The following is a 138,548-nucleotide window of genomic DNA, read 5'->3' as shown; positions in this document are numbered from 1 at the left end:
TAATATTTCGTATAGTAAATGCAAAGAAAATGACGGGTTACCCACTATCATTGAATGGCGGTCGATGTTGTTATACTTCAATTTATAAGTATACTACTACTAAAATAGAAATTCATCAAAATGGTACTTACTACTCCATCTTACTTAAGATGGCAAAGTTAATTTATGATTTCTTGGACTACTTTCAAAACTATGGGAAAATACTAGCATCGATCCAAAGTTAATGATTTTTAAGATCAATATCCATAAATAATTAGGTAATACTGTAATTTACAAATGTGTTTAATCGCGTACAAAATTTTAATTTATTGTTTGCAAATTTATCAATTGACAAACACTTCTATGTGTGCATCCTCGTGGTGCACGCATCTCATTCTCGTTCACACCGCTTATGGCCTTCCAACTCCTCCGGTACCCTTAAAGTCCTCCTTCGGCTCTTCCTTTCCAACTCGATCAGTATCCTCACCCACTGCCATACAAAGGTTGCGCAACCTTTCTCCATATACTTACGCCTCCTCCGGAACCCTTGTCATCCTCCTCTTCACCACCATCATCACACACATTGTTGTCGTACAAAGGTGCCACATATCCCTCCTTCGCCGTTGTCATTCCCCTTTGCTTTGTACGGGTCAAACTCGAATTCGGATCAAACTTGACCCGCGCTTTGTCCACAAGGAGTATAATTAATTGCAAAGGAATTGTGGACTTGTCCCCACATGATGACACAATGGGCCTATCGCCCATACTGAACCACTTCGCACGCAATAGACCGCATCACTTTCTTGCCTTCACCTACATTTACTAATTAATCATATTTATGCTGTATTTATTTTATAAATAAACTAGCCTTTAAAAATTTAAGTGATGAATATCGTATTTACTTGCTATAAACTTATCTCTCCTATGATTTATATACATATCAAATGTGACTTCATTTCATAATCTAAAACTGACACTCGACCGTCAACTTTATTAGAGCTATTTACTGTAATTATATTGGTAAAAGTTCAAATATTCACTCATCGACATGGAAGTTGGTATAAAGTTGATAATAATAACTTAGAACGTCCAATTGTTTGAAAAAAATTATAAGGACTAATATAATTCGATTGGTGTGATCGTTCTCTTTCATATATATTTGTATATTTTTTTTTGAAGTTTTTCTAACATTGTTTGGATATAAAGATGAAATAAATTATACTCAAATGAAATAAATGCAGATGAAATTATGTCTTTCTAACATGTTAAAGAGGTTATAATTTGATTGCCAATCTATATATTTATGACGATGAATAATAGTAGGCTGCAAAAATAAGTATAGTTGGGCATTGCATTTTGTATGATCATTTCGTTGGGCGAAGGAAAATGATTTGCCCCAACATTAGTTATTGATAAAGCAAAAATTGGAGACATGGGTGATGGGTCATTGCCTTCCTCAATAAATGCGTTTTTATGTATGTGAATTCGAAAATTATAACCTATACATTAAAAAATATATATATGATTAAATGTATTTTTTTTAAAATATAGATAAAACTTGGGCAGTCGATGTTATAACAATTTGATAAATGATGACGCCATTTTTAAAATAAAATTGTCAACTCAACATCTATCTCATTTTAACGTACATGGAATTTTGCAATCGGTGGGAAATTAACACCTCTATGATCACTAGCAACTAAGGACCAAATGCACATCCTTGCACGCATACCACACGAACATCACGCGTTAGTGTAAAGTGGAACTCCGTGTGTCATACAAATGAGGTGCAAGTGTATGAATTTTTTTTTTTACTCTTTCATTTTTTTTAATTTCATTTTTCACTTTTGTGGACCTTTTTTCAATTTTATTAGTAAACTCCATACGTCCTCAAAAAATAGAAATCGGGAGTAATTGGTAAAATAAAAGAAATATGAGAAAATGTAAGAGCATCAACAGTGGGGCGCTTTATACTTCGGCACGTCAACATTTTATCCTCCTACCCATCCACCTCCAGCGGGACGCCCTATAGCCCGCCATATAGTTTTAACTACCCATCCACGTTGCAACGGGCGCGGGGCTGCAGTGGCACCCGATAGGCTTGCCCGATGCCAGAAGCTAGGCTTAGGGCGCGGAGGATGGCAAGGGCTTCGGGCGGGGGCCTGCAATGGCGCCGTAAGGCGCGCCCGATGCATTGGGCGAGCTATAGGGCGTCCCACTATGGATGCTCTAAGAGAGAGAAAAGATAGTGAAAGTAGTGTGTTAAGATTGTGGAGTCCACATTATTAATGGTGTGAAATTATTTAAGCGGATAATCCAAAATAGTAAAACTAGTCTATTTTGTAAGATGAAAGGATTATTTAAATACTCACTTCGATTCTATTCGAGATTTTCTTAATGTAATTTCTTTTAATTTGTAATTTTTAATCGAGAAAGATATAGGGATATTAAACCAATAATTAAAATGACATAAATACAAAAAATAGAATAAAATAGGTTATTATAAAGAATTATTGGTGTTGATAGGGAAATATGGGGGAGAGGTAGGGACCAAACTCCAAACGTAGCTTTTGCACTTGTCAGTACAATTTTCCGGTTTTCTCATAAAAAAGAAAACGAAGAAAAAAAAGGAAAAAAAATAGAGGCAAATCCATTTTACACTCAACGCGCACTGTAGAGAGAGAAAGTAACAAGAGCATTGCGCTTTGACCGCCATTGATAGCGTAGCTTTCTCTTCTCACAAGAAAAGGCGAACAAAAAGTTAAACAGTCATAGAAAGGAAGAAGAGAACAGTGTTCACCTGCGGCTATCACTATCTCAATTCCTTCCGCTGCTGTACATTTCAAATTGACGCGCCTTCACATTTCCCCCTTTTTCGCTTCTGATAATTGAACCTAGCAATGGAGTAGCCGTTTGCGTATTAGTGCGAAATGTCGGGAAAATGTTCTAGGTGTTCCAAATTCAGCTTCGTCTGTGCTTAGTGAGCGAGTGTTTGTTCAGTTCCGTTGGGGATTTTTTTATCCCCTTCCAATTTTTTGACTCATTCTTAGGATAGTTCGGATTTTGGTGGCGGAGCTGAGCTTCAATGTGAATCGCCAACCACAATTTGCTAGTAGTATTTGTGTCCTCGTTTGTTAACTCTTCAAATTATGGAGCCAAATGTTGAAGCGGTTCAACCGCAATTTAGATCCGGAATATCCGGAACGAAACCAGGAGGGATGGGGTTCGTGTTCGACGACATCCACGGCCTGATCCCCGCTCCGCCGGAGACGGACGGAACATCTTTCACGGCGCTTCTCGAGCTCCCGCCGCCGCAAGCTGTGGAGCTCCTTGTGAAGGAGGATTTTCCGGCGAAATCTATGCCGCCGCCAATTTTTCCTTCCAATATTGCCCTAATTGACCGCGCCTCGATGTTTTCTGTATTTGCTTCGGCGGATAATCCGCCGGAGAGCACGAACATTTTATCGGCTTCGAGCTCAATGAAGACCGATTCGGTGAAGCAGGAGCCGTTGGAGTCAGAGCATCACCGGAAGTCTTCATCGCCGGCGGTTTCGAATCAGAGCTTGAAGTCCATCAAGCGAAAGGAGAGGGAGATAAAGGTAATTTCAGACCCCTATCTCATCAATTCGCAAATCCAAATTGGATTCAAATCTGAGTTTGTAACTATCGTGATGTAAATTGATAAACGAGATGATTAACTCGAGACCAAAATTTGGGGGAAAATCGAATATTGTCCCAAATTTGTTGATTTTGATTTTTGAATACACAGGTGAAAGAATCAAGCAAAAAGAGCAAAAAACTGGAAGCAAATGAAGCGTCTGATGGGAGTGGCGAGCAGCTGCCATACGTTCATGTCAGAGCTCGCCGTGGCCAGGCCACTGACAGCCATAGCTTAGCTGAACGAGTAATTATCTAAAATCTCATGATTAATCACTAATTATCTCCTTGATCAAGATTAGTATCCGTAATTATTGCATTTCAAACCCTCAACTACTCACATGTCGTTGTTAACAGGCCCGGAGAGAGAAAATCAATGCAAGGATGAAGCTATTACAGGACCTGGTCCCAGGATGTAACAAGGTCAGCTGTCAATACGCTATCGTTTCATTAATACTACAACTTCTGCACCAGCTAATTGTGATGATTGAATCAATTATGTTGAGATTAACGGCTAGTTAGGTGTTTGGATTGCATAATCTTCTTCTTTCATTTACTATGCTTGCCTAATTCCCTGGAAGCTACATATGCCTTTTGTTTTGCAAAAGAACGTTTAGGGTCCACAGTCATCTTTTTAGTTAGGAAAGAAAAGTGGCGGGCCGCTGCTGAAGCGTCCCTCTCGTAATTCCTACGCTGCGTCTTCACCTTTTTTGCCTTTTACCATCTGTTTGGTTCGTTACCCGTCCATTCCAAGGCACTCTTGTAAATTTCTGCATTATCTCTCTTTCCACTTCTTCATTGATAGTAACTGGCACTTTATCGGATTTGGGTTTGGCCTTGGAAGTCATTTCCAATATGCTTTTGGGTTTTTTTAAAATATTTGTTCCATAGATGTTCTAGTCTTGTAGTTGAGCAGTTGAGGTATCTTATCACTACCGAGTTTTTCGTTCAATAGTTGGACCTATAACGTATGATAAACAAAATTATGCTGGTGTTGCTTTAAACTGAAGCTTCTGGACTCACCAGGTGTTAGATATTGATACTTCTAACTCTGAATGGTGTTTCTCTCTGACTGTTTGGCTGTTTTTCCCCACACAGTTTCTTAGGTCTCTCTCTGTGTATACCACTCTCATGAAATTAATAATAAAAATTCATAAATTATTCTGTTCATGATACATTCGATGAGCAACAAACTTTCATCGTCTACATGTGAAAGTTTGATAAGGATATGCAGAGCGATTTGATACAGATGAACCATCAGATCAATACATTTTGTATCAGGCAAAGGAAAACCTTATGTCACTCACCAGTACTGGCCTTTTTTTCATGAAACCAGCAATAATGGCTCCACTATTTACCCTAGCGAATGATTCTAGTTAAAAAAAATTGACTTGTCAGGTTGGATTGTTCTGTTACGTTAGTTTATGGCTTTTCTTGTCATACATTTGGCCATTATTGTCCCTTCACTCCACTGTACTATGTTTAAGAAAAGGTACAATAACAGAATACTCTACGAACAAATTGCAGCTGCCACCTGAAGAGTTAATGAAACTAAGGGTATTAAAGAAGATAAGAGTTTGTTTGAAAGGCTTCGGCCACAAAATTGATAAATGCAATACAGAATGTTCCTCTTCCTGCTCCTCTTTTCTTTTTGGACATTTCTTTACTCATTGAAGAAAAAATTAGGGATGTGTCCTAGTAAAATAACTGGTTAGTCCTTACAGATTTCAGGTACTGCAATGGTGCTCGATGAGATAATAAATCACGTGCAAGCTCTCCAACGCCAAGTGGAGGTTAGCTGTCCCTCCTCTACCTGTTTTATTATGGTGATAAAAATTAAATTCCTATTTGATTTATTGAGTAAGTCTTGTGGCCTAAAGATTTGAATGTTCAATATTTTGAAACCTGGATCCGGATAATAGAAACAGATACTGTATATCATTATTTTATCATATCCTAATGTCTGGACCACAAAGGAGTTGAGGCGTCCCCACGCCTCTTCTATCTTTTGCCTTGTACTCATTTTGTAAGCTGATTGGAAATGCTTCTTTGGCTTCAGTTTTTATCCATGAGACTTGCTGCTGTTAATCCAAGAATTGATTTCAACCTCGACGCCCTTATAGCCGTAGAAGTAAGTCTATAATCAACTCGCTGAAAAAGGTGAAATGCTCCACATTATACTTGATACATATTGATGTAAACTCTCGAACCTCTGTTCCTGCAGAGCGAATCCTCCATTGATAACAGCTACCTAGGCATGTTTCCACCATCCATTTGGCCGGAGGGACAACTAAACAGCAGCAGACAACAACAGCCATGGCTCCTGGATGGACTTCACCCTGGCAGAGTAGATGACACATCTAACTTCATTACCCAGGAGAACTCATTGCTAAGCTACGACTCTCCTCCAAATTCAGGTAAACCACACTCCTTGCCAATGCATATTTCCATACATGGTCTGTGCAACTAATATCAGCCTTATCTTGCTGGTTTGACACAGCTTCTCTGCACTCGAGCCAGCTGAAAATGGAGCTTTGAACCGAAACCTGGTTCGCTCGCTCGTGTATATATGAGATATATTAGCACGTATTTAGGTGGAGATGAGGAAGGAAGAGTATCTCGGCATTGAGGTTCGATTTCCATCCGATCAATTGGCATTGGATGGGAATAGAAGAAAATGAGACTTTAGTCTGCTATATATAATAGTATAGATTAATATTGTATGTTAACACCTACTAACTTTTAAGTCATTCAATCTCCATACATCATGCATGACTAGTTGATCTCAATCTTTCAAAATATATACGTATCATAATATCTGCATTATTTCCCTTTTTTCTCTATTTTTTATTGATAAAAATTGGGAATGATGACTTAATTGTAGCGTATTGCTAAGCTCTCTCTTTCTCTATAAATGAGTTTATCGATAAAGGTCGAGCGAAGGTGTTCGGTTGGCAAGACTAAATCTCATGATTAAATATGTATCATGTTTGGTTCATAAGATTAACCCCCTCAACTTAATCCGAGATGGATAGTCTTATGATAATTAGTCATAGCCTCCTATCTCCAACTAAAATAATTCCACAACTTAATCTTAGATGGATAGTCTCATGATTATTAGTCATGACAACCGAACGCCACCTTTATCTTTCTTATTCTAGGTGGATGGACACGCCATAGTAGTAGGCAGTGGTGGATAACTGGATATAATCATATAATAGTATAAAGAAACAAATTTCATTTCAAATGGGATTTGGAACATACAAAATATATTGACTTTTCAAACATTAGAGCTGAACTCGGAGATCGAAAAGAGAAAGACTTTTTTGTTTTGGCAACGTACAACGTGGAATAGAGGTGGTTGTCCAAACCTCCTCCAAACCAATGCTATAAAAACCGGATCGGCAAGCGAACCGGTGAAGTTACTGGTTCACGGTTCAACTGGTCGGATCGGTCCAACCACTGGTCGGATCGTTTTACTATAGCATATATAATTAAATATATATTTTATAAATATATCAAATTTATTATATAATAAAATGTAGTTTTGATCAAATTCATATATATATATTTATATAATTTAGTGAAAAATAAAATATTACTATAAAACTTAATTGAAGATAAGTATAATTAAAACTTAAATTTAATTAAATATATATGACAATATTGAAAGTTAAATAAATTACTATTAAATTAGTGTAATAAATTACTATTAAAGTTTAAATTACTATTAAAAATATATGACAATATTGAAAGTTAAATAAATTTAATTAAATATATATGACAATATCGAAACTTAGTGTAATAAATTACTATTAAATTTTATTAAATAACAAATTTAATTAACATATTTTATTTACAATTAATTATAATAAATTAATCAATTTATAAAAATAATAGTTAATCATAAAATGAATGAAAATTTATTCATTGATTATAAGAATAATTAAAGTTATTGTTATACCACAACAATTGAAGTGGTGGAGCGGTAATGAAGTTGGACTTATATACATGAGGTCTGTGGTTCGAATCCCATTGGATACAAATTTTTGAAAAAAACCTAAAAATATCAAAAAACCGGTTCAACCGGTTCCCGATTTCCTGTCGAACCGGCCAGTTCATCCGGTTCAAAACGACTCAACCTCTCAGCGGCCCAATATGGTGAAATGAACCGGCATGAGCACTGGTTCACGGCCGGACCGGTTCGACCAACCAGTCCAAACTGATTTTTAAAACACTGCTCCAAACAAAGCTAAGAGCATCACTATTGCACTGGGCTGGGCCGTAGCTCGCGAGTCCCGGCCCGAACACAGCGTTAAACGGGGCAGCGTCACGGCCTGGGCCGGTCCCGGTGACGCAGTTGCGTCCTTGGGCCGCTCTCGGGGTCCGGCCCGGGTCGGCGTTAGCGGTGCCCGTGCCGCAAGCCTCCCGTCCCGTCCCGGCGTTAATTGTGTGTGGGCCGGGCCGCAAGTCCCCTGATTTTTCTTTTTTTTTTATTTTACATTTTGTTTGCCTATTTATACACTTGTTCTGCTCCATTTTAATACTTTTCCACACAAACTCAAGTTCAATCCTCTTGTGTTCCAACATTTCCGGCTTCTATGGATTGGTTTAACAACGACCAACGACAGATGGAAGATTTCGTCAACTCCAACAACTGGCAATTGCCGCCGATGCCCGACCCAAATGCAACGCCTAGTCCCGAGATGCCTACCAACATGGAGCTAGAATCGCCAGTTAGCACTGATGAGTACGAGATCAGTGATATGGAGCCCGCTCAAGGGAGGGGCAAGGGCAAGGTTGTGGATGAGGAGGGGCCGAAGAAGTATAGTCCGTAGGAGACACTGTGGCTGGCCAAGAACTTCGTTGACGTCTCCGAGGACGCTATCGTCGGCAACCAGCAGAGCGGCAAAGCGTTCTGGATACGCATTGCTGGTCGACCTGACGGCTCGTTCGAGCGTACCTACGTGAAGCTACGCAAGCATTGGGGTCGGGTCAAGGCGGAGATGAACAAGTGGAATGACAAGTGGACTAACGTAGTCCGGATGTGGCCGAGCGGGCACAATTACTGGGGTTTGGTGCCCCTTGCACAGCGGAAGACTTGTACAAAACAAATAAATCAAACGTAGGATCTATTTGACCGATTATGCGATTAATCAATTCACATGTTAAACAGATAATTGCATGCTAGAACGCAAATAAATCATGCTCAAAGAAAGTAAATCCTAAAACATGAATTTTATGGTTTAGAGTTACCGATTTGATTTTCCAAAGAATCGTCGATTGCTCGCGCCTTCTCCACGATGATCTTCAATACTAGACCTCGGATCTTCTCTCTGGTTCCCGAACTGTATCTCGATATCAGGGTGGGCTGATCTTATCAAAATACTAGGACTCGAATAAAGAAGACAGAAGAAATCCTTCTCCAATTAGGAGAGAAATTCGAACTCCTCTAGGTAGAGGGAGACGAAATTTTGCTATTAAAAAATTATGATTTATGTCTCCTTTATTCTCCTATTTATATTAAGTTCCTTTTGGGTCCAGACAGGGATCTATGGAAGGTTTTGGACATGGGCTCCCCCAATTAGCTTTTTACTAATTAAATTGAACCCACAATTTAATACAAGCTTATATTGGAATATTACGAGCAGCCACTAATATTGAACTCTCCCCATCCAAATCCGAAATTCTAAGTAATCCGGGTTTCCGTTATTTATTATTTATTTCTCGCGCTTAAGATATAAATGTCCATTAATTAATTAATGTCTGTTATGGACTTAATTAATTAACATATTATTAATTCCAAGAGTGGACTTAGCAAAAACATTTATTTATTATTCATAGAGTAATAAAACTCCAACTGACCAGTTTTCCGAATAATAAAACCTTGTTCGAGCTCCTCTTGAGGACATTATCAAATGAGACTCACCTCGCGCACGTTTCAACATAATAGCAATCCTAGCACCGCTAGATATTAATCACCACTACCCAATATATCAGGATTATTGGGTTGCGAAAAACCCGCACCATTTGATAAGTCAAAGTAGTGCATAATCAATACCGTATGCTCAATGCTAACATATGTAGATTAAGAAATAGTATTTTATCAAGACCTAGTCTTTCAGTAGATAGCATAAAGACACGTCTTGCTGTTAGATCCGTTCAGTGCTATACCACACCAATGTCATCTTATTTCAGTAAGGCTTAGAAATATGCGGACTGACATTGCAACCTTTCACGATAGGTAGCCAAAGCCTATCTAGGTTGTGAAATTCTTCTTTTTCTTTTGCAAAGCATTGCATAGATCTGACCGTGTTACCTTAAAGTGGACGACGCCCACAACCGGTCTACTAAGCAAAAGACTTAGACTTTGTTTACTTCTTATGCATTTAAATGTTTGTAAAACATCTTATAAATGCACAAGCAAACACAATGTAATAATAATAGTGATTCTATTCGTGCGAGACTGCTCGAATAATACTGAATCGGGTTAAAAGTGGATTGTAGAGTTTTACGTATACAAGCAAGATTCTATTCGCGCGAAACTTGCTCGAAACATGCTTTTCTATATATCAAACCTAACAATCTCCCACTTATACTCAAAACATGCTTTCGAGTATACCCACTGCCAAAAACTCTCCCACTTATACTCAAAGCAAAGCAGGTCTTGGTACTAGATATATCGAACTACCATTCATTTCACTAAGTGAAAGAAAAATCTGCTTGGTTGTTCTCTGATTATATCTTTGTCATCATAATGTCTTTGCAGCGTACTTGATCTTTAATTAATTTCATCCTCATATGTGATTGTTTAGCTTAATAAACTCGTGTGTCCTTTGAGTTAGCCTTCACTAGAGTAATTAAATATAATACTCATAGGCATACTCAAACTTACGATTAAAGCTATTAGGAAGATATTCCTAAGGTAAACACATATTCAGAGGATAACTTACTCGATCACTGATTAGTAATAAAACTAAGACAGTGTAACCTCAAGGACATTACATGAATGAATGGTAAACTAGAATATAGTTACTAGTCTTTCTCAAGCACTAGGGTATATTCATTACCTCAATCAAAATCCTTTGCCATGGTTATTATGATATATACTTGCTATGCAAAAGCACAACTAATATCAAACTTAGTACACACTATAGCATACATGAGACAACTATCTCCGAAACTAGTCTCATAATTCTTGATCTCACTAAGCGTCAAATGACACTTGACTAGAGACAAAACAATTCCACCTTGAGAGGTATAAACCTTTCCATGGAATTTCTAATGCTTAAATGTTCCAAGCAATGTGTAGATATAGGATTCCTAAGAGAATCTCAACATTCTTTCTAGCATCTTAAAAGGACTTAGATGCTAAGAATGTAATTAGTTTCTCTTAAATCATTTATCTTAAACTGGGTAGACAACCAGTTTCCTACGCTAGATGCCAATCTTAGTTGTTTGCAACTTTTGTAGATTTCATCATCGTAGAGTACCAATAATACCACATTTAATGCACTTTCAACTTCCTGGTGCTTACAGCACTGCTATGGGCAAAAGTCAAATTCCAGACATTTAACAATTTTGATAAAACACATATACTCTGATTTAGATGCTTGCCAAAGACCACGAAGGTCTTTATAAGCTTCCAATCATGCGTTTCTTGCCCTTAATTACATATCCATTAGAATGTTCTAGTAGATGATTTCCTCAAGACTTCTATTCATAGAAGGCTGTCTTGACAATCATAATACATACATTCTAATTTATGTAAGTTCTAATAGACAATATGATCGAATAAATCCTGGCACAACAATAGCGAGAAGATAATTCTCTTTGGGCATAACCCATTGTCATTGTCTAGCCATTTGAGATCCACATTTACACTTGCAAAGATACTTGCTCCCACTGACTGACACAGTCTGTAGGTAGTATTGCAAGTCTTGTAAAACATGTTGTCTGTCTTAGATTGTAATATGGAATCTATCACCTTTTCAAAGATGATTATACAAATTAACCAATACTACATTATAGTTAAAGGGATTATGTTCAAGTTAATCTAAGACTGAGTCTTACGACACTCTTAGACCCATGAACTTTTGGTGTTCCAGTGGAACGCTCCCACTACGATATGGTTCTTACAATCTTAGGTACTGAAGTTGATTTTATTAGTGCAAAAATTTCTAATGGTATGACTTCTTGGTAATGTGGAAAATCCGATATCTCTCTCTTTATTTTGAGAGTTATCACGCTGTTAGGTTTGTAGTTCATCTCTTGATCTTCATACAAGAATTATATCTTTGAAGATTATAGAACTTATAACCTTACATCATTTGGGAAAAACCTCAAAACATGCCTCAGTACTCAACTCCAATTTCTTGGACACTTTTCCAACATGTGTTGGAACAACATTACACCTTGAGATGTGCTAGACTAGAGACGCTCTAGTCCACAACTCGTGTTTTGTAGAAGGTACTGATGTTGGTAGTTTCTTTAATGTTTATCCCATCAATGATAAGATTTTAATGAGTACAACTCATCACATAATCAAACTTGTCTTAGAAAGACTTCGATTCCTTCTTACATAACTATCCCATTCATTAGATGAATGCTTGGATTCGTCAATGGAGATTAGACTCCCGCTACTGATCATAACCCTTTTCTTGTCTCCTTATGGTGTAAACCATTAAGACTTGCTAGTCTTTCTATGTTGCACTTCTATAAGTATTCTGAATCTCTTGAAAAATCAAATGATTCTAACTCATAGTGCATCAAATAGACTTTCTCAACTCTCAAGCTATTTAACGAAATATTAAAATCTTGATAGTCTAGATCAGTTCGAACAATTTCTAAGTATTTTCTTGGCCTTAAGGCTAAGAGCCATAAATACTTTATCATTCAATGATTAAGAAGTTGATGTGTTGTTGAATACTCAACCTTGTCGCACTTATATTATTTTAATACTATGATGCCTTAAGCATCAACTATAAAACAATAGTTGAGCATTAATAGCTCCCACTGCAACAAAAACCTAACTGGATCAAGATCTCTTACTTAGAAGTTGCATTGTCATGTAAGTCATTGTCCTTCTATAAAATAGGTCAATCCAACTCACAAAGCATCTTTTCTCGCTTTAAACAAACTTCGATGACAATCCAGGCTCTCCCATTTCCATATCTAGTCTTTTGTTCAAATGAACTAGGACTTAAGAAAAATGCAGCCTTTATGAATTCGTCATCTATCATGTTACTTTCCTCTAATAGTAACACAACGACTATTGTTCTGAAGATTTTCTACTTTTCAGTTAAACCTTCTTATAGTCATTTCTTGTTACTTTAGGCGATGACCTGTGTCAGAAACTATTTGAGTGATCAAAAGATCCTCAAAACATTCTGTCACTCTAGGATATTCCAATCGAATCATCTTGACAGATTCTATTGATATCCATCTTTCATCGTCATTAACCAAGACTTGTCGAGCTATTTAAAGGAAAATAACTTGACCTTATTCCTCAAAGAGCTTGTCAAGTACATGCATAATGCATTCTCGAACATTCTTCGTGGAATTATGCGCGGAAATGGAGGACATGAATCATAGAGTATAAACTCCAAGCTTTCAGCGATGAGAATTTTATCCATTTTCGTTTCCGGTCTACATAATTTAGGCATACGCGTTTTCTTTCTTTAAGGATCGCAGACAAATATTAAATGACATAATGAAGATTTGGCAAAGAATCTTATATCACATACTCATGCTCAATACATAATCACAAATAACCACAAAACAATTATGTATCTTACAACAGCAAAATTAATAAATTGTATCCTCCTTTGGAGGTTAATACGCATTAAAATTTTGACAATTTTACTGGTCACAACACCGACGCATTGAATTGTATCCTCCTTTGGAGGTTAATACGCCTAATGTTGCCTAAGCACGACCATCAGATTTAGCATTTCAGATTTTTATTTCTACAACACACTCCCATAACAATGTTCATGTGCTGATAACAAAACCAAGCTATCTCATAAACTCTTATTGAACCCTGAAACTCGCAGTTCCTTAGGACTTTTATCCCTACTTTGCAGGTGGCAATAATATTTGGAACCACTTTCTAGTTCATTCTATTTATTATGTGAGAAGTCCGCCCTTATAAACTTACTGTTTTCGTAGGATTATTGTCCCTACTTTGCAGGTGGCAATAATATTAGAAATCAGCTTCACAAAATTTGGCAGACCAACCGATGGAGACCGTATACAACGCACTTGTTGTAATCATCAATTAGATATTTTGTATGGTTTTTGCATAATTATCACATAAACAGATTAAACAGATAATCCACTTAAAATAGATAAACACCAAATAAACAGATAAATCCATTTAATGCATGACATTTAAACACACATGATAATTAACGACAATTATTTAATCTAGTCAAGAGGGAGAATCAATTAAACAATTAAGTTTTATATTGGATAATAATTATCCAAATTTATTCAGGATTTATGAAGATAGAGTTAACTATCTAAATCCATTTAGGATTATTCTAGATTTTACTTTGATAAAATAATATCCTTCAATTCAAGATAACGTTGATCTAGGATTATCATTTTTTAAAACGTATTAGGATATTATTAGATAGAAACAATTCCATTATAATCCTTAACATAAATAAAATCCAATCAACCAAGATTTATACAAATCTTAATTCTATTTGGAATAGACATCATGAATATATCAAACATTACTTAGGATTTCTTAGATAAACAAATTTATCTAAATCCAATTAAATAAGGATTTTCTTATATATCATTAACATCCTAATCTATCTAGGACATAATAAATCCAAAAGATAAGGATAACTTGGATTAATACTTATTTTAATCCATCTAGTATTTGTCTTAATAGAATTAAATCTATTCAAATCCATAAGATAAAATAAATTAATATAAATGTTTATCCTAATTCATCTAGGATTTATCTTGGAATAAATCCATATAAATCCATAGAATAAGATAATATTATATTATAATTATTCAAATCTATCCAAGATTTATCTAGGAATAAATCCATATAAATCTATAAAATGAGAATAAAATATTATATTATCACTATCCAAATCCATCTAGAATTTATCTATGAATGAATTCATATAAACTCATAGGATAAGAATAAAATAATATTATAATTATCTAAATCCGACTAGGATTTGTCTATGAATAAATCCATATAAATCCATAGGATATAGATAAAAAATTAGATTGTCATTATCCAAATTTAACTAGGATTCATCTAGGAATAAAATCCCTACAAATCCATAAAATAAGAATAAAATCCATAATTAATCCATGATTTAATACAAAATCAAATCTTTTATACTATATAGAATCCACAAAAATATATTCAAATCTTATTTCTAAATTATTCTTGATTTATTTCCAAATTTGAATCCAAGCATTTGGAAACCCTAATCAAAATTTGGAAAGCGAAGTCACGAGATGAGACGACTCTTTGTTGCACATAGGGAAAAACCCTAATCTAGTGCCATCGTTCTCCAACACGAAATTCACCGCTGCTACCTGCGTGACGACGTCGCTGCTGCGTCGTCCTCGTCACCGCTTCACGCACCCCACCTTCGGCCTCCCACTCGAACAAAAACTGTCGTTGCTCGGAGACGTCGCTGCTGTCACAAAATTGTGCACAACGCAGCCATCTCCGCGACGTTAGAGCCCGGGAAAAACTCTCCGTTCATGGCTGCTACTGCGACGCTGCCTGCGCAGCGGCTGCTGTCTTGGCGATCTCCGACGCTGCTGTCGCACCCGTTGCCGCCGGACCGCCGCCGCTGCTGCCTGCAGTCGCTATCGGAGCTGCTGAATCCGTCGGCGCTGCTGCCTTGGTGTTTTTCCGAGCCCGGGAAACTGCCCACGAGGGGCTCCCACTGGAAACCCACCGTTGCTGCAATGATCAATTCGCATGGAGTACCCAGCCTGATCGTGGTGTAATTTCACGTCACAAGTTATATGTACTCCAAATTGAAACTAAAGCAATGTGACCCCATTACATACCAACATGAACAAATTAATTCATTCAACTAACGATTTATGTAATTCCAAATAATTCCACCATGTAATCATTACAAATAAAATGAATTAGATGTGATCGCCACATGCCGACAAAAACTAAACGAAATTGGATGCGAAGTTCTTAGGCGCGAATCAAAACATGCATTCAATCAATTCACATAACATAACATGTAATTAATCCACATAATCAGAGCTAAAAATTGGCTCTGATACCAATTATTGGGGTTTGGTGCCCCTTGCACAGCGGAAGACTTGTACAAAACAAATAAATCAAACGTAGGATCTATTTGACCGATTATGCGATTAATCAATTCACATGTTAAACAGATAATTGCATGCTAGAACGCAAATAAATCATGCTCAAAGAAAGTAAATCCTAAAACATGAATTTTATGGTTTAGAGTTACCGATTTGATTTTCCAAAGAATCGTCGATTGCTCGCGCCTTCTCCACGATGATCTTCAATACTAGACCACGGATCTTCTCTCTGGTTCCCGAACTGTATCTCGATATCAGGGTGGGCTGATCTTATCAAAATACTAGGACTCGAATAAAGAAGACAGAAGAAATCCTTCTCCAATTAGGAGAGAAATTCGAACTCCTCTAGGTAGAGGGAGACGAAATTTTGCTATTAAAAAATTATGATTTATGTCTCCTTTATTCTCCTATTTATATTAAGTTCCTTTTGGGTCCAGACAGGGATCTATGGAAGGTTTTGGACATGGGCTCCCCCAATTAGCTTTTTACTAATTAAATTGAACCCACAATTTAATACAAGCTTATATTGGAATATTACGAGCAGCCACTAATATTGAACTCTCCCCATCCAAATCCGAAATTCTAAGTAATCCGGGTTTCCGTTATTTATTATTTATTTCTCGCGCTTAAGATATAAATGTCCATTAATTAATTAATGTCTGTTATGGACTTAATTAATTAACATATTATTAATTCCAAGAGTGGACTTAGCAAAAACATTTATTTATTATTCATAGAGTAATAAAACTCCAACTGACCAGTTTTCCGAATAATAAAACCTTGTTCGAGCTCCTCTTGAGGACATTATCAAATGAGACTCACCTCGCGCACGTTTCAACATAATAGCAATCCTAGCACCGCTAGATATTAATCACCACTACCCAATATATCAGGATTATTGGGTTGCGAAAAACCCGCACCATTTGATAAGTCAAAGTAGTGCATAATCAATACCGTATGCTCAATGCTAACATATGTAGATTAAGAAAAGTATTTTATCAAGACCTAGTCTTTCAGTAGATAGCATAAAGACACGTCTCGCTGTTAGATCCGTTCAGTGCTATACCACACCAATGTCATCTTATTTCAGTAAGGCTTAGAAATATGCGGACTGACATTGCAACCTTTCACGATAGGTAGCCAAAGCCTATCTAGGTTGTGAACTTCTTCTTTTTCTTTTGCAAAGCATTGCATAGATCTGACCGTGTTACCTTAAAGTGGACGACGCCCACAACCGGTCTACTAAGCAAAAGACTTAGAATTTGTTTACTTCTTATGCATTTAAATGTTTGTAAAACATCTTATAAATGCACAAGCAAACACAATGTAATAAAAATAGTGATTCTATTCGTGCGAGACTGCTCGAATAATACTGAATCGGGTTAAAAGTGGATTGTAGAGTTTTACGTATACAAGCAAGATTCTATTCTCGCGAAACTTGCTCGAAACATGCTTTTCAGTATACCAAACCTAACAACAACGAGATGGACCTTGTGGAGAAGGCCAAGGCAGATTACTTCGCTGACGGGAAGAAGCACTTCAAGTACTTCGACGTTTGGAAGCTTGTCGAGAAGAGCCCGAAGTACACCGGTGGGGCAGAAGCGGCGGCGAAGAGAACCAAAGTTTCCGCCGCCAGACACTACTCTTCGAGCGAAGGAGGTTTGCCAATCGACCTCAACGTGACAGACAACGACTTCTTCCTCTCACCTCCTGGTACTCAAAGCCGTTCGATGGGCTCAAAGGCAGCAAAGAGAAAAGCAAATGGGAAGGCAACTGCGAGCTACTCCGCTATGCCGCCGCCGTCGCCCAATCCTTCCCTGGACAAGATATCAGACTCTAGGTCGAATATGAGTATTACGTTGCGGATGGGCCAGCTGACGAAGTTGACATCGAGGGATACCTCAACAATGTCGGAGTACGAGCTCGAATTGCACCGTGAGATGATCGAATACCTTCGCGCACAAATGAAGAAAAAGTAGTTCTTTTTTCTAGTGTTTGTAATTTTCTTTTTCTAGGATTTGTAAAAAAAAAATTCTAGGATTTGTAATTTTCTATTTTCCGACTGAACAATGAATTTTCCCGGTTTTAATTTACGAGTAAAATAGGTTGTAGTTGTGAATAATGCAAAATAATAGTTGCGGCTCGGGTTGGGACCTGCAGGGTTAGAGGAGTTTTGGGCCGAGACTTAAATCTAGGGGAATGATGATGTGGAGGGGACTTGCAGTCCGGATTTGGGCCGGGGTTATGGATGGTCTAAGCTGTCGAGCGATCAAGTGAACAACATCGGATTTTTGGGAAGAAGTATATCAGGTGGTTTGTGCCCTCATTTCCAACCTTGCATTTTGGCTTATGCTCATGTTTTATTGTTGCGCCTATTTCTTAGGCTTTTTGTAGTTGGTTGGTATTGGTTCTTCTTTTGTCTTTTGTTTTGTTGGATTATTGTTGAGATGTGTTGGTGGTTGTATTTTCTGTTTTAATTGTTTGCGGTGTAGCTTTTGACCTCTTGTCTTGAACCTTTATTTGCTCGAGTCTTTTCAATTTAAGGAAAAAAAAACAAGATTAAACAATGGGAGATCTAAGAATTTGACTAGTGTTTAGGGGATTCCTAAATTTCAATTCGATAAATGGGATTAAATGTCATCCACAATTCCACGTGAGGTGAAAAGTTTGTGATTTTTTTGATCAATACTACTCCCTCCGTTCCATAGTAATGGAGGCAAAACTTTTCGGTACGAAAATTAAAAAAAAATTGTGTTAGGTGAGTTAAGTAAAGAGAGAATAAAGTGAAAAATGAAAAAAAGGTAGAGAGATGAAGATAGAAAAAAGTAAGAGAGAATAAAGTGGGTGTGAAAAAATGTGATGACTTTTACTAAAAAGGGAAATGACTCTATTACTATGGAACGGACGGAAATGGAAAAATGTCCCTATTAATATGAAACGGAGGGAGTATTTCTTATCAATTCCACTGTATTTTTATGAAATCAATAAAGTATTTACTTGATGATTAAATCACAATTATAAATAGGATATAAATATAAAATCAATCATCGCTAATTCTTGGAAGTAGGGGTGGGAATACGGGTATCCGTGGATACCCGACCCGAAAAAACCGGGTATCCAAACCCGAAAATCATCAAAATGTCTATCCAAAACCCGCTCCGATATATTTTCGGATACTCCAATACTCGCCGCGGTATCCATATCCGACGTATCGGGTATCCAAATACCCAACTCTTTACATGTGTTAATAATTAATAAAAAAATTAAATTTTATATATTAATAGAAATATAGAAATATGTATATTGACTAATATCTTTAATGTTTCATTTATTTTGTAGTATAAAACTAAAAAAAATGGATCACTTTTATTTTAAAGTATAAGATTATATTTAATGCAAAATGGCTAAACATAATTTAAAATATCCTTTAAATAATATATTGGATATTCGGGTAATACCCGATACCCATTCGGGTTATCCAATACCCGATTTATCTTATATTTCAATACCCAATCCCACACCCAATTCCATAAAATTGGATATTGGGTATCCAAATCCGGCAAATATCGGGTCGAGTACGGGTAAATCCAATACCAGATATCCGTATTCCCACCCCCTACTTGGAAGCCAGAGCTCTAAGAAGAATGCTGAGAAGAATCACTCAGTTTATCCATCACCGCAATATCCAAACCTTTATATCAATCCGATTAAACAGAAATTTCTCAATCCACCAATCAGCGAAGCTCCATTCCTTCCCTCCTAATTCAAACATCGCAGCATCCAGTTTCAACCTGAATCATTCGCCATCGCAACAAATTCACGGACAGGGCCACGACATGAGATTCATGGAATACGATGCTCTGCTACGGGATTGCGTGAGCCGGAAGCATGTGAAAGCAGGCCAAACGGCTCAATCCCACATGATTAAAACCAGTTATGCTCTCCGTGTCTACTTTGGCGGGAGGCTTATCGTCTTGTATTTGAAATGCGGGTGTTTGGCTGACGCGCAAAAGGTGTTCGACGAAATGCCACACAGAAATGTAGTGTCGTGGACCGCGATGATTTCTGGGTATACCAAGAGCGGGTTTTACAACGAAGCTTTGCATCTCGTTTTGGAGATGCTAAGATCAGGTATTCTGAAATTATGAATTATAAATTTATTGTTACTTATAAGATTATGAACAAATTAGTAGGGATTATTGAACTTAAATTTTTTATTTTTATACTTATAAGCAGTTTAGGAGATTTACCAAACACTTTACAAGAGTTTATTTAAGGGATTATAAGCTCAGCCAAACATCCTCTAAGTTTGTTTTTAGATAATGTAGTTCTTCAAACATGATCACTTTGGCATTCTTGCTTTCCCTTATAGCTATGAATGATGATATGTTGTGATAGTTTTCAGGTACCAATCCGAACGAGTTCACTTTCGCTACAGTGGTTAATCTTTGCACGAGTGCTTCCCAGTTCGAATGTGGAAGACAAATCCACTCACTTATAGTTAAGAGCCCTTTTGAATCCCACATATATGTTGGTAGCTCACTTCTAGACTTGTATGCCAAATCTGGAAATATCCATGAAGCGCGGCTTGTGTTTGAAGGTTTACCAGAGAGAGATGTGGTTTCATGCACTGCTATTGTTTCGGGTTATGCTCAACTAGGATTTGATCAAGAGGCTCTTGATCTGTTTTGTGAGTTGCAGAGCGAAGGAATGTCTTTTAATTATGTTACTTATGCTTGTGTTTTGACTGCACTTTCGGGGCTTGCTGCGTTCGAGTATGGAAGGCAAATGCACGGCCGTGTTCTCCGATCTCACCAATCCTTCTACATTGCCGTTGAGAATTCTTTAATTGATATGTACTCAAAATGTGGGTACCTGGTTTACGCTAGGAGGATCTTTGATGCAATGTGCGAAAGAAGTGTTATCTCGTGGAACGCAATGCTGGGAGGGTATGGCAGACATGGAGACGGGGAAGCTGTAGTCGAGTTATACAGTAAGATGAAGAAAGAGAATAAGATCAAGGCTGATGGCACGACTCTTTTGACAGTACTATCCGGGTGCAGTCACGGAGGAATGGAACAAATAGGCCTCCAATTCTTTGATGAGGTAGCATCGGCGGGTGGTGTTGATCTAGGTATTGAGCACTATGGCTGCATTGTCGACTTACTCGGGCGTGCTGGTCAGCTAGAGAGGGCGTTGCATTTCGTGAAAGAGATGCCTCTCAAACCGAATGCTGCTATCTGGGGTTCACTTCTGGGTGCGTGTAGGGCTCACCGGGACTTCCAAGTTGGGAAAGTTGCCGCCGATCGTCTTCTCGAGATAGAGCCGGAGAATGCAGGAAACTACGTGATGCTTTGTAATGTATACGCGTTAGACGGGAGGTGGCACGAGGTGAGGAAAGTGAGGCGGTTGATGAAGGAGAAGGCGGTGGTGAAGGAGCCGGGGAAGAGCTGGATCACGTAGGGACAAACCCTTCACACGTTCTATGCGGGCGATCGATCCCGTCCCGACAGTGAGGAGGTGCTGTGTAAAGTAGGGGAGATGTCGGATCGGGTGAAGGCAGCCGGATACACTCCAGACCTGAGTTCCGATGAGCAGAAGGGGAGAACCTTGCTTGGGCATGGTGAGAAACTAGCCCTAGCTTTTGGTATGATGAATGTTTGTGAAGCAAGGCCTATACGCATAATGAAGAATCTAAGGATTTGTGTTGATTGCCATAGCTTTGCAAAGTTTGTATCCCAAGTTTATAGAAGGGAATTGTTTATCAGGGATAAAAGCAGGTTTCACCATATTGTAAATGGAAAGTGTTCTTGTAGAGACTATTGGTAAGACTTCTTTTTTCAATGACACAGAAATTCATAACTGTTTCTTGGACTCTTACTAGCTTCCTCGCCGTCGTCATCCACGGACCCGGGCTCAACAAGAAGCCCGAAGCCCAACTCCCGACTTTTTAAGGTAGAAACGCCTCAACTAACCTGCTAACTTGGGGCAGAGGGAGTATCTCTCTACACTAGTAAATTCAGCAATACAACATAAAAAGATGATCAAGTTACAAATTCCACAATAATAATGTTATTCAACAGCTTGTACACACTGCACCAAACCAAAGTAATCAACCCTAGCCGATTTGACACACGACTCCACAGTTTCCACAAACCACAATCTCTCCCCCTATCTTTGCCCCCCAAACACCACCCAACAAAGTCTGGAGACGCGGACAATCGGCAAGACTTACATGACGAACCATCACCGGATACATAAATAGAAGAGCAACGCGAAAGCCTCTCAGATCTTGTCGAGCTTATCGGCTTTAACCAGAGGGTTTGCCTTTGCGATGGCTTCTTGAGCGGCCGACCGGTAGTCGAATGGGCACTCATGTTTGTCTGAGTAGCGGTGCACCGAGCAGAAGAGATTTCCGCACTTGCAACTGAAACCGGTCAGGCCCACACGCTTGCGGCAGGTGGTGCACCTGCTTGGTCCCTCCTTTGGCTTCGGCTCGCTCGGCACTGGGTCAAGGGTCGGACGAGGGGAGTCGAGTTTTAATTCGACTTCCACAGTCACTGCATCAGCAGGGAGGGGCTCCTTCTGTTTGATGCTGCCATTGACCATGTTCTCAATGGATGCCGCGGCAAACTGGGCCTGCTGCTGTTTCAAGACCATGTCTTTATGGCACTTCGAGCACATGTTCATCGTGGCAGCGCTTCCGAAGAAGCCGCAGTTGTTGATGCAGAGAATCGGGCCTTCTCGAGGTTGGTAGCCGGTCTCCTTGGAGGACTCCATTTATGCAAGCTTCTGCAATGCACCAACACAAGCGCCCAATGCGATAAGACTTTCTTACTATTAATTGAGCTCGCAAATCACATCAAGACAACAAAAGTCACATGTATTACAAGCATCATCAACACTATGCTCAAATTCAATCCCGTCTTAACCCAGTCAGTGGTGGATGAATTTCCATCACTAGGTGAATTTCAATCTTGTAATATCTGCATTCACCCCCAATTACAAGAATGCAACGTGAAAGAGACTAGATATAGTTTTTAAGATTTTCGACAAAATGCTCAAGAATGTTAAAAGCTTCTCAAAAGCAGCCCGAGTAACATGCACAGACCAATTTAAACACCCTATAATCATGCAATTTTGTAATAATCAATCAAATAAAAATCCCAAAACATGGACAGGATGTCAGTGGAGCTATATTAGACAACCCAAGGGGAAATCTACAGCTTGTTATCCAACCAAAAGTTGCTTCATTTTCACACATATATACTGCATCAGGAAACAAGTTTTCAGAAAGCTACTTCAAAAATCCTTGACCGAAGGCAGCCCACACTACCTATATTATCGACTTCAATAGCATGATATTACTGATGCAGTTACCGGTCTAAATTTAATACTACTCCATAAATTGTTTCAAACTATGTTGCATTGTAATAATAAGAGAAAATCCGGCTAGTTCAATAACCTCAACACTATTTCAAGAGCACAAGCATAGCAAAAACAAATCATCATAACAAAAGGGACCTGAAATATCAATAAAATAACCTATATATTCACTGGATGCTATATCTATCCATCATCTACATGTGATTCCTCACCCCACACCAACCCTATCAATATCATTCCAAATGATTTCTTCAATACCCTATATCTAAATCATCTAAAGAAACATTTAAAAAGGAATAAGGCAGGAATACAATTATCCTATTCACCAATTTATTCTGAAATAGCACACCTAAATCATCATCTGATAAACACTAAAAGAGACACCACTTTTACAATCAAATCAAGAAAAACATGAATAACACAGCTGATAACAAAACCAAATTCATCCTCTTTTCTCAAAATCGATCTAAAATTCATGAGTCAATCAAATTTAGCACAAATAAAACGCATGCACTATAAAACTTGCAGAAGCCAAATATCACAAAAAAAACCCAAATCAGAATAAAAGCAGACCTAAAAAGCTCCAAACATCTAATAAGCTCCTAAATCCCCAAATCAATCGATAAAAATTCAATCTTCCGGAATCAATTACAGGTCCACAACAAAAAGAAATCGAAAACCTAATGAAAATGAAAATCTAACCTTCCAATTGATAAACAAAGAGGCGTTAGGGCGATCGTAGGTTAGAAAAAAAATAAAAATAAACGAGCAATAACTTAATTATATGTATTTCCTAACCCACAAGAAAAGCAATAGAAGAGAAGGTTGAAGACGCAAAAGATTCAATTTTTGGAAGCAACACAAAGAACCCTTGCGCAGATCACTGAATCTGAGTCTAATACAATCGAAAAATGCAAACGGGGATAAATAATACCTTAATCAAAGAGATAAATGGAGCAATTTGAGAGGTGGGGAGAGACCTCGATATTGAATTATGATTTAAATTAATTCCGCTGTATCTGCATTTATTCTATTCGAAAACAGAGGAAAAAGGTGACAGTGAGGAATTAGAGAGAGGGTCGGTGCCATTTACGTATTTTGCCCTCACCAAACTTTGTTCTTACCATTTTGCCATCGCTCCACGATTAATTTATTATTACTAATATTTTATACTACCAATAATCACTACTCATCATATACTACTAATTGTTACTAGTCTAAATTAATGGAATTTATGTGCATTTAAATAACAAATGAATGCATTTTTGACCTCAACTATTTTTGCTCGAACAACTCATTAAGTCAAATTTCGGTAATATTAGCTTGTTTGAGGAGTACATATGATCATCGAAATCAACTTTTAAGGAATTATTGTAAATTAAGTATTGAGTAAATTGGTTTATTTAATGAAAAGTGATTTAGAAACATGTATTTGCTTCAGTAAGATATTAATCTAGAATATTTTATCATTTTTTTTTATTTTTAGTTAATTATGAAATTTTCAATATCTATTAAGATTATAATAACATTTGATTATGAAATTCTAAAATACAACGAATCATATATATTCTTCAACAGTCTAATCTAAGTCCAATCGTATGCTTGAATTCCCTTATTTCACTTCAATTCATAATTAATTACATAAAAGTCGTAGATACATATATATTGTGCATAAATATTAGTACTACTTCCTTTAAGTAAATTTAAGTGTGTCTCATTTAATTTAGGCGATATAGATGACTTCCTTTAATTTGATGTTCATTAAAATATTCTTTTGATATCAATTCTTACACAAAAATAATGACAATGGTAAATAACAGAATTAATATACCTACAAAAGCATGTGAAAATTATATATCTACTGCTCCTACTATTTTTTAGAATGGAAAATACTACTTCTAGTTAACAAAAAATCAAGGTATAGTAATCTGATATTTTAGTTATAAGAAATTTAAACGAAAAATGCAAATACTATATTCCAATTAGATTTGACCAAAATACAAAAAAATATATTTGAGAAATACCATGTACTATCATGCATTTCGAATGAAATATCATGATACGATTATTTATACGAGAATGTCATGAAACGATTTAAAATTGATATGTATAATTATGTAATAGATGAATTAAGATTTTGACATGGTACTTAAATTTGAAAATATTATGTCATGAATTAGACATTTTATTCGAAATATACTAATACTAAGTATATAAATATGTGAATACTGGATAAATGTATTTTTTTATAAGGATATATAATTTAATTTAATTTTATAGTTTAAGTTAACCAGTTCCAAAAGAGGTATGATATATATTAATGAAAGTATAAAATATAATTATGAAAAGATAAGAGCATTGTGATTTAGAGACATGTGTCAAAAAATTATTGTACTAAAAGTAAAATTAATCGAACTGAATAAATTAGTAAATTTACAGAGTTATGATTCATTCCAATAGTAAACTTGTAATTACAGTAGGAGTAGTAGGAGTATATTTGAATTCAACAATAAAATTGAATATTCGTCCAGTCCACAGCAAGGGCATAATCGTAATTCCGAAAGCCCAAGAATGAGTATGAAGTGCAGTTGCAATTGAGAAGCTCGGAAAATGGCGGCAGCAGCTGCTCTGAGACCGTATAATCGGGTTGTAATTAGTGAATGCTTGGAAGAAAGTATTTATGGAGTGATTTAGAGCATCCGCAATGGTCGGCTAGCGACCGGCTAGCCGATTCGTCGCGCTGGCCGATCGGCTAGCCGAACCATTGCAGTCGGCGAGAGCGAAATCGGCGAGCCGATCGGCGTGGGCTGGCCGATCGCTCGGCGCTGGCCGATGCGCTGGCCGCCATTGTGGCGGCCCGATCGACCAGCGATCGGCCAGCGCCGAATTTTGTTTTTTTTTTTAATTCTTTTTTTAAATTTTTCTTTTAATTCTTTTTTAAAAAAAATTTAATTCTTTTTTTTAATTTTTGAAAAACTATATAAACACGATTTTCTTTATCTCTAAATTTCTGTACAAGAGCAACATCCAGCGATGGACAACAACAACTAGCCCAATACAAAATTAAGACCTAAAACAGAAACATGTCATACCGTCGGGCCGGGGGCCTCTCCGCGCCCCCGGACCCCCATGGCAAGGGGGCGTCGCCCCCTTTGACCCCCTGACTCGCTGACCGGGCAGCGAGACCCCCGTTCGGCTAGCGGCAAACTAACACAAATTCAAGGCATACTAACATTTTTTATGTATTTTTTTAATAAATTAGTGAGGAGTAGAGTGGGGCGGTGGCTCGTGTGTGGAAGCCCGGATTTTTTTTATCTATGTAACTTTTTTAAATGCAATTAATGAATTTTCCCGTATATGTGTCGTAAATTTAATTCCGTAATTTAATCGTAATTTTAATTCCGTAAATGTAGTATATTTTGAATTATTTTTATTGCGGCTGGCCTATGGCTGGCCTAAATCTGATGTGGCAGGTGAATTTTTTAGTGTTGCTGACGTGGCAGGGGAGAGAATGGCTGGCCTAAGCACCATTGCGGATGCTCTTAACGTGCAGTTGGGTGTGGAATATGAATTGGTTAATACCTTCGTACATACTTGTTAATTCATGTGCAAGTATCTGGGGTGGTTGTTAGTTTCTTCTATTCCCAGAACTAGTATTTGAGGATTGAATTTGCTGTTAATATGCGATTCCACATTGCTGTTCTGCAATGTATCAACATGCCTTGCTCTCACAATATCCAATTCCCAGACTGAAAGGTAGAAATGTATCCAGATGGATGTTTCTACTTCTTTGTTATCAGCTCAAACGTTGTTTTTGTGCAAATCTTCACTCTCTATTGTTTAGATTGTTAGTAGTATGTGTTTCAGTGTTTGGTTGGGCCTATATAATACCAACATTAGAGTCTTTGGAAACAAACATCAACCTAAGTGCTTGGGCCTCATATTCTCATATTTTCCTACCTCGTGTTTCCTTGTCCTTGTGTATCTCAAAATCAGGCATTGATAACGCAGAGAGTTTTCCGACATGGAAATCAGCCTGACAGATTTTTAAAAATGAATACCAAAGTGAGTATTTGGGGCTGATATTCATGTTCACTCTCCCCTGTATATTTCTCAACTCGCGTTTTCTTGCATGCAGCATGCCTACATTATACCAACACAAGGTAGAGAATTTTGAAAAACAAACATCAACTTACACAAGGTATACAAGTTTTGTTTAACTTTGATGTCTCTTCTTCTTTTGCTTCCATCCCTTGCATATTTTTCTAATTCGCGTTTTCTTGCTCAGATGCTGTTGTTGCTCCACTAAAATTTTCTAGTACTACAGTAGGAACCTGCATTGCATTTGAGTTTCCATTGCATTTCACCATTTCGTCGAAGCAATGAAGCACTCCACAAGGGCTCAATGATGAGCTAAAAACTGTTGCGTTATTTTTCTATGCGATCTCAAGATCATTTTTGTTACATATTTTTACTTATTGAAATATTCCTTCTTTGCAGTTTCTGTTGTATCATTGAAGTTTGGCTATTAGTAAGATGCAGCCGTGCATGCCCGACCCCATCGACGTTCTGCATCGTTGCAACTTGCAAACTACTACATTGTTACGGTGACTTGAATATGCACTTCTTTAAATATTGTAAGCAAACTTGACTAATTTCAAGTATACAATGTGTGAGTCTTGAATCAGATTATCCAAACACTAAAAATTTATGCCATTAGATGAGTTTGAACTTGTATCAGATCATTCAAACACTACAAATTTATGCCATTAGATATGAGTTTGAACACAATTCATTATGAGGGGCGAACAACGAGCAAGAAATGTATAAACCATATACGATGATCAGTAGAGTAAATGCAGAAACATGAGAATAAAATGATGCAGCAAGATGTGAAAAAGATGGGCAACTTACAAATTCCACAATAATGTTATTCAACAAAGAAGAGCAAATAACAACTTGCACACTGCAACCAAACCAAAGTAACCCTAGCCAATTGAAGCACGACTCTAGAATAAGCAACAACCCACAATCACCATCAACCCTCCCCTTCCCTTCTTTTCTCCCTACACCACCCAACACAAGTCTAGAGACACAGCACAATCGGCATAGACGAACCATCGACATTTTAAAGATAGCAAATTATCATACTAGGGCCCAGTGACCTTTTAGATCTTGTCCAGCTTATCAGCTTTAACGAGCGGGTTCGCCTTTGCTATGGCGTCCTGAGCAGCCGACCGGTAGTCGAACGGGCACTCATGTTTGTCTGAGTAGCGATGGACCGAGCAGAAAAGGTCCCCACACCTACAGCTGAATCCAGTCAATCCCACGCGCTTGCGGCAAGTGGTGCACCTGTTTGGCCCCTCCTTTGGCTTAGGCTCTGAGCTCTGGCTTGATGCCAGATCAGGGGTCAGTTGAGGAGAGTCAGTTTTTAATACAACTGGCTTAGCCTTCACGTTCACCACATCAGCAGTAAGAGGCTCGATCAGATTGCTGCTTGAGCTGCTGCCATTGACCATGTTCTCGATGGATGCGGCGGCAAACTGGGCCTGCTGCTGTTTCAAGACCATGTCTTTATGGCACTTGGAGCACATATTCATCGTAGCAGCACTGCCGAAGAAACCGCAGTTGTTGATGCAAAGAATTGGGCCTTCTCGAGCTTGGCAGCCAGTCTCCTTGGAGGATTCCATAGATCCAATTCCTACAAAGGCAAGCAACAAATGTGAAGAAGGTCTCCAATGGTAGTCGGGATCATGTACCTTAAGCCAAGTATAATAACAACACAGCTACAGACATCAAATAGCCCAGCTCAAACTCACTTTCATTTTGAAACAAGCAACCACCTAAGAATTTTTAGAACTTCGTAAATGCAGCTCAATAAACCTACACGTAAGTGAAGACCACAAAACATCTATACCAGCTTTGGAAAATTTATGCACTAAGCCGTAACACACATCCCATGTATTTATGCATTAAGCGGTAAAATGAAATTTTTTCAAACAACATTAGACAACCAGCACCAAAGAAGTCATTAAAAGGTCACATTTTATTATCAAAACTGGCTAAAAAAGTCTCCTTTTTGACCCATCTCACCGTTACTGCAGCATGAGACGGGTTTTGAGGCAGGAAGTTTAATCACATCCTCAACCATAAAAAGGAGCCCAACAGCTTAATCAATTGAGCATTAAAAGTTCAGTACCATGAAAAGACTATACTTTTTCAAATAAAAACAAAGATGAACCCGATTTACAGAATTTCAACAAGATGAGAAAAAATAATCCCCCAGTGAGATGAAATCCTCTACAAGTGACAAGTGAGCAACATTGACAACATTTTATAGAGGATAGCCATATGACGAAGGTCATCAGAACAAAGGGACCAACTCTGAATTATGTAAGTGAAATATCAATTAAAATGTGCACATCAATAACCATAACCTTCGAAATTGACCAGTCTGCTATACACCTAGTGTTCCCATATGATTTCTCAACATAAATAATCGATTAGAGTCATCCACGAGCATAAATAAATATCATAGAGTTACTATTCTCGTCATTCAATATAGTATAAGCTTTAATTCATTTCATTCAATACCAAATATATAATCATCTATTCGAGAGCATGAGAAGGGAGCAACAGAATTCATCTCAAATATATAATCATCTATTCGAGAGCATGAGAAGGGAGCAACAGAATTCATCCCAAAAAGCTAGTAAACTAGAGAACAACATAATACCTTCATAAACAAATCAAGAAAAATATCAGCAATAAAATTGAGAACACAACCAAATAAAGCCTTCTGGATACGCGATTCCATATGGAAAATAACAGGACTCTATTTAGCTTGTCACAAGAAAAACCCACAATTGATATATCATGTATAACTCCTTTACCCTAAACCTAAAATTCCCAAATAAACTCAAAAACATAAACATTAATCAATAATTATACCGAATCAATCAAAGCTTCACAACATCAATTAATCATCAAGGCAATTCCTAAAAAAAATGAAAAAAACCTTAGCAAAAAAGACGGGAATTTTCACCTTCCGAGATGACAAACAAAGAGGCGTTAGGGCGATCTTAAGTTAATGAAAATATCAAAGAAATTTTGTGATATTTATCCTGACCCACAAGAAAAGCAACAAAAAGGAAGGGAGCGGAAGGCAAAAGATTCAATTTTTCACATAAATTACAAAGAACCCTCGCGCAGATCAGTGGATCTGAGTCCAATAAAAATGGGGAAATGGTAACAATTAATCAACAAACAAGAGGAAATAATACCTTAATCTAAATAGCTTAATTTAACAGATAATTGGATGAATTTGAGAGGTGAAGAGAGAAACACAGGGACCGGGTGGGAAGAGAGAGACGAAAATGAGGCCTTCAATTTGTTATTCAATTGTAATTTTATTTTCGTTTTTAAATTATGGTAAGGAAATGGGAGAAGACTCGTACATTCTGCCCTCACCAAACTCACGTTTTACCGATTTGCCATTGGGGAAATGTATTTTGATGATCTGTCTTAATTAAATTTGATTTTTTTTTTGTTTTTAAAAATATGTATTTTATTAGATATTTTTATTCGAGGTGGTGCCACGTCAGATCCATTTCAGCAGAAACTAAAATTCGAAAATTGCAATAATATATTTTAAAATGCTGATGATAAAGTATTTTTGAAAGTTTTGGGCATTATTCATTAAGCGAGTATGATTTTAAATTTAAAATGCTAATTACTCCGTACATTATATTATGATTTTATCATTTATGACATTGTCAAACGTGATTAGATATACTACTATATACTCAAATTCAATACAGTGGAGTAAAATTTAATTCATTTTGACCTTGACTAATTTAAACGCGCTGTTTAATTTTCATGATTAAGAATTTATGGCTAATGGGCTGAAATACTATTTAGGCAATTTATATTTTGACAAATAGGAGAGGCCCATTTGCTTGCTAGATTTTGTAATTCATCCAATTTAATAAACATTTATGAAACTTGAATCTCCATCGCGTTATTATATTTATAACTAAGTAATTAGTGAGCACAATAAGTGTCATATACATAAGAGTTAATATTTTTCTTCTACGTTGCCAAACAAAGATACCTATAGTGATGATTAGACTTTTCATAACCCAACTAATTTTTTTGTCAAGACTTAAGTCTTAAGAGATAAACATGTATTTTTGATTGGTCATTTATTTGTAACAACAAGTCATGATGAGACTAGAGGTGATATCTTGATTGAGAACTTCATATAGAATCTAAAGTTGAAAAAAAAATTAAGGGATTGAGATGTTGAATTTTGTAGTAGTGGGAACATAAACTTTTGCTATGTTCTATAGTTAGTGGTCTAAATTACGGAGTTTTATAAAAAATTACTATTAACCTTCGTTTTCTAAATCCAAATTAAAAACTCAATCAACTTACTTGATAGTGTGATCTTTGTGGCTTGATTTTGAATATGGCAATAATTTCTGCTTAGGAACGCTGCAGAAGTCGCTTGATTGAATGACAAAATTTTCTTCTGTGTAGAGACAAGATGTAACAATAAATTAAAAATTCTAGAGAACTCAAGATAGATTAACTCACAAAAATATCACTGTATTAATCTCAGACTATTTCTTCCATCACATTATGAAGTTTTTTTATAGGCATTAATTCTTGACATATACACAAATAAAATTTAAAGGAAATAAATTAGAAAATAAGAAATAAAACTAATTGATATAAGAAAAGATATTAAAATCATAATTGACTTCATATAGGAATTAATTCTTAATATATTCACAAATAAATTAAAAAGGAAGTAAAATTAAAAAGGAAAGTAATTAGACAATAAATAAATTTAAAAAAATTCGTAATTATATAAGAAAAGAATACTAAAAACGTATATAATTGATTTTTTTAATTTTTCATCCACACTGAGTATCACTACATCATTACTAGAACGGATAAGAGAGGCCAAAAATTAAAGCTCCGTAAATTTCGAAAGCCTTTATAATACTCCCTCCTTTTCTAAAAATTTGTCGCTATTTCCATTTTTGTCTATTTTTAAAAATTTATAACCTTTCATTTTTTCCATTTTTAGTAGTGGAATTCATATTCTATTAACATATTTTCATTCACATTTTATTATAAAACTAATATATAAAAATAGAACACGCATGTCATTAACTTTTTCAATCCACTTTTTATTACATTTCTTAAAAACCGTGTTAGATCAAATGGTGACAAATTATGAGGGACGGATGGAGTTAAAAAATTAAATCATGTTTTGAAGTTCATATGATATACTCTCTCTCCCTCTATTTCATAAGAATATACATTATTTTCTTTTTATCCTGTTTCATAAGAGTATGTATTTTCTAATTTTAGAACAAAAATTCTTTGTAATGGGAAACTCATACTCAACTAATAATATCTTAATTATTTTTTCTTTCTAACTCTTTTACTTTACTAATTATACGTAAACTCATTTATAATCTAAAATGTATACTGTTGTGGGATTGAGGAGTAATAGTCAATTTTATCACTTGATACATCAAGAGATTCACTCCCTCCATCCGGGACGAGGAGCTTTGATATGTCATTTCAGTTTATCCACAACTAAAAATCTTATTTTATTTTTATTATAAAATGACAAATAATATATTTTATTTATATTTTATTATTGTAAAATTAATATTTATTTATTTCTTCCGTCCTCATAAAATAGACAAACTTATAAATGATATGAATTTTAAGTGTAATTGGTAAAGTATGACAAAAATGGTAAAAGTAAGAAAGAGAGAAAATGAAATTGAAGGAATTTTGGTGGACTATGGAATCCATATTAGAAATGATGTGTATGATTATTATTTGTTAAAAAATTCATATTTATACTTGGTTTAATTCCCATATTAGAAATGATGTGTATGATTATTATTTGTTAAAAAATTCATATTTATACTTGGTTTAATTTTAGTGGACGTCCCAAAATAATAAATTAAGTTTATTTTTAGAGTATGAATGGAGTATAAAAATGAGAATTTCATTTATTTTATGTCATTATAGTACTGTATATCTATATGTCTGCTATATATGGGACTTAATTATAATCCTCACGAATCATTTCTCTGACGAGGCATTCTACTCATTGGTTAAAACAAGAAAAAAGGAATCGTTTATGGGGATGTAATCCATTAAAATGACTATATATAATAGGGAATCATTTTCAATTCTTAAATTGTGGAATGCACAGTATATTCAAGTGAATTCACATTTCACAGTTATGACAGAACTCTCATTTTTAAATCCACCACATCAAACAAAAATTTCATTCTATTTTACAATTTTATATTCCATCCGTCTATAAAAAATAATTTCATTTATAAATAATATGGATTTTAATTAAAAAATTAATAAAAGAAAGAAAAAGGGAAAAATAAGTAACATAAGAAACAGGGATAAAAAGTGGAATACAGTATTAGAGAAAGGAGTAAAAGTAAGTAAAATATTAAGGAGGAACTTTCCATTTTCAGAAATTATATCAACTTTTATAAAAATTTTGAAATGACAAAATGAGATTATTTTTCATAGACCGAGAGAGTAATTTCTTTTATAAATAATTTTTTGACGTAATTGTTATACTCATTATATACGTATCTATAAATTTGATTAACAGATATACAGATATTATGCACGTAATCAAATTTTGCAAATGTCAACATCGAAAACCACTTTCCTTTGATTAGCCTATATATCTGTATATATAATTTTTTATTTTATGTTTTGCTATCGTACGATATGCTGTTAATTGCCCTTCAAATTTTATCTTGACTTCGAAGGTGAATAAAGGTTAAAGATCTATATAGGGAATGGTGAAAGTGAAAAAATATAAGATGGGACTACTTTATTTTAGATAATGTTACCCTGTCGTTTCTAGTAGGTAAATTTGGAAAGATTCTTCTTTTATTTAGATCAAGGGAAGAGATATTGACGCAACGTTTTTTAATTAGACTAAGGAGGAGATATTGATTTTTAATATTATGAAATTTTTAAAAAGTTATATTTTTTTTCACAAATTTTAAAATTGGTAAATAATATTACGAACTTTATTTCGGATTTGTTTTTGTCCACGAATAAAAAAATTCACACAAATAATATTATGATACCGATTTTTTTTTTTGTAATTTCTCGACAACAATTCTGAGAGTTTCAAGTTTTTCAATCTTTGAAGATAGTTTTTCTTGAAGCACACTCTCCAAAATTGTTCTTCAATCTATTAAAATAACATGAATTTTTTTATTCGTGGGAAAAACAAATCCGGGGTAAAGTGATATTATTTGCCGATTTTAAAGTTCGTGGGAAAAACTCAACCTTTTGAAAGTTTCATGATATAAGATGTCAATATCCCTTAGATCAAGGTATAATATTGTTCTTGCTAATTTACAGTGGCAAGGATCACTTAAAAGTCCGTTTGAGCGGGATCGTGAGCAATCGGGTTGGTCATGGAAGACTAGCATGGAGGAAAGTTGCTCCACCACGTGCACAACTCCTTATGGTTTATTCTCCAATGACGGCTCAACACAAAGGAGAGATTATTCAGATTTGAACTCCCTGAGATTGAAGATAACTTGTGTGTCTTTTGCAAAGAAGAGCCAGAGACCGTTGATCATGTTATTTTCGGATACAGGTGCTCTAGTAGATTGTGGTATTTCTGTTGCGGCTGTTGGAATGTATCTCTTTGTTTTCCTATAGACCCAGTCTCATGCTTCCTCAGCTGGATGGACGCTCCTTTCATCAAATTTGATAAAAAGTTGTAGTGTTCCCTCTTCTATGTGACAACATGATCCGTTTGGTGGCTGAGGAACAAAATTGTTTTCGAGAAAATTGTCCCAAGTTGCGAAACTGAGAAGAGACTCTTACTGTGTAGGCTAGGTTCGTGGGCTAAGGGATGGTGTCCAGAGTTTCCATCTTTACCGGAGCAAATTTATGATGAGTTGAGCCGGGCTAAGGGACTGACATCAAGTATAAGACTAAGGTTGCAATCAAAAATCACTAATGAGGTTCGTCTTGCCCCCGGTTTGATGTAATGCTTTGTTGGCCTTGCTTGCTCGGTTGCTTGGTGGCTTTTTGCTTGTGGTGTGAGCTTTGGTCGTTTGTCTGTTTTTGCTTTTAGTTTTTTGTTGGTGCTTAGTTTTTTCGCTGGTCTTGGTAGGTTTGTATTTTTGTTGGGGAATTATTGTTGAACTCTTACTCACCATCTTTTAATTTGAATCTTTTTTTTATTAAAAAAAATAAAATAAAATAAGAATCACTTGAAAGTTAAAACATCCCCCGATACATTTTCTACTATACTAATAAAAGTTAAGACATGTGGAGTTTTTTACAAAATCTATAAAAAGAACTTTAATTCTAACTTTCCCATATTATCAGTATAAAAGGAATAAAATTTCAATTTTCTCAAATTTCATTATTATTTGAATTAAAATACAAGAAAAATGAAATGAATTAATGATAATCATCATAACATAGTGGTGTGTCTCATATATACAGGATTTTAATGATATATTTTCTACTTATATTTCTATATAGGAGTATTTGTTTTATAAGTTAAATTTGTATAACCATGACTACATATCACTTTTATTAAAACAATTCATTTAAAATACATTAATTAACATCGTGCATATAGATTCTCATCTTTTTATTACTCCATTTTTAAAAAATCATGATTTTTATTAATATACTATACGTATAAAATAGAGGTGTGAACAGTTTTTATAAAAATAAAAAAGATTAAATTTTACTCTCAAACTAATAAAATATGATTAGTGTAAAGTCATTCTTTGAAGAATTGGCTACTTAAAAGTACAAATAAATAAACGAAAACGAAAAATTTGATTCCCTTTTAAATTAAGTATACTAGGAAGTTTATTAGGAAAGTTGAAATTTGAATACTATTTATATTATAATAATGAACATCCACATGTCTAATTTTTATTAGCGAGTGTAGTAGGTGATGTATTAAGAAAGTTGAAATTTGAATCCTTTTCTATTATATTACGGATATTACATGTCTAATTTTTATTAGTACAGTAGGAGATATATTAGGAATGTTGAAATTCGAATACTATTTTTATTATTATAATGAATATTCACATGTCCAATTTTTATTAGTGTTGTAAAAAATGTACTAGGTGATTCCTACCGAAATTACAGGCACTTCGATAGATGGGAAAAAAATTTAAAATTGTTTCATATTCAAAAATAGAAATTGATTTTTTAATTATTTAATCAAAGATGAATGAATCTCATGTCACTCGATTACACCATCTGGGTTCGCTAACATTTTTGAGACAGATGAATGAGGAATGTTTATGAATTCAATCTATTAATACAAAAGGACATAGTGATTGAAATGCAATGAAGAAATTGAAGCCAAATGCATTAAAACACCAACTTATTTTGGCCTATTGTCATCCATTAAGTTATTTGGTTATTTCATATTAATGGCGCCAAATTAAAGTGACAAATAAAATCTCACCGATGTTTAAAGTTGAATCATATATAGTGCAAAATACAAGAGATTCGAATTGCTCAAATAAGATAATTGGTCATAATGTCATATAGTCTCAATATGTGAAGTATCTCAAGAATGAACAACTATGAAATTTTATAGTAGTAAATAAATAACATTCGGCGAATTAAGATACTATTTTTTAATATTTTGAAGCGGATCGTATATAAATATTCGATAAATTAAGTTACTTAATAATTAAATGTGATATCAAATACAAATCGAAGCGGTAACGGAACCACATTTATTAGTGGTGGGGCTATTAACCTCACCACAATTTCTTTGAATTATCCCTAATCATCCCACTTTATGTATAAAATACAAAAATATTAAGTTATGTCCATAGTCGCAAAATTTAGGCCCCTGCTTCAGAGCTAGGCTCCGCCTTCGGATAATTATTTTATCAATAAAAGGAAAAGTCAGACCACTGCAAGTAGCAAAACTCAGATTGCGAATTTTACAGTTAATATATCATGTAAATAAAATTAATGATATATAATAATCGTAATAATACCATAAATAATACTTGTACCAACAGCAATAATTTCTTTCAGTGCAATAAATCGCTTTGCCTCATGGTAAAGCTATTTCAGCCTACTACAACTGTCAATTTGGACTTTGATGCATATGCTTTATAAGAAGTACTAGTACTATAATTACTAGAATTAAGGATTAATTAGGGAGGAATGAGGATAGAGGAATACCGAAAGTTTTTTTTTTTTAGCAATTATATGTATATATTATACGTCTATTATAGGAGAGGGAAACTTAGTTATGCAACCTGTTGCCCCATTATTATTTTTTTGAAAAACCCATAAAAATAAAATAGAGTGAAATATGGGCTGGCTGACGATTAATTTCCCACCGACAAAATCTTAAATTCTTTTTATTTTTTTCGTGGTTTTTGGTTAAAAAAAAAAAGAAAAAAAACACACCAACAGACACTTAAGGGCCAATCCACAATATAATTGTGCCCCACCAATTTATATGAACGTTAAAAAAACAAATTTTCTATAGTGAAAAAACCAACTCTTTTGTCGCTCAACTTGACATTTTACCTCATTTACAATTTACTACTACTACTATAGAAATTAGTATGATGAGGGAATGATTTATTTATTTGATGGGATTTACTCCGTGTTAATCCCAATATCTAAATACTATAAAATAAACTTCATCTATAGAGCTTCAATCTTATCGTTAGTATATATACCAGGACTAATTAAATTTTATTGTCACTTAGTTTTCAAATATTTATCTTTAGGCCCTCATCATAACACTTAATAGCATAAACTAATTCAAACTTTTCAAAAAATAATCTTAACAAAATGGTGTCAAAATGTCTTCACCAATATCTAATAAAATAAAATGTAAAGAGCGAATGAGCTTAAAAACAAGAGATCTTTATTGAGAACATTTTGAATGCTAAAAAAGAAGGATAAAACGAAAGAAAATAGTCAAATCAATATTTTTGAAAATTGACGAATAGCTTGCTAATTAAATAACGACTGCATATAGATGATTTTTTTTCTCAATATATTTCCATTTTGCACACTCAAAACTTAGGTCGAAGTTAGATCAAACCTGCCCTATTTTAATTATTTCTCTAATCTACTCATTAGTACCGGGGCTCTTCTATTATGAGGTAGCAAAACAATTTTTGTGGTTTAATCATTTAATTATAAAGAAACCGTATAATACGAACCACATATATAATTGATGTCATCAATCGGATAAACATTGTTTGTAAAATTTAATTAATGAAATTGATATAATGATCGAAGCAAGCCAAATGATGTCAAATCAATGTACTAAGCATTGACAATTACATAGAGTAGCATTTAATTAGAATTGGTACAAATACATGCATCATTTGCAAGTTAACATATATTTTTCTATAATTAAGCATGGGGTCCTTGAATTTTGCCCTTTATCACAATTGAATTTTTATTGTTATTTCTTAGCATCCACTATTAATAAATAATTACGCATATTTGTCCACCTTTATACTTTATTAAATTTATTTACTGGTTGTAATTAGTGGTGGGGTTTGCTTGATTGTTTATAAAGAGCCTTTAACAAAATCATAATAGTATCATTAAAATTTCATAATTTTCTCTCTTTTTTCCTCGTGGGGAATCTTTTCCGGCCACTTTAAGCATAAGGGACAACTGATTAACAGAAAGTTGAATTTAACTAACTATGAGAGAAATAATCTCGTGTAAGTAAAAAACTAAATTAAAAATGTTGAGTTATAAATATGATACTATATCCTATGTGATATAGTGAGTCATGTGACAATGATGACGTTTAAGGTGACTCATATCATAATATAATCGATAAATCATGTAATATAAATATTATTAGGAAAAAAAGATACATGATTCGTATCTACAATCTACAAACATAGGCATAAGGGAACAACATATTAGAACAAAGAAATATGTAAAAAATAAATAAAACAAAGACTTCAACGTGGTGAGAAGATTTATAAAACCTTTTTTTTGGGATGAAGAATCTGATTGAAACTCTAGTGTTTTTCTTATTATAGGTAATATACATTTTTAAAATAGACAAAATTGGGTATTTTCCAAAAATTTAGAGAGAGAATGTCTTTAGGTAGGGATGGTGACATAATAACTGTATTTCATCTTCTCAATTGAGTGATTTATTCCATTCTTTTAAGTTTTAACAGTGTGGGATAAAATAATCAATTTTCCATCATTATGTAAAATGCAAGCAAACTTTCTTGGCCCTCCCAATTTGCTCTTCTGCACCCATCGGCCATCATTCATTTCCCATCTCACATCTCTCTCACACACACAAAAATTATTAAAAAAAAAAAATGAAGTAAAAATAAATGTAAGTTTCAACGTTTCATTATAGTCATGTTACTTTTTTCTGCAGGTCTTAATTACAGAGCCTACAGCAATAAATTCCCAATATTTATCTACCTTGATCAACCAAATTTATTATTAAAAATCCATACTTTCTTATTTAATTCAGTATAAATATATTTATAAATCTGGGTTTTTGCAATAATCAATATTGCTGTCTCCTGTGCTGCATCTTCTCTCTCTAACCAAACCCACACACAGACACACACACTATATTTGTTGCCATAATTGTATCACGTAACTTTACACCTTCATTTCCCCCATTGCTATAATTACTGCCAATTAAATTCAAGAACTCATCTTTTGAAGGGCTCTTCAGCTTGAAGCTGCCGCGAGCAAACACTACCCACGATTTCGGGTCCCTTTTTGCAGAGGAATCTCGATTTTCCAGCTCGAATTGAAGCAGGGTGAGTGCATTAATGTATTGATTTTGGCTAAAGATTGAATCTTTAGCTGAAAAAGGACTGACCCATGTCGGATTTGAAGGGGTTGATGGAGCCGGAGAACTGGGATTCCAAGTCCAGAATGGAGGATTATGAAGTCATCGAGCAGATTGGAAGAGGTGCTTTTGGAGCTGCCTTTCTTGTGCTCCACAAGACCGAGAAGACGAAGTAAGAACTTTATGTTTTCAGCTGCGTTTATGGCTTTGCATGCATAATGTAGATTTTTTACTTCTTGTTCTTGATTTTGTGTAAAGTGAGAGAAGGGCATGTTTACTTGGGCTCACGAACCTATTAGAGGACAGTACATCTTTCTTGACTTGTTGTTCTTGATTTTGTGTATGAGAGGGAGATAGATAAAGTGAGAGAAGGGCATGTTTACTTGGGCTCATGAACCTATTAAAGGATACATCTTTCTTGATTTGTTGTTCTTGATTTTGCCCCTGTACGTGTGTGTGTGTGTGTGTGTGTTGAGATAGAGAGAGAGAGAGAGATAAGAGCATGTTTATCTGGGCTAATTAGAATGCAACTTTCTTGACTTCTTATTCATTGATTTTGTCCTTAGTGTGTGTCTTGAGTATCTGTCTGTGAGAGAGAGCATATTTATTAGTGAGTGCAATTCTTTTGCAAGACACAAAATTACAAAACAGAACCGCATTTGTGTTCAAGAATTAAAAACACAATGCATTGTAAGCGAAAGGAAAATTGTAAGGTTCTAACTTGTACTTATAAATCTCACTTAATTAGGTATGTGCTAAAGAAGATTCGAATTTCGAAGCAGACTGAGAAGTTCAAGCGCACGGCTCACCAAGAGGTTTCTGAAAAACTTAGTTCTTGATTTCTCTGTTTTCTTTATCATGATATAATCTTTGCCTAGAATTGATTCAATTTGCATGTATATCATGTGAGTCTTGCTCTATATTTTGTGATGTTTGCTTGCTTTCGTTCCAGATGAACTTAATCTCAAAATTACAACATCCATATATTGTGGAATATAAGGATGCTTGGGTGGAAAAGGTACATTGTAGTTTCGTGTCCTTTTATGTTGATTGAAAGCTATCTCCGCCTTTCATGAAGTTGATGCTGAAGATACCTGTTTGTATTTGTGTAGGGAAGTTACATTTGCATTCTGACCAACTACTGTGAAGGTGGAGACATGTGAGTAGAGCGGACGAACTGATCGTTTTTGTTTCTTTGAGTCATGTTGATTTCTCTCCTTTCCTGTATTCATCTTTCCACTTATGCAGGTATGGGATCATAAGGAGGGCAAGAGGATCATATTTCTCTGAGGAGGTGACTAAATTTGCCAAAATTCTTGAGGAAATTTAATTCTGTTTGCAAACTCATCTCAAGTATTGGAATTTTTCTGTTTGCTTCAGAAAATATGCAAGTGGCTTACCCAACTTTTGTTGGCTATCGACTACCTGCATTCCAATCGAGTCCTTCATAGGGATCTCAAGGTTAGTTCTGTGCTCAACATAAAGCAAAGATGCATATTAGTATGGCCTTGTAATGTGACTGTTGTTGTTTGTTCTCTTTCAGCTGTCAAACATATTTCTGACAAAGGAAAATGATATCCGTGTTGGTAAGAAGGGGAAAGCAAGTTTCGCAGAGTAAACTTGGACTCCACATAACTGATTACAGTTGCTGATGTTTGCTCGCTGTTTGACTTATAGGTGACTTTGGGCTAGCAAAACTTCTCAACGAGGAGGAAGGCCTTGCTTCTTCGGTATTTATAACTCTGCAAGACTAGACATTTGTATTGTTTATGAAACATGGATATACAGCTTATTATGAAAACCTCTTGATTTTACCTATGAATACTAGTTTTGAACTGTACTTACATACCGGGGTTTATGAAAGAGCTGTGCTCGATTCATTTGGCTGACCGATAGTGCGAGTGAATCGAGAAGTAGGAAGACGATAAAGTCCTGTGTAATGTATTAGGGTGATGATGTTATGTATTCTAAAGTTACTCATACTGCTTGGCCGTTGAATTTGTGGATGATTAACGTATTTGACCCTCTAGGTTGTTGGAACGCCGAATTATATGTGCCCAGAGCTTCTTGCAGACATCCCATATGGCTATAAATCAGACATATGGTCACTAGGTAATGAATTTGATCGAATCAATCTTAGCTAGTTGTGTTTCAATTAGTTAATGACGAATTGCTGTTTTTCATAGGTTGTTGTATGTTTGAGATTGCTGCACACCACCAAGCATTCAAAGCTACAGTAAGTTGATTCTTGATTTGCATAAATCACTACCAAAAAAGAAGAACACTGTGAACTATTTTTATTCACTATTGCTATGATGTGTTGTTGCTAATATTAAAAATGAAATAGGATATGGCTGGACTTATAAACAAGATAAACAGATCTTTGATCTCTCCACTTCCCATTATCTACTCTTCCACTCTGTAAGTCCTTCACATCGACTGCGATTATATAAATTTCGTCGACACGAATATCAAGAAATGGAACGGGGTAAATGACATTGGTTTCTTGTTAATTATCATCTCAGAAAGCAGATCATCAAGAGCATGCTGAGGAAGAGCCCGGAGCATCGGCCAACGGTGTGATTTCATACTCATTTGATGTTGTTGCTCTCGTTGCTGAAAGCATCACGATCCTAATTCTGTGTGTTTGCTCGTCTTAGGCTGCGGAGCTGCTTAGACACCCGCATTTGCAGCCCTTCCTCCTCCGCTGTCACAATCCGTCAACAGTGTTTCTTCCAGTGAAGTCCCCGTCTCCAAGCAAGATCAATGAGAAAACGGCGAAATCCTCGCCTAGAAGCTCGTCCGGTTCTAGGAAAGAGCCTAGGGGGAGAGAGTTGAAGATGAAACAAAGGGAGCTGCTCCCATTGTTCGATGAGAATGCAGATATGCCTTATCCGAAACTATCAGATGGTGACGAGTTGGTGGAATACAAACTCGAGACAAAGAGAGTCGACCCCACGAGCTATTCAGGGAAGATCTCCCACGACAGTGAAGACTCCAAGAGCGGAGATGCGAGCTGTGAGACCACAGCTTGCAACGGAGATGATCTGGAAATGCCACCAAACGAAGCTCGTTCACACGAGCAAGACACGCATTCCCCCAGCTGTGCTGCTCAACAGGTTGGCGAAGCTCGTGAAAGTGTAAAGACAGAAGCAGACACAAATGCAGACGACGCTGCAGTCAAGATATGCAGCGAAACAGCTGAATCCAACACGGTTTCCTTTAGTCATGAAGGCGTCACGCCATCAACTGAAGAAGCTGTGGTCTCCAACGTCGTTGATGAGACCAAGGCGGAGCCCTCAAGCGAAACGAAGGAAGATGAGAATGAAGGCACACAGCACGTAGTAGGGAAAGCATCACCGGGCGATGATGCAGCTGAAGTAGTAGAGGAAGGTAAGGGCGATCCCGAGGCAGCTGTGCCACGACGAGCCGATGCCTTGGAGTCGTTGCTTGAGCTGTGCGCACGTCTGCTCAAACAAGATAAGTTCGATGAGCTATCGGGCGTGCTCAAGCCGTTCGGGGAAGACATGGTGTCTTCCAGAGAAACAGCAATCTGGCTTACAAAGAGCCTAATGAATGCACAGAATTTGCCAAAGGAGTCTTGATTGTTCAAGCGTTAGGGACATGATCAAGAACTTGAGACTTCTGATTATTTAGAAGAAGTGTGTGTGTGTGTGTGTGTGTGTTTTTCTGGGCTTGAATGTGTAATTACTTTGCCTGAAAGATTGGTGTTGTTTTTTTATCAGGAAACATGTGCTACTTTTTTTTACCTTTCTTTGAATGTATCAAGTTCAATAAAAATGTCATACTTATAATTGTCACCTCTTAGGAATTCTTATATTAATATAACTATTTTTATTTTTAACTAAAATTCAAAATTAGTTCTAAATATATGGTTGTTTTATAATTTTGATTCAAATAATCATGTTTTGTACATTCGTAATATGAAATCAGTCTGTTTTTTGTCTTTTTGGACGGAGATGTAAAAACTAACTTTCAACCGGAAGTTATTTTTTAACAGGAGTGATCAATTGCTAACTAATTAGCAATCTTAAATTAAGACTAAATTTTAGTTAGAAGATCTAGTGGTTGAAATAATGATACATGGATTATATTTTGAATTAAAAAAATTCATAAATAAAATTAAAGGGTAATAATGTCAATTCACTCTCATTAAAATCATCTTAAAACTTTAAATTTACGTAACTTTTTCGATTTAAATTATTTTTTCACAAAAAATATATCAAATTAAAGATAATTTTATAAGGATTCCAACGAGATCTCAGTTGCATATGTTCCGACGACGTTCGGATGATGAAATTTGATATTTTTTATTTTAATTTTCGTAAATGTTGATAACCAGATTTTTATTAACAAATACATCAAAAAATCTCAATAAAACCATGTAAAAATCTCAATAAATATGTATTGATATTTTCTTGTACTAGTGTTGATATTCTTATGGCATATTTGTTGATATTTGTAATACACTATGTTGATATAAAAAAATATTTACGAAAATTATCATATGATAACATAATGACGATATTACCCTTTTGTTGATATTTTGTCTACTATTTATTGAGATTCGTAAGATTTAATTTCACACACTCATTTTAAAATCTAAGAATAGAGATTTGGTCTTGATTTTAGATTAGGATGCTATAAGTATTAGAATATGACCATTTTTTAATATATTCAGTAAATGACTTATATCTATTTGACCGTCAAATTTTACTGCTCCATCTAAAAGGGATTAATTTCATAAGTTCAAGATGTGAAGGTAGGACTGTAGGAGTACTTAACTTTATGTTGCGGACCAAAACTGTAAAATGTTCATATGTTTAGAATTAATTTTAATTTTTTATTATAAAGTGTGAATGGGTTTTGTTTTTCCTTTTTTTGGGCGACATGTATGACTTAGTGAATTTTCTAAGCAAATTAGCTATTATTTCATTGTCCAAATAAATATATAGTTGGGAGGCTAGTCACATCAATATTGATTCAAGAAAAAATATGGGGTCTATTTTAAGATATTAATTGTCCTAATAGTTGGAAAGATAATTATCTCCTCCAAATATGATAAAACATTTGATCAAAGTTTGAAATTCGACATTACTGGAACAAGTTTTGTTGTAAAAATGAGGCTTAATCGGAAATAGGAGAACAACAATGATTCTTTTACTACTCCATATATTTATGGTTTTTTACAAAAATTCAGTTTTAATGTGAAATAAGAATATATATTTAGACCGTTGGATAATTTGAGTAAATCCAGATAATTATATACAGGCTACAGGCTAGCCGATACGACGCCGTTGCCGACACTAGCAACCACACAGAAACCATTTTAGCATATGATTCACTGTCACCAGCTGTCACCCACCCACCCCTACCCTCTATATAATCTCTGGTGTACAACCCCCAAAGCATTCCAGTACAGCTCTTCTCACGCTCAAATTCTTAAATTATTCTACACCGCTCAATCTCATCAATGGCGCAAATTAGCTTTAACAAGGCCGCCGCAATGCTAGCGTACGCCGCCGTCGCGCTCTCCGCATTCGCCGCCACCGCTTCAGCTCAGGCTCCCGCACCGGCTCCAGAGTCCGTCTCCGGAGATGCATTGTCGTTGTCGATCTCCGGAGCTGCCGTCGCCGCATCGGTTCTCCTTTCCGCCGCGGCGCTGCTGAGGCATTGAATTGAGTGATTTGAATCACTGAAACTTGAATTGCTGTATTTTTATGTGTGCATTTTTATGATTCATAGTAGTAGTAGTAGCGATTTGTTGTGGTTGGGTTTTATTGATATATTCTTTTGTATTTTATTCATTTCTGAGGAATAAAATGTGATCTTTGCTTATTAATGAAGCTGAATTTTCTATCTTCTTTTCATGTTTTTCGTAATTTTCAATTTAACTATGATCGTGTTTGTGGATTCCTCATTTAGTTTATAATCAAAAGCACTAAATCAGTACTATCAAATTGGTCAACAACAAGATTGCATTCAAAGAATATAAAGTTAAATCTAATGTCACGCTATCTGTCATTACAGAAATACACCGTTTTAACTCGGATTTACTGCTAAACTATTAAATATTCCAAAAATTAGAGTAATGTGACAATTAATTAACCTATTTAGTACATAGGAGAATTGGATTATTAGTAAAAATTGAGGGAGAAAAGTTATGAAATTTAAAAAGCAACGGTCCCCTACAATGCGTGTAGAGATAACGGGACATGAGGTGGGGGCACATAGTAATTATTTATGGACCCCTTCACATATGCAAAATAAACACATACTATAGTATCTTGTAGTATACAGTATCTAATCATCATAATTGTTAGGATGATTTTCTATGAATACCAAAATGACAAAATCAATCATTAAATTATCGACGGAGAGAGCATGACAAATTGACAAGGGATATACGTCACTTTATGGAGAGATGCATGTCCTTTGCTTTCCCAGCAAAGCGTCGTGCTCTGCATTTGTTACGAGGAAACAAGATATGTTATCACTATTATGTAAGTATTTTCTCAATTATTCAAAATTTGTTGCATTTCCTCACTATTTTGAGTAGGGGTGGCACGGTTACTATATACCGCATCGAGAATGGCATATCGCATAGTCGCATACCGTACGACAAATTGCGGAATGAGAAAATGTCATACCTATACCTTACCTTCGGTATACCACAATGCTGCTGGGGTTTGGTGCCCCTTGCACAGCGGAAGACTTGTACAAAACAAATAAATCAGACACGGATCTATTTGACCGATTATGCGATTAATCAATTCACATGTTAAACAGATAATTGCATGCTAGAACGCAAATAATTCATGCTTAGAAAATATAAATCCTAAAACATGATTTCTACGGTTTAGGGTTACCGATTTTGATTCTCCAAAGAATCGTCGATTGCTCGCGCCTTCTCCACGTGATGATCTTCGATACTAGACCACGGATCTTCTCTCTGGTTCCCGAACTGTATCTCGATATCAGGGTGGGCTGATCTCATCAAAATACTAGGACTCGAATAAAGAAGACACAAAATTCTCACGGAGGAGAGCTGAAGAATTTTCGAGCTCCTCTACTAATTAGAGAGGGGGACGGAAGTTTCATCTAATAATAATTGTGTTTCTGTCTCTCCTTTATTCTCCTATTTATATTAAGTTCATATTGGGCACAGTTAGGGATCTATGGAAGGTTTTGGATATGGGCTCCCCCAATTAGCTTTTAACTAATTAAATTGAACCCACAATTTAATACAAGCTTATATTGGAATATTACGAGCAGCCACTACAGAAGTAATATTGCACTCCCCATCCAAATCTGAAATTACAAGTAATCGGGTTTCCATTGTTTCCATTATTTATTTCCCGCACTTAAGATATAAATGTCAATTAATTAATTAATGTCTGCTATGGACTTAATTAATTAATATCTTATTAATTCCAAGAGTGGACTTAGCAAGAAACATTTATTTATTATTCATAGAGTAATAAAACTTCAACTGGCCAGTTTTCTGAATAATAAAACCTTGTTCGAGCTCCTCTTGAGGACATTATCAAACGAGACTCACCTCGTGCACGATTCAACATAATAGCAATCCTAACACCGCTAGATATTAATCACCACTACCCAATATATCAGGATTATTGGGTTGCGAAAAACCCGCACCATTTGATAAGTCAAAGTAGTGCATAATCAATACCGTATGCTCAATGCTAACATATGTGGATTAAGAAATAGTATTTTATCAAGACCTACTCTTTCAGTAGATAGCATAAAGACACGTCTTGCTGTTAGATCCGTTAAGTGCTATACCACACCAATATCATTTTATTTCAGTAAGGTTTAGAAATATGCGGACTGACATTGCAACCTTTTACGATAGGTAGTCTAAGTCTATCTAGGTTGTGAAATTCCTCTTTTTCTTTTGCAAAGCATTGCATAGATTTGACCGTGTTACCTCAAAGTGGACGACGCCCACAACCGGTCTGCTAAGCAAAAGACCTAGACTTTGTTTGCTTCTTATACATTTAAATGTTTATAAAACATCTTATAAATGCACAAGCAAACACAATGTAATAATATACTGATTCTATTCGTGCGAAACTCTCGAATAATACTGAATCGGGTTAAAAGTGGATTGCAAAGTTTTTCGTATACAAGCAAGGTTCAATTCGCAGCGAAACTTGCTCGAAACATGCTTTACAGTATACCAAACCTAATAAATGCAGTATACCGAAAATTCGGTATGATAATTTCAGATACCGTTACCATACCGTTTATGTTGTATATTATACCATATTTTTGTATACCGCACTTTTACGGTATACTAAAATGATGTATGTCATACCGAGTACGGTATACTTTAAGGTATGACATACCGTTATACCTGTGTTTCATACCAAAAACAAAATCATATTTTATAACCAAATATGTAAAATAAAATATCACCTATTTAAATAATGTCCAAAACATTAACACTACACCACAATCAAATCTTATTCAAAAAAATTCAAATCAACAAAACTTCAACAATCAAATCACAGTGGACTGGATTTGCATTTCTGCGTGAGTGTGTTTGGGGGTTGGGGGCAGAGGAACTAAAATGTGAAATTAGAGTTAGCGATTTTAACTTTTCAACAATTTTTATAAAAACAATGTATATACCAAATTTTTGGCAAATATACTATATATGCGGTGTACCTTTACCGTACCGAAATATATCGGTAAGTTATCATACCATACCGCAACTTGCAGAATACTGCAAATTCGATATTTGTAGGTATATTTTTGGTATGGTAAGTGCAGCATTTCAGTATATTTAGCCGTCTCTAATTTTGAGGAAAACATTAAATTAATAATTTAATGTAAATTTGATAAATTATGAAAAGGCAGGGAAAAATATATTTTAAACAATATTAGTAAGATCCATGCGTGTATGAATTGTGACTTTCACATGTGATTATTTGTTATCTTGATTTTATTTAATAAACCAAACAATGATAGTATATACTATTACTAAAATTAAAATAATTTTAGTTTTATTGGCATAATTTAATTCTAGAGTTATCTTAACTTTACCAAATCAGGCCATACAAGCAGAAATTGTTAGTTTCAATTACATTAAATTCCGTTAATCCGTAATATTACAAACTTTTACTGAAAATATTAATTAAAGTTACATTAAATTCAGTTAATCGGTAATATTATAAACTTTGATCGAAATTTGAGGTTTTTCATAAACTTTAAAGTTGGTAGCATTGGTTTATTTCCCAACTCGTGAAAAATTCACTAAAAATAAGTTGATGATTTTTTTATCCAAATTTTAAATTCATGGAAAATAACAAATTAAATTAAAGTTTGTGATTTTAGAGATTAATAATCGCATTTAGAATTTATTTATCATTTCTCATACAAAATTTTTTATTTTAAACAACGTTCATTTTATAATTAATTTTCTTGTTAGTATATTAAATGTATTTTATATGTTTTATTATAAGATCTCAAATTCAAGTGATCGCATTCATTATTATGTACTCCCTACGTCGTATAATAGTTGAGTTATTTTGTAATTTTGGTACTTTCCATAGTAGTGGAGTAAAAAGTCAATACATTTCTTTTCATTTACTTTACTCTTTTTTCATCTCTCTATCTTTTTTCTTTCTTATTATTTTTTTTTTTTACTTAATTCAGTTAACACATTTTATCTTAATTTCTAATATGAAATACTTCCATTATTATAGAACGGAGTGGGTAACTAATAGTACAATAATACTACTAGTAGTATTTAGTTTATGTATAAAATTTTAAAGAAAATACTGCCTCCTTCCGCGAATATGAGTCCTAATTCTATCCAGCAGAAGTTTTAAGAAATGTTAAAAAAAGTTGGTGGAAGAAAGTTAGTGGACTATGAGTCCCAGGTGTGTAATCTAATATAGAGTACTAACTAAGTTATAGTAATAACTAATAACTAACATCACTTTTGTAGTATGTTAAAAATATCAACACAAAGACATCAATCTTATAGTGTTGATAAACATGTCTTTGTGTTGATATTTAAATTTACATGTTGTATTGATCTAATTATGTCTTTGTGTTGATAATTTTAATACATAGAATTGAAAGTTATTAATTATTACTGTAAATTAGTTAGCACACTAATGCAACCCATGAGTCCCATTAATATAGATAAATTTTATTATATGTGAGTGAAGTGACTTGATAGAATATATGGTCTCTTATTTTGAATTGAAATTCTTATTCGCTAAAATGAAAAAATAGGACTCTTATTTTGGAGGAGGAGTAATGAAAAGGCAGTATGAAAAACAGATAGGTGGACGGCGAAAAAAAGAAGAAAGAAAACGGCGCAGCACATGGAATAGTCCCACAACGTGTCCGTCGCCGTCACCGACACCTCAATCATTTCCGCGTATTATTCTGTGTCACCAACTGTCACTCTATCATCTCCCTCTATATAATCTCTATAATCCTCATACCTTTCCTCCATCCTCTTCTCTAATTCAATCTTCTGCCTCTCAAATTCTTCTAACTTACACCTATGGCGCAAATTAGCTTCAACAAGGCCGCAGCAATACTAGCGTACGCCGCCGTCGCGGTCTCTGCATTCGCCGCCACTGCTTCTGCTCAGGCTCCCGCGCCTTCTCCAGACACCGGAGATGCATTCTCATTGTCGGTCTCCAGCGCCGCCGTTGCCGCGTCGGTTCTCCTATCAGCCGCCGCGCTGTTGAGGCACTGAATTTGAATTTGTTTATTGCGTTTGATTCCTTTGTTGTGGAGTTTTCTTTTCCTGAATTTATTTTGGTTCTGATCATCCATTTAGATTCCTAGACAATACATTCCATTGCAATAAATTTGTTCTCCATTATTATTGTACGTTTCAACTCAGTTTCTGAAAGCAAATTCTACAAAAAATAATACTATTAAGTTTTAAACAACAAATAAGAATTAAGTGTATTATTACTACATTTCACTTTTAATTCACTAACAAGTAATTCAATACAACCACCATCTTCTACACAAAATGTGAGAATATGTAGGAAAAAGTACTGGTGCAGAACTTGCGATTCAAAACAGAGCAGATATTAAAGTAGTACAACACCTTTGGCAAACATAGTACTCATAAAAGTTACACAAAGATTGATCCAGAATGAAGCTCAAATTCTAAACACTCTAGATATTTAGAGGAGAGCAAATAAGGCAAACTCCAAGCCTTACTCTTTTTCCTCACCATCTTTGTGCTTCTTTTTCTTCTTTTTCTTCTTCTCACTTTTACTATCATCATCATCATCCCCAGCAGCTGCAACAGATCCACCATTTTCATCAGTCTTATCTTTTTTCTTCTTTTTCTTCTTCTCTGACTTCTCCTCATCTGAGGCCGGAGCTTCTGTCTCTACCTCACCACCCTCTTTCTTCTTTTTCTTCTTCTTCTTTTCTTTAGTCTCGACCTCCACATTTGCATCATCTTCTGCTTCAACCTTCTTCTTTTTCTTAACAACACCCTCAACTACCGGACTCCCACCAACAGCATCCACCTTCCTCTTATGTCCTTTCTCACCCTCACCTTCACCTCCTTCTTCATCCTTCTTCTTCTTACTTTTCTTCTCCTTCTTCTCCTCCAACACGGCACCCTCCTCTGCTTTAGAAGGCGTAGCTGCCTCACCAGCAACCACGGAATCACCCCCAGCAGGCAGCACGACATTCCTGGCCCACTCACTAGGTGCAGCAGTCCCAATCACTTTACCATGCTTATCCAGCTTCCCCTCTGCAATCAGCTTCTTCTTCATCGAAGCCTTCGGCCCCAAACCCCATTTCCTTGGATAAGTATCCCTATCCATCACCACCCTCTTGATTTTCGCCACCGTCCCATGATCACATGTAGCCATCACCGCAGTAGTCATCTCTGCAATCCCCAAAGCTATCGCCTCCCCTTTTGTTGTCATCAGCACCACTTCCTCTCCAACCTCAACATCATTTTCAAACCGCAATAACCCTGGAATCATAAGCTTCGCACCATAACAAATGGCATTCACAGCTGAATCCTTCACCACAAGCCTCTTGTAGCTGGTCAAAATCTTCTCCAACGGCATAATCACCCTCCTCAGGTAGCTCTCGTCTCTGAAATTATCATACATCCACTGTGCATCCATCACGTCATGCATAGTTACCATATTGTCCTTCTCCCCCATTATCCCTGACCTAACCCTACGAAGCTCCTACACGTACATTTGTATTTTAATAAAAATGCAAGCTTATAATATTCAATTATTATAATGTAAATATAAACTTGTTATTCAAATAGAATCAGAATTCAATTATCGATTCAGTTCAAATACAATGCAGAATTACTACCATATTCATTAGTATTAGAATATTTATGATTCAAATTCAAATACTCATATTTTTTTGCTTAGTATTCCTACATATAATAAACTGCAGCAATCAATTCGACATTGGTGAATACGGATAACTGAGAATATCAATTCGAAGACTAACGAGTCACGAATATGAAATCGAATTTTGAATTGTTTATAAAATAACCTGCATATGCGATCCAACGCCGAGTAATAGCCCCAAATGCACGCACATTGTCCTCACATACGTCCCAGCCTCACAGGAGATCCAGAAAACAACCAAATGCCGGTCAGCATCGTACTCAAGCAGCTTGCTCTCGTAGATCGTCCGGATTCGAAGCTGCCTTTTCACAGCAGAGATCAGCGGTGGCCGCTGAAAAACAGCTCCGGTCAGCGTCTCCAGCGCCCGAGCCACTTTAGAAACTTCTGGAACCTTGGAGTGGAGGCGAGCAACGCAGACGTATTCCTTCCCAGCACCCTGCTGCGATTTAACCAGCCGAGTGGCGCGGTCGATGCACACAATTAGGTTACCGGTGACTTTCGGGTCGAGCGTGCCGGAATGCCCGGTTTTCTCGACCCGTAAAATGCGCTTGATCCACGCCACGACCTCGTGCGACGACGGATTCGACGGCTTGTCGAGGTTCATGATGCCGTACTTGATGTACTCCGCCAGCGGCCGCTTCAGCGGCGAGTAGCCGCACGGGAGCGGCGTGTAGTGGCCGGTGCGGACATTGAGCTTGTCGTAGTTTTTGAGGAGAATCGGCCATTGAGAGGTGTCGACAGCCGGGGTGAAGCTCTGCGGCTTGATCAGAAAATCGGTTGTTTCGATTTGGCCGTCATTTTCTTCAGTATTCTTCTTCTTTTTCGGTTTCTCGGAGGAGTGGAGCTGAGCTTCTGTCATGGCGGTGGAGGAATTGAATTAGGGTTTAGGGTTTATGTCTAGAGAAATTTGGGGGTTTTATACAAAACGAAAGGGTTTAGGGTTTAGGGCAATGGGCTTATAAATATTTAAAACGATGAGTCTATCAATTTTGGGCCTTTGTCGACATGAGGTTTTTAATATTCTAAGGGCACGTTTGGTAGCTATGTCATGTTTCGACTAGACATGATACCATTATGATAGTAATCATAGTTTCGATTAGTTAATTTACATATATTGGGTGTTTGGTAGATTAAGATAATTGTGAGTTATCTTATTGTAGTGTTTGGTACAATAAGTCACAAGTAAGGATTAAAATTATGATTGTCAAAATTATCCTCATTAGTTTAAGTTAATTACTAAACTATCATCATTTTACCCTAATTATTCCTATAAAATCGTTTTGTTTAAAATTAACATCTTTTCAAGCTAAACTCCTTATAAAAATTAGCATCTTTATATCAAAAAACTTATATTTATTTTGGTATTCTATTTTTGTGAGCATTAATAATTTTGGACAAATTTTATGAATAATCAATTATTATTTTGGACAAATTCTATATGAAAATATTTTATCAAGTACCAAATTTTATATGTTCAATTTTTTTGAAGTTTAAAGCGTTTGTGGATTGAACAACATCGTATATTTATGTTCAAAACAAAAGCAATTGCCTTCAAGTATTACGTAATTATAAGTATAATATAATATAATGTAAATAAAGTAATATAATGAGAATATAATACGATTTAATGTAAAGTAATATAACGAGAATATAAAGTAATATAATGAGAATATTATAATATAATATAATGTAAATAAAATAACAAAGTAATATAATTAGAACAACAAATTGACATCAACAAAATTCTTAATATGATTTAATAGGAAAATGACGTCCTTCAATACAACAACTAAGTAAAATTGATGGGTTAGAAATTTTGATGGGTAAAATTGTATTTTGCTAACTTAACTAGGCTTCCATGATAAATAACATAGGATTTTGGGTAGTTACAAATATGACTAAAACATAAGATTTTCAGTGGGCTTTGTGCGGGCCGGAAATAAAACACGGGCTACTATGTTTGGTAACATAACTACCAAACACACAAATAAACCCAGATTAATCTCTTATCTAGGCGAAACATAGCTACCAAACGGCCCCTAAAAGTAAACGAGTAAATTATAATGAGATCATAGTTTATGTTTTATTAATTGATAAGAACAATTAATATATGTTAGATACATATTATTATTATTATTAGTAGTAGTAGTAGTATTATTATTAGTATTATTTTATTCTAGTATAAAAATATATTGAACCATTGTATGGTTTACATAATATTGAAATCATATTTTAAAATCATTTTCAAACATTTCGCCATGAAAATAAGAACGTACAATTGGTTTATAAATTCAGAATATAAATGAAATATTCTAATACAAATTAATGAATTTGCAATACATGAACAAAATTTACGATGAAAAAATCAATTTTTTTAGTATTATTTGTACGTAAATATACAAAGATAAAATGAAAATATTAAATGGAAAGTTGATCCATAACTAAAAATATCATACAAAAAGGAGTGAAAGTACAAGATTCGGTTTTCATTTATAATGTAGTACTACCAAGTTTTTCACCATAGCGTCATTTGATGTTTTTCTGCGTTTAACCATAGTAACTTATCTGTGGATGTAGTTTGAGTACACAATGCAAATATCAATATAGGGGAGTGTTCAAATACATGGCCGAAATTATGTAAAACAATTCCATGCAGATCTCGTCCCTTCAATTTATCAATCTAACGGCCAAGATACATGCTCCTTTTATTAATAAAATTATTATTTTAATTAGAAAAAAGGGTAGATTTGGTATGGAAAATTTAGTTAGTTTCCTTCCATGATTTACGTTATATATGCTTCCTAAATTCAAGGCTACCATGAGTTGGTTTCTTTAATTAATTATTTTAATCTAAACCACATCTTTCTACACTAAAATTGTTATTGCATATTATAATTATAATTAAATAAAACGTAAATCTCTGAAATTGAAAGCGTAGAAAACTTTAATTTTTGAGATATACTACTTATTTTTTTTTTAATTTAGCAATCCATACATCAAAGTTGTTACAAATTACATTATTGATAACGTAGGCTTACATTATTTAAGATAACAAACTGTGTTAATGATGTGGATCCAAGTATTACAAGATCCATTTCCCAAGAAAAACCCAAATTGTTGGTGATTGATCTAATATTTTTTTGTGAAGTAGATTTTCTATTAACCAATAAAGGCAACCCAACAAGAAATAAGGAAACTAAGATAAACAAAGAAGGAAATAACATTGGATAGAGTGGAAATTGAGATACATAGTCATTGATGAGGCAAGCTAAGACACTTACAACATACTAACATGCATCCATGGCTAGATCTTAAAGGGAAACCACAAACCTTGAAGCATACCTCTACTTGATCCATACTTCACTAGGAATTGATGAAACAAGCAACCTAAATCTAGGAATTGGATAGGAAACCCTCTTCAAGAGGAACAAATCTCTCAAGCATATAACTTCAGCAAAAACTAAGGAAAAGAAATAACCTCAAGAGGTATTTATACTATGGGTCCAAAAATAGAAAGTTGGCCCACAAAATCTTAGTATCGGATATTTCGCCCGGCCGGGCGTTTGTCACATGCCAAAATGTCCGGTCCGGACGTTTTCTCTGTCCCCGGGCGTTTTGCACAGTCAAAAACGCCCGGTCGGGCGTTCTTCCTGAGGCTCTCGGCCTTTTCTGCGCGACTTCTGTAAAACCGCCATAACTCCCTCATTCGGACTCCGATTGGGATGTGCAGGATACCCACGCGAAGCTATTTCCAAGACAAAGACAATGGTAGCGGTTTCATAGCTTTCAGATATCATCTCGATAGGACGGTTTTCGGTTGAATCCAGCTGTAACTGAAATCCTTGACGCACGGCCTCCATGATCGTATCATCCTCCCCTTCTTGGAAAGGATTTGTCCTCAAATCCGAGCCTTCTCTATTCCTCGCATCCTCGGGAGGTCCTCTAGCTTTATTGGATCCTTGGCATTTCTCCTCTCTCATCCTCGGACCCCAATCAATCCATGGCTCACGCCGAAGTGAAAACCCTTGACGCCTAGCACTCGTGGTCATATCATCCTCCCCTCCTTGGAAAGGATTTGCCCTCAAATCCGGATTTCGTACACCTATGAAATGGAAAAAGAGCAAATCAAATATGAAAGTATGATGAAAAGGATTAAGACCACTAACGGCTCTAAGAGACAATACTACACCAAAGACGTTGTATGGGCCTCCAAATTCATGTTCCCTCAAGCTCAAGGCCAAGTGACAATAAATATGAGAACACGAATTAATGATTCCTTTCATGTCCAAATCCCTCCCATAAGAAATCAAGACAAACTCATCAAGATACCCTTCATAACAAAACTCAAACAACCTCACAAATATAGGTATAAGATGTAGGTGCAAATAAACATAGGCATTCCTTCATAATGTAGTCCCAAACAAAGCCATTAGATATAAAGTTCTTCACAAATAGACCATAAAACATCCCAACTCCATTGAATGGTTTGATGGACATGCAATAAAAGCAATCAACATGCCAAAACACAAATGCCCCAAGCACCTTGTTTCTATTTGGTTCGATCATCCTCATACAAATGATGCTCAAATTCTTGAACATCTTCACAAAAGATTTGGCATTCTCAACAAGACTAGACATATACAAGAAAGGGTCCTCATAGTGTGTCTATTCAAAGGTAACCGAATAAGGTCTATTCACAAGATTCCTATTCTCAAGGTTAAGCAACAAAAGACCATAAGGAACCATTGATACATCATTCTTGCTCAAATGAGAGCTACTCCAAAAATTGACAAGCCCATATTTAACACATAGAGTAGGTTCATCACAACACACATCAAGTTTGCAAGAAGGATTATCATTTAACAAACAAAGTTCATCAATATGGATTTCATCCCATTGCCCCATAAATTTCAAGAGATTATTAAACATAAGGGAGCAATGTGTCCATAAACCATCATGCACGACATGGAGACAAGACACAACACCATGCATATGACACTTGTAAAAAACTACATCAAGTATCATGAGAAATATTTCCAAATTAGCCCCACACAATTGCTCTAGCAATTTTAAAACAATACCACAAACATGAGAACGATGCAATTTTATGCCATTAGTCACAACATCATCCTCAAGAGACATATGAGTGGAAAAATCCTTCACAAAACGGCCATAGAATACTCCAATCCCATTGAAGGGTTCAACCACTTTGCAATGAAGACATAGCAAACACCAAGTTCTAAAGTTATTATCTATGTTACTCCTCTTGGTCCTACTATCCTCATCCACATACTCATGAAGCTCAAAATTACCAACAAATGAAAGCTTAGGCATCTTAGCATGAAAGAAAGTCACTCCAACATTCAAAGTAGAAGCCACAAGAGAAATGTCATGTCTCTCATTGCTTGGATTTACCAAGAAAGGATCAATATATGCCGTAAAGGTAGATTTAGCATTCAAAGATTCAAGCTCACGAGACCACTTTTTATACAAGTCATCAATAACAAATCTATCAACACAAAGATGCTTCTCCAATGTAATCTCATTCAATGAAACATCACAAGGAGATAAGGATAGTGCACTTGAACCTTGGGTAAGGAGTTCATCCACTTGCCCTTGTTCCTCTTGTTCCTTCTCCGGGTGAATAATTTCCAAGCCATGTACAACATGATGCTTCACTTCCATGCTTTCAATTAAATTTCCTACAAACTCATCAATACAAAAACACATAGAAGAAGTGTTAGTGGGTAAGGGTTTAGTTTCCTCACCAAAGGCAAAAGGCAAAGGATCATTTGATGTCCACCCAAGGTAGGCCTTAGAATCTAATAAGCACCCTTTACTCACTTGTGCTTGTGGTTTTTCTCTCATTTGATATTTTTCTTTTCTCTCACTCCCACCACTCTCTCTTGACTTTTGCACCTCACACTCTTGTCTTTTATCACGCTCTCTTGGCTTTTTAGACTCACTTTCACTCTCAAGCCTTTTCTCTCTCTCTCTCGTTCTTTTTCTCTACTAATTTGGTTTAAGCTCATTGAAGAGGAGACATCTCCATATACATCAAGAGGCTTATGTGAGAAATGGAAAGAAGAGGATGTAGTCCAATGACTTGATGAGTTACCTCTTTGGTTTGTGTCTACACCACCACGTGGGTATGTAGGCCTCAATTGAGCTCTACATGAGACTTCTTCTTCAATTGGTCTCTCACACTCCTTATAGCTAGCATGATTTCCCACCCTCCTAGAATGCCACTCTCCATGAGACTTGGGAGCTCGTTTCCCACTATATCCTCTATCAAGCTCATCTCCATGATACCTTGATTCATAGTCACCTTTAAAACGGCCATGGGCTCCATTTCCTCCCCCAAACCGACCATTCTCCATGTGATTGACTCTATTTCTATCATCCCCCTTTGCCATTCCTCATACAGCACTTCTTCCATCATCTCCTCCGGGGCAACATTAGGTAGATGGTTGCCCCTAAGAGTAGGAGTCCTAGATGTGCGACCTCCCTTCAAGGTGTTGAACTCTTCAACTAGGGTGTATTGAGCGACAATCATACGATCCTCGGAATCCTTCATTCGTGCCTCCATCCGGGTGTCTCTTTCTCTAATCTCAAGTTTGAAATCCGCCATCATTTGAGCCATCATGCTCACAAGGTCCCTCCCGGGTATAGGATGGATCATGCTTGTTTCCTCCCCCTCCGCACTTGTCCCCACCATTTTGTTGGACCGGGTGCGAGGAGGCACCTACAAATCAAACAAACACTAGGAACTAGTCCTAGAGGTTAGTAATAAAAAAAAGATAATTTAAGAAGATGAACTCAACCTTGATGTCCCAAACCCCCCTCAAATCACTCCCCAATAACTCTCGACAAAGGCTTAGATATTGTGAGAAAGGTGGATTCACTCACACTCACAACTCCAATTCCAAGATTTAAGTGCTTGAGGTGGATCAATCAAGGTATACTCCTTGGTCAACTAAAATCAAGAAGACAAAGCCATAAACACATATTAGCAAGATGCAAGTCAAAGAAAAACAAACAAGGGGTGAAACTTTTGCTGAAATGTGGCTGATCTTTATGATTTTTTTTTTGGTATTGATTCTCACGCCCAATTTAGATGAATTTTGGTGGATAGATTCTCAAACAAGTCTAGATCAAGGGGAAAATGGCCATATATAGTCAAATGTGATAATTGGATAGGTTTTGTATGGTTTTCCCCAACTATGCCAAAACAGGGCAATGATGTTAGTCTCCACGGTTAACTAGGCAAACGAAGGAATTTTTTGATGAACTTTTGCAGGTACGTAGGTCACATAACATAGATCATACACACCAAATTTCAGCTTAATTTAAGCACAATTGATCAATCAATCATCCCAACAAAACAGAGCAAAAACAAAGGACAAAAGGAAAAATAACCCACCCCAAAGCAACAATAGATCAAACACCTAGTGGATACTAGGCTCTAGATACCAAATGATGTGAATCCAAGTATTACAAGATCCATTTTCCAAGAAAAACCCAAATTGTTGGTGATTGATCTAATATTTTTTTGTGAAGTAGATTTTCTATTAACCAATAAAGGCAACCCAACAAGAAATAAGGAAACTAAGATAAACAAAGAAGGAAATAACATTGGATAGGGTGGAAATTGAGATACATAGTCATTGATGAGGCAAGCTAAGACACTTACAACATACTAACATGCATCCATGGTTAGATCTTCTAGGGAAACCACAAGCCTTGAAGCATACCTCTACTTGATCCATACTTCACTAGGAATTGATGAAACAAGCAACCTAAATCTAGAAATTGGATAGGAAACCCTCTTCAAGAGGAACAAATCTCTCAAGCATATAATTTCAGCAAAAACTAAGGAAAAGAAATGACCTCAAGGGGTATTTATACTATGGGTCCAAAAATAGAAAGTTGGCCCACAAAATCTTAGTATCGGATATTTCGCCCGGCCGGGCGTTTTCTCTGTCCCCGGGCGTTTTGCACAGTCAAAATCGCCCGGTCGGGCGTTCTTCCTGAGGCTCCCGGCCTTTTCTGCGCGACTTCTGTAAAACCGCCATAACTCCCTCATTCGGACTCCGATTGGGATGTGCAAGATACCCACGCGAAGATATTTCCAAGACGAAGACAATGGTAGCAGTTTCATAGCTTTTGGATATCATCTCGATAGGACGGTTTTCGGTTGAATCCAGCTATAGCTGAAATCCTTGACGCACGGCCTCCATGATCGTATCAGTTACTCCCTTTGTCCCTCTATAGTAGAGACGTTTCTTTTCGACACGAGATTTAAGAAATTGTGTTAAAAGTGAGTTAAGTGAAGGAAGAATAAAGTAGGAAAGGAAAAAAGGTAGAGGGATTAAGAGAGAATAAAGTAAGAGAGAGTAAAGTAAAACAGAAGAAAAATTGGTGCTTTTTATTAAAATAGGAAATGACTCAGCTACAGTGGGACAACCAAAAAAGGAATGCGACTCAGCTACAGAGGACGGAGGGAGTACAATGTAACATAATCTGTTAAATAATGTAACATGTTCCACATATAATGTCAACATAGAAAATAATATATACATTACAGTTGCAATACTAAACAAAGTACAAAATCATGCTACATTGTTCATGTTTTCCTAAATTAGAGTACATCATCCCTATTTCGACGACCTCCGTCCCCTACATCCTCTACATCCATCTCCTCAAAGTAATCATCAAAGTCATCTTCATAATCTACTCTTGTCCTCTTCGACTCTGTTCAAAAGTTCATAATAAAAGTGAGACTATTATCGCATACTAAACAATGTACGTCACATATGTGTTAAAATAAAGACATGCTGAAAATGAATAATGTATCTACACACCAACATGAAGACTTATGTCGTTTACATTATTGCCGTAGAGAGCATACATTACTACATAATGAATCTGTTTTAACGTATCAAACTGGGGTAAAAAAATGTAAATTACAGAACAAATAATGTACACAACAATTCACAATAATGTAGTACAAACATGACGACTAATGTATGTTGACTAAGCAATAATGTATATAACAACCTTGAATAATGTAATGACAACTACTAATAGACAGCTACAAATAATGAACATCAATAATGTATATAACCTTGCACAGTGATGAAATACGAACAAGAGAATGAAGTATGCTTACCAGCAACAAACGTATCATTACCTTAAAATCGATTCTTTTTACGAAAATTTTAGGAATCGTCACGGTAATGTAAACATAAAATTGGACAATTCTAATCAGGTATTTGAGTAACTAATGTATATCGAGATGATTGAGAGAACCCCATATCTAAATTACCTTAACTGATCGAAAAATGGAGCTTTCAACTGAAAGTTTCTAGCCTACGACACTCGGCGTAGTTTTGAACAAATTCACGTTTACACCACAGTTCCGGTCGCCGACTGTTGATATAAGCTTCGTTTTCCACTTTTTCGCGATGGATTGAGGTCTTCGTCTTCAGTGGATAAGGAATCGCCACAAACTAGGATTGAATATAGAGATCAAAAGTGAGAAACTAGGTTTTCGTCAATTTGGGATAAATGGAAGAGAGAAATCCGGAGAAATAGCGAATATTTCACTCCTTCCGTTTTAAAACTGAATCATGAATAAGATATACCAATAATACCCCCATAATGTAACCAGAACTCCTAAATAATGTAGCTCGAGGTATGATATATACTTTACATCTAATCCGTCCATCATGTTAAAACGCTAGAAATACATTTGAAGCACCACGGACAATGCACATTTTATCCTCCGCGCCTTAAGCATCGTCCGCGGACTATGACACGGAGGATGCATCCTCTGGCCTATCCTCCGTCCCTTAGTCCGCCATTGCAGGGGGTGCGGACTATAGGGCGGAGGATGCACACATATTTATTTTTATTTTTATTTTTATTTGTATTTTCTTTTAATATACATCACCAATTTTTTTACTTCATTTCACACCTTTCACTCCACTATCTTCCTCATCTCAATTTCTCTCTAAATTCAATAATGAATTCCGACATTTTTTCATTTTTGCAAGCACAAAAAATAAAAAAATAAAAAATAAATATTGACAATAGGATTTGCCTTTAATTTATAGTGTTTTTATATTTATTCTTGCTAATTGATATATTTGCAAACATAAAAAATAAATATTGTAGTGTTTAAATATTCAAATAATAAATAAAATGCTTATGACGAGGCTAAGGGCGAGCTATAATCCGCCCCATTGCAGGTGGAAGGGGCAGAGGATAAAATGCTGATGTGGCAGCGCATAGGGCAGGACTTAGGGCGTCGCATCCTCCGCCCCATTATGGATGCCAAGGGGCACTTCACTTGGACCCTAATGCTCCCCTATCAATATACAACTAACAATATATCTGCCTATACATATTAAATTGTATAAGTGTGTGAATTGTTAAACTACGTACTTCTTTGGTATATATACTTATTTAAATCAATTAATGCATACAAAAACACCACATATTTAATTTTGAGATATAATCCCCAAAGTGTTTTAAATTGGACCAAAAATTCTATTGTCTCCTCTCATCATATATGAAGTGTTTTAAATTGGACCAAAAGTCATAAACGTTTTGGAGGAGTTGTTTGTATATAGTTAGTGCACAATAATGATAGGAATAGCATTCATGTAAGTTTCTAGGGATGTCAATCTAGTCTGAAACTCATGGGTCGACCCGAGTTACCCGGTAAAATCATAGGGTTAGGGTCGAAAAAATCGCAACCCATATTTAGAAGCGGGCTACACGGGCTAACCCGTTTGGATCGGCGGGTTATACGGGCTGGCCCGGGTGGATTGTGGGTTAGCCCACGAGTTGAGCATTTAATATAAAATATAATTAAAATTTTAGATTATATACTTATATGAAGTATATTTGATAATATCAATATTAAATATAGTAGTACAACATTTGATATGAAGAATATATGGCAATTGTGTCTTCTCTCTCAAATTAAGTTAGGGTTATATGAAATGCATGATTTCCATTTAATTGTAGTCAGATTCATGTGTGATATTAATTAAACGATATGTTTATCTGTTTTGTTTCAATTTTCAATTGCTATTATTTTCTTTCTCTTGATCACTTTGATAATACTTTACTATTTGCAACAATCTACTTTTTAATAATTTAGAATATTGGATTGGATAGAAAGTAACATATAAGATTATTATTGACCCGAATAGCCCGTGGGTTAACTCGAAACCCGAAGATTTAGGGTTAAGGCCGAAAATTTATAACCCGAAAAATTCACAGCCCGAACAACCGGCACCCAAATATCAGACAACCCGAGTGGATTGGCCCGAACCCGAGTGGGTTAGCGCAATTGACGTCCCTGTAAGTTTCTATCGATCTTCCATTTTATATGGATTATTTATAGATAGATTTACTCAACAAGGAATCAAATAATACTAGCAACGAGCATCTTCTAAGCAAAATGTGAGAATTTGTAGGAAAAAAGAGACTGATGCAAAACTGGCGAATCAACACAGAATATAAGGTACAACACCTTTGCCAAATATAGAGTACTCACTTATAACAGTTACACAAAGTTTGTTCCAGAACATAGCTCAAATTCTATTCTAAAACTAAAGTCCCTAAACACTCGAGAGCTGAGCAAATAAGGCAAACCGTAATGCTTACTCTTTTTCTTCACCATCTTTGTGCTTCTTTTTCTTCTTTTTCTTCTTCTCACTTTTACTATCCTCATCCTCCACAGCAGCTGCAACAGATACCCCATTATCATCACTCTTATCTTTCTTCTTTTTCTTCTTCTCAGACTTCTCCTCATCCGAGGCCGGAGCTTCTGCCTCTACCTCACCACCCCCTTTCTTCTTTTTCTTCTTCTTTTCTTTCGTCTCCACCTCCACATTTGCATCATCCTCCGCTTCAACCTTCTTCTTCTTCTTAACAACACCCTCAACTACCAGACTCCCATCAACAGCATCCACCTTCCTCTTATGTCCTTTCTCGCTTTCACCTCCTTCTTCATCCTTCTTCTTCTTACTTTTCTTCTCCTTCTCCTCCAACACGGCAACCTCCTCTGCTTTAGCAGGCGTAGCTGCCTCACCAGCAACCACGGAATCACCCCCAGCAGGCAGCACGACATTCCTGGCCCACTCACTAGGTGCAGCAGTCCCAATCACTTTACCATGCTTATCCAGCTTCCCCTCTGCAATCAGCTTCTTCTTCATCGAAGCCTTCGGCCCCAAACCCCATTTCCTTGGATAAGTATCCCTATCCATCACCACCCTCTTGATTTTCGCCACCGTCCCATGATCACATGTAGCCATCACCGCAGTAGTCATCTCTGCAATCCCCAAAGCTATCGCCTCCCCTTTTGTTGTCATCAGCACCACTTCCTCTCCAACCTCAACATCATTTTCAAACCGCAATAACCCTGGAATCATAAGCTTCGCACCATAACAAATGGCATTCACAGCTGAATCCTTCACCACAAGCCTCTTGTAGCTGGTCAAAATCTTCTCCAACGGCATAATCACCCTCCTCAGGTAAGACTCATCTCTGAAATTATCATACATCCACTGTGCATCCATCACATCATGCATAGTTACCATATTGTCCTTCTCCCCCATTATCCCCGACCTCACCCTTCGAAGCTCCTGCACATATATTTATATTTAAATCAAAATGGAAACTTATGAAATTTAATTCAAGATTCAATTATTATAATGCACAAATATAATCCTTATTCCTAAATATAATAATCAGATACCGATAATTCGATTCAAATCAAATACGAATCGGATTTACTACTACCCTACAAAGCTCCTACATATACATTACTAGTACACATTTTTTATATGCTTAGTATTCATATATAGAGCAATCAATTCGACATTCGTGAAAAATCAAATTGAATACAGATAGCTCAGAATATGAATTAGACCTAAAAATTCACAAATATTGAATTGTTTATAGAATTACCTGCATATGCGATCCCACTCCCAGCAATAGCCCCAAATGCACGCACATTGTCCTCACATACGTCCCAGCTTCACAGGAAATCCAGAAAACCACCAAATGTCGCTCAGCATCGTACTCGAGCAGCTTGCTCTCGTAGATCGTCCGGATTCGAAGCTGCCTTTTCACAGCAGAGATCAGCGGTGGCCGCTGAAAAACAGCTCCGGTCAGCGTCTCCAGCGCACGAGCCACTTTGGAAACTTCTGGAACCTTGGAGTGGAGGCGAGCAACGCAGACGTATTCCTTCCCGGCACCCTGCTGCGATTTAACCAGCCGAGTGGCGCGGTCGATGCACACAATCAGGTTACCGGTGACTTTCGGGTCGAGTGTGCCGGAATGCCCGGTTTTTTCAACCCGTAAGATGCGCTTAATCCACGCCACGACCTCGTGCGACGACGGATTCGACGGCTTGTCGAGGTTCATGATGCCGTACTTGATGTACTCCGCCAGCGGCCGCTTCAGCGGCGAGTAGCCGCACGGGAGCGGCGTGTAGTGGCCGGTGCGGACATTGAGTTTGTCGTAGTTCTTGAGGAGAATCGGCCATTCGGAGGTGTCGACAGGCGGAGTGAAGCTCTGCGGCTTGATCAGAAAATCGGTTGTTTCGATTTGGCCGTCATTTTCTTCAGCATTCTTCTTCTTTTTTGGTTTCACGGAGGAGAGGTGCTGAGATTCGGACATGGCGGTGGAGCCGATTTCGAATTAGGTTTGGGGTTTCTGCGAAGAGAAATTACGGATTTATCAGAAAATGGAAGGGTTTAGGGTTTTGGTAAATGGGGTTTCATGGGCCTGTTGGGTTTCATGGGCTTTATAATGACACCCTTTCATTGATTAATCGACACGAACAATTAATTACATGATCTATATATTATTAGAAAATCATTCTAACATAAAAACATATTGGGCCACTATATAGCTGAAATTATATTGAAATCATATGTTAAAATCAATTTTATACAATTTGTCAGGAAAATAAGAACTACTATTATTAGTCAGATCATTTTTTGAGCATTATCTTTCCTGAAATACACAAACTTATCAAAAGTCATTTGTAACGTAAATACATGAATTTTCAATTTAATTAATTTAGGAATTATAATCCCCAAAAATATTACTTTTTGACAAACAAATGTTGATATTCAATTAGTCAATATGGTTATTTGGCCCAAATTTGAAAAATAAAGTTAGAATTTAATATAAACCAAATCTTAGAATTATAGTAGTAGTATTTGGTTTTTCGCAACTGTTTTTGAACCATTTCCATCACAAAAGGAGTCATAACTATGAAACTACAACTCAAATAAATCCGAAAACAGAGACCTCTCATAGCAAGTTCACATTAAGATTTAAGACAAAGGGAAAGTAGAAAGCAAAGACCAAGTATAGCTCATATGACAACAATGGATACTCCCGCTTCACAGCAGCATTCAATACCAGTTGCCAGAATATGATCATCTACGTACTGGTGGTGCAGAGCCTCTACCGGGAGGCGCTCCTCGACCAGCAGCCTGAGCCTGCCAACAGGAATATCAAGAGTCAGGGGCAGCCAAATCCAAGAATATTCACAATGACAACTTTAGTTTACAACTCGACAATGGAAGACCATTACACTCTTGTTGCAAAAAAAGATGGCATAGGCAAATATTCCACAGTAGTACTATATATCATTAAAACATAAAGGAAAGTGCATACTCTGGCTCGCATTGCAACAGCACGCCCACGTCCTACTCCAAGAGATGAACCCTTGCCCTTCATAAGTAAACAGATGATCAGCAACATCAAGAATATAAAAGCCAATGTGAAGAAAAAATAGAGAGGTGCAACAGATAGAGAACCTTAATTCTAGCTTCCAAACGCTTGAACATGGGAGCATTCTTAAGCATATCTGGGATGACCATGAACCTGCAACAATCCACAGTAACGTTCAAACTTATTCGGCACAAACAAAACTCACCCACTCGCAAAAGGTGTACACACCTGACTTTGCTGCCTCTAATGAAAACATGCTCGAGTTGTGAGACCTTCCCATCCTGCAATAGGTTGAATAACATCAATTTGAAATAAGTGAAATGAATTTGGTAACAGCGACTGCAAATATGAAAGCATCTGCATATTCAAGAGATGATTATGAAAACCCCCCTTGAGGTGATACACGGCGCAATATTTTGTAGTGCATTTGCAAAGATATCTAAGGTTTTAAAAACTGCTCAATTATTTTGTAAGCAGACAAGAATTTGATGGTATCTATCTTTTTTATATTCCGATATCCAAACATCATCACTTGACTTATATAATCAGCACAGATAAAATAAAAGTATCATCAGCTACATCTTCATGTAAAATCAGTCAATACACTCCTCCACTAGAAAATTCACTTAACTATACATATTAACCCTCACCTAAAATCAGGGTACAAAATGATAAAGTAATCACTTCAAATTTCTCTGAAATGGGGGGACTAACCTATTTTACAGAATTGCCACTACCAGTTCCCTCCTAGGGTTTATCATCTAATTAGGGTTAAACTCAACAAGCACATCGCAACCACAAACATCAAAATCCAAACAACAGCGAATACACAGAATTCCATCAACAAAATTTAAAAAATGCCAGAAATTAAAGAGAGGGGAAACAGTGCACACCTTGGCAGTGTAAGTGATGTTTTCGAGCTGGCAATTCCAGTTGTCCTCGCACTCGATCATACTCCCACGGTAGAGCTCTCCGCTCTTCAGCTCCACCGTCACCACATGCCCAGACGCCTCGTGCAGCAGCTTCACCGGAATCCCTAAGCTTCGACTCATTTCTCTTCTACTTTTTTATGTAAAAATATATAAAATGCTATCAATCAATCTTTTTTCACGCGATATTCAACAAAAATGCAGCAAAAACACTATGAAATTCGAGATTGATCGACTTCTCTACACGACCCTAAATTAGGGCAAAAATCACAGTCGAAAAATGGAGTTCGCTGACTGTGAGGTCCGAGGACCTATATATGTACGTAAATATACGAGGGGCATATTTGTAAATTAATAAACTTATTCTTCGTTTTATCTTAATTGCAGAGGCACCCCTATAATTTCTAGGTATTTGTTTCCAGTGATTTCTTATTTGAAAATTTATCCTCTTCTCACTAGAAAAGTATTAGTTGACTAATTTCATTATTATACGAAATTCATAAGTATTGCTTCACTTAATTTACTTGATCTGTGTCATATTACTTGAAATATTGATATAATGTTATTACCATTTTCAATTTTTATAAAGGTGTTGATTTTACTACAAATTGTGTTTAATGCATTCAGATTAAAACAAAATAAAATGAAATTTTCACTACCTGACTTTCCATCAAATGTATTTCTTTTCTTGAATGTTACAAAAAGCCCAATATACTCATATTCATTCATCAAAAATTTGTTCCCACTAAACAAAAAATTAAGAATCCAAGCTCGCATGTTCACATAACATTTTAGAGAGCAAGAGAGAAAATTAGACAAAAACAAGAAACTCCCTCTTTGCTTTCACCACAAAATTTGGCCCTGTATCACATCACAGTTAAATTAACATATGAATTTAAACCCAAGTTTTTCTCCCAAGTCATGACAAGATCGCTGAATTGTGTTTGCATACAGCCATATTAGAATTTCAAGCACATGCATATGTTAACTGTTAAAAAAATTACAGATATAAAATGGATGAGATAACTCAGCTGGATCAGGATGATTAGTGAGAGACGCATGCTCTTTCTTGCTCTGTGGTCGAGGCTTCTCCCGCTCTGGCAGGGGTCGACATTTCAGCTTTCGAGAACTAAATCTATATCTGCATGAGGATTGTCACAATGGCTAAACAAATCGCTGAAAATGTGATTGCAACAGACGAGAACGGGTTATACCTGCTTGATAGAGAGTTAAGAGCCCATAAAAGTAGGACGTGTTCGAGTGATTACCAAAAGGGACTTCACCGGACGCCCAGTGTCTTGCAGTCATTCACCAAAGGAGCCCTCAGCTATATGCTTGTCCTGTTTAGAGAATCAGATTACGACTTTATGAGGTTGATCAATTTTCTCGATGAGGTCAAGTCATATAAAGAAAACGCAAAATACTGAATAGTGACTGGGTAGAAGTGAAGCACAAAGGCATCTCTACACCATTGAGCAGTTTCTGGCAAATCCTTCATCAAGTGTCGATTGAGGTGTACATGAACCTTAAAAAACATCATAACATATAAAGATTTTGAGGTGTTCTTACAATGAATCAATATGATGTACACAAATCACATAAAAAAAACACAGAATATTGCCGCGACATTACCAGCCCACACATTGCCAAGTTCTTATTAATAAGATTCAAGGGCTTACCACTGAAGACTGTCCTTTGAAAAGCCTGAGCATGGTTGGATGAGAAGATGCTTTGGGAATAGAAACCTTTACATCATATATAGCAGGAACAAATGATCGCCTGCGACTTACTGCTGTGACAAAACCCTGAAAGAAAGTAAAAAAAGAAACAACGATGAGCGTATGAAATCTTGAGGAATGAAGACACCTCAGCAATAAAATCAGGATTTTGCAGCCTTACAACTAAAAGGCAATGTCTACTGCTTACTCATATAATACCAGTTGTGATCAAGCATGAGTTGTAATTCTCAACCTCGCACATTCTATGCTCCACATTTACAATTGATACGAGAATGCATAGTGAGAGTATCCACATTCCATAAACAAAAATGAACATCTCAGAATTTATATTTCGGTTTCATGGAACACATGCAATAGAATAGATAGCAGCATCACTTGTGTACGTTACTTCTCCAACTAGGCGAAATCCTTGTTGCGACTCAATTTGGAATAGCTTGAAACTAGAGCCAAATACCAACTTTCTATAGTTATACTATAGTGCTGACTGCTGATAAACAAAAGATATTTATTATACACAGTATGTGGATATGATGCATCAATTACAAACAAGTGAGACAATTTTTTTGCATTACATAATCATAATATGCAATACGAGTGGGAGAAATTGACATAGTTCTCATACTGAATAGGCATATGGCAAACCTGAGCCAAAACCCATCCAACAAGCCAATCAATGGTTGCACATGACAAGTGCATGCTCTTTACCTGGAAAATACCAATATAACAGGACATGAGACACTCAAGCAATATCAACATACAGAACTTGTAAATCAGACTTCACGAAGAACTAAGTGGGCTTACCCATTAACTTGAAGGATTCGGTATCAGTGTACAATTCAAAGGGATGTAAGATGGGCATGTGGTTCAAATGAAAACAAACATTTTTAACGATTGTTCGTGCATTTCCACACAAGCTAGACAAAAGAAAACTATTATAATGCATGCAGAATCTGTAAGGCAAGAAAAGCTTCCCATCCAAAGGCATAAAACTGGAATCATCATTGCCAGCATAATTTTTAGGTAAGATATCAGGAACAACAAAAACATGCTCAACGAAATTACTTCCCATTCTGTCATTTAAATTCGAATCAATTACATCCAGACACTTCAACAAATTAGACTCTAGTGTTATAGTCGAACAGTATATCATGGAGTCATAAGACTGTCTTCCATCACCCCTAGCTAAATAAATAGTACTACTACTACTATAAATTGCATTGAAGACCAACATCGAGAACATTGAATGCCTCAATCAAAACCTAAAGCTAAAGTTACATCAACTGGTATGCCATTCCACCAAGGATAGCAACCTATGCTGGATCTAATAAGCTAAAATTAGAATTGTGGGTGCTATTTCTACAAAGGAATTTCACCTTGAAACCAGCCTACCAGTCGATCAGCCACACGAGCTCGAGCAATAATAGCTCAGCAACCAGCCGGCTTATCCTCTGGTAAGTGCTCTTTGAAAGAGGCCTTATCAGCACATAGCACAATGCCTGCAAACAGACACTAAAAATAATGAAATGGGTAAACACGCAGAGACAAACTAAATCAGCATAGTCCACAGTCAGCAAAAGGTTGAATCTTTGAAGCTAAAACAGATACGATCAGAGCAAGTAAGACTGCACAAGTAAAAGCAGACTCTAACTTTGATTTGGCTCTTGAAAATTACAAAATCACAAACAGCCCTTTAACACACCTGGATTATGCTAACGGCGAGCCCAGAACAGAAGAACAGAATGCCCAATAGCAAAACAACAATGGCAGCTGGGATCGCCATAAATTAGAGTAGAAAAAAAAACTACCGATTTACACTAGAGAAGAGGAGAGGCCACAACTGCCGGAGTTAATATTGGGCAGGAAAAAAAAAGGGGAAATTCGAACAGATTATTAGAAGCAAGATTTCAGTTCATCGGAAAACTATGATAAAATATTCCATATGTATATTGTTTTTTGGTTAGGACGGTAGAACAAGAAAAGCGAAGAGATGCTTGACTAGTAGGGGTAATTAGGGCATCCGCATCGCGTCTCGATGCGGTCCCTATCTCGTCTCGACGAGATGAGACGGCATCGAGATGGCGATGCGGCATGCATCTCGTCCCGAAGAGACGTGTCGTCTCGTCGCGTGACGCGTCCCGAAGAAGCCGGCCTCGAGCTGGCGAGACACGCGCCTTGGCGACGTGGCGTGCTCCGGTTCGTGCGTGACGCCCACTCGCCGGCAGGCGAGTGGGTGTCGTTTATATCCGTTTAAAATGTTTTTTTTTTAAATCAGGAAAATTCGAAAATAAAGTAAATTAAAATATTATAATTTTTAATTTTTGTATTTTTCAATATTGTAATAAAAATTGAAAATTAAAATTAAAATTAAAAATACTCCATAGGATTTCAATTATGTATTTTTCGTATTTTCGGATGTTGTAATTTTTGTGGTTTTTAATGATTTAATGAATTATTAGTATTAATTTAATATTTCAATGAAATATTAATTGAATTTGTTGGAAATAAAAATAAAAAATGAAATTGAATGAATAGTTAAGGGATGAGATGGTTAAGAGCATCAATAACGCAGCCGGGCCGGACCGCAACTCGCGAGTCCCGGCCCGTTTTTAGCGTTGGAGGAATTTGAGTCACGGCCCGGGACGGTCCCGAGGACGCAGTTGCGTCCCCGGGCCGCTCCCGAGGCCCGTCCCGGCCAAGCGTTAATCGTCATGGGCCGTGCCGCGTTGAGTCCCAGCCCGGCGTTATTTGGGGTTCGGGCCGGGCCGGGACGCAAATTCAATAATTTTTTTTTAATTCGAAAATTTATATATAATATACCACTCTTCCATCCATTTTCAAATTACTTCAACTTCATTTCTCCCACTCTCACAAAAAAATTCGAAAAATGCCTCCTCGACGTGAAGGTCAACGAGCAATCGAAGCTCAAATGGCTCGAATGTTAGAGACGGCGATGCCCGCAATCCAACAAGAAATCAACAACGAGGTGGAACGCTATCAAGCTGCTATCCAAGCGTGGAACGAGCAACACGACCGGGTACCGCGTACTCGGATGTATATCCACCGAGACCGTGAACAAGCTGGTTTGCGGCTTTTCATGGATTATTTCTCTGCAGATCCTCGATGGAGTGATCAGATGTTCCGTTGCCGGTTCCGGATGCGGAGGCATGTGTTCCTGCGCATTGTCAACGCAGTTGTGGCTCGTGACGCGTACTTTATGCAAACCTTCGATGCTGTCGGGCGGCAAAGTATATCGACTTTGCAGAAATGCACATCCGCCCTCCGCCAACTCGCTTACGGAACAACTGCAGATATGTTTGATGAGTACCTCCATGTGAGCGAGCATACTGGACGCGCTTGCCTAGCCAAATTTTGTCGGGCAGTGATCGAAGCATTCAAGGACACATACTTGAGAAAGCCAACGTCCGACGATGTTCGCAGATTGGTGCGAATGCACGAGGAGACCCACGGCTTCCCGGGGATGCTGGGCAGCATCGACTATATGCACTGGCAGTGGAAGAATTGTCCAATGGCTTGGAGAGGAGCATTCACTAGCGGGCACAAGGGCACACATCCAACGATTGTGTTGGAGGCCGTTGCCGACTACCGGTTGTGGATCTAGCATGCCTACTTTGGAGTCATTGGGTCGAACAACGACCTCAATGTGTTGAACGGGTCTCCATTGTTCAACGACTTGTGTGCCAGGCGAGCGCCTACCCTAGAGTTCACGGCCAACCACCGTCAGTACACTATGGGGTACTATCTGGCAGACGGGATCTACCCTAGATGGCCCGTGTTCGTGAAGACCATCACATCTCCGACTACGGATAGGAGGAAGTTGTTTGCCAAAAAGCAAGAGGTGGCTCGGAAGATGTGGAGCGCGCATTTGGAGTTCTCCAATCACGTTGGGCTATAGTGAAGGGAGCGGCCCGTGGTTGGAACCGTCCCCTAATCGCCGACATCATGTATGCATGTATCATAATGCATAACATGATCGTTGAGGACGAGGGAGACAACGCCACTTTCTGGAGCGACGATCCACTCGCCAGCGCCAGCAGTAGCTACACTGTCACCGATCCGGCCGTGCAAGGTGTTCCTCCCGACGTGCGCAATGAGCCCGTTCAGCGGCGATGCGCCAAGAAGATCAACACACCCGCCTCCAAGCGGATCTAATTGAAGAAATTTGGAACCGCAATTGACTTGTGTTTTAAAAAAAAATCGAATTTTTAAATTTCAATGTTGTAATTTTCTATTTTCCGACTGAACAATGAATTTTCCCGGTTTTAATTGTTCAACGTATTCTATTTTACGATTAAAATATGTTGTGAATAGTGCAAATGAATAGTTGTGGCCCGAGTTGTGGCCTGCGGTGTTAATGAAGTTGTGGCCTGGAACCCCTAATTTGAGGGAATGATGACATGGAGGGGACTTGCGGCCCAAATCCGGGCCAGGGTTAAGGATGCTCTAAGAGATGGAGAGATGCAGGTGTTGTCTCTTAGTTAAGAGATGAGGTGAAAAGTACAGTGGGACCCATGAATAGTGAAGAGATGAGACGGTTAAGAGACGGATAAGAGACAGGGATGCGCATGGCCTTACAATCTACATACAAAATGTTTCACCAATGTTTCAATTGAGTACAAAATATTTTAAGTTAACAAATATCATACAAAAAGTTTGATTAGTTTTACGAATTTGTACATCTAAAAATCACTAACACTATTACTTTTTCTTATTTTTCTCCAAAATTGTGCCCTAAAAAACATGATATTATTTCTCTAAATAATACCTTATGCATTGTCATATGGGCATTTTATTAAACAATGAATTCATATTTAACTTTCAGCTAATAGTTGTAGCTAATTTTAGAGTCGAAAGGATGAAAAATAAGAAAAAGTAACGATGCTAATGATTTTTAGACGGATTGTAATAATTTGCAACACTAATTAAACTTTTTGTATGATATTTGTTAACTTAAACCAGTTTGTACTCAATTGAAACATTGGTGAAACATTTCGTATGTAAAGTGTAATTACCCTTGAGTAGTATCGTACAGTACTCCACCAACATAAGTGAACAATAGAAATAGAGGAGTATCTAACATTAAATACTCCTACTTTTTTGCTAAAATTATTGTTTTGGAAAGTTATATCAATTTAATAATATAGTATGTCTCATTATTCATTATCACTACTTAACTATCATTATCCTTCTTTCTCTTACTTTATCATATCATTCACCTCCTCTTTCTTACTTTATCAAATTTATTTTAATTCCCATGCTATACCAATTGGAATATGAATCCTCTGATGTGCAATTTTGCACAGCAGCGCAGAAGCTGCTGTTACTCATAGAAGAATAAAAAATTAAATAAATAAAATAAATATATATTATTTTATTTGTGTATTAGAAACAACAGCTGCTGATGTGCAAAATTGCACGGCAGAGGATCCCAATCCTATTAATTATCCATATTTTTATGGGATGTAGGGAGTAGATAATAGGGTCGTGTTCACTTTTGTGGACAGAATTAATAAAAACAAAGAAAGTCTATGGTCTTTTTTTAATACTCTAAGCACGATAGGGACAAGATATCTTTTATATCTCATGTTAATTGAAGATATCTTGGATATGATGTGCTTATTGATTTTAAACTTTATTTTGTGAGTTTCTGCACGAATGATAGATACCCTTAAGCGAGCAGAGTGGGTTATGCCATTTGTTTTGTAATTTGGAAACCGTCTTTGTATTCTATATTTCATGTTTACAATGGTGATTTAATTATGCAGCGGTTAATTTACTCTTGGAATGTGTTACGATAAACACGGGAGATCGTACCCGAATGAGATTGATATTGAATTGAAAACATATTAGAGCATCTCCGAGAGATAAAGTTGGATAACTACCATATTTACCTTTTTTCTATTTTAAAGAGGTACATCTTCATTAATGGAGATGTAAAATCTTATAACTACCATATTTGACTTATTTTTATGAAAAATCATTCTCAAGACTTATTTGAGAAGGTAAGAGCATCTCCAAATGAAAAGGTAAATGAAAGAGGTATATCATTTATTTACCATTCTCATAAAGTGAAATATACCATTTCAAAAAGTAACACACTCCAAATGGAAAAAAGTACTCCCTTCGTCCCGAGAAAAAATTCCCTAGTCCATCCACACCACATGGCAATCTTATTTGATATGCCTAGCTAATAAAATCTTGTCAAATGGAAATGCGTAGTATACATGGCCAAGTGATTATAAGGCATAATATGATGTTTTAAGGAAAGTTTTATGGTTCCCATATATAAAATGATTTATCATATTGTACTAAAATGATTGTCATATTGCACTGCCAATTTTTAAATCGAGACTATTATTCTTTTATATTGACATATAAAAATTATAGTATTTATTTATTTGATGGGTATTTTTATCTTTTTTTATCGATATATACAAAAATTATAGTAGTATATTGGCATCGCACACAATAAGTTTAATACTCTATGAATGACTATACAACGTAGTTATATTTTTTTATTTTACCATTACACATTAACTATATAATGATTATATGTTTAGTTAAAATATTGATTAACATAATTATAATAATAAATGATCTGATGGATTTTATACAATAGACTATGAATAAATTTCTATATGAATCTATACATATATAAAAGACGAGTTTTGGTCTTTTTTTAAAATATTTATAAGTTTTGTCCTCATTCTAGAATATTTATAAGTTTTTCTTATATTTAGACTTTAGCCAGGAATCGTAACAGCCACGTAAGTTTTAATTCATTATCATGTATATTTATTTCCATTACAATATTAATTACCATTACCGTTATCATTGTTATTATGAATAATGAAATCAAATAAACGCTATTTCTGTTATCACATTAATTTTCTCCTTACTCTAAAATCAATGTTCATTACTCAGTTAAATCTCTATAAATACTTTTCACAAAATAATTCTTCAACCAGAATTCCTCTGACCAACGCATGCGGTGGTGCGGCTGGTGCCATTTCAATGGGAGGAAAGTCGGGTACGCCTAAATCAGTGATGAATGGTAGAGATGATGCTCTCGATTTTGCATTTGATGTCGGTAGTGATAGTTAGGAAACGCGTCTCCCTCTGCGGAGGTGCTCTTCAACGGCGGTGTGATCACTGCGGATCCTTAACGCGGTGAGGAAGCAGCAGAGGCAGCCGAGGATGATAATCCAAGCTAGGCTGAGGAAAGAGAAAGAGAAAGAGGTGCAACACTGTGAAGGCCGCTGAGCCTCCGATGAGAGATGGTCTCTATGGTAAGAAGAGATTGACGTCTGTTACTGGCTAGCTAGGGGTTGGGCGAGAGATAAAATGAGGCGGACTATTATTATGTTGGCCAATTGTTTTTAACCTAATGAATTTTAAATTCTTGGTGTACATTTTGTTGGTTTAATTATTTTATTGAATAGTTTAGACTATTAAATGGCTATAAATTCACCAATCCCATAGATTAAGAATGAATTGCCAATTTGATATACCCATTAGTCTCATCAATTGTCAATCAATTAATAATTTAACCATTAATTGATCTCATTTTTCTAAATGACCATTAATCTCATCAGCCTCATAAAGTAAAAAATGAATTTGGCAATTTGATATCCATTGATCTCATTAATTGCGGATCAATCAATAATTCACTAATTAAAATCATGTTACATTTTTATTTTAAGTTTTCATTCGTCAATAATTTAGAAACTTTGTATTCCAATTTCAACAATCTTGACGGAGCTCTTCAAGTCACATTTTAGTACTCCACATACGAAGTTAGATTTAAATGAAACAAGGTAGGCAAAAAAGTGAGGTTAGAGAATGGGGTTGGAATTTTATAATTTCAATTTTATTAATTTAGTAAATGGGGTTTTAATCAATTGGTAGCGATAAATGTACATAAATTTGTATATACTAAAGTTGCTTTATTTATATTTTTGGGATTGTACATTTAAATTATTTTAAATATTTAGTAATTTTTAATTCTTAAATAATGTAATTGTATCTGATTTCAAGTAATTGATTCAAAATGTGAATTTATTATGATGAAATTAAATCGAGTCGTGCATCGCACGGGTGTGGATACTAGTTTAAATAAACATCGACTATAAAATCTAAGAAGATAAAACTTTACTAGTCATAAATATGTCGTCTTTAATTTATAGTTACTTAACTGTAAAAATAATTATAAAATAATGAAGATAAAAATTATATATATATTAAAAGATACAATCAATAAATTATAAATATAGTGAAGAATATATTTACTTGAATGGCTGACGACTTTTTTAATAGAAATGAACAATTAATTAATAATTTAAAGTATTGTTTAACCATATGGTTGTATATTAAATATGGGAATTATAAAAGTTTCCTTAAAACATCATATTATGCCTTATAATTACTTGGCCATGTATACTACATCTTTCCATTTGGCAAGATTTTATTAGTTAGGCATACCAAATAAGATTGACATGTGGTGTGGATGGACTAGGAAATTTTTTCTTCTCCGTCCCACATAATTTTACTCATTATTCCATTTTAGTTCGTCCCACATAATTTTACCCATTTCACTTTTATCATTTTTGGTAATGGACCACATATTCCATTAACTCATTCCTATTCACATTTTATTATAAAACCAATACTTTAAAAATAGGACTCACATCCCACCAACTTTTTCAACTCACTTTCTATTACATTTCTTAAAATCCGTGTCAAGTTAAACTGTGTAAAATTATGTGGGACGGAGGGAGTATATAGAAAGGTAAATGATTTTTTTTAAATAAAATAATCTACTACAAAATGCATTAAAAAATATAAAGTGTAATACCTTCTCAAATACCTTCCCCTTGGAGAATGATTTTTTAATGAGAAGAAGGTAAATGTGGTAGTTATGAGATTTTACCAATGGAGAGGTAAAGATACCTCTTCAAAATAGAAAAATGTATATACCTTCTCAAATACCTCTCTCCTTGGAGAATGATTATTCATAAAAAAAAGATAAATATGATAGTTATATGAGTTTACCTCTTCATTTACCTCTCCCTTTGGTTATGCCCTTAGTGTAAATCTCAAATTTGTGGATTCTATGCAACACTCGGCACGGGTAGTGTATTATGCCTCAAAATTTAATACTCTACATTCCAATTGTTTTGCACATGAATAACGTGTATTACTCCACATAGGTGGTGTTCGATTGTCAAGATAAAATAATACCAAGATACAATCTATGATTGAGTTGTGAGATTATTTTAGTCATAGGGGGTTAGCGAAGACTAATTATCCCATGATTATCCATCTAAGATTGAGTTGAGGGACTAAATCTCATGAACCAAACACACTACTAATTTAATCAGGGATACAATCTTGCAAACCGAACACCCCCATAATGTACGATACGTGTACATGTTTTTACTCCACATAATACACCGTTAGGCGTTATGTGCCTTGAAAATCGTTTCGACAATGATCTTCGCACTCTTCATTTTTCGAATCCTTTTAGGTCATTTTTAAAAATTTAAAGTTTTTGTTAAATAGTAATTGATAATGTTTTTAAAAAAATACTACTCATTTAGTGTGTAAATCAATTGAATCATACTAAGCTAATCCTTGATTACATGAAAATTCTAAGTTAATTAATCACTTATTGTCATAATCGGATCGGAAGGAGTATTAACTAAATTAATTTCATAAAATGTTAATTGATCACTAGACTTTAATTTAATAAAATAGACACACAAATTAGTCTATTTTCATCTATAAACACATTATTTGGGAGTGATCAATTGCTAACTCATCATTTAATTGCTAACTACAACTAATTTAAGGCCATAGAATTTTAGAAAACGTGTGGTCTACAATTTATCACGTGTAATTTTTGTTTTTATTAATTAAATAAAAAAGATAAAAAAGCTCCAAATGAGGGTTTTGGATGAAAATGCCAATATAATGTTCCGAAAATATCAACACAATATTTTGAGAATGACAATACAATGCTTTAAGAATGTTAACTCATTGCTTATATTCAGTGGCGTATCCAGGATTTTCAATTTGGGGGTGCAAAAATAATTACGACTTAAAATTTCAAAATGTGAGTGATCTTTTTTATTTTCTTTGTTATGCTTTTTCAATTATTTTTTTAATAAAATCTTTGTTGTTATTTTATTTTTATAAAGAAAAATTCATTTTAACTAAAAATAAACTATTTTTTAAAGTATCACGTAAATTATACATTTGAAATACAAGTATCCGTGTTTTTTTTTAATTAGCAATATATAATATAGATATGAATATAATGAGGAGGTTAGTTTTATAAATATGAAGTATTTTATAATATTTATTTCAATTTAGTAATTTATATTGAATTTTTTTTAGTTACAAAAATATATATTTTGTATTAATCATATAAGTATCTATTAAAAAAATAATTAATGAAAGTTAAATATGAAAGAATACATAATTAAATTGAATTAGATATGATATAGATTAAAACAAATTTAGCTTGGAGAAGAGAAGGGGCAAGTAGAATTAAGAGTAGAAAATATGGTCACTAAGTTTCAAACTCAGGTCTCTAGCTTGTAAAGAGAGACAACTTACCACTAGGCTATCGACAATTTTTGTAAAAGTTGGACTACATATGGTATTACAGAAATTTGGGGGTGCAATTGTACCCCCTTGTTACAATGTGTTATATAGTATGTTGACATTTATGCTGTACGAAAAAATTAAAAAATTTTGAATTTTTTTTTTTCAAATTTTGACGTCGGAACATATGGATGTAGGATATCGTTGGAATCCTTATAAAATTATCTTTAATTTGATATACGTTATATGAATTTAAATTTTTGGGATTTCTTTTAAAAGTTAGTTATAACTAATTTTGTAGTTAATTGACATAAATACCCCTATTGATATTTTTTGGAATTAATTCTATGGCCTTATTGACGTTTTATGTTGATCGTATTGACATTTCAGGGTTGATGATCTAGGCCTTTAATTTGAATATCTAATGTCTATTATTTAGTTGTAGTTAACAATTAAATATTGAGTTAGCAATATATAACTCCCCTCCGAAGATGTGTTATATTCTTAACTCACCCTTAAATATAAACAATGTCATTAAGGATATTAGTTATAACTAATTTTTAAAAAATATCCAAAAATTTTAAATGATTATATCTGTCTCAATTTAAATGATTTTTGAACCCAACTTATATAAAATTAAAGATAATTTAATAAGGATTCTAACGAGATCTCACTTGCATTGTTTTGATGTCAAAATTTGAAAAAAAAAATTCTTGAATTTTTGTGTTTTTCAAACATCAGTTTAATATCAACGTAGCTATCATAATATGTCAAAAAAAATGCTTATACAATGTCAATATGAACGGTGTTGACATATTCAATGAATCGTATTGATATGTTTAATACACTATATCGACATTTCTATCTAAAACCTTAATTTTAATAGTTTTTTAACATTTCAATAATAACAAAACGAAATTATACGTATCAATTTATAAACCATTAAATCCTTACAAATTTTATGGTTTAAAATTAAATATCTACAAATCTTATAGTTTTAAATTAAATATGGTTATCCATTAAAGAATTAGCAATCGATCAATTCCTCGTCACCATAACATATTATATATATATATATATATATATATCGATTTATTTACTCTTTCTACACTCATAACGAATTTTTAATCACCATTATCGTTGAAGCGAGATAATTTTTGAATGATTTATTGTTTTCATTACACTATTTTAAGTTTTAACTAAGAGCAATTTAGCTTGACAGTGTCGCTCTCTGTAACCCTCACAATCCTCGCGCTCTCTCTCCGCTGCCATCGCCGCCATGAACCTCTCCTCCTCCACCTCAATTTCCTCCACCACGCGGACCTGGAGCAGCTCCGGCAGGCTCTGCGGCTCCCACCCCCAACTCAGTCTCTCGCTCCCCACCCACAAGCTCAACCACCAGAAGACGATTATTTGCTCCGCCGCCGCCAAGAGCGGCGCCACCGTGATCGAACAAGGTCTGGGCAACTCTCGACCGGAAACCAACCGAATCGGAGATCTTAGCCATGTTTCCGGCGTGCTAGGAAGCCAGTGGGGGGACGAGGGCAAAGGAAAGCTCGTCGATATTCTAGCTCAGCATTTCGAGATCGTCGCTCGTTGTCAGGTATGTGCGCGACTTTAGTCTCGCTCCAATTTTAGGTTGGATTTTGTAATTTTTTCTTCAAATTTAGGGCTTGTAGATATGTGATGTATGCCTAAAGCTCTGTTTTGGATTGTTACTGCATTGATTATTACTAGTAGTACTAATTAATGATTAAAAAGAAAATTAATCACTAATTGAGGACAATATAAAATTTGCTGTGTCGAGTTTCCTCTTGCTACTCCTTTCACTGTCATGTGCTGTTTTTTTGGGGTAATAAATGAAATTGCTTTTGCTAAATTTAAGATGTTATTGGGCAAAAAGCTATACCTATTGTGACGATTAATAGACCAGGATTTGAGTCACTCAGTGTGTGTTTGGGTCACTTAGGGTGTGTGAGTGTGTGTTTGAGTCACTTAGGGTGTGTGAGTGTGAGTTCGAGTCACTTTAGTGGGCGTGCCATCTAACAGGAATCTTGTGCTTATGGTTTAGAGTTCCCTTTAATGTGAAGTGTTGGTCTCATGAATAATTATGCCAATTAGATGGTTTGTGTGAGGAAACAGTAGATTATCCTGATTAGCGTGTTGTGTAACTGCATTAAAAGGTCTGTTTACGATTGTTAGATGCACGGTAGGAACTACTCAACTGCGTCTAACCATTTAGAGCAGAGACAGAATGTCTCTAGTTTTTATTTGAATATAAAATGTCTGAGTTGCGCGAAAAGAAGATTGTGGATTCATTTTCGCTGCTTACTTTTTTTCTGAAATCTTCAATGCCATTTATTGTTAGGGTGGAGCTAATGCGGGCCACACAATTTACAATTCAGAGGGCAAAAAGTTTGCACTTCACCTTGTCCCCTCTGGGATCCTGAATGAAGAAACTGTCTGCGTGATTGGTAATGGAGTTGTGGTGCATCTGCCAGGATTGTTTAATGAAGTGGATGGGCTTGAAGCCAACGGAGTCTCTTGCAAAGGAAGAATACTCGTGTCTGACCGTGCTCACCTGTTATTTGATTTTCATCAGGCTGTGGATGGGCTTAGGGAAGCTGAACTTGCTAAGTCATTTATAGGCACTACCAGGAGAGGTATTGGCCCTTGCTATTCGAGCAAGGTTATTCGGAATGGTTTAAGAGTAGGTGACTTGAGGCACATGGATACTTTCCCACAGAAGCTCGATATTTTATTATCTGACGCTGCTGCAAGATTCAAGGACTTTAACTATACCCCTGAAATGCTCAGGGATGAAGTTGAACAGTACAAGAGGTTTGCCGAGAGGTTGGAACCCTTCATTACTGATACTGTGCATTTCATGAATGATGCCATATCGCGGAAACAGAAGATTTTGGTAGAAGGTGGTCAGGCAACCATGCTGGATATTGATTTTGGAACTTACCCTTTCGTAACTTCTTCCAGTCCATCTGCTGGAGGAATCTGCACCGGTCTTGGTATTGCTCCTAGAGCCCTTGGTGATCTTATAGGCGTGGTAAGAAAAATGCTTTTCTAGTATGAATTTGTCAAAATTGTAGAAATACTTTGTGAAGTGTTCGATACTCTGAATTGTTCTTTGACCTCAATTTTGACATTGATGCAGGTGAAAGCATACACAACGCGAGTTGGTTCAGGTCCTTTCCCAACAGAAATACTGGGTAAAGACGGTGATGTTCTCAGGTTTGCTGGACAGGAGTTTGGCACTACTACTGGTCGCCCTCGTCGTTGTGGCTGGCTGGACATAGTTGCACTAAAGTACTGTTCTCAGATAAATGGATTCTCGTCTCTTAACCTTACCAAACTTGATGTATTGTCTGATCTACCGGAAATCCAGTTGGGTATTCGTTACAAGCTACCCGATGGCTCACAAGTCCATTCATTCCCTGGAGATCTTCGTCTCCTGGAGCAGATCCAAGTAAGCCCTCTCATCTTGTTATCACTGGAATCAGCTGCATACTTACAAACATATCTTGCATTCTCCTCATATTGCCTTTGCATTACTCTCTCTTTCTAGGTCGAATACGAGGTTATGCCTGGTTGGCAGGTCGACATCTCTTCCATCAGAGAGTACTCCCAGCTACCAAAGGCAGCTCGCGATTACGTAGAGAGGATAGAAGAGCTGGTAGGCGTACCCATCCACTACATAGGCGTTGGACCAGGCCGTGATGCCCTCATATACAAGTAAACATTCAGGGACCCTTGTGAGGGTAACTCTCCCTTGGAAATTTCTGCAAAAATTTGATCAGCTGACATGAAATTTGTGTAGATTTCTCAACTGTTGAGGTCTGCTAAAACTCTTTTTCTGGTTTGTATGGTTGTCGGATCGTCTCATGGGCCAAATTTTTGAGTAGTAGATGGTGTTTGTTGTTGTTAGTTAAATCTCATCTTCTTGTTGGAGCAAAATTTAAGATTGAAGTTATGGCAGGTGGGAACCGTACTCAACTGTGACTTCTAACCTCCTTACCAGAAAAGTAGGAGCAAATAGCAATATAAAAAAATGATGATTTTTCACTTTTCTTGCAAATTGAACCTAAGATTTTAATTTGCAAATTTTCAGCTGTGGCGGAGTAGCTAACATTTCTGTCGGTGTAGTTTCAAGTAAAAATGTCCAACTCAAAAGTCAATTACTTATGCATAAACCACTCGATCTCCCTAAATATTAACCAAAATGTTAGTAATTAAAAATTTTGCTAATTAATTTTGTGTATGGATAAATTTAGTCTCATTATATATGAGCAACCATGTGTCCTTGTGCTTAGTTCGATAGTTTAGACAAGATTTAGCCTTTGATGTTTGATGTGTTGTTCGATATCTTTTATGAATTTTGGCATTCTTATAATATGACAAAATCAATTTCTAAGGCAAGTAAAATTGGACTATCTTTTACACGTACTCCTTATATACTCTCCCGATAAAATCAATTTCAAGTCGACTACTTCTGGAGTCTGGTGGACTATTTCAATGTTAAACATTATCAAATCAACACGGCTCAAAATTGAGATTTTTCAGAGCTAATGAAAGTCATAATTAAACCTCCCCAAAATAGGGATAAATTATTACTCCCCATTCAATACACAGAAGGAAGATTGTAGTTTCACATCAATAACCCAAGTCAAGACCGCGTTTGGCAGGTCGTGTTGAAATTTAAACGAATCAACAAATTCCCAATTCCCGATTCCTCTCTCAATTCGTTCCACTCAATGCAAAAGCATTGCTTCATAGTTCTCTATATAGATTCATTCTTCAAGCATTTGAGGAAATCCATTTCCCTCTTTTTGTCTTCACTGTTCTTCGTTTCGAATCGCTCTTCCAAGTCAACTCTGCAAGTCGTAGGATCCGACCCGTTTCGCACACTCCTCATTCGGGTCCAGATTCTGGTAAAGATCTAATCTTTGCATGATTTTGTAGTGTTTAGCAGTGGTTGGTGGTTATGGCGGTTTCTCACAAAAAATCCCGGATGAAAAATTTGGGTTTTTGCCGGTTGATTTTGATTCTTATTTTTGGAGCTGTTTTCGTGCTGTTATTGTTGAGGGCCAATACTTTTACAGATTTAATTAGTAGATATTCAGTTGAGAGTGACGATGATGAGAGTTTTGAATCGAATTATAACTACAGTTTGAGTTTTAGCAAGGATTTGAAGCTTCCTCGGCAGAATGAGCTGTCACTTTCACTAGAAAAGCGTAATCAGATGTTGCCTAGGAACTTAGATATGTACCCTAAGCTAGCCAAGAATCACATAGTGATTGTGTTATATGTGCATAACCGGCCTCAATACCTTCGTGTAGCCGTAGACAGCCTCTCGAAGGTCAAGGGGATTAGTGAGACTCTCCTCATTGTTAGCCATGATGGTTACTTTGATGAGATGAACAAGGTTGTGGAGGGCATCAAGTTTTGCCAAGTGAAACAGATCTTTGCCCCGTTTTCGCCCCATCTGTTTCTTGATGGATTCCCCGGTGTTTCCTCGAGTGATTGTAGGGATAAGGATGATGCCGTGGTGAAGAAATGTGAGGGGACTCCGGATCAGTATGGCAACCATAGGTCGCCTAAGATTGTGTCGTTGAAGCATCATTGGTGGTGGATGATGAACACGGTGTGGGATGGTTTGAAGGAGACGAGTCAGCATTCGGGGCATATCCTTTTTATTGAGGAGGATCACTTTATTTTCCCTAACGCGTACCAAAACTTGCAGCTGCTTGTGAAGCTGAAGCCTAAGAAGTGCCCGGATTGCTATGCTGCGAATCTGGCGCCGTCTGATGTGAAGTCGAAGGGGGAAGGGTGGGAGAGTTTGGTAGCGGAGAGGATGGGAAATGTGGGGTACTCTTTCAACCGGACAGTGTGGCGGATGATTCATAGGAAGGCTAGGGAGTTTTGCTCATTTGATGATTATAACTGGGATATAACAATGTGGGCTACCGTTTATCCCTCATTTGGGAGCCCCGTTTACTCGTTGAGGGGACCTAGGACGAGCGCTGTCCACTTTGGGAAGTGTGGTCTGCATCAAGGTCAGAGCGAAAATGCGGCTTGTATTGATAATGGTGTCTTCAATTTTGATGTCGAGGAAACAGATACAGTTCCTAATATTAAATCAGACTGGGGGCTGCACGTGTACAAGCACCAATCCGGCTATCAAGCCGGATTTAGGGGATGGGGAGGCTGGGGAGATAAAAGGGACCGTCAACTATGTTTGGACTTTGCCAAAATGTATTCGACTTCAAAGGCCGATGTGGTGTGATTGGGTGTCGTTTCTTCTACAACCGGCTAAGACATGCAAACTTTAACACAATGTTGTACTATTCTTTAGTGAAAAGATTGGGATTGCTTGACCTTCTTGAGCAAACCGTCAGAGTGCTCCTATGTTTACAAGAGATGGAATGAGCAGCTGCTACCCGTTGATTGTTTGTTATAGAGCAGAGACGAGCTCTCTCATTACACGCAATGTAAGAAATAAAAAGCTATGCTTTTCTCCTTTTTACCAAAATTTGTACGAGCTCCCCATCATTTCACCCGTCTAATGTACTGATACACGGTTTATTAGCTTCTCGTTGCAAATCATAGAGTACTTAGTTACCATTTTCATCATTCTGATAAACTTATTTTGTTCTTTTCCTGTAGTCTAGTGATATTTTTTTTGTTGTGTATGGTTTGATTTGGTTTTTTTAGCTTTGGTTGTGTTAGCGAATCATCGCTTCTCACCTCTGCGCGCTGCTTACCATATGCTTCTCGTATTTTGGTAGCAATAGAGAAAGATCTTTGACATGTTACTACTCAATGTTATCACAATGTTGCAATGATAGTTTTCACTATATGGGAGAAAATTGGTGAGCTCTAGGATGAGTTTCATCCAACGCTCCGACTCAAAGGATGAACAAGAGGTCGTTGCAGCAGCAGCAGCAGCCTTCGGAGGGATGGCTATGGATGATGAGCTTTTTAAGGTTGTGTGTGTTTGTTGATTTCTGAAAAGCTGTTTCCTTTTCTATGTAGCCAAATAGGTTTGCAATTTCCTACACTCCCGCTCGTGAGCCGGTTCACGGCCACACGACATTAGCACACCGTGCCCCACATCAGCTCGCGGTCGATCGATGACCATGAGGTGCGAGGCCCAGCCCAGTAGCTACACAGTTATCAAAGAATAAGCATTTGGTTTTGTAAAATGCTTTCTCTTAACTATCAAAATATAATGTATAAATATCATGTGCTCGATAAAATCACTAGACCTAGTCGTGAAATTTGAATAAATAGTAGTAGTACCTTAAAATTACAACTTCACAGATCCAAAATCTTTAGTAATCTGTCAATTCTTGTGAAGTCTTATTATAACATTTTTCCGAATAAATTATGTGTTTGACTTTGTCATATAATCCCAAGTGAAATTGATATGATATGATATGATATGATATGAGATTCAATTTTGTTGAGATTCGGGTGAATTTTAGATGGGTGTGACTTAAAATATGTTCGAGTGTAGCAGTGCTCTAATTTGGATGAAGCTTCATGCAACTCTTGAATCCATTATTTTCATGAAAATTTCTCGAAATATGTTCCAAATAACAAATGATTATTATTAACCTAAAAAAAGGTATGCTCCCATCTTTTGCTTCACAGCTAGGATTGTGAAAAATCAAACAAAAATTTCAACAACCTTCGAATTCACGAAAGCAATGATCACCCTCATCCTCCCCCACCGCCACCACTCCCACCCCAAAATTCACAAGAAAAATATGCAATCTTTGATCACAGAAAGGCTCAGTCTCACACAATTAAATGGGCTATAAACCCTCAAACATTTTGTAATATATGATTATCAATCTTGCCTATTTTAATAATTCGATGAAAAATCTCTCCTTTTCCTCTTTTGAAAAAGTGGGAGTGAGAGTGAGATTTTCAAGAATGTGTTTTTGAAGGTTTGATCTCTGTTTCAGCTGGTATAGCAATTTCCCAATTCAATCTTGATTGTTTATTTTATTTGTGTGTACAGATTAATTTGATTTACTTTGTTGTTCTAAATTTCTCAGATGCTATTTGAATTCTCATTTTCCGAATCCTAATCCCTAACATTTGTATGGTGAGTATTACTTCATAGTACTAATTAATTTTGATTATGTTCTGTCATTTGATGATGTACACTGCCTCAATTTCTTGAATTTATATAAAAAACTGCAGATTTAAGGAGGTGAAAAAAGAAAAATGGGGGTTACATTAATGGAGTTTGGGAATGATATGAGGAATGGTGTGATGTTTACAATTAGAGGGTGTTTGCATCATCCATTCCTTGTGTTTATTGTGTGTGGGATGATATACATTTCGAGGGCATTTCCTTTCATGTTTTCCTTGTTGCTTCCGGCGGCTCCGGTCGTAGTTTGCACGGCTGTCTTGCTCGGTACCCTATTGTATTACGGGCAGCAGAGCATGCACGAGACCGAGATAGGAATGAAGTCCAAATATGAGGGTGTTTCACTTAGGAATCACAAGTATGTAGATGCTAATACTGCTAGTGTTGTTGCTGAGAACAATGAGCAGCATTTTGTTGAGAAATGTGGTGATAGTGTGGAGTCGAACTTGGTAGGGCGTAGGCTCGATGAGATTCGTGTAGGCATGGATGAATCGAGTGAGGGGATTAGTGTAGGCATGGATGGATCGAGTAAGGGGAGTGTATCGAGTGAGATTGGGTCGGAGAATGACGAGAGTGGGGAGGAGAGTGAAGGATTAGACGATCATCGGGTGCACGAGGAAGAAGAGAGGGGGAGAGATGGAGAGGGAGATGGGGAGGTGATGGCTGATCACTATGCCATAATCTCTAAAGTGATTGGTGATCTACTAGAATCGGAGTCGGACCACGAGAAATCCGACGGGGATTCGGGTGATTCAGAGAGGGAGAATAGGATGGATCACCAGAAGGATGAGGCAGAAGGAGGCCGAGAAAGTTCAGACTCACGGTCCGAGGGGACCGAGAACTCGTCTCCAGATGACACCTCGATTGAGGACATAATGCCGATGATGCTCCACGAGCTCCACCCCCTTTTGGATGAGGATGCTCCGCAGCCTCCTCAGATGTCGCATGCCAACTCCGAGGCATCGCTGAATAAGCATTCTCATCGCTCAAGCAATGATGGCATCGAGTCGGCTGATGAGACGGACATACAAGAATCGGAGGTCGCAGATGATGACGACGACGACGAGGCGGATGACGACACAGAGGATCACACCCAGTCTGTGATCACTTGGACAGAGGAGGATCAGAAAAATCTAATGGAAGTCGGGAATTCGGAGATCGAAAGGAATCGACGGTTGGAGAGGATTATAAGGAGGAGAAGGAACCGGAGTATGGTGCCTGAGATCAACTTGTCGGAGTACAAAAACTCTGAATTCCAGATCCAAATCGCTCCGATATCCACAGCAAGACGGAATCCGTTTGATCTCCCTCAAGATTCTGGCCCTGGCTCGGCTCCTTCGGTTCTATCGCGACGGAGAACGAACCCTTTTGAACTACCTGACGACTTGGTCGAAGAGGATCCTAATGAAACAGCGGACAGGTCTCGAATAGAGCTTAGGCCGTCGCTAACTCGACACCCCCTCCTTAGAAGACGCGACAATTTCTCCACTAGGCCCTCGATCTTTTCCCCGAATAGGCTAGAGGGGCGGCCGGTGAAGATAAAACCCTTCTTTGTTGCACAGCAGGTGGTTGCAGATGAGTCAAGCTACTCACCGTTTAAACGGCAGGCGAGCGACCACAGCTCTGGTCCGGAGGAAACAGATTCAGTTGGTTCGGTCGAGTATTTTGAAGACGAGGGAGGAGATGATTCTGATGAAGACATTGAAGATGATCTGTCGAAGAATCATGATGGGGTGTCCAATGATCAAGAAAGTGCTGATACGAGCCCCTCTCTGGCAGCGATGGACAAGGGTCTGAACAGGGAGCCTGCGTACGAGACCGACACGAGCCCCACTGCGAGGGCTCAACTAGAAGTAGAGCCAGATGATGATGAAATGCAGGTAACTGATTCCTTTCTCTTGCAATGTTTCATTCTTATTTTAACCTTAAAAGAAATGGTCATATTATTACTTCATAAATCAATGCTTAACATTCTTGTGAATTTTACTCATTCTGGTTTGCACATGAACTAGATATTTTGCCTCAAAATACCCGAACTTTAAGTTGTTTTGACACATAGTTGTCAATACGTAGCTTAAATAACCGATGTAATTGGATGTCTACGACACTTCAACTAGTCAGGTAAGCATTAGGATGCTATTTATTTGCATTTGCGACTTTGGGTAGGTATCATGACATTAATTCGTTGAAATTTGACAACAATTGGGTATGCAAAATCAAAATTGGATGGAAGTTTTCTTATTTGGACCCAACTACCCCCTTATACATAATCGCCATAAACGTGCTGCTTCAGTCGCTAAATGCACATAATGCAGGTACCGGAAACCGCGTCTGCTCATTAAGAAATACTACTACTACTACTACTACTATATGAGTCGAGGAGTCGAGCGTAGAGCCACAAACACAGGATTCATCTCTAGGCTAGGAGTCGGGAATAAACGAACAACACAACATTGCTTCTGAAGGAGTTGCAACCAAACAACTGCTTCGGAGAGGGTAAAAGTTGGAAAAAATGTGTCGGGAGTTTTCAGCCGAGCTCGAGGGGTTCAGACTAAGAACAAGAATGTTAGTTCCTTTTATTCAACTAGCATGGTTTAATGGGATTTATTCAATAATGGTTTTTTAACTTGATTTCTTGAGCTTTTTGATGGATTCTCCTTCCTCATTGCTTTAATATCTGGAATGACAAGTTAGTTAAATGCATGTTTTATGTTTACGTTTAGAATGCGTCTGTGGTGATCATTTAAAGATATTCATATGTACAACGAAAATGGTGGCAATAGTGAATCAGCCATTTAGTGAATGCATGTTTAGATTTTAGATTATTTTTAGGTTTTGAATTTTTTTAGATATTGAATTATTGGGGACATTTTGATAAGAATTTACTCAATATTAAATTGATTAAAATATACATTTTCTTACACATTGGCTACTATATACGAATAGATTCAAAATGACGTGTACACAAAAACTTGGGGCTGAAAACAAAGCGAATAAAACTTATGGATAAACCTATCACCCAAAACAATACTCCCCCAAAAATAAAAATTCATAGAAAAAACGATGCTCCGAGCAACTTCCAGTTCCACCAGATGCTTGATGAAACGCCCCTTTGATCGCCAAGCTCAACTCCTCCTCAGAAAAGCTCCCGTCTTCGGTCTCAATTTCACCGCAGGAAACTCCTTAGCCGCCGCAATAACGGCCGCGGCGGCAGCGCTTGTGCTGTCTGCCGGTGCCATAGAGGTGGCCGCGCCATCCCAGCCGGAGGAGACGCTATCTAACGTGCCGCAGACGCTCTCGAGTGTGTGCGGCCCCGAGCAAAAGGACTGCAGGAAAAGATATAAAATCCAGAGGCCGAAGTCGAAGGCGGCAGAGGCTTGCACGAGTAAGTGCTCCTCGACTTGCATGCAAGGCGGTTACGGTTCCCCCGGTGAAGGCCCGTTTAATATCCGGAGGTACGAGATGATGAAATATATTTGTACAATCTCTATTATTAATTTGAATATGATATCTCTTTCAACAAAAATTGTAAAGTTTTTCCATCTCATGATGCAATTAAATTTATACCTGCAGACCACTAGTTGTTTTCAAAGATGGATTTCGAAGTCGAAAATATTGGTAAGTTCTTTTCAATTCAGTCTCAATTTACTATTACTTCAATTGTAATTCAATCCCCTCATCCTTAATTATACTTTAATATACATTCACGTATGATTTTATGCAGTTTATCAGAATGCTCTGACATTTGTAACTTGATTAGAGATGGAGATGATGGACCCTGATTCATTCATTTTTTCCTTTTCTTTTTATTTCTTACAGAATTATTCAAAAGTAGAATGAGAGTCTTGTTTTTCCTCTTGTAAATCCAGATATTCGTGTAAGTGAGTTTTAATTAATTGCTTTGCACTGACCTCCTTTTACTACTTGCAAATGTATCGAATTCAAATTGATGTATCGAAATATTTAACGAACAACAATGGTAATAATGTAGTATAGTTATACCAACATTGTGAAAGAACCAAAATCCATGAAAATTTGCAAAAAACCTCGCTCCAAAAAATTTAATCTGACGTAAAAGTTAGTATTGCTTTAAGAACATATGAAGTATTAGTAATATTTTTTAAAAAATTCCTTTCTCCTCGTCTCCTTTTTGAAGTATTTCTTGATCTATTAAACCTCTTTAATGTTAAACACGATTTTAAAATCCAATATTAATAACGCATTTACTAGTTTTCTCTATATTGATTTTATTTCCCCTTCTATATTTTTATTTTTAAATGGAAAATTAGTAAACACTAGACTTGTGTTTCTCAGTTACGTGTATATGTAGTATTTAATATTATAATGAAGATATTTAACGAAATTAGTACACCAGTAGCAACCAATCAGCGTGAGTCAACGCCCAACTTTTTTTTACTAACTCCATTCCATAATATGAAGGCATTTATTTTCAGTCGCGGAAAATAAAGTGAGAAATGAAAAAGATAAAAAGATGAGAGAAAAAAGTAAGAGAGAATAAAGTTTATGGGAAATGAAAAAAGTGAGATGAAGAGAGAAAAAAATAGGTCTAGGTAAATATACCGAAAAAACGGTATATCGATCGTATCGTATTGAAAAATATCGAAAAATATCGAATTTTCGGTATACCGAAACTTTCGGTACGATACAATGCCGTATCGAAAGTTTTCGGTATGATAACGATATGAATTTTCTTATACCGCAGTATACAGTTTTATATCGAATATACGATATATATCGGTATTACCGAAATATATCGAAAATTAATTCGTATCGAATTATCGATACATATCGTTTATACCGATAATAATAATAATAACAATAATAATAATAATAATAATAATAATAATAATAATAATAATAATAATAATAATAATAATAATAATAATAATAATAGTAACAATATAATTTATTTTTTTAAGATTAAAAGTTTAAATCATAAATATATCCATATAACTTAATTATATATATTTTTATTATAAAGACGTGGACAATGTTTATTTTATTATGTTAAAATTATATTAATTTTTTGGTTTTATTTTTCGATTTTGAAATTATATTTTTTGGTATACAGGTATTCGAAATGGTATAAAATTTCGGTATATCGTACGAAATATCGATATACCGTTAAGAACGGTAACGGTATAGTTTTTTTTCATACCGAAATTTCGGTATACCGAAATACGGTATATCAAAACTTTCGAAACAATAACGATATGCATATCGATATTTTCGGTATGATAACGAAATAAAATTTTTTATACGGTACGTATCGACCCAGCTCTAGAAAAAAGTAAGAGAGAGTAAAGTAAGTGTGGAAAAATGTGTGGACTTTTAGACAAAAATAAGAGAGAGTAAAGCATGTGTTAGACTTTTACTAAAAAGAGAAATGACTATATTACTATTAAACTGAGGGAGAGTGGGGCGGACAGCGGACCATAGAGGATTAGAGGTGATGTAAATGAAAATTAGTTGGAATTAAATAGTTATTAAATAAAAAATTGTTTAAATTCAAATACAGCCACAAATTAAATTGTTATTACTATCAGTCTATCACAATTATTGTTAGCTTTCACTGTCAACCGACGTCCAATTCTAATGAAGCCACCTAGTATTATAGATCAAAAAGGAAGAAGATGAATTAATTAAAAAATTGAAAAGCTGTAATTCGATTCAAAACTTCCCTGTGTAGTTGTATAGTCAAAGGTACAAGCATCAAAGCACACCGAACAAATCTATACTTGTCTCCAACATTAAAAAACAATGGAAAACTAATTCACAAATCACAAATTGAGATGTGCATTACAGCAACGATCGGTGAGAATCAATTGAGCAATCGAAATATCCACACCTTCTATCTTCCGGCGGCGGCGATGTGCGGGGAGAGGAATCGCGAGATCGCGACGCGGAGGCGCGGCGAGACGCTGTGAAAGTACGAGAGGACGTCGCCGAAGAGGTACGAGGCCGTCTCGACGAACAGATTGAGGCTGCGTAGCGGCGGAACGTAGAGAATGAGCGGCGCCACCGAGAACGCCACGGTGAAGAACAGCTGTAGCATCTTTTCGCGAAATGGAGTAATTGGGGATTGGAATAAATTAATTTGGGGGAGATATATGAATAAACGTGGGGCCGTTGAAATTGTGGCGGTTTTTTGGCTAGTCAACGTGGCATAAAAGTAGATAATGACGAAATGTCGAGATTGCCCCTACTCCTATGCTACCATATGAAATTATGAATGCATATTGCATATTTAAGAAATCTCATTAAAACAAATAGCAATGAGGTTTCTACATGTTTATTTCATTTTAATTATTTTTTTTTTCACATTTCACCCTTTTTATTTCAGGGTAAATAGTCCTTCCACAAACATATTTGCTGGTTGAGCCCGATTGTGAAATATTTTAATCGAACTGGTATATGTCAATATGTGTCAAAATCAATTATTAGGCTGGCCAAAAGCATATTATAATTATTTTTCAAGCTTTTCACATGTTTTTTTGTTGTTTGTAACTCTAAAAGACATCTAATACTAAAGCCAAATACTATACTAGTACTCTTTCACGGAAAGACATAATAAGGTCATTCATCCATAATGTCTTTCACTATATATAATCATTGTTATGTCATCGTCCTTTTATATAATTTTGTGTCATCATATCACAACACTTATAATTCATACTTTTTCTCACACCCTATTTAATTTTTAAAATTTTATTTACAAATTATCAATTACTAGTACTGTTTTAAAACTTCACTGGAGTATTAAAATTAAAAATCTTAAAAAACAAAAAATTACAGTCCTAAAATATTGGGATGTAATTAACTATATAAAATTGAAATACACAACAATAACAATTTAAATTATGAAACATGGTCAAATTCTAATTAATTCCATAAAATTTGAAATCGGAATATTAAATTACAAAGTTTCAGTTTTTCTTAATTTTCTCATCTATATATGATCAAAATAAGTATTTTTTTAAAATTTCCCTCATCCCCTCTTATTTCAGTGAAACAATGTCGTTTTGAATATTATAAAAAAAACATAAAAGTTTGTATACAAATAAGACGAGTGAGAGAAATTGAAATTTCGTGATTTAATATTCTTATGATGACTAGAATATAATTAATTGCATCTATTGACCTACTTAACATACATCAATTCTAATTTTGATAATAAAAATATAACTTATTTAGTAAAATGTTTCTCGTTATGTTATTATTTTGAATATTAGAGTCTATATGGAAGAAAAGTGATGAATACTTTTTTAGAAAAGAGAGTATTAAATTTAGTGCACTTATGGTATTGTCCATGAGTAACGCACGTTATGGTAAATCTAATTTAGTACACATATGGCAATCAATAATATATCACACATTATTTGGTTCATTCACCAGAAATGAAGAAACAAAATCGTGGTTGGCACCACCACCACATCACTAATTATGACTTCTTTAGACGCACGGAAATATAATCATTTCGTTTTATCTTATCCAATATTTTGATCATGTGGAATTCAGACTTCAGAAAAAAAAAGTGATTTTCAGTTTCATTATAATTTACTCCATTTTATTTGAATAAACTCGATTTAGAAAGTGCTGACGAAATCCAAATACAAAAACAAATCGCACGTTTATTTCGTCATTAGATGTTAAATTATATGCGGTCGATTTGAAGTTAGTTACAGATGCACACTCATAAACCAAACTGAAAAGTGATTATCATTCTCAATTTATTTATTTTTTATAAAACTATGAATAAATTCAGTCTAAAAAGTGTGATGACACATTTGAGAAAAGAAAATGTGGATGCGGGGCTAATTCAAATGAGGCAGCTTGTGCTTAATATGGAAAGCTATATTATTACCTTTATCCAAATAATGCATTTCAAAAATGTGAAAATTTTTAATTATAGATTTAACATGATTTGGGGTGAGTGGTAGTATATAATGTAAAATAAAATAAAATATGGAGTACTAGTTAGTTTAACAAAGATAAAAGCTCTATAATTTGGGGTGAGTGATGTAGTATAACGTAAAACTTAAAAAATAAATGGGCTTATTTTAAGACCATATACCTAACTTACTGTCTGTGCTTTATTTTGAATTCCACAAATTTTGGGCCTCTATACTTCTGAGCTTTCTGCTTCTATGGCATTTTGTTCGATATTGGGATTTTCACGTGCATATTTTATCCGTGTAAAAATCAAAATCTAATAGATGTATAACTTTTTTTCTGTACTTTTTTTAATATCCGAGACCTTTAGCATCGAGCAGTAACCACATTACCACTAAGTAAGCCAACACACATACACACACTTTTTTTTCTCTCTATTTTATTATACTAATACTTAACAATGTTACTTAATACTCCATCCATTGCATATAAAAACGAACTATTTCATTTTTAGCCATTAAGAACTTTTTTTCTCTACTAACAATACTTCAATCACTTTATAATTTATCTATTTTATTTTATCAATTGTGTATTAAAACTCATACCCCTTGTCTTTAAGGGACGGAAGGAGTATGATTCAAGAAAGTAGCTATTCTAAATGGGAGGGGAAATGATCCGAGCATTATTAGTTAGATAAATTAGGATTTGCATATCTTTGTTTTCTTGTTCATTAAGTTAGCTATTAGCATTATAAATATGAGCTATTGTAATCATTTGAGAAATCAATCAATAGAATATCAATATTATTTATCGTTCGTTGGCTTCTCCAAAGTGAGAAAACCGTCTAACTAGACGGGCGAGTCGGGCACCCTGCGACAAATATTTATCGATCGCCGATCAGCCCGATAGGAGGGTTATCCTATCAAATTGGTGCTTTCATCATGAGCTCACCCTCCAAAGCACCGATCGAATCAAAGCTATGTCGCTGCCCGACGGGAATCCACCGCGCACAACAACTAGCCACACCGATCGATCCATAGCTACGTCGTTGCCCGACGGGAATCCACCCGCACATAGCAACTAGCCACACCGATCTATCCATAGCTACGTCGTTGCCCGACGGGAATCCACCCGCGCACAACAACTAGTTAGAGCATCCGCAATGGTCGGCTAGCGACCGGCTAGCCAATTCGTCGCGCTAGCCGATCGGCTAGCCGAACCATTGCAATCGGCAAACACGAAATCGGCGAGCGGATCGGCGTGGGCTGGCCGATCGCTCGTCGCTGGCCGATCGGCTAGCCGCCATTGTGGCGGCCCGATCGGCCAGCGATCGGCCAGCGCCGAATTTTATTTTTTTTTTAATTCTTTTTTTAAATTTTTTTTAATTCTTTTTAAAAAAAAAAAATTTAATTCTTTTTTTAAATTTTTTAAAAACTATATAAACGCGATTTTCTCTATCTCTAAATTTTTGTACATGAGCAACATCTAGCGATGGACAACAACAACTAGCCCAATACAAAATTAAGACCTAAAATAGAAACATGTCATACCGTCGGGCCGGGGGCCTCTCCGCGCCCCCGGACCCCCATGGCAAGGGGGCGTCGCCCCCCTTGACCCCCTGACTCGCTGACCCCGTTCGGCTAGTGGCAAACTATAACAGATTCAAGGTGGCTCGTGTGTGGAAGCCCGGATTTTTTTTATTATGTTATTTTTATGATTTTTAGTTAATGTATCTTTTTTTATTTAAATAAAATTAATGAATTTTCCCGTATATGTCTCGTAAATTTAATTCCGTATTTTTATCGTAATTTTAATTCCGTAAATGTAGTATATTTTGAATCATTTTTATTGCGGCTGGCCTATGGCTAGCCTATGGCTGGCCTAAATCTGATGTGGCAGGTGGATTTTTTAGTGTTGCTGACGTGGCAGGGGAGAAAATGGCTGGCCTATGGCTGGCCTAAGCACCATTGCGGATGCTCTTATACCATCTCAAACCAAGCTGCGCCGCTGCCCGACGGAAGATGTTCCGCGCACAGCACCAGATTTGGTTGCCGAGTTCCCACCTTGAGGACAAGGTGGATTTCAACCGTGAGGGAGTTGATACGAGCATTATTAGTTAGATAAATTAGGATTTGCATATCTTTTTCATATATTTGTTTTCTTGTTTATTAAATTAGTTATTAGCATTATAAATATGAGCTATTGTAATCATTTGAGAAATCAACCAATAGAATATCAATATTATCGTTCATAATCTTCTCCAAAGTGAGACAACCGTCGTGCTCGACGGGCACTCGCCCACGACGGGCATTTATCGATCGCCGATCCACGGACGTCGATCACCCCGATAGGAGGTTTATCCTTTCAAATCGCAAGCCAATGAACGATAAAATAATATTGATATTCTTGATTGATTTCTCAAATGATTACAATAACTCCCATTTTTTAATGCTAATAACTAACTTAATGAACAAGAAAACAAAGATATGGAAAAGATACGCAAATCCCTAATTTAACTAACTAAATAATGCTAATGCTCGTATCAACTCCCCCACGGTTGAAATCCACCTTATCCTCAAGGTGGAAACTCGTCAACCAAATCAGGTGCTGTGCGCGGAACATCTTCCGTCGGGCAGCGGCGCAGCTTGGTTTGAGATGGTATAACTAGTTGTTGTGCGCGGGTGGATTCCCGTCAGGCAACGACGTAGCTATGGATCGATCGGTGTGGCTAGTTGTTGTGCGCGGTGGATTCCCGTCGGACAACGACATAGCTGTGATTCGGTCGGTGTTTTGGAGGGTGAGATCGTGATGAAAGCACCAATTTGATAGGATAACCCTCCTATCGGGTTGATCGGCGTCAGTCAGCGATCGATAAATATCTGTGGCGGGCGAGTGCCCGACTCGACCGTCTAGCAAGACGGTTTTATCACTTTGGAGAAGCCAATGAACGATAAAATAATATTGATAATCTGGATTGCCTTCAAATGATTAAAATGACTCCTATTTATAATGCTAATAACTAACTTAATGAACAAGAAAACAAAGATACGTAAAAGATATGCAAATCCCTAATTTAACTAACTAAATAATGCACCAGTTGTTAAGGTCTTTTTCCCTTAACGGCGATCGGCGGCTGTCGCTCGACGATCGAAATTGCTTCGGCGCCCTGGCACAGGGTCGGGGGAAATAATAGTTTCGATTTGTGTGCGGGTTCTTCCCGACAGGAATCCACCGTGCACAACAACTAGCCACACCGATCGATCCATAGCTACGTCGTTGCCCGACGGGAATCCACTCGGGCACAACAACTAGTTATACCATCTCAAAACAAGCTGCGCCGCTGCCTGACAAAAGATGTTCCACGCACAGCACCAGGTTTGGTTGTCGAGTTTCCACCTTGAGGATAAAGTGGATTTCAACCGTGTGGGAGTTGATACGAGCATTAGCATTATTTAGTTAGTTAAATTAGGAATTTGCGTATCTTTTCAATATCTTTGTTTTCTTGTTTATTAAGCTAGTTATTAGCATTATAAATGAGATTTATTGTAATCATTTGAGAAATCAATCGAGAATATCAATATTATTTTATCATTCATTGGCTTCTCCAAAGTGAGAAAACTGTCTTGCTTGACGAGCAAGTCGGGCACTCGCCTGCGATAGATATTTATCGATCGCCGATCTACGGAAGCCGATCAACCCGATAAGAGGTTTATCCTAACAGAAAAGTACTCCATTTCTTTCTCTTTTCAACGTCAAAAGGAAGAAAATAATACTAAATCTAATTTAATTTATGATCAAATTCAATTTTTGAAATAAAAGAAAAATACTACAAATTTTGCTCACCGACGGTATGTTGGATATTGTATTTAATATCTCAAAATATGTGAATAGATGAGCTTGTGAATGAAATTGCAAGTTCGAATTTCACCATTTTGTTCATGAAATATACCAACATGACTGTTCTTATATTCAATTTCCTTCTCTAATGAAAAAAATCATAAAAGGCAAATAAAAAACTCATTATGTAAGAGTATATGTACCAATTTAAAAACAGTGTCATGTAAGATTATGAGTTTTGTGTGACAAAATTAATATTGGACAAATTCAGTATCATGCATTCTGACAGGAAAAAAATGGACAAGAAATCAAATAATGGTTGCAATCCACTTAGATTTTGCCAACAAAGGTGGTCCAAATATTTTCCCAGCATGTTGATGGCAACCATGTGCTTTGTTAGAAGCACAGAATCACAGCTACCAACATGTGGTTTGTGCACAGACAACATGGAGCTGTCTACACACACTGATTGCTTTTATTTCAACAATTCATCCCTTGAAGAAATGGACTACTCACACTAGACGACAGACCGCCCTAATACCCTACCCGTCTGCCCCTTTCTCGCGAGGAACAAAAAAAAAGCTATTAAACGAACACATATCACTATATCAGGTTCGAGTCCACCATAATGCACTCTTCAAATTTAATGGTGCAGCTACCAAAATGATCAGAAGAAGTGCATTAAAAAGCAAGCATTTTGATTTTCTTTTTATCATATCCCAACAATGGGGAAATCAATATACGTTTTTCTCCTCACGAGAATTCACATGTTACAGCCCTATGAATCATCATGAATTGCCACCAGTGATATGTTAGCTATTGCATACGACTGTCTATAAAGCCGTAAGCAAACTACTCGGTAAGCAAGTCAGCTTATGAAGGAAAATAAGGGAAACGGAATGTGTTTAGGCGAGAGAGGTTGAAGTTAGCTTGCCATTTTAAAGCCATTAGTGCCGGTCATGGATGGTCCAGCCGCATAGAAATTTAGACCCCTCGTCCGGCCAGGGGCCCCACTCTTGATCGAGGATAAGTCCAGCACAAACCTGCAAGAAAAAGCTCGAGTAATCAAGATTTCATCATAGTATTATGTTTGTAACTTCATTTCAATAGGCAATTACATGTTGTTAGCCGGTTTCTCTTGCTGTGGAGTAGTGCAGTTTATGAGGATCTTCTTGTCGATTTTTGAGATGGTGTGTTCCAGAGGCACGTGGACCGTCTCTGGAACTGAAAAACGAGTGCGTTAATCTCATTTTACAAGCAACAGATTGCACAAAAAGCATGTAGTTGGATAGAATAAAACACTCACCTGATAACTTGGTGGCTTTGCCACTTCCATCATTCAGGCCTAATAATTTCTGCAAGATTTTGTGAGATTCAATCTCTGTATCATGTTGAAAATATGAACAAACATATACAGAGAAAAATAATAGTAAGATTCAATCACTTTAAGATTCTCGTAACACATCTCCAGATCATCGTTGATCAAGCAATGATCAAAGAGCTCGGACGAGGTTCCCTGATCAATCTCCATCTTAGCATTTCTTAGTCGCTTTTGGATCTGCTCTTCTGTCTCAGTCCCCCTTAATAAAATAAAAAGAGCTTCATGTCAATAACACTAGACTTGATGCATAGAAAGGAAACGAGGCTTAGCCTACCTAGCACGAAGGCGTTTCTCGAGCTGCTCGAATGAAGGAGGGCGGATAAAGACAAATATGGCCTCGAGAGAGCTAGCCTTGACAGATCTAGCCCCTTGAACATCAATGTCGAGAATGCATCTCTACAAAAAATCAAGAATCACAAATTCATATTCAAACTACAAGCTAATCATGTCTGATCAATGAAACGACGATTTGGTACCTTTCCTTGGTCGGTAACCATCTCAACCGCCTCCACACTGGTTCCATAGAGGTTCCCATGAACATCTGCAAACTCTAGGAACTTTCCATCCTGTATATCTTTCTCCATCACATGACGCTCTGTGAAATGATAGTGGACGCCATTCTGCTCGTTGTTTCTTGGAGCACGGGTGGTGTGGCTCACTGAGAACCCAAACATCATTGGGAAGTCCTCCATCAATTTGGCAATGAGGGTGCCCTTACCAACTCCCGAAGGACCACTTATGACAACTGGTATTTGAGCCTCTCCCACCACACCTTTACTCCAAGCAACCACTTCAGTCCCTACTCGAGCTCTCTGCTCTCTCACAAACGCAGTGTTAACCTAAAACGTCGGATCAAAGGCATCAAAACGAGCTAATTATACAGCAACCATACATACATACCCTACAAATCATCAGTTTCTCACAAATGATACTAAAAGGGACAAACCTCAAGGAACCAAAAGCAATCATCTGAGGTCGAGTTACCCTTGATGACCAAAATCCGATCTTCATCCAAGACTATAGCCGAGTGTCCCTTTGACAGGGCAGGTTTCGTCCCAAACACAGTTGGGATCACCCTAACAACACAATTCAAGATTCTGAGCTACCTTATTATTCAAATTCAAGAAAACTGAACTAAACATCACGATTCTCGAGCGACCGTTACCATTCGCTCGTGGATTTATCTAAAATCCGAACTCCAATGGAGGAATCAGATCCATTTCCCATTGCACCAATGGCAAACTGAATTCAAATCAAGAAAAAAAGGTCCAAGATTTATCCATAACCAAGGATACTTGAAGCATAGCATTTCATTCAAGATATTGAATCATCATACTGTTCTATTGCAGCCCATGTTGATGATTGTTTCGCAGCCCTTCGATTTCAAGAGAAGCCCATTTGAAACATCATCATCAGCAATGAAAGCTGGAGCTTCCCCCTGATCATAACACACACACACACACACAATTAAGCCCATTTTTCACAAAATCAATTTATTTATTTATTTTCATTCCACCCAAAAGTGAACAAGAATGGATCATAAATATGAGCACTCACCATTGATAGAGGCGATCCAAGCAATCAACAGCTAATCTGTTACAAGAGAAAACGTAAGGAGACATGAGATCCAAATACACTTCTAATGCTCACAGCTCTCATTGCTCATAAAATCACTACACACACTGATTGATCTACTGATTAAAAAAAAGATTTAATATTGGTATAATCAAAGCCTCAAATAACAGAAAGCCGACTTCCCCGCCACATTATTTGAGCAATCAAAACAAAAATTTCATCACATTTAATTTAATTTTATTTTATTTTATTTTATTGTCCCTTACCTCGTACACTTGAGTTATGCGCGTGCAACGAAAATGGTCAATCAAAGATGAGATTTTGAAGGCAGGGGAGACTTGGAAATGAGAAAGTGTGAAAGTTTGCAAGAAATTTTGGGAGGGAGAGAGGCACCCATTTTAGAAAATAAAGGCGACTAATAATAAGAATGAAGTGTGCAGCTTGAAAGAGGTGGATTTCGAATTGAGTTCACTAAGCAATTTGACGGCGTCATGTCCCTTTCTAGGTCTAGATTCATTCACTTTCTAGAATTGCTCCCTCCTTTTTTTTTATTCTTTTTTTCTCCACAAGTTGGGAAATTTTAATTGGAATAAACACCTGAAATTAGAAAATCGGACTATTCTTGAATTACTAGTTTTTATTTATTTTGTTTTATTGCGATTTACAACATCATGGTGTTAATGATGGTTTCATCACTTGAAATTATAAATATAGAATTTTGTCGATGTCGTATTCTTCACTATATACGCATTAGTTTTTTAATCTCGGAACAAAATTCATTATATTACTTAAATTGTTAAAAAAAACATTACATTAACTGTCATTGTTCTTTTCTCAAAATATCGTCATCACTAATAAATAATATATGAGCATACAAAAAATAAGCTAAAACTAGAATATATAGTTTTCTGTGAATTTGTGGTTTTGGTCTATTGAATCAGAAAATGTATTTCTGCGGTCCAATATATTCCTAAGACAATTTTGCTAAAAATAGTACTCCACTTCATGAGTGATTCAATTTTGTATTTTGTTGATATGATTTTATTTACAATATATTGAACAAGATTTGTGTTAAAATGACAACTCCTCTTAAAATAACACCGTGACACCGCTTATACAGCAATATTATAAACGCAACACATTAATATTACAAACACTATACAGCAATCTATAGATTATTGTATAGTGTGTTGGATATTGCTGTTCAAGAAAAATTGCTGTATAAAGACCAGCAAATTGCTGCCCGTCTTTTTCCAGATTTTTTTTTGCCACGTGGCAGCTTATTATTCATCCACGTGTAAAAATGATTGACTATGAATAGTGGTATGGTATTATTTTAAGGGGTGGTGGCCTATTGAACAATATACATGATCGAAATAACTTACATTTATTAAAATGAATCGAAGTTCAATTTATATTTTATGAAGCTTCCGTTTCGGTTAATAGGTAAATATTCGAATAGTATTTATAAATTTAAGGACAATTTGGTAAGATGATAAATCATTTATCTTGGAGTTTTATGAACCAAAATAATTTTAAATGTGTGTTTTTATATTTTTATTTATTTATTTTCACTGAAACTATTACTAGTTGACTAGAGTATGCACGAAATTATAAAATATATCGGTAATTTGTAATTAAAAATATAATAATAGCTCCAAGCGGCATTGGTAGTTAGGTCAGTATATTAATTCAACTGGACCCCACTAAATTGAAATTGCAGAATCTATGGAGTTAAAGTTTTATTGCTAGAAAACAGGATTTACGTTAGTATCAATTTAACAAAACATAATAAATTGCAGATGCCTGGCATATTAATGACCACGTATTTTGTATCAAGAGAACTGACCAATGTTTTAAAAATCGGATCGGCCGATGAACCGGTGAAGTTACTGGTTCACGGTTCAATCGGTCCGATCGATTCAATCACTGGTCGAATCGTTTTACCTTGCAAATATATATAATTAAATATATTTATACAAAATATATTAAATTCAATGAGTGATAAATTATAATTAGTAATATATAACAAAAACATATACTATTAAACTTTGTATATAAATTAAATAAAAAGAGCATTTAAAATAAGTGAATGATAAATTTTAAATAATAACTAAATACATAAATTATTAATTAGAATAACTAAAAAAGTACAATATTTTTCATATATAAATAAATAAAATTTATATTAATTCAAAAATGTTTATGTGGTGAAATAATATTATAGACAATATATAAAAATAAACATGAATTTTTAGTTAAATTAGATAAATATATACTATATTAGTATTATTAGTTAATACATAAATTAAACATGATTTATTAATAAGTTTGGAGTATTATTTAGTAAATATGGAGTAATAAACCATGTTAATAATATATATACTACAATATTAATACTTAGATAAAATCTATTATTTATATACATTATACAAATAAAAGTAAAATTTAGTGAGGGATAGTTAATATTAAGCATATCACAACTAATAGTAATTATTTAAAAGTATAAAATTAAACACAAATTATTAATTTGCGTGGACAAAAAATTATAGGTTTAATGTATAACAATAATTAATGCTCATAATATTTCATTCAAGTACATGTGGTGGAGTGGTAGAGATGTTGGTCTCTTGACTCATACGGTTCGCGGTCCGACCGGTCGAACCGGTCGGTCAGGTCCGGTTTTTAAAACATTGGAACTGAGAGAAGGGGTGTCTGTTCACATTTTATTGTCTCGTGATTTCTTAGAGTCCACAAATACATTACTGCTCCCTCCGTCCCAGATAATTCGTCCCAATATTCCATTTCGGTCCGTCCCACATAATTTGTCCCACTTCACTTTTACTATTTTTGGTATTGGACCCCATATTCCACTAACTCATTCCTACTCACATTTTATTATAAAACTAATACTTTAAAAGTAGGACCCACCTCTCACCAATTTTTTCAACTCACTCTCCATTAAATTTCTTAAAACCCGTGTCGGGTCAAAGTGTCCCAAATTATCTGGGACGGAGGGATTATTATGTTTCAAACTTGAAAATTGTAAATTCACTTCATTTTAGAGCATTCATAGTGGGGCGGAGGATAGCCCGGATGATGCATCCTCCCCCTATCCTCCGCCATTGCAGGGGTTCGAATGATGCGCCCTCCATCCTCCGCGCCTTATGCATCGTTCGCGGACTATGCACACATTTTTGCATCCTTCGGCCTATCCTCCGCCCCATTGCAGGGGGTAAGGAGGATAGTCCGGACTGTGCACACATTTTTCATTTTTTTTTATTTTTTTGGTATTTTCTTCTTACTTCATTTCACACCTTTCACTACACTCTCTTCCCCGTCTCAATTTTTCTCTAAATTCAATAATGAATTCTGACGATTTTCCATTTTTGCAAGCATAAAAAAAAATTGACAATAGGATTTGCCTTTAATTTATGGTGTTTTTATATTTGTTCGTGCTAATTGATATGTTTGCAAACATACAAAATAAAAAACAAATACAAGGAGTAGTAGTTAAAACTATAGGGCGGACTTTAGGGCGCCTCACATTTAGGTGGAAGAATAGGAGAATAAAATAATGATGTGGCGGAGCATAGGGCGGAATTTAGGGCGGACTTGGATGCCCTACGTATCATCACAATCACATTTTCGATACTTTACTTTTTAACAAATTGCAAATTAGATAATTATCTCAAAATTAGAAACATAAAACGTTAAAATAGAAATTTGGAAATTAATCATTGATGAAATTTTAGACCGGTAAGGATCACTTACCACAATTCCTCCTGCATCTACTAATACACACACACATACAAACATGTGTGATGGATTCCACCATCACTTATCATGATTGTGTGTGTGTATTAGGTAATGGAGGAGGAATTGTGGTAGGTGATCCATTCCGATTTTAGACAACTTAATTTTTTGTTACTATTTTCAAAATTTCATGTTTCTTGATTGGCGCCAATAAATGCAGTCAAATAAAAGTGGTTGAATGTGGACTGGACCATAAAGTTAGGCTTAGCACACTATGACTAGACAAAGTATTGATAATCACATGACTTTGGCCCATGTGACGTGACATATTATACTAGATAACAATTAAATTCATTAAAATACATCATATAACAATCTCTTAAACTGCATTATCCACCGATCTATTCTATAAAGTGACTGGTAGCTACTATAAGTATGATTTGGAATTTAAAAATTTAATAAAATAAATTTTTTAGCCGACTGTCCAATTAAAAATTTTACTACTTTTGCAAAAAAGGTGTTTCTATCTTAAGAAATCTAGGAATAGATCCGACGTAGTAAGGGCATCCACTATAGGGGCGGCGCGCCGGCCGCCCCCTTCCCGGCTACGCCGCGGCGGCGTATAGTGGCGGACGCGTCCGCCCCGGGGGCGGACGAATTTGTTGGGGCGGAAGGGGTAGCGCCGGCTTTGCGGCGAGGACGAGCCGCTGGAGAGAGAAAAGCGGCGGACCGCCGGTTCCGCCTTTTTTTTTTTTTTTTTAAATTTCGATTTTTTATTTAATTTATTCCACTCCACACCCATTTAAATTAAATACCCACCAATTTGTCTTCCACTCCACACCCATTTTCACTCCACCCCCAATTTCACAACCCTAAACCCTAGATTTTACCGAGATGCACGGGAGAGACGAAGATTCACCCGGCACGGAAGAATCGGGATATGGATACTATCCTTCTTCCCAGCCATCTCAGCTGTGGGGATCGAGTCCCAGTCCCCCTCCATTCCAGGCGTGGTCACCGACATCCCCGCCATGGCAACAAAGCCAATATCGGGCTCAATCTTCTCATCAGAGGAATTTGGGTCGTTCGGCGTTTGGGGATTATCGACCCACTATGGACTCGCCCAACCATCCGAGGCCGGATACCCCTTCTCACTCTTTCCAGCGCACCCAGACTCCTTTGTCTGATTTCGATAGGTTCACAATAGAGCAGATGATGGGGATGATGAGTCCGGGCCTTCCGGAGACCCCGCCGACGAGATCTGGCGGCGACGGCGGTGGTGGGAGAGGCGGCGGCAACGGTGGTGGTGGGAGGGGCGGCGGCAACGGTGGTGGTGGGAGGGGCGGCGACAACGGTGATGGTGGGAGGGGCGGCGGCAACGGCGGTGGGGGGAGAGACGGCGGCGGCGACGGCGGTGGCGACGGCGGTGGGGGGCGGGCCGGCGGCGACGGCGATGGGGATGGCAGCGGCGGTAGCGATTCGCCGGTAACAAGTCGGGCCGTGCACTACACCAAAGACGAGTCGATTGCTGTAGCGAGGGCATGGGATGCCGTCACATCCGACCCCTGTGTTGGCACCGATCAGACCGAGATTGGCTTTTGGAAGCGCGTTTTGTTGACCTACAATGAGTTCAAGCCGAGAGGCGCCAAACCGCGTGACGCGGAACAGATCCGGAAAAAGTTTGGGAGGATTCTGACACCCACCAGGAAGTTCGCGGGCATCTACGGCAACAACCTTATCAACGCTGAGAGTGGCCGCAACGAAGCCGACGTGAAGGCTCTCTCCGTGTCCCAATACAACGCGCTATACAAGCCTAAGTTCACCCAGTGGGAGGAGTTCCGCGTTCTCGAGAACTGCCCGAAATTCAAGGCCATCTGTGCAGAGGAGACCGAGGGTCACGCGGCGAAGCGCAACAGACGCAACAGAGCCGGGAACTACAGCAGCAGCAGCGGCGGACACTCAATCGACCTCAACGACGCCCAAGCGGAGGAGCCCTCTGATACACACACCAGGCGCTCACGCCCTCCGGGGCAGAAGGCCAGTATCCGCAGCGCCCGGATGTCTGCAGGTTCCTCCCGCTACTCGGCGGCCGCGTCTGGATCGCGGGGCGCGCAGGCGCCTTCTGGAGCTCAGTCCGTGGACCATGGGGCCCATGTGGTCTTGAACAGGAACCTGAATGTGCAGTTGATGAAACAACTGCAAGATAACTGCCGTTTCTACGAGTCGGCCACCGACCCGATCACCAAGTCGATATACTATGAGCTGATGTGTAGGATCAGAGAGGAGCTGGGGCTGACTGGTCCAGGGGCGACACCGGGGGCGACGGGGGCAGGGGCGGCGGCGCCGGGGGGAGTGGGCGACGAAGATGAGGCCGATGTTTCCGACTCCGCCACCGAGTAGATGGTGGCGGTGTTTTTATTTGTTTTTGTATGTTTTTTTTTAAAATGTTCGTTGTGTAATTTTCCGGTATCCATGAATACAACGAATATTTGGTCTCATCGCACTTTTTAATTTTATTATTTATTGTCTTGTTCTTTAATTATTTTTAGTCCGATAATTTTAATTGTAAAATTGAATTAAAAAATACAACAAGAAAAATAAAGTGAAAGTTGTCCACTATTGCTGCGGACACTTTTTTTTGGGGCTGTGGACAAATAAAATGAGACTATGGACAAAAAAAAAAGTTGTCCACCAAAACTTGTCCACCTATAGTGGATGCTCTAATAGTATATACTCTCCATTGACTTTTGAATGACAACAAGTGCTTATTATATATTGTAGTAGTATTAAATACTACTCCTAGTACTCCAATTCAACTTTGCTAGATTAAGTTTTGTTGGTTGTGAAGTTTAAAATTTTGATTAAAGCGAATATTGTAGTGTATCATTTTATCACTTAAAGTAGATCCCATAGCACAATGCAAAAATTTTATTTATACTCCTATTTAGTTTTTGGAGGAATGTATTTATTTGTTTTTTTTTTTGAATTCATCCCAAATTTATATCTTGGCCATTAATTAATCCTCACGGATGCCCGGAATTCCATTACGTGACAAATGTGATTAGAACAAATCAATTAGGTCCCAAATTCTACACAACGTTGTTTTTGTTTCAACTGAATTGCTGTCACCACACAAAAAATCACTCATTTTGTTTTCATACACTATATTTAAAAGTTAAACGTTGCAATAATGATATGTCAAATTATTTGAAATTAATCCTGCATAATTACACTTTTGCTAGCCTGGCTCCTATAAGGCATGTCACATCAATTGGATGCTAATTTTTCATCATTTTTTTATTTATGTTGACAACTGACAACGTTTCTAAAATTTTATGTTAAGATATTACATATAAAGTGAAAAATTTAGCATTAATTGGCTATTAGTATATAGTACGGAGTACTCTATTTTTTATCAGACAATTTTGTTGGTACTATTAACGTAACTTGGTAAGATTTTGCAAGTTTGCAACTACATAGAAAATGAAAGGTGTGGCACGAAACTTCTAGGAAGGTGAGTGAGATATATTCATTCATCGAATGAAGACACATTTTAATCAACATAAACAATACAAATTAATACTACTACTAGTATTTTGGGTTTAAGCCCAACTATTGTATGATTTTCATGTGACCGAACGAAATATGAATTGGGTCCAATTATTCCTCCTGGCCTATCATATGTTATGGATTTATGGGGTAGTACTATATTGTGACAATTTAGGAAGCGATATTCATGGATTCATTAAATCATTCCACGTATTACTATATTATACTCCTTTCGTTCCCCATAGTCTATTTTTTCATTTTGATTCTTTCAATAAAATTAGTCCACCTCTATTTTTGGCAAGTTTTTCTCATTATTCCTCACTAAGAATATATACTTCAGTCACTTTTTTCTTCTATCTTTTTCCAACTATACAAATTTCGCATTGAAACTCATGCCAGCCTCAAAGTTCCTATTTTTAGAGTATCATACGAAGATCTTACTAATTTTATTCATGGAGGTTTTCAAAACATCTTATATCAATAGAGGTTCATGTCCATTATTTCACACGCTAGCTAATGGTTAATGAATGAAAAAAATGTTACACATGCATGTATATAGTTTGTTACGATGACAACAAAACTGAACGACTACCTACTATTGAACTAGTAGAACTTATACATTATATACATAATACATTCTATTAGTACTATTGCAGTATTATGTTGTACATGCGATATGCTAAGTAAAAGAAACAAGGAGTAGAATGAGCTCTATTTAATCAATGGATAGACCGTTCGAAGACGAGCGCACTCAAAACCCTCGGGAGTTGGTTTGCTATCGCGCCATGACACACATGCGAGACGACCGATGCTTAGAAGAAAGAGCGCTTGGAAGGAGCTCGCCCCATGGCTCTCATGAAAGTGGCTATTGTTAGAGTTTGTATACTAGAAATCACGTTTCGAGTGATTGAATACTGTAAAACTCTTATTTTATTTTCCAATGAATAAAACAGATTATTTTTGTCATAATGTTGTTATGTTTTACATTTAATGGATGTTAATGCATGTTTAAATGTATAAGTTAACTTAACAAAGTCTAAGTCTTTGTTTTAGTAGACCGGTTGTGGGCGTCGTCCACTTTAAGGTAATACGGTCAGTTCTAAACAAAGAAAAATATGAATTTCACAACCTAGATGGAATTAGACTACCCATCGAGAAAGGTTGCAATGTCAGTCCGTATATTTCTAAGCCTTACTGAAATAAGATGACATTGGTGTGGTATAGCACTGAACGGATCTAACAGCAAGACTTGCCTTGGGCTATCTACTGAAAGGCGAGGTCTTGATAAATATTTATTTCTTAATCAATGTAGGTTAGCATTGAGCATACGGTATTGATTATGCATTGCTTTGACTTATCAAATGGTGCGGGTTTTTCGTAGCCCAATTATCCTGATATATTGGGCAGTGGTGATCGATATCTAGCGGTGCTAGGATTGCTATTATATTGAATCGTGCACGAGGTGAGTCTCGTTTGATAATGTCCTCAAGAGGAGCGCGAAACTAAGTTTTATTATTCGGAACCTAGCTAGTTGGAGTATGATTACTCTATGAATAATAAATGAGTGTTTCATGCTAAGTCCACTCTTGGAATTAATAAGAAGTTAATTAATTAAGTCAATAGCAGACATTAATTAATTAATGGACATATTAATCTTAAGCACGGGAAATGAAAGATAAACGGAAACCCGGATTACTTATAATTTCGGATTTGGATGGGGAGAGTTCAATATTACTTCTGTAGTGGCTGCTCGTAATATTCCAATTATAACTTATATTAAATTGTGGGTTCAATTTAATTAGTAAAAAGTAAATTGGATGAGCCCATATCCAAAGCCTTCCATAGATCCCTGTCTGGGCCCAAAAGGAACTTAATATAAATAGGAGAATAAAGGAGACAGAAAATACACAATATCTCATATTGCAATTTTCGAAAATTTCGATCTCTCCCAGCTGTAGGAGATTTCGAATTTGAGTCCTATTCCAAAAAGGATGTCTTCTGTCTTCTTTATTTAAGTCCTAGTATTCTAGTAAGATCAGCCCACACTGATATTAGAGTACAGTTCGGGAACCAGAGAGAAGATTTGTGGTCTAGTACTTAAAGCTACACGTGGAGAAGTCGCTAGCCATCTTCAATTCTTTGGAGAATTAATTAGGTATTATTCTACTCCGTAGAAAAGCATGTTTTAGGTTTTCAATATTCTTAAAGCATGATTAATTCAAGTTATGAGCATGATACATGTGATAATTACGCGAATAGATTTTGTCTAAATAATCTGCTAAATAGATCTGATTATTATGTGATTTATTTACATGCTCTTCCGCTGCGTGCACCAACAATTGGTATCAGAGCCAGTCTTTGGCTCTGATTATTTGGATTTAAATTTCGCGAAATTCATGTATGCATGTCTTGATTGATTACGAAGCATGTTCTTGTGTTTTTATTTTTTATGTTTATGCATGTTGAACTCAAGAACATTCGAATCATAGAACTTGAATTATTCGAACGAACTAGATGTGCGATTCGTCGGCGCTTGCGCCGGGACGAATTGCGCTATGATCGATCGAAGAGGGTTGCCAATCGAGTGGGAGCCGAGGGCGACGGGCATGGGGCGACGCGCCGGCGAGCAAGGGCTCGCGCGCGCCACCGGCCAAGCCCGCCAAACCCTAGCCGGCCCCGATCAAACGCGATGCGACGCGACAGGAGCCGAGGACGTGCGATCACGCGGCGACGCGCATGCGAGCAGGGGCTCGCGCGCGCCGCCGATCGAGACCGCGAGCCCAGGCGGCACCAGACGCGTCGGACGGAGGAAGCCTGGCACGGTGGCTCGTCCGAGAACCACCGAGGCGCCGGTCTTCTTCGCAAAACCCTAACCCTAACCCTAATACCGAAACCCTAGCCGACCCAGCCCTAGCGAGGCGCAACCGAGAGCAGCCGCCGGCTGCTGGTGCGCGCGAGCTCGTCGGGCAGTGGGAGATCGCCGGGAGGTCGTGGCTCTGGCTGCGCCTTCTGGCTCGACGACGACGGAGGGAGAAATCTCGGCGGTTGTCCGCCGGGAGGAAGAAGGGAGAAGGAAGAGCGCGCCGTAAGGCGCGGGTTTTCCGGCGGTCGTCGGGGGGCGAACACGCCGTCCCGGCGAGAATCTCCGGGGATATCTTCGTATCTTCGTTGTGTAGATTCGTGCCAACCTCGAATCTCTAGAAATTGACGAAAGATTATTTTAATGATTATTTAATTGTTTAATTAATAGATATCATTAAAAATAATATTATTTAATGAAATAAAACATTTTGGGAAGATTTCCCTAGATTTTAGGAATATTTGGATTATTTTCTATATCTATGAATATTTTATATCCTAGATGATATAGATAAGAATAATTTAATAGTTTCCTAATATATATCTAGAATCTATTATAAGATATGATATATATAAGAATACATTAAATAATATAATTGATATTCTTCCTAATCTTGAACTTGGAAATTATATGAATTTGATTTTTCATGTCTAATTAAGATTATAAATAATGTATTTTATTTTAGATATATCTTATAGTAAGACATGAATGAGAATTAAATTCTAGATTAATAGTTTCTATATTAAGATATTAAAGATTATAAAAGATTTAATTATCCAGTAAATTAAATACCAACAGAATTTAATTAGTCTTAATCTGCCTTAAGGCTAAAGGATAATTAATTAAAACCATAACCCAAATATCTAAGCGATAATTATGAACTAATGGTTTATATATGGTCTCCATCGGTTGGACTGCCAAATTTTGTGAAGCTGATTTTCTAATATTATCGCCACCTACAGAGTAGGGACAATAATCCTACGAAAACAGTAAGTTCATAAGGGCGGACTTCTCAAATAATGAATAGAGTGAACTAGAAAGTGATTCCTAATATTATCGCCACCTACAGAGTAGGGACAATAATCCTAAGGAATTGCGAGTTTCAGGGTTCAATCGGAATTTATGAGATAGCTTGATTTTGTTATCAACACATGAACATTGTTATGGGAGTGTGTTGTAGAAATAAAATACTGTAATGCTAAACCAGGTGGTCGTGCTTAGGAAGCATTTGACATGTCAACCTCCAGAGGAGGAAGCTATTGATATGTCGGTGTTGTGACCAGTAAATTGTCGAAATTTTAATGCGTATTAACCTCCTGAGGAGGATACAATTTATTAATTTTGCTGTTGTAAGATTTTGAAAAGTTTTATGGTTAATCTACTCAATTTCCTTACATAAGTTTATGACAAATAGTAAAATCTTCTGTTTGCAGTGCAATAAAATTCGTCAAGATGTCTTTTAATCCTCTTTCTGCCATTCTCAAAGAAAACAAACTCGAAGGCCAAAATTACATCGAATGGAAACAAAACTTGGATATCGTTCTCACAGCAGAAGAGTACAAGTTCGTACTCACTACTCCACGCCCAGCTGTCCCGGCTGCTAGTGCCAGCCAAGCATTGCGAGATGCGCATAGACGGTGGCATAAGGCGAATGAGATGGCTAAGTGCTACATGTTGGCTTCTATGTCATCAGTACTCAAGCATCAGCATTCTGCCATGGAAACTGCCGCCGAGATCATGACAAATCTCGCAAATCTTTTTGGTACTCAGAATCGAACGGCTAAGTCTCAAGCCTTTCGGAGTATCATGACGAAGTCTATGAAGGAAGGCTCGTCTGTGAGGCAACACGTCCTCGAGATGATGAGTCACCTCAACCAGATTGAGGTATTGGGAGGGACGATCGATCCCGAGTCCCAGGTTACTATAATCCTTCAGAGTCTTCCCCCTAGCTTCCAGCAGTTCAAGCTCAACTTTGAGATGAACAAACGGAATTATACTTTAGCAGAGTTGCTGACTGAACTTCAGTCGGCGGAGGACCTTATGGTTCAAGCTAAAGTAGCTATGATGAGTATCGCGCCTAATTCCTCTGGCTCTAAGGCTAGAAGAGGAAAGAAAAAGGCACCGAACCAAGTAGCAGTCAACAATGCTAAGGGAAAGAAGAAACAGCGGGGTGACAAGAAGCAAACTGGAAAATGCTTCAAGTGTGGAGAGAAAGGTCATTGGAAGCCAGATTGTCCTAAAAAGGGCAAGGCTACAGGTATGCACCATGCTCTAGTAGTCGAGTCATGTTTGGCTTTGACATCTACTCATACTTGGGTTATTGATACTGGAGCAACTGATCATATATGTTTTGATCCTGACTTGATGCAGGTGACAAGACGGCTACATGATCGTGAGATAGAGGTCCAGCTGGGCGACGCTACGAAAGTGGCGGCCGTTGCAGTGGGAGACGTTTATTTACGTTTTTCTAGTGATAGATTTTTGATTTTGAAGAATGTTTTGTTGATACCCTCTTTTAGAAGAAATTTAATTTCAGTTTCTAAATTGTCTTATGATGGATATTCGATTTCTTTTAATGACAATTGCGTTATTAAGAAAGATGGTTCTTATATCTGTCGCGGTATCATGGAAAACAATCTGTACACGATCACTTCTACACAATTTAATCAACGTAAATCAGAACTCAATGCTACATCGAAAATTTCTAAGAAAAGAAAAGAACCTTCAACTTCAATGAATGAAACGTACTTATGGCACCTTAGACTTGGTCATGCCAACGAAAGAAGGATTCATGCGATGGTTGATCAAGATCTTATTAAAGGTCTTGAGAAGGAACCGTTTTCGAAGTGTGAGTCCTGTCTCGAAGGCAAGATGACTAAGAGATCTTTTAGATCAAAGGGGAATAGGGCCAAAGAAGTACTTGAGCTCATTCATACTGATGTGTGTGGACCAATGTCAACCGAGGCAAGGGGCGGTTTTCGATATTTCATCACCTTTACAGATGACTACTCGAAAATCGGATACATCTATTTGATGCGCTACAAGTCTGAAACTTTTGACAAGTTCAAGGAGTTTAAGGCTAAAGTAGAGACGCAACATGGTAAGAGTATCAAATGCCTGCGATCTGATCGCGGAGGCGAATACCTAAGTGCCGAGTTTTTGGACTATTTATCGGTAGCTGGGATTGAATCCCAAACGACTGCGCCGGGCACACCCCAGCAGAATGGCGTGGCTGAAAGAAGGAATAGGACCTTATTAAATATGGTCAGATCGATGATGAGTTATGCACGGTTACCTGTTTCGTTTTGGGGTCATGCTTTGCTTTCTGCAAACTATCTCTTAGACGTCTTACCTTCTAAATCTGTTCCTACTACCCCATATGAGTTGTGGAATGGGCGTAAGCCCAATCTAGAACATCTCAGAGTATGGGGGTGTCCGGCTCATGTATTGGAAAAGGATCCAACTAAGCTGGAATCTAGGACTGAGGTTTGCGTGTTTATAGGATACCCTAGAGGAACGAAAGCTTATGAATTCTATAGTCTCAGAGATCAGAAAGTGATTGTGAGCACTCATGCCACATTCTTAGAGGAAGACTATGTAATGAATCATAAGTCCAGCAGTGAGATTGCTCTAGAAGAGCTAACTCAAGTTTCAACTTCCATTAACCAAGAACAATTACCAAGTGTAACAACAATTCCAGAAACTTCAACTAATACTCCAGATATTGTAGTGCCGCGCCGCAGTGGGAGGGTCTCTCATGAGCCCGATAGATACATTGGTTTGGGTGAGTGTATGGATCACTCCTCGGACAGCAATGTACTGGATCCCTGGAATTTTGCAGAGGCGCAGGCTGATGTCGATCATTGCGAATGGTTGAAAGCAATGGATTCGGAACTACAATCTATGTTAGACAAAGACGTCTACGATTTGTCTGTCCTACCCGAAGGCTGTACTGCCATTGGGAGCAAGTGGATATACAAACGTAAACGTGGACCCGATGGACGAGTTAAAGTCTTCAAGGCAAGACTAGTGGCTAAGGGGTATACCCAAAAGGAAGGTATCGATAACGATGAGACCTTCTCCCCAGTGGCCATGCTCAAATCGATCCGTATACTTTTGTCTATAGCAGCTTACATGGATTGGGAAGTATGGCAGATGGACGTTAAGACTGCGTTTCTAAACGGGAGTCTTGAGGAGACCATCTACATGGAACAACCCGAAGGCTATGTAGTGAAGGGCAAGGAACACATGGTTTGGAAGCTTAAGAAGGCCATTTATGGTCTCAAGCAAGCATCTAGATCATGGAACCAGTGTTTCGATCAAACTGTTCAAAAGTTTGGATTCGAAAAATGCCCTAATGAAAGCTGCGTGTATAAGAAGGTTGAAAAAGGAAATGTTGTGTTCTTAGTTTTGTATGTAGATGACATTCTTCTAATTGGAAACAATAAAAAGATGTTGTCATCAGTGCGAACTTGGTTGTCCAGCCAGTTCGAGATGAAAGATATGGGTGATGCGGGACACATTCTCGGTATCAAGGTTCTTAGGAACCGAGGTAAGAAAATGTTGTGCTTATCCCAAGAATCTTACATCGAAACGGTACTTAGACGCTTTAGCATGCAAGATGCCAAGAAAGGTTTCCTACCTTTTAGACATGGCATCCAGTTGTCTCAAGAGATGTGTCCTAAGACAGCATCTGAGATAGCAGAGATGAGAAGAATACCATATGCCTCGGCAGTTGGTAGTCTCATGTATGCTATGCTTTGTACTAGACCCGATATCTGCTTTGCTGTTGGCATGGTAGCAAGATATCAATCAAATCCCGGCCAAGGACATTGGACTGCCGTAAAGAACATACTCAAGTACCTTAATCGGACTAAGGACTATGTTCTAGTTTACAATGCAGCCGAGCTCTGTCCTTTAGGATATACAGATTCAGACTTTCAGGCTGATCTGGATTCGAGAAAATCAACTTCCGGATATGTGTTTACCTTAGGAGGTGGAGCTATAGTTTGGAAGAGTGTAAAGCAGAAATGCATTGCAGACTCTTCCATGGAAGCCGAGTATGTAGCCGCTTCGGAGGCTGCAAAGGAGGCTGTATGGCTTAAGAACTTCCTTCTGGACTTAGGTGTGGTTACGAATATGCCCAAGCGCATCACCGTTTATTGTGATAACTCTGGTGCTGTGGCAAATTCGAGGGAACCACGGGCTCATAAGACGAGCAAGCACATAGAGAGGAAGTATCATATCATTCGAGATATAGTGCAGAGAGGAGACATACAAGTGGTCAAGATTGAGTCAGAAAACAACCTGGCAGATCCTTTCACGAAGGCGTTAGCGGTAAAGCCGTATGAAAGCCATGTTGAAGGAATGGGAGTTCGACTAATTCAAGACCTCAATCCGCTTTCAGTATAAGTGGGAGATTTAGACGTTAGCACATTTTGTATACTCGAAAGTGTTTTGAGTATAAGTGGGAGATTGTTAGAGTTTGTATACTAGAAATCACGTTTCGAGTGATTGAATACTGTAAAACTCTTATTTTATTTTCCAATGAATAAAACAGATTATTTTTGTCATAATGTTGTTATGTTTTACATTTAATGGATGTTAATGCATGTTTAAATGTATAAGTTAACTTAACAAAGTCTAAGTCTTTGTTTTAGTAGACCGGTTGTGGGCGTCGTCCACTTTAAGGTAATACGGTCAGTTCTAAACAAAGAAAAATATGAATTTCACAACCTAGATGGAATTAGACTACCCATCGAGAAAGGTTGCAATGTCAGTCCGTATATTTCTAAGCCTTACTGAAATAAGATGACATTGGTGTGGTATAGCACTGAACGGATCTAACAGCAAGACTTGCCTTGGGCTATCTACTGAAAGGCGAGGTCTTGATAAATATTTATTTCTTAATCAATGTAGGTTAGCATTGAGCATACGGTATTGATTATGCATTGCTTTGACTTATCAAATGGTGCGGGTTTTTCGTAGCCCAATTATCCTGATATATTGGGCAGTGGTGATCGATATCTAGCGGTGCTAGGATTGCTATTATATTGAATCGTGCACGAGGTGAGTCTCGTTTGATAATGTCCTCAAGAGGAGCGCGAAACTAAGTTTTATTATTCGGAACCTAGCTAGTTGGAGTATGATTACTCTATGAATAATAAATGAGTGTTTCATGCTAAGTCCACTCTTGGAATTAATAAGAAGTTAATTAATTAAGTCAATAGCAGACATTAATTAATTAATGGACATATTAATCTTAAGCACGGGAAATGAAAGATAAACGGAAACCCGGATTACTTATAATTTCGGATTTGGATGGGGAGAGTTCAATATTACTTCTGTAGTGGCTGCTCGTAATATTCCAATTATAACTTATATTAAATTGTGGGTTCAATTTAATTAGTAAAAAGTAAATTGGATGAGCCCATATCCAAAGCCTTCCATAGATCCCTGTCTGGGCCCAAAAGGAACTTAATATAAATAGGAGAATAAAGGAGACAGAAAATACACAATATCTCATATTGCAATTTTCGAAAATTTCGATCTCTCCCAGCTGTAGGAGATTTCGAATTTGAGTCCTATTCCAAAAAGGATGTCTTCTGTCTTCTTTATTTAAGTCCTAGTATTCTAGTAAGATCAGCCCACACTGATATTAGAGTACAGTTCGGGAACCAGAGAGAAGATTTGTGGTCTAGTACTTAAAGCTACACGTGGAGAAGTCGCTAGCCATCTTCAATTCTTTGGAGAATTAATTAGGTATTATTCTACTCCGTAGAAAAGCATGTTTTAGGTTTTCAATATTCTTAAAGCATGATTAATTCAAGTTATGAGCATGATACATGTGATAATTACGCGAATAGATTTTGTCTAAATAATCTGCTAAATAGATCTGATTATTATGTGATTTATTTACATGCTCTTCCGCTGCGTGCACCAACAGCTATTTCAAGAACCCTAGCAATTTTAGTGCCTCTTTTGCCCTCAGCAGATGCCCTTTTCTCTTCGGCTTTTCTGTGGGCTTTTGCTATGTCATTTCTCATCTTTTCTAATGCTTTTGCTCTCTTTTCCTCTATGTTTCTCTGCAAGTTTAATCAATTAATTATTTCATTTTTAATCAACCTCCAATTTTACATTTATTTTGTTGAAGAGGTGGAAAACTACGCAACCATGCATATAAAAGTTAACATCATACTACAGTGATTTATCTGCTATATATAAGTTGAAATTAGTAATTGCAATATATAGCTGTACTATATAAATAATACGTCCGTTTTGAATTAAATTTGGACTAATAAAAATCATCAAAATGATAATGAAATGGCATGTTCCACAATGAAATCTCAATATGGTTGAGCTACCATCTGAACATCACAGAGAAAAATTAAGCTCTAACCCTATATAACAAATCACAAACTTAATTAAATTGGTGAGTTGTATGACGATTGTGCTAGCTAGAAAATGAAGAAATTAGCTGTAACAAAAAAAAAAAAAACACCTAATTAAATTAATCTTGATTCGCATACGATTTTTTTGTGGATTTTCTTCCTAAAGTTCATCTACATGAACATATCTAGGATTATTATTATGCCTTAAGAGGAAGACATTGACTAATTTTTAAGTAGGACGCGCTACCTAAATTCATCTCGAATCTTATACACTAAATCTCGAATTAATCTTGATTAAGATACTAGAATTTCTTTGGTAGTTACATTTCTCAATCCTTAATTAAGTAGTACAGTAGTAGTACTAAAATTTGAACTTGTATCCCTTTTTGGTGGTTCTACTTAATTCTCTCTTACTAACTCTTTTAAAACATTTTTTATTAAATTCTGTGCCAAAAAAAAACACTTGGAAGAACGGAGGGAGTAAGTAAGAGTATTACCTCAACATGTTTCATCCATGAAGAAGACTTATGCTCTTGCTTATCTTCCCAACCGTTGATTACGGTTTCCTCTCTCTTAAACCGGTTGTTTATCTTGGCTATCTTCGCATTCTGCCACGCATTAATCTTGGTCTCCGCTTCCTCTTTCTTCACTCGCTGCACTGTCACCACCTCCCGCGGTGGCGACTGCAGCGGATTGGGATCGAGGACGATGGCTAAGGGGTTGGTCTCGAGCGGCTCGGCCGAGTGGCGGTCCTCCCCGATGCGGCCCAAGCCGGCCGGGTCGAGTCCGGTCTGGTTCTGGTCGGCTCGAAAGCGGGAGCCGGCCAGGACTAGAGCGTTGAACTCGCGGCTGATGCTGGTGAAATTCTCACCGGAGGCTGACGACGCCATGGATAGAGATGATGAGGGCGGCGGCGTCAAGGCGTGGATGTCTCTCATCGTCGATGATTCATCGGAATTGTCTTGATTGTGAGTGTTGTTTCTCGCTCTTTGCTCGTTCAACATCGAGATATATTAGTCATGGAAGAATGGTGATCAAGCTACTATATATGTGGACGGTAAAAAAATTTGATTTGATTTTTATATTTATTTTGATTTGGTTATTTTGTGTGTGAGTTCATAATATTATTGTTGATTGAGGAGATATTGATTGCAAAAATGAGGATGCTTGAATTGATTGCTGGTGTAGCGACTTCCACACTTGATAGATTTAGATTGAAATTGACCAATATCTAAATACTACTACCTCCGTCCACTAATATTTGTCCCACTTTGATCGGACACGAGTTTTAAGAAATGTAATGGAAAGTGAGTTGAAAAAAAAGTTAGTGGATTGTGGATCCTACTTTTATATATTAGTTTTATAATAAAATGTGAGTAGAAATGAGTTTGTGGAATATGAGGTCCACTACTAAAAATAGTAAAAATGAGATGAGACAAATTTTGAGGGATGGACAGAAATGGGAAAATGAGACAAATTTTGGTGAACGGATTAGTACAAAAATTTATTGTACTAAACTTATGAATAATCGTAATATTTATGGTTCTATTAACTAAATTAAGGATTTGTTTGATACTTGAATTGAGAAATGATCTGATGTTGAAATGAAGTTTAAAACGACTTTTCTTAGCTTTTGAGTATGGGGATTAATGAGTCATTTTTATGTCTCAACAAGAATTTTGATCATCATATTATATACCCTTTGAACATTTATTTCCATATTACGTGCATGAGTTTGATTTGATTATTTTTTTATAGGTATGTTAATCGGGCCAGTCCATAGGGTTTCAGGCCAATCCTATTCGGATTGCGGGTCAATCGAGTTCGGGCTAATCGGGTTGTATTTTTTCAGGTTGTAAAAGTTCAACCCTAACCCTAAAAGCTCGGGTTTCGGGTTAGCTCAACGGATTAATCGGGTTGCTACCGATAAAATTAACATGCGATCAATCCAATAAATAATGGTGATAATTAGTTATATTTATAAAATGTAAAATATTTAATTATGATAAATTTGAGATATATGCTGAAACTCAAACATAAACATGATCAAATACTAATATTTGAGATTTATGCAAAATAAAACATAAACACCAAGAAATTTTAAAGCATGTTTTAGAAATTTAAATATATTTTTTACTGAATTTGAAGTTTCTAATTTATTTATCTATTACTATGTTAATAAAAATTTAATATAATTTATATATTTAAAGTTAAAAGTTATTTTTTTAGTAATCTATATTATAAAATAACCAATGAAATGTCGAATTAGAGTCAAACAAATAGAACGATAGAAATTTTATCGGGTTTTCGGGCCTGTCCATCGGGTTTTTGGGTCTGGCCCTAACGGATTACGGGTTAATCAGGTACATGCTAATCAGACTGTAATTTTATTAGGCTGAAAATTTTCAGCCCTACCCCTATAAATTTGGCGGATTATTTAGGCCAGCCCACATGTTGCGGACTACATTGAGATCCCTAATTTTTTCAATACAATCGAGTCGTTGTGATTCTAGTTACGTGTAACTAATGAGCATTTAGTAGTACTTGTATGAAATGCCTATTTCATAAAGCGTACATGTTGGTTGTACTTGTATCTTTGTTTGCTTGGATATATGGTAATGGTCTAATTTGTACCAGCTTGGCTATTGATCTGTGGACGAACTATTATCATATCGAATATTGAATATAAAAAAATAAACGATTGAATGAGTTGTTATAAAATAGAGTGAACTTCAAAAATGGTCCCTGGACTATGGGTTTATCTCGAAAATGGTCCCTGGACTTTAAAAATATCACCAGTAGTCCCTGGACTAAGGGTTAATATCAAAAACGATATTTTGAGACGAAAATACCCTTTTGAGGGGTTTTGGGGTTTTGGGCAATTTGGTCTTTTTACACTTTTAACATTTTAAATCTGATATTATTTTAGTTATGTACTAAATCTGATATTATTTCAAAATTATCATTCTTCTTCCCTTTTGTCATCCTTCACTTAGTTTCTTTATTTCAATATTAGATTTAATTTTACAAAATTAAATTTTAAATTTCAGTTTTTAAATATCAATAAATTTTTTTAATTATAAAAATTATTAAATAACAAAAATTATTAGTCATAATCAATATTTGATAGTGTCTAATATTTAATCAATAAGATATAACAACGTCTTAGTTTTAATCAATATTTAATAGCTTTAATCATAAATAGACAATATAACACGATTTATTCTATGCGTCTAATGTAAGACTAATATAATTTTCGTTTATTAATTTGAAAACAATCAATCAAAATGACTAGAAAATTTCAACAAAAATACTCCTATACAAAATTTTTAGTCGACTTCATAATATTCAATCACAAGCAATTATAACAACCGAACGAAGGCTAAATAGAATAGCTCTTATTTTTCCATCACGATTAATATTATTTTTCTGTACTTCTTCAATTCAGCTTAATATTATATTAAATAATAAAAATTAATAGTTTTAATCAACATTTATAGTTTCCATGAATTAATAGTTTTAATTAAAAAAATTTATTGATATTTAAAAATTGAAATTTAAAATTTAATTTTGTAAAATTAAATCTAATATTGAAATAAAGAAACAAAGTGAAGGATGACAAAAGGGAAGAAAAATGATAATTTTGAAATAATATCAGATTCTGTACATAACTAAAATAATATCAGATTTAAAATGTTAAAAGTGTAAAAAGACCAAATTGCCCAAACCCCTCAAAAGGGCATTTTCGTCTCAAAATACCGTTTTTGATATTAACCCTTAGTCCAGGAACTACTGGTGATATTTTTAAAGTCCAGGGACCATTTTCGAGATAAACCCATAGTCCAGGGACCATTTTTGAAGTTCACTCTATAAAATAAAGAAAATGTCATGTTCAACTTTTGTCAAATGGATGAGCTGTCCCTCTAATGATTTTATCGATGATTATGCTATTGGTGGTGGATTAGTCATAATCAGCATTCGTGGCACAAAATCCATAAATGTACAACACCTTCCATTATTGAACCATCATCCAATAATTCATCAAATCCATTTTTTCAGAGAGATTTATTTCTTTTTTTTATAAATAATCCTTATATATATACTGTGGTTTGAAGACTCTCAGTCAATTAAATAAAATGTTGTTACATATTTGTTTTTATCATTTATTACAATCACATCAACCTACGCATGATTATATGTGGTGAAAAATATATGCAGTTTATATTAGACGATCGAATGTATATCAATGTTTTAAAAATCGGATCGGCCGGCGAACCGGCGTCGTTACTGGTTCACTGGTTCAACCAGTCGAACCGGATTATATAATAAACACATATATTATATATTATTAAATACATATAATAATATATGTGAATAAAAAATAAAAATAGCCTTATAAAAATATCAAAAATGAAATATTTGGACCATGACCTACAACCAAGATTTTTCCACACACTGCCATGCCATTCTTGTCAACAAATTGGGAGGTTTCGAAGCTATACTCCATATTATCAAGAAAATTATGAGAGAACATAGTAGTGCAGACTGCAGACTGTAGGGTATTAAATTTGAGAAACAAACACATGCACTTCATTCTTGACTTCTTTTAAACTAACATCTTCAATACATATACATAATTTCACTCCATTTCTTCACAAATTCTATGTGTACTCCATTAATGTAAAATTAGGATAGTAGTATAAAATAGATAAAGCATTAATATTTGGAAAAACAGAGCAGTGAAGAACAAAATGGAAGGCTAAATGTGCAGCGGTGATGGGGATACGGAGGCGGCGAGGTGCGGTGTTGGATGTGATCGAGGAGAGGGAATGAGCGTCAATGAGAGAGCAAGAGAGAAGGAGCGCGACGAGAGGGAGCCCAGCAGGTCGAAGCGGCGATTTGGAACGCCGGAGGTAGCGAGGGCGGCTGAGGTGTGGAGAATCGAGGGAGAAATGGGAAGGAGAAAGTCACTAAGTGGAGGGAGAAGTGGGAAGGTGGGAAGTGGAAACGACGCTGACGTTGTGAATTCTTAATTGAGTTAATTGATTACGTGAACTAATCTCAATTCTCAAACCAAAACTCCATAAACCAAGTAAAATAATATTTTAATATTGAAAACCGGTTCCGGTTAGCGGTTCAACAGGTTCGATCGGGCGATTTTACCCATTCCGGGTCAACCTACAGACGGTTTTTAAAGGCAAACCGGACCAGACTGCCTACCGGTTCGCGGCTGAACCGGTCGAACCGGCCGATCCGGTCCGATTTTTAAAACATTGGTGTATATCAATATCAATGGATACATTCATTATTATGGCGTCCACCAATATTTTTATCATTATGGCGTCCACCAATAATTATTAATTACTATAAAGTTAAAAAATTATTAGAATTTTATGTAATTAATCTTAATTAATTTATCAACAAATAAAATTAAAACAAGTATATGTAGGGCTGGGGAAAAATACCGAAATACCGAAAAACCGGTCTTATCGTACCGAAAAAATATCGAAAATACCGTTGTTTTGGTATACCGTGACTTTCGGTATGGTATGATACCTTACCGAAAGATTGCGGTAAGGTAACGATATGAATTTTCAAATACCGCGGTATACCGCTGCATACCGAAATTCGGTATATACCGTAAACTAAGGTATATACCGTAAATTAAGGTATATGCCACAATAATATAAACACAATTGTATATAAAATATATTTTATATATTTTTAAATTATAAATCTATTGTGAAATATAAATATAATTATGAATAAATTATATTTAATTTATTTTTAAAATTATAAATTATAAATAATATTTTAAAAACTCTAATTTTCTATTTTAATTGATGTTGAAAGTCAGGTATACCGCAAAAATAAGGTATACCGAACTTCGGTACGGTATACCGAAAATGAGGTACGGTATCGGTATGGAAATTTGTCATACCGAATATAAGGTATACCGAAGTTCGGTATACCAAAAACTTTGGTAAGGTAAAGGTATGACTTTTTCGCATACCGTATTTACGGTAAGGTATACGGTATGGTGGTTTCGGTAAGGTATACCTTACCTACCCACCCCTAAGTATATGACCTAATTATGAAAACTGAAAGGGTTAACTCAAATCAATCGGCAACTAAAAAAAGAAATTTAAACAAACAAACAATTACAAAGTCAAACTAATTAAATTTTTCCATGTGCGGTGGAAACAAATAGCATGATTAATTAATATCAAATTCAAACTCTCGGAAACATAAAATTCCCATTTAAATTAGTCACTCTGTCTCGTATTACTTGTGACATTTGTTTGGACATTCATTTTGAGAATTGATGTTTTAAAATTAAGTAAAAGAGATAATAAAATAAAATACAAAATAGAGGGTAAATTATAAGAAAATATTTTTTTTTATTTTTTATTTAATAAAAAGAGATGTATGATTTAAGTAATTTAGAACAAAATAAAATTATTTCTCAAATAACTTGGGTCAGAGGGAGTTGTTGTCACCCATGGTTTTCCAAACAGGACAAATGATAAAACCGGGCTTTGTATTGGGCTTTGAGAAACCCAGCTGATTAACAATACCATGCAAAACCAGGAAAATAGATAAGAATTAGCCCAATAAAACCGGGCCTTGTATTCTGCTGTGAGAAACCCAGCTGATTAGTACGTGTCCAACATAAACAAATAAAACAGCTTAAATCAATTGTAAAATGCCATAACCTTTTCAAAAAGTGGGTCTCATGATGAACGAATCTTTAAATTTAGACAAAACTCTTTTTAATTCCATCAGTTTGTTGGTTGCGCTTAGGGTGGCTTGAATGATTCCGATATCTTACCAATTATCAAAATGATCAAATCGAAATATGTGGTTATCGATTAGTCGATAATATAAAATAACTGAAACACTTTGATCTTGGCACTTAAAGGATCCAGTTAATTATTGATTATAATCGATGGCCATTGGCTAGTTGTTATACTAAATTAATCTATAAAAGATACTCCAAGTAAAGCACGATATATTTTAGGTGCTCAAAAGATTTTGGTAGAGCGTATTGCCTTATTTTGTCTTCGAGCTTCACATCAAAATTTGCGAGGTCGTCCACCGTCTTCTTGAATTCATTCAATTGTTCACCAATTGCCTTCTCTTCAAAGACCTTGTGTGAGTACAATTTTTGCTCCATATATAAGCGGTTTGCGAGAGATTTTATCATGTAGAGGCTCTCTAACCTCGCCCACACTCTTGCCTTAATAGTTTCCTTGAAATCTCTCGAATGAGCTTATCTACAGGGGACAGAATAATGGCATAATCGCATTATGCTCCCTGGCCATCACGTTTTTCGTCTTCACAAGATCTTTAGTATCAAGATCAGTGTCTTGTTTTTTGCCTACGGACCAAGGACGTCGAGAGCATCAGTCAAGCCTTGCTAGATGAGCATGACCCTCATTTTGATTCTCTGTGACTCTATAATCTTGTTGCAATTTGCATCCATTCTCTCTTTTCTTTTGTATGATAAGTTCCCATAGCCGATACCACTCGTTAAAGATACAAGAATCATTCGAATGAACTTGAAAACAAAATGATTGGTGTGGTTTGATCTTTCAAGTTGAGCTCTCTATGTCGTATATTGTACTAAATTCTCTCTCAAAGTAACCAATGTAATTGTATAATGTGTATAATTGCGCCTCCAATTTATGTGTCAAATCGCCGAGTTTGACTCGGTGCAGGCCGTTCTTGAAAAATTAAATTCCATAATAAGCTTCTAAGAAGCATCCATCCATTTCATTTCATTTGTCACGTGATATATTACACCCACCCCATAATATCTTTAATATGGTACACGTAATTAATAAATAACAAAAAAGAAAAATATCCACACTTTTTTAGTGTGAATTGAATTATTCAAACATAAAAGTCAAATCAATGGCTGGAAAGTTCATGCAACCAAACCAAAAACAGTTGAGCAACAAGTGGCTTGCTTAGTAGTTTGACAACCTATGGTGTGGACAATTTAAATGCTGTAAGGATATTATTATTATTATTATTATTATTATTATTATTATTATTATTATTATTATTATTATTATTATTATTATTATTATTATTATTATTATTATTATTATTGTTATTGTTGTTGTTGTTGTTGTTAGTTTAAATGCCCAAGATGACCTAATTAGAAATCTTCATGAAATTCGAGCATGATTTTCAGTTATAAAATCGTCACTTTTATGGATTATGTACAATTTTGTGGTGTGTCGTGTTAATGTCTATTTTGCTGCAATTTTTTCTTTAAAAAAATCATACTAGTATTAACTAATACTACTAGTACTATACTCCATATTTCGTATAATTACTCTAACTTCACGCTTCAAAGGTAGTAAATCGGATTCCTATTCAAGCAATTCAAAATTGACAAGTCACAAGAATGAATACTCCAATTGATATGCAAGAATAAGTTAGCAAAAGATTAAAAGAAATATAAATTCAAATATGACTTCTAAAAAAGTAAGTTGACAAAAAAAATAAAAAATAAATAAATAGTGGGAGTAGAAGGAAAGTGTTGATGAAATTTCTTTGACTCTCTAACTCAGCAGTTCATATATGTTGAATTTCCACACTCCCAATTTCAGCATTTCTTCAATTTCGATTTCCAAACCCTCTCAAAAATCGTAGCCCCCACCGTCCTACGACTCGGAGCAATCCAAATTTATTCGTTTCAGATTCAAAATTCTCTTCACGTATTTATTGCATCAGCTCATTGGATTGAAAAGGATATACTAATATCATTTTTTGGGTCAATAGTCTCTCATTCAACTTCGGATTTCGTTCAGGTGTGCTTTGAAGCTTCGTTATATTTGTGTATTTTAGATTTGAGAAGGATTGAATTTTCGCGGTTATTGACTTTTGTTTGCTGCAATCCAGAAACTCTACTGGCTCAGAGATCGGGATAGGTGAAGGAATCTGAGATTTGAAAATTTAGGTGTGAAAGTCATTAGCTTTATTAGATAGGGGTTTTGTACCTGTGGTTGATTTTACCGATCGATAAGCTAGGGTTTTACTCGATCTCGTGTTTGTGATTTACATTTTGCTGGAGAAATTGGGGCTTTTTAGTCAAACAGGTGGATTTTGGTTCATTTTCCGTAATGGGTAATTGTTGTGCAACACCGCAAACCTCTGATGAGAAGAAGCCAAATCCTTACTTCGATGGGAAGCCTGTTCCAAATGGTGGGCATAAATCTTATGTGTTGGAGAATCCAACAGGGCATAACATAGAGGAGTTTTATGAGCTCGGGCGGGAGCTCGGACGGGGTGAATTTGGGATCACGTATATGTGTACTGATAAAAGCAATGGAGAGATTCTTGCTTGTAAGTCGATATCAAAGAAGAAGTTGAGGACTAGAGTGGATATTGAGGATGTTAAGAGGGAGGTTGAGATCATGAAGCATCTGCCTAAGCATTCCAATATAGTGACGTTGAAGGACACTTATGAGGATGATAGTGCAGTCCATTTAGTCATGGAGTTGTGCGAGGGTGGTGAGTTGTTTGATAGGATTGTTGCTAGAGGTCATTATACCGAAAGGGCTGCTGCAGCTGTGACTCGCACGATTGTTGAAGTTATTCAGGTGAGGGTTTCTGTGATTGGATTTGGGGCTTTGTGCTTAGATAATTTGTATGGAGTGGTATTTACTTCTTTTACACTATTTAATTTTGTTCCAGTATTAGGGGCTGTTTTGTTTAGTTAATATGAAGTGTTATAACATTCATCTCAAAGGATTGTTAGTAATGTGATAGACTGGATTGATAAATGTTGATTCAGTTGAATAGTAATATAGCATGCAACTCATTTAGATCTTGGTACATCTAGGTTTTCGGGTTATCAGATTCTATTTGGTGGTATATTTTCTTTATGTCATTGAGATGCAAAAATAGGAAGATGTATTAGCCTTATTGCTTGTGTGTCGGGTTTTGTTGTTATTAATTTGCTTATGCTTTTGACGTACTATATAAACACATATGGTTCTCCCTATCATTGATTTGATTCCACTGTGTGGCATCTTGCCTCTGCAATGATTCTCTGCAGCTAGCCAATTTTATTAATTTGCTTATGCTTTTGACGTACTATATTAAGTCGGACTTCTCTGCAGAACTGTCACAAGCATGGAGTCATACATCGTGATCTCAAACCTGAAAATTTCTTGTTCAGCAATAAGAAGGAAACAGCACCCCTCAAAGCTATTGATTTTGGGCTGTCCGTCTTCTTCAAGCCTGGTAATGCCTTTGCACTCAGAGTACTCATTGTACAGCTAGATATAAGGTTGATTCTTTTCATCTGTAACTGATTTATTAGTAATTTAACAGGCCAGATATTTGATGAGATAGTTGGAAGTCCCTATTATATGGCTCCGGAGGTGCTGAAAAGGAACTACGGTCCAGAAATTGACGTCTGGAGTGCTGGAGTGATTCTCTACATTTTACTCTGCGGTGTTCCGCCATTTTGGGCTGGTAAGTTTCCATAATATCTGTTAATCCAATAACACCTGCACCCTAACGTGGTACAATATAATTTAAGTAATTGGCTGAATCTACATTTTCTTAAAACGGTCAGCGTATCTGGAAGTTTGAATTTGAGATCATGTCCTTTATTCGGGCTCTTATTTTTTCATGTATTTCTTACATAAATTGCCTGTGGCGTGCAGAAACTGAACAAGGAGTTGCCCAAGCGATCATTCGTTCTAATGTTGACTTCAAAAGAGAACCTTGGCCCAAAGTATCCGATAGAGCGAAGGATCTGGTGAAGAAGATGCTCAATCCTGATCCCAAACAACGTCTTACAGCACAAGAAGTACTTGGTAAATAGGAGTACTCTATTTTATTAGTTTTTCGCATAAACTGTTTGATTCTTCCCTTCCAATGCCCTTTTTCAAATACGAAGTTCTTGACATGTATAACTCTTCGACTTGCAGATCATCCCTGGTTACAAAATGCAAAGACTGCTCCTAATGTTTCTCTGGGTGAAACTGTCAGAGCTAAGCTCATGCAATTTTCGATGATGAATAAGTTGAAGAAAAAGGCTCTAAGGGTAATTTCCTGTTTTTTAAGTCGCAAAAGAGTTAGATCCATTGGTGGCGCTCTTGCAGTTTTCTTGTACTAAATTTCTCATTCAAATTTCAGGTGATTGCTGAGCATTTGTCGGTAGAGGAGGTGGCGGGAATAAAGGAGGGGTTCAAATTGATGGATACAGAAAACAAGGGGAAGATTGACATCAATGAGTTGAGAGCTGGATTACATAAGCTTGGTCATCAAATCCCCGAATCTGATCTCGTAGCTCTCATGGAAGCGGTAAGTATCTTTTTGACTTCAAACATTAATCTCTAGGATTTTGTATCTTTTCTGAAAGGTTAGATAACCATAGAGTCATTATCCTTCAAGCCGTGCTTTTTCACATAAAATCTCTTCCATTCCTTGTCAAACTAGTACTACATTTTTTCTTTTCCACTATTCAACTATGCGGAAGTAATGAGTCTGTCTGTCAATCTTCTTGCAGGGCGATGTGGATAAGGATGGGTATCTCGACTGTGCAGAGTTTGTTGCCATTTCTGTACACCTAAGGAAGTTGGGCAATGATGACCATCTGCGCAAGGCCTTCGACTATTTTGATAAAAATGGAACTGGATACATAGAAATTGAAGAGCTGAGGGACGCCTTTGCTGATGAGCCAGAAGCTACCAGTGAAGAGGTCATAAATGCCATCATTCAAGATGTTGACACGGACAAGGTTAGCAATACTAATTCTTCTAGTCCGGTTTCTATATGTTTCCTATGAGACGGTTTAAAGTTGAGCTTGGGAACACAAGACATAGTAGGATTTTACTCTAGACTCTGAGTGGCGAGTTAGATCGACATTAGATGGATTGGGTATTTGAAATATTACACGTCCATCCATAAAAATGTGATCTTTATTGTTTTACTCCAGCTAATCCATCATCCAACGCAAAGTGAATGAACGTGTTTTCAATATTTCTGCAGGATGGTCGTATAAGTTACGAGGAGTTCACTGCAATGATGAAATCCGGCACAGATTGGAGAAAAGCATCGAGACAATATTCACGGGAACGATACAACAGTCTTAGCTTGAAATTGATGGAAGCTGGCTCCTTACAGAAGAACCAATGAGACTAGATAGGTGGGAAGAACACTGACTTGCTTCGGCTTAAGCTGAAAAACTACGATGTTTCGTGATTCAGACCCAAGGACTTCAGGCAAAAAACAAAGGATGAAATTCTTTTTTCTTTGATTATATTTATGTTAAATTGGCTGGTTGCAAGATTCTTTTGGTTTAGGATGACAAAAAATAGGTCATTGATCATGTTACTACGGTTTGTGTGGTTTGTTTATGGTTGGTTGCTATCTGGGATATAGATTCGGATATATATTAAGGATCTTTTAATGTGTATGTTTCTGCTAAGAATTGTAATACCTTATCATTTGTATATAGACATATTCTTCAACTTTTAGATTTCTACATGAGCATTATAATTTTAGCTATGTAGAGAGCACTTGTTATTCGAGAATACTTGATGCGGGTAGTTAACTGAGAGTGTCGAATGAAGCGAACCTTCGTAAACGCTTCCCCCTTCTATTCAATAGGTCGAGGAATTGAGTCACCGTACCTTACTTCGTACCCCCTCTATTTAATAGGTCGAGGGATTGAATCAACATATAATAGTTGGAGAATCATTACTAAATTAATTAAAAATAAAGAAATAAAATAAATGAGAGAGGGAACGCTCTTAAAAAAAAATGTACATGTATTTCTATATCAACTTAAGCTAAATTTTTGACAAGGCTATTTAAGCGATTTTATGTGTTGGAAAGTTTATTTAGGGAGACATTTACATACTTCTTTAAATAATTTTGGATATTAATTGATTAATCGTATTTGAGAGTGCCATATTTTTGGACTGCAGCTTATCATATTTTATATTTTCAACTTTCAATGCTTTCATAAAATATCCCTAAGCCTTCGAAAATCCTTAATCTTACTAAAAATCTTGCAATGTCTTGTTCGAGGCGAATTATAATTTAATCGATTGACTTTTTTGAAAGGTTAGTCATGTTAATTTTTTTAATTATGCATTAATAAAATTGGAGACTTTGATTTATCATTCCGTTTTCAAATTATATCTAGGTAATTAAGCTCAAATACGAAGTTTGGTATGTCCCATGATATAAAAACCATTCAGAAAAATCATAGGGTTTACAATTTTTCGCATTCATCGCACTTGGAATTTTATTATTGAACTAGTTTATGTGTTAAGTGTCATACATGGATGTTGCCACCATTAGTACTTTTTTTTCAATTAAATTTTAAAATTTTAGGATGGACCAGAATTTGACGAAGAAAGCTGGGAAAAGAATATACGTAGATTGAACCTAAAAGTTAAAGGGAAGAGAATGTCATCTTACACAAATCTTATTGACCTGGTATCTCATATCCAAGTTATGCAGAACTGCATGTTCATTCATATGCGAAAGCTAACGAATCAACTTCAAAATCTATTTTTGGACCATGAATTGAATTGGTTAAACACTGCAAGCCTGATGGAAGCATGCCAATACAGTGATAGATATATTTTTAATGTTTTGATTATTTATGTAAATTCTATCGATATATTCACGTATAGGGATGTGATCATATCATAACCCATAATTATGGTGATAACCTAATAACCCTCATTTTATGGACAAAAAATATCATTTTATGGAACAGAATATCATTTTATGGAATAAAAGTATCATTTTATGCATGCTGAAAAAATATCATTTTATCGTGTATAAATATCATTTTTAGTAAAAATGATACTTTTGACCCATAAAATAATAGGGTTATTAGGTTATCACATAAATATGAGTTATGATATGATCGCACCCCTATTCATATATGTGTGTTTTTTTTAGTAGTTAAGTGAAAATAAATTTAAGGAGTCTCATCACGGTGAATTCATACCTGAAATCTTTGATCGCTGAATTTGGTTTTTTGGCTATCCACAACGTGTCTGGTTCTATCAGAATAACATCATCCTTTTTGCAAATTTTAAATTATATAATAAAAAATGGCGTTGGTCGTTCATTATCCTAAGAAAAAGGAGAAGATATCAGTAACAAAGAAACAAATTTTAAATAGAGTTATTTTTGGATCACACGCCATTTACATAGTGAAAAAATGAAAGTAGTGAAAAAATGAAAGTAGATCGAATAGCATGTCACTAATTTTAGATATATAATGATTATTTTAATCTATAGTTTCTATAAATAATCTTGTATTTCACCTTCAATTACAAAAATCTATTTAAGTACATATATATGCTTAACTCTATCCATAATTATGTATTTGGAACTCATAAATATTTTCAATTAACTTAAATTTATCTTCTTTTTAATATTATTTCTCTTTTTTTTGGATTCTTTAATAAAATATGAGAATATTTATGATTAGCTTTGAAATGAATATTTATGATTATATTTTTTTGAACTCGGCTGCAGCAAACTCCGCTATGTTGCGAAGCAGCTTATCACACCTCTCTAATAAACTCTTCCGCCACTCTCTCCCTCTCCACGTGGCAGTCCTTTCTATTTTAACACACAATTGTTATATTGCTATAATATCTTTATGTATATTTTCCGTAATTATATTTTTGTTTTAACAAGTATTAGCTTATTCTAATCTGCATGAGCTGTTGTTGTTATGGACTATTTTTTTCATATAGGAATTTATTTGAGATAGAGATAGAAGATAAAAGATAAGAGAATTTTGAATTTTGGACAGATCAAATATATTTTGCTAATTCATTGGACTGCTAAATTTACAATGCCTCCAACTCAACAGACTAACGAGTTCACTCATGTTCAACTCGCCGGATTGCTGAATTGCATTTGGCCTTGGATTTGACATCCTCCTCAAAACAACAAGAATTCACATGTCATGTTCCTAAATCAGCTTAGCAAACAGCTTTATAATGCTAATGATTAGGCAAAAAGAGGAGCTTCACCTAGACCACACCTCAAAGAATTGATGGATACCTCACATGATGGCAGGATAAATTAAATAATGAGTTTTTCTAAATATCACACTAATATAAATAATCGCACTGCTAAATGAAGAAACCGCCCCATGTCTAGAAAAATGTCTGATTTGCGGTTTTATTACTTTGCACACTCATGAGTAAATATGGCTGATTCAGATTTTTCTTGATAAATAATGAGGAGAGGAAAAAAATGGTGGAAGAAGACGGTGAGGAGAGAAAAAAGAGAGAGAAATGTGGAGATGTGAGGAGAGAGAGAGAAAACACCACTTGTCGCTCACAGGCGCTCAAATTTAATCCCGCAGCATATCATTTCTCTAAGTGGGAGGCACCCCAATGGGAGATATGCCCTATTCCTCCAGTGAGAAAGTCTCATCAGAACTGAACAAAGACTCCGATGGAGTACCACCTGTCAAAAAGTCAAGAGTGGGCTGATAGACATTGTCCCAAGGGAATTCGGGGACCCCCACCCTACTACCACCCGCAGCGACTGGCTGGCCCTGCACCATCCTCGTCATCCCGCTCACCCCCATCATTCCCATCATCCCGCTCATCCCCGCCATCTGGGGCATCATCCTGCTCACCCCCGTCATCCCCGCATTCATGCCCGCCATTTGGGGCATCATCCCTGCCATCCCGGCCCAAGGGTACATATTGTAGTACTCGGGCATCATCCCCGCCATTTGGGGCATCAGTCCCGTCATCCCGAAGGCGTTTCCGCCCATCCTATCTCCAACGGGGAACGTCGAAGTTTGCGATTCGCTTATGGCTGGAGAGTCGTTGTCGTGCTCCATTTATGTTGAATAAAAATGAGAGTAGAGAGGGAGAGAGAAACTCATTAATACAAGTGGTGCAAATGAAAATGAAGTGCAACGAGCCGTATGTATAGAGTTTTGAATTTTTTTTTTGAAAAAACCGCTAGTCCGTCGGGAGCCTACAATAGCGGACTAGCGGACAGACTAGCGTCTTATCCAACAGACAAGAGGTTGTCCGTCGCGCTCGTCCGTTACCCGCTAGCCGGTCGCATTAGTGGACTAGCGCGACAGACTAGCAGCTCGCTGGTTGCTAGTCCGCACGCTAGTCCACTATTGTGGATACTCTTAGTAAATGATACTTTTATAATTTGACCTAATTTCTTAACCTGGCAAACATGAGTCAAACTCATTTTACGGACCTAAAGATGAAGCAAAAAGCTCGCTTTTGATTTATTTGTTATTGGACAAGTAAAACCTAACTATGCACTCCACACCTCAAGCAAAAATTATATTTACTAATATAAATAATTCAATACTATTTATTGTAGATGAAATGTCATTAAAATTAACTTTAATTAAAAAATACAAAAGTAATAAAATTGCAAATCACATAAAATACTTTAAATGTTCATATAGCACGCATAACCGATTCGGTTAGAACCGATCGGTTAACGATTATAACCAAAATAATCGAATGATTAAAAGTCCAACACTTCAACTTTTAAATTTTCAATTTTCATCTATTATTATTATTATTATTATTTATTATTATTATTATTATTATTATTATTATTATTATTATTATTATTATTTCTAATTCCTAGTAATACATAAATTTGTTTAGGCACTTCGAAAGTTTAAACTTTAAATGATCTAATTTTTTTTTACGATAATTGGGTGAAGGGTTATCTTATTTTTAAAATAATGTTTAGGCACTTTATTGACTTTGAGATATTATAAATGAGAGACACAAATTAAAATAGACTTTGACAAAATTTAGAAGTAAATTACATTTTCTTCTATTATGACCTCACATAAAGAAGTGCAAAATCAATGTAATATAGATATGAAATTTAAAAGTATAAAAATATTATAAAATTTTATTCATTAAAAAATGATTGAATTTAATTTCAGTTATCGGTTATAACCGATAACCAGCTTCGAGAAAAAATGCAAACCGGTACGGACCCTTGAATTTCAGTTATCGTTTAACTGAACAACTGAGAATCGCATCCCTAATATTTAAGTTATGAACTGTCTTTATTGTAAATTTTGTTACACAAATATCACAATACTACTCCCCCAGTCCACGAATTGGAGTCCCGTTTTTCCATTTTAGTCCGTCCACGAATAGGAGTTCCGGTTCACTTTTACCATGAATGGTAATAGGGTTTCACCTTCCACTAACTCATTTCACTCACATTTCATTTAAAACTAATATATACAAGTGAAACCCCTATTCCACTAACTTTTTTCCACCCACTTTTCTTAACATTTCTTAAAACACGTGCCGCCCATGAAT

General features: G+C 36.4%; 16 protein-coding genes across 32 annotated transcripts; 8 read left to right on the top strand and 8 right to left on the bottom strand.

Moving 5' to 3' along the window:
- The first annotated feature begins 2,609 nt into the window (after positions 1-2,609).
- Positions 2,610-6,462, top strand: LOC125191036 (transcription factor bHLH48-like). Its single transcript, XM_048088500.2, has 7 exons — positions 2,610-3,578; positions 3,749-3,883; positions 3,994-4,059; positions 5,361-5,429; positions 5,696-5,767; positions 5,861-6,053; positions 6,137-6,462. The coding sequence occupies exons 1-7, from the start codon at positions 3,129-3,131 to the stop codon at positions 6,172-6,174; spliced, it is 1,023 nt and encodes a 340-aa protein (XP_047944457.1). The 5' UTR covers positions 2,610-3,128; the 3' UTR covers positions 6,175-6,462.
- Positions 6,463-19,539: 13,077 nt separating this feature from the next.
- Positions 19,540-22,769, top strand: LOC125188306 (putative pentatricopeptide repeat-containing protein At3g13770, mitochondrial). Its single transcript, XM_048085081.2, has 2 exons — positions 19,540-20,106; positions 20,381-22,769. The coding sequence occupies exons 1-2, from the start codon at positions 19,620-19,622 to the stop codon at positions 21,436-21,438; spliced, it is 1,545 nt and encodes a 514-aa protein (XP_047941038.1). The 5' UTR covers positions 19,540-19,619; the 3' UTR covers positions 21,439-22,769.
- LOC125188308 (zinc finger A20 and AN1 domain-containing stress-associated protein 8-like) lies at positions 22,002-24,425 on the bottom strand. 4 transcript variants are annotated; one of them, XM_048085082.2, is made up of 2 exons: positions 24,296-24,425; positions 22,002-22,767 (listed from the first exon to the last, which is right to left on the bottom strand). In XM_048085082.2, exon 2 carries the CDS (start codon positions 22,753-22,755, stop codon positions 22,261-22,263), a length of 495 nt encoding a protein of 164 aa, XP_047941039.1. In that variant the 5' UTR covers positions 22,756-22,767; positions 24,296-24,425; the 3' UTR covers positions 22,002-22,260. The 4 variants fall into 4 exon arrangements, with proteins under 4 accessions (XP_047941039.1, XP_047941041.1, XP_047941040.1 ...); XM_048085084.2 differs by lacking the exon at positions 24,296-24,425 and adding an exon at positions 24,160-24,247; XM_048085083.2 differs by lacking the exon at positions 24,296-24,425 and adding an exon at positions 24,064-24,222.
- Positions 24,426-28,254: 3,829 nt separating this feature from the next.
- LOC125189294 (zinc finger A20 and AN1 domain-containing stress-associated protein 8-like) lies at positions 28,255-30,772 on the bottom strand. 3 transcript variants are annotated; one of them, XM_048086586.2, is made up of 2 exons: positions 30,645-30,772; positions 28,255-29,062 (listed from the first exon to the last, which is right to left on the bottom strand). In XM_048086586.2, exon 2 carries the CDS (start codon positions 29,049-29,051, stop codon positions 28,530-28,532), a length of 522 nt encoding a protein of 173 aa, XP_047942543.1. In that variant the 5' UTR covers positions 29,052-29,062; positions 30,645-30,772; the 3' UTR covers positions 28,255-28,529. The 3 variants fall into 3 exon arrangements, with proteins under 3 accessions (XP_047942543.1, XP_088915747.1, XP_047942544.1); XM_089059621.1 differs by lacking the exon at positions 30,645-30,772 and adding an exon at positions 30,380-30,634; XM_048086587.2 differs by lacking the exon at positions 30,645-30,772 and adding an exon at positions 30,407-30,634.
- Positions 30,773-39,908: 9,136 nt separating this feature from the next.
- Positions 39,909-44,038, top strand: LOC125190113 (serine/threonine-protein kinase Nek6-like). The gene is made up of 14 exons (XM_048087313.2): positions 39,909-40,235; positions 40,315-40,439; positions 41,016-41,082; positions 41,220-41,285; positions 41,380-41,426; positions 41,516-41,561; positions 41,648-41,728; positions 41,811-41,853; positions 41,945-41,997; positions 42,298-42,379; positions 42,454-42,503; positions 42,615-42,688; positions 42,793-42,844; positions 42,928-44,038. The coding sequence occupies exons 2-14, from the start codon at positions 40,321-40,323 to the stop codon at positions 43,870-43,872; spliced, it is 1,725 nt and encodes a 574-aa protein (XP_047943270.1). The 5' UTR covers positions 39,909-40,235; positions 40,315-40,320; the 3' UTR covers positions 43,873-44,038.
- A 7,200-nt stretch (positions 44,039-51,238) lies between these two features.
- LOC125187989 (H/ACA ribonucleoprotein complex subunit 4-like) lies at positions 51,239-53,591 on the bottom strand. Its single transcript, XM_048084693.2, has 2 exons — positions 52,838-53,591; positions 51,239-52,512 (listed from the first exon to the last, which is right to left on the bottom strand). Exons 1-2 carry the CDS (start codon positions 53,549-53,551, stop codon positions 51,511-51,513), a joined length of 1,716 nt encoding a protein of 571 aa, XP_047940650.1. The 5' UTR covers positions 53,552-53,591; the 3' UTR covers positions 51,239-51,510.
- A 2,724-nt stretch (positions 53,592-56,315) lies between these two features.
- Positions 56,316-58,377, bottom strand: LOC148926762 (uncharacterized). The gene is made up of 2 exons (XM_089059242.1): positions 58,275-58,377; positions 56,316-56,794 (listed from the first exon to the last, which is right to left on the bottom strand). The coding sequence occupies exons 1-2, from the start codon at positions 58,375-58,377 to the stop codon at positions 56,316-56,318; spliced, it is 582 nt and encodes a 193-aa protein (XP_088915368.1).
- Positions 58,378-64,227: 5,850 nt separating this feature from the next.
- LOC125188346 (H/ACA ribonucleoprotein complex subunit 4-like) lies at positions 64,228-66,457 on the bottom strand. Its single transcript, XM_048085132.2, has 2 exons — positions 65,680-66,457; positions 64,228-65,354 (listed from the first exon to the last, which is right to left on the bottom strand). The coding sequence occupies exons 1-2, from the start codon at positions 66,391-66,393 to the stop codon at positions 64,371-64,373; spliced, it is 1,698 nt and encodes a 565-aa protein (XP_047941089.2). The 5' UTR covers positions 66,394-66,457; the 3' UTR covers positions 64,228-64,370.
- A 445-nt stretch (positions 66,458-66,902) lies between these two features.
- On the bottom strand, positions 66,903-72,079 carry LOC125188815 (small nuclear ribonucleoprotein SmD3b-like). Of its 9 annotated transcripts, XM_048085872.2 has the most exons (10): positions 71,829-72,073; positions 71,503-71,625; positions 70,772-70,834; positions 70,070-70,195; positions 69,605-69,915; positions 68,355-69,531; positions 67,690-67,742; positions 67,548-67,614; positions 67,405-67,461; positions 66,903-67,226 (listed from the first exon to the last, which is right to left on the bottom strand). In XM_048085872.2, exons 6-10 carry the CDS (start codon positions 68,511-68,513, stop codon positions 67,164-67,166), a joined length of 399 nt encoding a protein of 132 aa, XP_047941829.1. In that variant the 5' UTR covers positions 68,514-69,531; positions 69,605-69,915; positions 70,070-70,195; positions 70,772-70,834; positions 71,503-71,625; positions 71,829-72,073; the 3' UTR covers positions 66,903-67,163. The 9 variants fall into 9 exon arrangements, 2 of the variants coding, with proteins under 2 accessions (XP_047941829.1, XP_088914196.1); XM_089058070.1 differs by lacking the exons at positions 70,070-70,195; positions 70,772-70,834; positions 71,503-71,625; positions 71,829-72,073 and having other exon boundaries at positions 69,605-70,013; XR_016130280.1 differs by lacking the exons at positions 66,903-67,226; positions 67,405-67,461; positions 67,548-67,614; positions 67,690-67,742 and having other exon boundaries at positions 69,094-69,531; positions 70,752-70,834; positions 71,829-72,079.
- A 9,874-nt stretch (positions 72,080-81,953) lies between these two features.
- Positions 81,954-84,700, top strand: LOC125188392 (adenylosuccinate synthetase 2, chloroplastic-like). The gene is made up of 4 exons (XM_048085207.2): positions 81,954-82,358; positions 83,124-83,816; positions 83,925-84,236; positions 84,336-84,700. The coding sequence occupies exons 1-4, from the start codon at positions 82,035-82,037 to the stop codon at positions 84,504-84,506; spliced, it is 1,500 nt and encodes a 499-aa protein (XP_047941164.1). The 5' UTR covers positions 81,954-82,034; the 3' UTR covers positions 84,507-84,700.
- A 602-nt stretch (positions 84,701-85,302) lies between these two features.
- LOC125188394 (alpha-1,6-mannosyl-glycoprotein 2-beta-N-acetylglucosaminyltransferase) lies at positions 85,303-87,400 on the top strand. Its single transcript, XM_048085208.2, has one exon. It carries the CDS (start codon positions 85,752-85,754, stop codon positions 87,051-87,053), a length of 1,302 nt encoding a protein of 433 aa, XP_047941165.1. The 5' UTR covers positions 85,303-85,751; the 3' UTR covers positions 87,054-87,400.
- Positions 87,401-87,550: 150 nt separating this feature from the next.
- On the top strand, positions 87,551-91,596 carry LOC125188390 (uncharacterized). 2 transcript variants are annotated; one of them, XM_048085203.2, is made up of 4 exons: positions 87,551-88,722; positions 88,834-88,883; positions 88,982-90,811; positions 91,247-91,596. In XM_048085203.2, the coding sequence occupies exons 3-4, from the start codon at positions 89,006-89,008 to the stop codon at positions 91,271-91,273; spliced, it is 1,833 nt and encodes a 610-aa protein (XP_047941160.1). In that variant the 5' UTR covers positions 87,551-88,722; positions 88,834-88,883; positions 88,982-89,005; the 3' UTR covers positions 91,274-91,596. The 2 variants fall into 2 exon arrangements, with proteins under 2 accessions (XP_047941160.1, XP_047941159.1); XM_048085202.2 differs by having other exon boundaries at positions 87,551-88,743.
- Positions 91,597-91,909: 313 nt separating this feature from the next.
- LOC125188398 (uncharacterized) lies at positions 91,910-92,841 on the top strand. The gene is made up of 3 exons (XM_048085214.2): positions 91,910-92,386; positions 92,505-92,549; positions 92,656-92,841. The coding sequence occupies exons 1-3, from the start codon at positions 91,995-91,997 to the stop codon at positions 92,711-92,713; spliced, it is 495 nt and encodes a 164-aa protein (XP_047941171.1). The 5' UTR covers positions 91,910-91,994; the 3' UTR covers positions 92,714-92,841.
- Positions 92,842-101,363: 8,522 nt separating this feature from the next.
- LOC125188395 (guanylate kinase 2-like) lies at positions 101,364-104,085 on the bottom strand. Its single transcript, XM_048085209.2, has 11 exons — positions 103,905-104,085; positions 103,621-103,656; positions 103,400-103,501; positions 103,229-103,305; positions 103,010-103,139; positions 102,540-102,902; positions 102,338-102,459; positions 102,127-102,262; positions 101,989-102,037; positions 101,801-101,906; positions 101,364-101,725 (listed from the first exon to the last, which is right to left on the bottom strand). The coding sequence occupies exons 2-11, from the start codon at positions 103,621-103,623 to the stop codon at positions 101,608-101,610; spliced, it is 1,206 nt and encodes a 401-aa protein (XP_047941166.1). The 5' UTR covers positions 103,624-103,656; positions 103,905-104,085; the 3' UTR covers positions 101,364-101,607.
- A 7,435-nt stretch (positions 104,086-111,520) lies between these two features.
- On the bottom strand, positions 111,521-122,321 carry LOC125188396 (remorin 4.1-like). Of its 3 annotated transcripts, XM_048085210.2 has the most exons (3): positions 121,692-122,318; positions 120,755-120,888; positions 111,521-111,813 (listed from the first exon to the last, which is right to left on the bottom strand). In XM_048085210.2, the coding sequence occupies exons 1-3, from the start codon at positions 122,196-122,198 to the stop codon at positions 111,756-111,758; spliced, it is 699 nt and encodes a 232-aa protein (XP_047941167.1). In that variant the 5' UTR covers positions 122,199-122,318; the 3' UTR covers positions 111,521-111,755. The 3 variants fall into 3 exon arrangements, with proteins under 3 accessions (XP_047941167.1, XP_088914576.1, XP_088914575.1); XM_089058450.1 differs by lacking the exons at positions 111,521-111,813; positions 120,755-120,888 and adding an exon at positions 121,065-121,203 and having other exon boundaries at positions 121,692-122,321; XM_089058449.1 differs by lacking the exons at positions 111,521-111,813; positions 120,755-120,888 and adding an exon at positions 121,065-121,170 and having other exon boundaries at positions 121,692-122,321.
- Positions 122,322-129,764: 7,443 nt separating this feature from the next.
- LOC125188391 (calcium-dependent protein kinase 32-like) lies at positions 129,765-133,703 on the top strand. Its single transcript, XM_048085205.2, has 9 exons — positions 129,765-130,019; positions 130,111-130,811; positions 131,334-131,457; positions 131,548-131,691; positions 131,886-132,038; positions 132,153-132,268; positions 132,361-132,528; positions 132,734-132,964; positions 133,216-133,703. The coding sequence occupies exons 2-9, from the start codon at positions 130,332-130,334 to the stop codon at positions 133,360-133,362; spliced, it is 1,563 nt and encodes a 520-aa protein (XP_047941162.1). The 5' UTR covers positions 129,765-130,019; positions 130,111-130,331; the 3' UTR covers positions 133,363-133,703.
- Positions 133,704-138,548: the final 4,845 nt, after the last annotated feature.

This window comes from Salvia hispanica, chromosome 5 (assembly GCF_029641045.1).
Source record: "Salvia hispanica isolate PSC_SH4W2 chromosome 5, Shi_PSC_v1, whole genome shotgun sequence".
NCBI classification, from domain to species: domain Eukaryota; kingdom Viridiplantae; phylum Streptophyta; class Magnoliopsida; order Lamiales; family Lamiaceae; genus Salvia; species Salvia hispanica.
The sequence above is the reverse complement of the archived record's forward strand: the minus strand, read 5'-3'. Positions and strand labels throughout refer to the sequence as shown.

What these genes read in the sequence shown, in the direction of transcription:
- LOC125191036 (XM_048088500.2), top strand. Translation starts at nt 3,129, where the DNA reads ATGGAGCCAAATGTTGAAGCGGTTCAACCGCAATTTAGATCCGGAATA. An exon ending in TGGTCCCAGGATGTAACAAG is followed by an intron (nt 4,060 to 5,360) that starts GTCAGCTGTCAA and finishes TAGTCCTTACAG; the next exon opens with ATTTCAGGTACTGCAATGGT. An exon ending in CTCTCCAACGCCAAGTGGAG is followed by an intron (nt 5,430 to 5,695) that starts GTTAGCTGTCCC and finishes CTTTGGCTTCAG; the next exon opens with TTTTTATCCATGAGACTTGC.
- LOC125188306 (XM_048085081.2), top strand. Translation starts at nt 19,620, where the DNA reads ATGCTGAGAAGAATCACTCAGTTTATCCATCACCGCAATATCCAAACC. An exon ending in TTTGGAGATGCTAAGATCAG is followed by an intron (nt 20,107 to 20,380) that starts GTATTCTGAAAT and finishes GATAGTTTTCAG; the next exon opens with GTACCAATCCGAACGAGTTC.
- LOC125188308 (XM_048085082.2), bottom strand. Translation starts at nt 22,755, where the DNA reads ATGGAGTCCTCCAAGGAGACCGGCTACCAACCTCGAGAAGGCCCGATT.
- LOC125189294 (XM_048086586.2), bottom strand. Translation starts at nt 29,051, where the DNA reads ATGGAATCCTCCAAGGAGACTGGCTGCCAAGCTCGAGAAGGCCCAATT.
- LOC125190113 (XM_048087313.2), top strand. Translation starts at nt 40,321, where the DNA reads ATGGAGCCGGAGAACTGGGATTCCAAGTCCAGAATGGAGGATTATGAA. An exon ending in TCCTTCATAGGGATCTCAAG is followed by an intron (nt 41,729 to 41,810) that starts GTTAGTTCTGTG and finishes GTTCTCTTTCAG; the next exon opens with CTGTCAAACATATTTCTGAC. An exon ending in ATCAGACATATGGTCACTAG is followed by an intron (nt 42,380 to 42,453) that starts GTAATGAATTTG and finishes TGTTTTTCATAG; the next exon opens with GTTGTTGTATGTTTGAGATT.
- LOC125187989 (XM_048084693.2), bottom strand. Translation starts at nt 53,551, where the DNA reads ATGACAGAAGCTCAGCTCCACTCCTCCGAGAAACCGAAAAAGAAGAAG. An exon ending in GCGTTGGATCGCATATGCAG is followed by an intron (nt 52,513 to 52,837) that starts GTTATTTTATAA and finishes ATGTACGTGTAG; the next exon opens with GAGCTTCGTAGGGTTAGGTC.
- LOC148926762 (XM_089059242.1), bottom strand. Translation starts at nt 58,377, where the DNA reads ATGGAAGTGAAGCATCATGTTGTACATGGCTTGGAAATTATTCACCCG. An exon ending in ACTCCTTACCCAAGGTTCAA is followed by an intron (nt 56,795 to 58,274) that starts GTGCACTATCCT and finishes TCCATTTCATAG; the next exon opens with GTGTACGAAATCCGGATTTG.
- LOC125188346 (XM_048085132.2), bottom strand. Translation starts at nt 66,393, where the DNA reads ATGTCCGAATCTCAGCACCTCTCCTCCGTGAAACCAAAAAAGAAGAAG. An exon ending in GAGTGGGATCGCATATGCAG is followed by an intron (nt 65,355 to 65,679) that starts GTAATTCTATAA and finishes ATATATGTGCAG; the next exon opens with GAGCTTCGAAGGGTGAGGTC.
- LOC125188815 (XM_048085872.2), bottom strand. Translation starts at nt 68,513, where the DNA reads ATGAGTCGAAGCTTAGGGATTCCGGTGAAGCTGCTGCACGAGGCGTCT. An exon ending in ATTAGAGGCAGCAAAGTCAG is followed by an intron (nt 67,615 to 67,689) that starts GTGTGTACACCT and finishes GGATTGTTGCAG; the next exon opens with GTTCATGGTCATCCCAGATA. An exon ending in CTGTTGCAATGCGAGCCAGA is followed by an intron (nt 67,227 to 67,404) that starts GTATGCACTTTC and finishes TCCTGTTGGCAG; the next exon opens with GCTCAGGCTGCTGGTCGAGG.
- LOC125188392 (XM_048085207.2), top strand. Translation starts at nt 82,035, where the DNA reads ATGAACCTCTCCTCCTCCACCTCAATTTCCTCCACCACGCGGACCTGG. An exon ending in AGATCGTCGCTCGTTGTCAG is followed by an intron (nt 82,359 to 83,123) that starts GTATGTGCGCGA and finishes ATTTATTGTTAG; the next exon opens with GGTGGAGCTAATGCGGGCCA. An exon ending in GTCTCCTGGAGCAGATCCAA is followed by an intron (nt 84,237 to 84,335) that starts GTAAGCCCTCTC and finishes CTCTCTTTCTAG; the next exon opens with GTCGAATACGAGGTTATGCC.
- LOC125188394 (XM_048085208.2), top strand. Translation starts at nt 85,752, where the DNA reads ATGGCGGTTTCTCACAAAAAATCCCGGATGAAAAATTTGGGTTTTTGC.
- LOC125188390 (XM_048085203.2), top strand. Translation starts at nt 89,006, where the DNA reads ATGGGGGTTACATTAATGGAGTTTGGGAATGATATGAGGAATGGTGTG. An exon ending in CAGATGATGATGAAATGCAG is followed by an intron (nt 90,812 to 91,246) that starts GTAACTGATTCC and finishes CACATAATGCAG; the next exon opens with GTACCGGAAACCGCGTCTGC.
- LOC125188398 (XM_048085214.2), top strand. Translation starts at nt 91,995, where the DNA reads ATGCTCCGAGCAACTTCCAGTTCCACCAGATGCTTGATGAAACGCCCC. An exon ending in GGCCCGTTTAATATCCGGAG is followed by an intron (nt 92,387 to 92,504) that starts GTACGAGATGAT and finishes TTATACCTGCAG; the next exon opens with ACCACTAGTTGTTTTCAAAG. An exon ending in TTTCGAAGTCGAAAATATTG is followed by an intron (nt 92,550 to 92,655) that starts GTAAGTTCTTTT and finishes GATTTTATGCAG; the next exon opens with TTTATCAGAATGCTCTGACA.
- LOC125188395 (XM_048085209.2), bottom strand. An exon ending in ACATGGGCTGCAATAGAACA is followed by an intron (nt 103,306 to 103,399) that starts GTATGATGATTC and finishes ATTTGAATTCAG; the next exon opens with TTTGCCATTGGTGCAATGGG. An exon ending in CAAAGCCACCAAGTTATCAG is followed by an intron (nt 101,907 to 101,988) that starts GTGAGTGTTTTA and finishes CTCGTTTTTCAG; the next exon opens with TTCCAGAGACGGTCCACGTG.
- LOC125188396 (XM_048085210.2), bottom strand. Translation starts at nt 122,198, where the DNA reads ATGTTGAACGAGCAAAGAGCGAGAAACAACACTCACAATCAAGACAAT. An exon ending in CATGGATGAAACATGTTGAG is followed by an intron (nt 120,889 to 121,691) that starts GTAATACTCTTA and finishes TTAAACTTGCAG; the next exon opens with AGAAACATAGAGGAAAAGAG. An exon ending in AAAATTGCTAGGGTTCTTGA is followed by an intron (nt 111,814 to 120,754) that starts AATAGCTGTTGG and finishes ACAAACTCTAAC; the next exon opens with AATAGCCACTTTCATGAGAG.
- LOC125188391 (XM_048085205.2), top strand. Translation starts at nt 130,332, where the DNA reads ATGGGTAATTGTTGTGCAACACCGCAAACCTCTGATGAGAAGAAGCCA. An exon ending in TCGTAGCTCTCATGGAAGCG is followed by an intron (nt 132,529 to 132,733) that starts GTAAGTATCTTT and finishes ATCTTCTTGCAG; the next exon opens with GGCGATGTGGATAAGGATGG. An exon ending in AAGATGTTGACACGGACAAG is followed by an intron (nt 132,965 to 133,215) that starts GTTAGCAATACT and finishes ATATTTCTGCAG; the next exon opens with GATGGTCGTATAAGTTACGA.